Raw genomic sequence first — 134,697 nt, 5'->3', positions numbered from 1 at the left:
TGGTCAGGCAGTGTCGGCAGTGGCCATATAGAAACCCACTTATCTCCTCCATTAGGCGCAGGAACAACAACTTTACGGGTTTTAGCTTTTAAATCCAGTTGAAAAACTCTGTAAAGTAAAATAAAACTTTTTAAAGACAACTCCATTAAATAATAAACAATATAAACACAGCGCAGGATTTGTATGTATTCTACGGATAAACACACCCAGTTGTGTCTACATCCAAAAATTATTTTATAGGAAGTAACAGATGACTTAACTAATCGAGAGAGAGAGAGAGAGAGATATGTTGTCCTATCACTAATGTAAATAACAGTATACGAATTTATTTTGACGTATTACTTCATCACCCTACTGGTCAGGAGAGGGGGGGGGGGGTAACATTCACTCAACACAAACTAGAGCGAGTTTACCATGGGAGAAAACAAAGGGACCCGAATATCAGGTCCACTTATTACTTATTAGGTCGTCTCGGGACTAACATGTGGTTGAATTTTAATGGAGAGTGGGGAGGGGAGAGTGGGGGGGGGGGGGCTTCCGTGGTCAGAGAAAACTGGAGAGAGAGAGTTTGTCCTATCACTAATATAAATAATTTAAGACTTTATTTTAACTGTGATCCCAATCAAAGTTGTTTCAGACAAACATTTTCTAAAAACATGTTGATCCTTACAAGCCAGGGGTGTGCAGGCTGTTAAAAATAAAATCTGGAAAGCAACTTTAATCTATGTCAGTCCAAATAGTGGATTTGCTCAAGTCCGAGTAGTGGTACCCATATCGAAGCCGGGTGTAGACTGACAGGACGATTTACCCGATACTAGCTAATACTCACCCAATACTATAAAACTACAACATGCAACCTCAAAATAGTGGAAAACTAACATAATTCATTAAATATATAAAATTCTTAGTTAATTCCTGGAAAACCTGTAAACAATGTATAGCAAATAGATGAAATGAATTCCACAGAAGAGGCAGAATGTGAACATTCGATCTGTATCCAAATTATTTGGGTTTATATTTTGGAATTATAAGGTGTTCTTGTTGAGAACGGAGTGGACGTCCAGTAAAATATAGTAATAAAAGATCTGCTAGATAGGAAGGTCCATTTCCATGTAAACACTTATCCGCAAGGCACAAGAGGTTAAAATCAATTCTTGATTTAACTGACAGCCAATGAAATTGTTTGAGTGCTGGTGTAATATGCGAGTTCCTGGGTAAGCTACTGGTGATTCGAGCTGTAGTATTTTGAACGGTTTGGAGTTTTGATATCAGTTAGTGTGATATTTCAGATAACAAGCTATTGCAAAAGTCTAATCTTGATAAGACGAGCGATCGAACCAAAGTATGAGCTGCGTCCTTCGATATGAGATGACGATTGTTGCTGATAGAGCGGAGGTGGAAAAAACTGGTTTGACAGATATAATTAACCTGAAATTCCAAGGATAGTTCTGCATCGATGTAAACACCCAGATTTTTTAATCTTTGTTTGCTGGTTTAATTCTGAGTCAGCTATTTTCAAAGTTGATGTATCTGATTTTTATAGTGGGTGTTTTGATCCAATCATGATAGCTTATGTTTAGTCATAAATTAATTTCAATATATTTACATACATGTATTAATTGGTGGACATCCAGCTTTTTAAAGTATGGGCGCATTTTGATGTACGTTGAAATCAAAGTCACGGGTAAGCGTATGCAGGAGCCACGGTGGCTAAGTGGGTAAGACGCTAGCTCTCTAGCCTTGGGGTTGAGAGTTTGCTTCCGGTGTTGGTCGAGAACGTTCAGCTGGATTATCTGGTGTGGTTTCCCCTTGTCAGTTAAGCCGACCGACAGGACGAAAAACGAAGGTCCTGTGGACACATTGACGTGCACGTAAAATATCCCTTGGCAGTTGGAATTTACGATTTAACATGTCGACAAATGACCCAAAGGCTCCAGACTCCGAATTTGAAAATAAAATATATTAAAATTTTATTTCAATAATTCGCTAGCACGTATGGGTATTTAGCAGTAGGAGGAAACAGGTTGAAACCCAACAGGTTGGACAGGCGACCATACTACTTGTCAATTACAAGCGGTCAATCGAAACAACGCCACTTGACTCAATGACAGACCTTATGGTTTCGCGCGCACCACTAGATCAACCAAGTCCAATTTCATTGGGACTGCAGGTCATACACTTATGAAACTGATAGTTAATACCCAAATTGAAAAACAAATATGTTAAAGACTATTGCTTCCATCGTATCGTATAATATTTCGTATTAACGAAATACTCGTATTTCGTTATAACGATATAATAAATTGTTCTGTTCCGACTGATAATTGTTGGAAATTGATAATAAAAATGGTACATTTTTAATTTTATTAGATTGATCTGCTGCTTTTGACACGGTGGATTCTTCTATTATTTTACGTAGACCTCGTTTTAAATTCGGTATTTGAGGCTCTGTATTAAATCTTTTAGAAAGCAGTGTATTTTAGTGAATTGTAAATGGTCGCCCTGAATGGCCTGAATCTGTTTTGTCATCTGGGGTTCCTCAAGGTTCTATTCTTGATCAAATTTTATGTACCCTTAATACTTCACCATTGTGTGATATTGTTAGAAAATATGGTCTCGGTTTTCAAATGTATGCCGATGATACTCAATTATATATTTCATTTACACCCAATTGTCCATCTTCTTTCAATTTATCAAAATTGCAGCTTGAAAACTATATTCGAGAAATTAGAAAATGGATGATGATAGAAACCGAATATTTGTTATTAGGCCCAAGGCTTCAATTAAGTAAACTGGTACATGACAAATTCCCCCCCCCCCCCCCTGTTATTGGTAACTGTGATATATTCTGCCCGGAATATTGGCGCAATCTTTGATAGTGTTATGCCTATAGTAGCTCAAGTAAATAGTATTTGTAAACTGTCCTATTATATAATCTCAGAATTATTGGTAAAATATATGTATCTTTAACTGCATAGGCCACCAAGTCACTTGTTAGTTCTGTGGTCACTTCTCGATTAGATAACTTTAATATACTTTTAGTTGGTTTACCTTTAAATCTTATAGATGAATTACAAAAAAAAGGTACAGAATACTGCAGCTAGACTTGTTACTTTAACTAAGAAATATGATCACATAACTTCTGTTTTATATAATTTACACTGGTTACCTGTTAAATATCGAACTGATATTTTATTACTTAATTTTAAGAACTTTATACACCTGGCCGAACATTACGTACATCGGATAAACTACTTTTAAAGTCCAAATACTGTTCAACCGGTTTCTTATGATCAGCGCTTCTAGTTATTAAGCATCTGTTTTATGGAATAATCTACCATTTAATTAAGATGTTGTACATTTCTATATTCTTTTAAAACAAACACAACTTTAAACCGATTTATTTAATCAGGCTTTTAACTAACTGATGTTGTACATTTCTATCATATTCTTTTTAAAAAAACAACTTATAACCTATTTATTTAATCAGGCATTTAACGACTTAAAACACATTTATTTAATTAGGCTTTTACCAGACTCTGTATACAACTTTAAAGTGCCCCTGATCATGTTATAAATATGCTGTAATAATAATAATAATAAATAGATGTTTCAGATTATTGTACAAATTATGTACTCTATCGGGTAATTAACTCATTGATATTGAAATAATAATAAGGTAGTATGTGGTTGTATTTTGCAGTATTGTGGTAAGTAAATTGGTTATATTGGGTTAGTGTTTCAGACTCTTTAGCGTATACCATAAATAGACTTTTCCAGTTTGCCGTAAAAAAATTTTTGGCGTATAGGCCTTTCTATATAAGATAAACATGTGTTGAATTGTTGTCTATTTGGTCTAAATTCTTGATGAATACAACCATTGCATGTATAAACTACTGACCGATTAGGAGTATGACAGACAAAATACACTCTTTCCTCGAGGGTTGTAACATGGTCTGGATTACAACCAATTTCTTGCAGTTCCGAAGATTGGATAGCCATATTCGGTAGCGATTCAGTTCTCACGCCATTCAGGTTTGCTAAAAAAAAAATTTCTTGAATGACGTCTGCACACACGATACCATTATCTGTGAAATTAAATTCGGTTGTGTTAGTAATGTTTATATTTGTTGTGGAAAACAAACAAAATGGGGGACAATTCTTTTCAAAGAGAAAAACAATATTTTGAAAGTTGAATTTCGTTTACTGTGGCTTTATACGATTTGTAAACTATACAAGCATGCCTAATTAGACATTGTTATTTCAGATTATATTATCACCGGGATAAGGAACATGTTCTTGAATTGGCCAAGAAAGTTTCTTATGATTTTCCAGCATGATTTCGTTTGAACCATTGACTGTAATTCGACAAATGCGTAAGCAGTATGGCCGGTGTCAGGACAAAACGTTCCTCATAGCACAACGCATAATGTTTAAACACGTCGGTGAAGATAAGTAGGCCGTTGTAAAAACCCATTGTTTGATTCGATTTAAACATAAACCATGAAGCAAGCAATACAAATATATCCCTTTCGCCCAAATATATAAAAAAAACAAGCCAACAGTGTGGCGGACGAACCCATTTTAATAGTCCCCTGCTTTCTTCGAAAGGAGGGGACAGCAAATATGACAAGCATCCATTTATATGAGATAGGCGGTGCAGATATCAAGATGTTATTAACATTGAACTATTTTAAGTTTTAGCTAAATTACCTAAGATTTAATAATAATAATAAAATGACGCTTATCTTATATTTAAGTAAAGTGACACAATTATATAGAATACAGTTTACGTAAGTATATGATTACTCAACAAACCCAACTTCTAAAAGTTGTCAACAATGAGTCCCACAAGACATCTTACTCGAACTTTTCGTCCAAGTATTCTAAACTTACCTAAAATACTAAACAACGGACAGTTTAAGAGCAAATCAGTAAGTTGGGGGTTGCCTGGCTGTGAAGTATAAAGACTCTTTACAGTAGACCAATACACTCTGCAATTATAGAATAAAACAATACTAAACTACAAATAGGTTAACTTCAAACGAGTAATTTGTGGGTTGTTTGTCTGTGAAGAATAAAGACTGACTGATTTAGATCAATACACTTTGTAATTATAGAATAAAAAAATAGATTCTATGTATGCTTAAGATATAACGATGCATTATATTAGATTTCGATTACTTCAGTTTGTTCCAGTATAGCCTACCGTAAGTAGTTGACCTGAATCCCAAACAGCCAATCAATCGTTGCGGGGTATGGGGTCTAGCCCTTATGGAGAAAATTCTGAAAATTTCAGCTATTCTAGACCGTGAGTTTAGTAGCTTCAAGGTTGTCCAATCTCAGTGTAAAATGTGGTTTAGACTTTAGAGTAAACTACAGACTTGCCGTGTGAATAAGTATATAACATTTGAAGCCAAAATAAAACAGTCGAGATGTAAATGCATAGTAAATTACAGAAAACATATTGATAATAGATTCAGATGGGCGAATTAATTACGTAATTCATATTGATAATAGTTTTAGACGTCGACCTAATGTTTATGACTTACACCCATTCTCTAAAATAGTAAATGAAATGGGGTAAAAACGTCCTACTGTTCTGCTCAGAGTGGGTTCATGAAGAAGAGCATACGCCATATAGTGTACTATGAGGGAGAATAGCGGTGCTATATATTACTATTACTACGAATTCCAACTGCCAAGTGTACGTTTACGTGCATGGCAATGTGTACACGAAACCTCGGATTTTCGTCCCATTCGAACAACCATACGCTGTCACTTCACAGGCCATCTGTCCTGTACCACTTAGAAGAAGGAACCACGCCAGAAAATCCAAATAGAACACTAATATTACCTTTTATTGGGGCCCTTGCCACTGAATCCAATACCAAAGATATCTGGCCCAAATAGTTGTGTAGAAATAATCGTTTTTGTATAATTCTGTTTGTAAGAGAGAAACACAAGTCCTTTGGTTGATGCGTAGTATAAGTTTCCAGTTTCTTGGTCAACGCCAATACGGCCAGTATAACGATCATCTGATATGAAATAGAGTGCTATTTAAGAAACCCCTTTCTCATTAACACCCCCACCTCACCCACGGATAATCAATTTGATATTAATTTAAGTAATTTATCCCCCCCCCCCCACACACACACCCAAACAAACACAAAATATTCCGCTTTATTGTAAATTTAAGTAATTTACCCGCCCTCTTTGTATTTGTGAATAGCTTTTCTGCCAACGCATCGCTCTCGCCTGCGTAACTGGTCATAAAATTTTTAATTACCCCTAACCCTAAGCACTTAGGAAATTAAATATAATCTGTATCAGAAGTCACTAACAGGTCATATATTAATCTGTTTCACAAACTCTTTCCCATTTTCACACCCCCACCTCCCCAAACACCCCCCCCCCCCCCACACACACACACACAACCACACCCACACAGAGAATATTCTGCTTTATTGTCAATCTCAAGTATTTGCCCCGCACACACACACACACACACATATATATATTTTAAATACATTCAAAAACTGTGTATCAGATGTCTCCATGCATTATAGTAAACATTACAGGAAACTTAATTCTAATCGTTTTCCTTCTATTCCAGCCCGTGTACACAGTAATTTCAATGTGGTCCAATATAGTCTACTTTAGATGGCTGACCTGAATCCTAAACAAATAATCAATCTCTTGGAGTATGGGAGCATCGCCCCCGCCGAGCGTTCTTCTGCTATTCTGGGCCTTGAGTTCAGCAAATTCAAAGTTCTCCAAACTATCGGCAACCGAAATCCCAATCTATTGCGACCTGAATTACAATCGTCCAACCAGACTGTTGCATCTGCATTCACAAATGATAATCGATGCTCGAAAAATGTCACACAAAGCAGAGTGGGTCCAGATAAAGTAAAATTTGTGTTTTATTAGATTTCGGGCACTTTATTTTGCCAACTAGGTGAAATAATAATTTTGATTTTTTACTTTACCCCTCTTCCCGAAAAGTCAGATTGCCCGAAAGTTACAGGAGGTAGGGGGGGGGGGGGGCAGCTAGTCCCCCTGACCCCCCCCCCCCCCCTCAACCCCCTGGCTCGTACGGCTATGGCCACACATTGTTCTTTGCCTAACAAGTCATATATCGTACCATCAACCGTTAAAGTCATTATATATTGTCTTTATCAGATGTCACTAATTAAAATAACTTCATACATGATAGTAAACATTACAGAGGACTTTAGTCTAATTAATTGCAACATGGAGTATACTTAACAGGTTATATATAAATATCGTATTTGAATTACTTTCAACCATTAAGACCATCAGACATTGCCAGTTTCAATCTGTTTCACAGAGATCTTCTAGCTAATATCTCTGTAACAGATGACTGTTTCGACACGTGACGCCACATCACGCGGCGTAAATCATTGGCTCAATAGCGCGTGCATTGTTTACATAAGACGTTACTGATTCGGGCTAAATGGTGAATTTTACTTATTTTAATACCCATTTACACTAAATAGGAAATGATTTTTACCTACAAACATTTCAAACGTCTGTATTTATTTTTCTAATTAATGAAAAAAATGTTTTAGAATTTAATTTGACGGAATAAAAAAGTTAATATTTGGGACTCATTAAGTCGCATCGATGTCATCCTTATCAGTGATTGTAGCGGCCTAGCGAAAATTCACTTCTGATCAGTGTGGGCCAGTTTATGATAGTAAACTTGACACATCAGTCTAATGAATATTAGATATAGACACACTAATCGATTTGTGCACTAATCGTTTTTTTGTTCAACTTGTTAGCAACAAAGTAAATGCCTGGGCGACCCTTCATACGCGGTAACCGTCCACAGAAACAAGGTTTAGGTGTCCCTGCTGTACCCAGACTCTACGAAAAATAAAGAAATTGACTAATCTAAAGTGGTATTCAGATAAAGTGGGCTCTTGAAAAGATTAAAAGGAGTCTGCTTGTTTTCAATGCCCTTCTAAGGTGGAAAATATAGTGTGATCAAATAATGCGGTAATCAGACCTATTTAAAATCATCTGTTCTAATTATATTCTGACTTCAGGGCCCTGTTTCTCGAAATTTTAACTAAGATAAAATTCCAAATTTTAGTAAATTGATTGGATAATATTAGGTTGATTTTAGTGCTTAGCCAATCAAAATTGAAGTATCTACTAGAATTTGGATATTATCTTTAGTTAAAATTTTGTGAAACAGGCCCCTGGCCAGGAAGATGATATAAAACACCGGAATATAATCACTCCAGAAAACCATTCAACACATGAAATCGCTTTCTTCAAATGAAATGAACAGGGACTCTCAAAGTTGTTAACCTGCTCCGACTCGTCTAATGAAGACGCACATGCGTTGTACAGTGTCTTATGAGGGAATTTCTGCCCGGAAAGCGGCGCTACGACCTACTTACCACGCCGGAAAATCCCGACGCACGGGTTGAACACCAGACTTCTAATGTCTTACTCGCTGAGCCACCGTGTCTCTAGGTTTTATTGCAACAATTATAGTAAACTATTCGGAGATACTTGCGGATTCACAAAATTCCATGCTTGGTTTAAACAATATTTTATTCCGAGCAATATTTGAGTATAAACAATACATTGACTTGAAAACAATCCGAAACTTATAAATTCATCTCTATCTTTGTCTGGATGTTGGGGGGGGGGGGGTGTTTGGGGGGAGTAATAAGTAGGTATAGATAAACTGATAATTTTTTTTATGTATTCAGCATTATTCAATATAGTCATATCCCATTTATATATCAAGACTCCTAATAACTAGGTATTACATTAGTATATCTATAAATTGAGTTGATAGTTACTACCTTCATCCTTTTCTGTTATTATGTCCACATCACCACCGTCTGGGTCCATGCGAACATGGACAATCGTTGTGAAGTTCCATCCTCTCTTATGTGTGTAGTATAACAATAGTCTTTCATTATCAAATGAAATATTTGCAACTGTAAATATCAAAGGTGTAAATTCCGAGAAACTAGGGGGGTTTGATCTGATTACGCTCCGAGGGTCGTGAACACATGTATAATGTACACATTATTTAAAGATACAGTTTTAGATTATCAAGTTTGATACTGTAATCATATTTAATCAAGATGTATGCAAATCATAATCAGCATAATTTGCAAACAATAATACTACTAATACTATTCTGTAAGCTGTTTAACGGAAAATTTCGGTGGTCAAGAAGCATATTGCAAATAAACAGCTACATAATTATATCTATACATGAACATTCCTCAAGATGGACGGACACAATCTGAAAAGTTCCGAGCAAAGTTCCGACACTTATAAATTCTTTAATTGCTCCTTTGTGTGATTTGAAAACAGAACAAATATTACAATGACCACTATGGGTTTGTTTTTAAATTAAACGAACAAGGGACAGAACAATAACCATTAATGAAGCGTATATACGTACCGTTCTGAACAATTTCCGTTTTCTCTTTGTTCTTCGTGTTATACCAATATAGTATACCATTTGTAGTTAACAGCATCATTTCTTCCCCTGAAATATAATTGTACAAAATATATTTGCTGAAGATTGATATTAATTGTTTTTTGGGAACAAATGGTGAATGCGACGTGACAATGACAGTACCAATAGGTAATTTGACATCTTTATCAGATCTCGATAATATAGTTAGCATAAATTTTACTTCTAAAGTTGAGGAAATAAAGAGATTAATTGTAATGTGGTCAAAGAGATTCCTAACAGTAATAGGGAAAATAACAGTAGTGAAAAATATCGTAATACCAAAACTGGCACATCTCTTTAGTAGTTTACCTACTCCAAGCCAGGAAGTTACTAAGCAAATTGAGACCATGATTTTTAATTATATCTGGAATGGCAAGACAAATAGAATCTCGAGAAAATTAAAAATACAGGTCGTGTGAAAACGATGGATTAAGAATGCTAAATGTAAACTGCTTCAAAAAAAGTCTTAAATTGTCATGGATAAAACTAAACTCCTTACAGAAAACTCAAACTGGTCAAAACTTATAAAAGATATCATGCCTACAAGCCTAGAGAAAATGACATCGTGCGGTGGTGAACTTGTAAAAAAAACAATAAATGAAATTACTAATCAATTTTGGAAAGACGTTTTCAAAGCCCTCTATGACTCTATCCAAGCTAACCAGAAAACACTAAACTCTAAAGAAATAATTAATGAACCCGTGTGGCATAATAACAAAATTACAATTTCCAGAAATCCTATCTACTACAAAGAATAGTATGAAAAAGGAATAAGATTTATCTATGACTTCTTAGATGAGGAAGGGAATCTAATTAATTTAGCCCAATTCAATAAAAAATTTAATTTCAATACTCCTTTTACCAAATTTTTAGGTCTATTAAAACATTTCTTGAAAAACATCAAAATATTGGTTACTACGGCTACTACCATGGCAACCCAAAACACATCCAAACTATCATGGGTAAAAAATTATTTCAAAAGATTTTTATCAACTGTTTGTTGCCGAGCTTCATAAAAAAACCAAAAAGCGAAATCAAATGGGAATCAATCATATCTGATGAAAACATAGGTGATTTGTGGCAAAATATCAATTCTTTAGCTTCTAAAATAACTAAAGACACCAGACTTATTTGGTTACAATATAGGATTATCCATAGGATTCTGAGTACTAATCAATATCTAAAAAAAATAGGTATACAAGAAAATGATAAATGTACATTTTGTAAAAATTATGTAGAAACCATCACTCACATATTTGTCGAGTGTGAAAAAATTGAAAAGTTATGGAAAAACTTTCTTAATTGGTTTAATTCGATCATGAATCTCGACCTAACCTTATCTCCAGTGGATATAATATTCGGGAAATTAAAACCATGTAATAATCAAATTAACATACTCTTGTTAAAGATACATTATGTAAGATTTAGATAAAGAACTAGCCATTCTTGCTATAATAGTTCGAAAGTAGATGATGTAAAATGAATAATTTCAAAAATTCATTCAAATTACACTATTGCAAATGAAGATATTAGCCATTGAAGGTTTGACAGACGCGTGCAATAATTTCAACCACCGTACTGGTTGTTCGAAGCTAAGTCTCGGTCCTCCATATTTGATTAAATCAAAGTATCGCTGAACCATTCTAATCTATTTAATATCGGGAAAATCTGATGCCATCGAGAGTTGATTAAGGCCTGGGTCAGTTAATTAATGCCTAATTAATACTTTAGAAAACATTTCAGGCCTAAAGAAAGACCTGCAATAGGCAGATTTAGCTCTTGCATAATGCATGTTTAATCATAAAAAAATACATTTATAAAAATAAACTATTAAAACAAACAGTATCCCTAAAAGAAATAAGATACTACCTAAAACTTGAAAAATACAAATACAAAATGAATTTGAATCATGAGACATATATAGACAAATAGGGTGATTATGAAGCTTTATTTGCTGAATGATCGCTATTAGATGACAAAGACCAGTAATTTTGTGGGGGGATCAAGGGTGAAGATGATCAGTTATAAGTATCGATTTCTTTAATTAATATTTTATTGATTTAATGTTTCTCCATCTAAGTAATACCCGGCTATGTTATGGCTATGACATGTACATTGTTCAGTATAAAATATATATGTACTCGAAAAAATTGAATATGTCACAGCAACACTTATCCTACTTTGTTTTTTGTAAAGTGCTGACCCCAGGGCCCCATCCATGTCAGTACTACTTATAAAACTGTCTGGGAAAATAAATAAGCTTTAAAAAAAAATCTTTATCAAAGATGTATAAAAATAAATGTCAAAACACAATGTCCGTCTTTGGTGATGGACAGAGGGTCTGCCACTGAATAGAGTATAGTCGTTTGGATGTGACAGCAAATTGAGATCTATTGTACACATAAGCATGCACGTAGAATAACACTTGGCAGTTGGAATTTGATATAAGACTAGGCCGTTGCACTGTTGTCCGAGCAACATGTCACCAATAGCACACTATGACGTGTGTCCATCTTCATTAGGCCAGTACTATAGGATGTATGTCCATATATAAAGATTATTGTACTATAGGTAGTTATAGCCTGAAAATGTATTCGGTTTTAGTAGAAAAAAAAATAAGCCAAATGTCTCCCTACCTGTTACAAATAATGCATTTAAAATACACAAAGACAAAAGTCGTTGAAACAACTTCATTTCTAGACACGAAATGACACAATGTGATATAGTAATAATTTCAGCGACAATTACATGAATCAATATGAAAAACCATATTTTTAATTCCAAACGCTTTCTGCTTTCATTGGCTCTGAATGTGCATATGAATTTTACTATTATATATATGTTTTAAATGAAGCGGGCTACATGTATTTGAAAAAGGAATTAGTAAGATATTTACAACGAGTTGTTAAATAATATCAATACATACAAATACAAATACATATACATACCCTATAAAATAGGAGTTTATAGGGTATGTATTATTTTAATATGGATACCATATAAACACAACAAAACAGGATTGAAATTAATAATATGAATTGATTAAAAGTACAATATTCTCAAAATGTAGAAATATACTTAAAGAAATACTTATAGAATTATACCAATTATTTCATATATAAAATATATATTACCATATTAAATAGATAAAATATTGAAGTCAATCAAATAAATTAAAAAATTACCAAGTGATATAATGTGCTTCTACTTGTAACAAGGATTAAATTGCAAGTTAGATTTGAAAGAGAAGCGGAGATGTGGTTGGTTTAGTGAGTTAAACGCGAGTACAGATTAGACTTGCTATTAAAAAGAGATTTCAGACCAGCTTAAGGATAAAACTTAAAGAGACAATACCACACTTTTTAAAGTTGAGATACCATATTAACAATCAATACAAATATACACTGTAACATAGGATCAAAGATTTAAATGATAACGATGACTGTGGATTTGACTTCTTTATTTTAACAGTACAGGAACACACATTAATAATTATTACATCTGTAATTCTAACAACCACATCATTTTTAGTCGTTTCGACCATCGCCTGCTTCCATTTTCACATACCCTCGTTCTGTCTTGAAGAGCGGATCCAGTCTGTGATCTCTTGGTAAGTCTGTCTCTCTGTCTGCCCGTCTGAGTTTCTACCGGACATCATATATAACGGTCAAGGTGTTGTCATCAACCGTATTAGTATTTAAGAGCCATTCACAAGTTATAATACATATATATCAGTAGCCTCAACGGACAAACATATAATATTATCTAATAATATGAGGAGATAGTGACTAATTAAAGATACATTAGTTAAGAGTTTAATAAAGAGTTGGTCATTCTTGCTATAATAATTCAAAAATAGATGATAAAAAAAGAAAATGTTGAAAATTTCAGTCAAATTACTTTGTTCTGAACTGAATTGTCACTGTTGGAAGTTTGGACTAGAAATAGACATCAATTGTGTCTGCACCGTCTATGAGAATTTGCGATCGTTTGATTGACAGACGATTACTCTACCCACATATTCTCGATTATCAAGTAACATGCTCAATGGCTATGGTAGCCTCACTTGGCAGGCCGTTCTTCACCAGTTCCCGTAGTGACATCAGCGACTAACGGTAAACGTTAGCTTGGTCCGCCATTTATTGATTTAATTTTAAATGAACGACTGTTTAAATCCAAACTGTATCCAAGCCATCTGTGGGTCTACAGAGTTGATTTTGAGCTTGTCGTGTAAATAAAGGTCTAATTAATAATTTCTATAACATCTGAAGCCTAAATAAAGACTTGCAATAGGCAGATTTAGCTTTTGCATAATGTATGTTTAACTAACTTAATTATTAGATATGTGATACACCTGTCAATATCATTGTCTTACAGCACTAATATACACTACCACGTATACACAGTCCTATGATTGTATAAATTTAGTGATTGAAACACGGTGGGGATTTTATGATTTAATTTATAAATTGATCTAGACTTAGTCTCGATTGGCAAGTACCGTTGTGACGATAATAAACAATCTCCACTATGTTTTTAAACACTGATAACTTTTCTCAGAATAAAGTAATATGTAATTTTTACTATTACAGAAAAAGTTATGTCTCTTGATCTCAACTATAACAACAATTGATAGTCAAAACATACTTATTTGATGGAGAGGACTACAGTTTTATTGCTGCTTTGGATATATTTTGGAACGATAATACTAGACTTCATGACACTCTGTTGAGCAAAACATTTCACGAAATAAGAAACAGTTGGTTGGAGCTGGTTAATGTGTTATTGTTTGGGGTAAGGCAGTTTTTCTGTGGTTGACTTCTATCGTCTAATTAGTAAAATAATATGTACCTGATCAGACATAATACTTATGTAGCAATAATATTTTCTGTGAGCTGATAGTGAAAAAACTTCAATCAGTCAGGAGGTAATGGGTAGATGACTAGCTAACCGGATGTGGACACTTCGCTTGACACGGTATATACAGGAAGTGGGCGTGGCCTGCCCGTGTGTTTGTCCACCCAAAGCGATCGCCATGTTAGTTCCAGAAATTGAAAACAAGTATGGCGGTTGTTTTGGGCGTTACCCTTTTTTTATGTAATTATTTCTGTAGTTTTGCAATCGGAGTTCAGCTTTAAGTTAGACTTAAAGCTTTGGATGGAAGATGACTCACGAGGGTTTTTTGGAAGATCATTCCACATTTTAGCTGCTTTGACAGAGAATGCATATTCACCAGAACGCTTATTATATTTCGAAATCCTCCATATGCTACCATCACTTGCGGAACTAAGGTTCGATCGCCGGGGAGTATAGAAATCAAAACTTATTTTAGATAATTGGGTGCAGCTTCAGAATAAATTGATTTAAACGCATTCACAAGAGCTTTAAATTGAACCCTCATTCGAACTTGAAGGCAATGGAGTTTCTGTAACTTATCTGATATATGAACATGTTTTCCTGTTATAGTTATAAGACGCGCTATTTGTAGTCTATAAAAAGAAAGGAATTTGCATAGTCCACAAGAGGTGCTACTGGTGCTCTAACACCATTTTGGCAGGCGTCAGTATTGAGATTAGAGCGTATTCTCGAAATAGCTCTTATTGTAGTACCGTGGGCCTTCTGTCAGACGTGGAGAGCGGATGATCCTAACCGGTCGCCACATCCTACGTACGACCCATCCATCTTTTCTTACTACATTTCTTAGTAGCCGTGTGATCGTCTAGAATTTGTCGCTAGTTGTCTTTGATTCTGCTTCACGTTGTGTATTTAGTTCGTACTGCTTTCTTAAGACGTTTGTCTTACCAGGAATAACAATGCAACAGGTCAGTCGTAGCAATCGTGTTGACCGTATGGAAACTTATCCGAGCATATCTGCACGTAGCAGATTTTGGACCCAACAGGGATAATCCTATCGTAACGCATCCCACGACCTAGCATAAGCTGTGTAGGAATTTTGTGAGGCAACAGCCTTCTCGAGGATCTAAGATGTTTGGCTGATCAGTGAGTAATCTTTGAATAAGTAAGTAAAGGATCCCCTAACCCAAGAAAAACACAGGCTAGTGTTGATTTAATGATAACGTTTCAGTCTTTAATCGCACTTCATCAGATATTTTATTAGACATACAATATAAGACATACAATATAAAAATACAGAATCTAAAAGACAATAATAATAAGTATATAAGACTGATAATAAGTATATAAAAACAATTGTCTTATTGTCTTAATGAAGGAATCACCATGGATCACAGTTATCAATACAAAGTTAATGAAATGTGAAATGTTGTAATATTTTAACTACGGGGTCACCATTGATCCCAGTTATCAATACACAATCATTAAATGTAAAATATTACGCAACCATTTATTTAAATCTAAATTTAAGTCTCATTGTGTGATTTTATTGCAAAATGACTCCCTTGCAAACTACAATATTGTGAAAGATCAATACGAATATCAGTCCAAAAATGGTTCAGTTCCGTTTAGTATTTACAAAGTTATATTGAATTGAAATTTCATCGATCTGTAGGCCTACTCTTCGCTATGTAATAGCTAGCTGCTATTTTCTTGTTGGCTAATTGAAATGATAAGCACGTTTTAAATCCAATTGAATCTAAGCCGGGGGATTATTTAGCTTTCATATTTTGATTTTGTTTTCTTTATTAAATGTAGAATAATCAATGGGGTTACACTTTCTCCGTTTGCTTCTTTGTATTCACTATTCTTTATTCCTCTGTTTTGTGGTAAATGGGGCATATGCCCTAACTTTGTAGTCAATACACCTCAATTCTTTTGAACACTTAAAATGTTTCTCACTATAACATAGACCATTTAGTTTTGGACTACCTGGCTTTTTTTTTATACAATTCACCGGTATGGTTTCTTATAATTATAGTTAATATTTTACTTCAATATGCTTACATTCATATTTCATGTGGCATATAGCAGATCATGACACGTACTAGTATTACACAATGTTTTTTTCTGGGTTATATTCCTGTTTGTTAGTTTTCATTTTTGAGTGAAGTCTGTATCATCACAGACCCGGGACTATGCGGCGCAGTGGACGCATACGGTGTATTCCCACGAAGGCGCAGTTACGGAGCGTGACCAAAATTAATCCTTCCCACGAAGGCGCAGATATCGACTTGTCGGCTTTCGTTTTATCAGAGACATGTTGCTATTAGGACCCAATTAACGGTGTTAAAGATTTTATGAATTGATGTTCACTATGAATAACAACACTCTGGAAGGATGGCATGCAAGAATCAAGAAGCTAGTTGGAAAAGCCCATCCGAATGTTTTTGAAAATATTAACCACCAAGGAAGAGATATAAATATGCTCAAATCCAAAGCCAGCTCCATGAATTGAAAGGAAGACACGAGGAAGAAGAATTGACTTTAGTCGAGTATTTAGACAGGGTGTCTTATTTGGCGAAATTAAATTAATCTTTGTTATAGTGTAGTTATGTTTTCATTTCTTATGCCAAAATGATGCTAAAATGTTGGTTAATTAGTTCCATTGGGGATTATGAAAGTGTAAATTCTTATCATAGCAATCTATAACACCATTGTTACGATTTTAATCCATTTTAATCCCTAGGAGCTGGATTCTCACGAAGTCGTCGAAAACGACCCCGTTTAATCCGTTACGGTCAATAACTGCGCCTTCGTGGGAATAAACCACGCATACATACGGCTAGTCGCCGGACGCATCCATTTAATCTGATATGTACGTTTGTTTGTGATTTCTGCGTATTGTGTCTTGTTCGTAGATTTGTTTAATATAATTGTGTGGTGCAGTCCCTCTGCGCTTACTATTAGAGTGGATTAAGCAGTGAACAATTTCATATTTTAGCGACAAATGCAACAGATACTATTTTCTGTTTGACACACGATGACTCGGGCTTTATTAAAGTTTTAACTAAAGTTTTATGAACTGAAAAATACTAGATGTATTCAATAACCAAAGAATAATTTAGTTATTTGAATCCTCGATCTTTAATTACAAATGAATACCACACCCCTTCTCTTTTTTACACAATTGTCATCATAAATTTACTGTTTATAACGTCACATGATTATTTGATATATAACACCTAACAAAATGGATTGCTTTTCCATTTTAATAAAAACTCAATTTTTGTCACATAAATCTCGTCTAGAATGGCGTTAAACCCCATTTCAAAACAGACATTGCGGTCTCCCTCAAGTAATGATGGTACAACAGACTACCTCATTCTGGCCAAACATGCTGATGATGGGTAGACGCACCTTGAAACATTCCAAAATTCCAAAACCAACATGTCTGAGGCTGGTGTATCAGTGAATACCTCTTTCGTCAGGACTCCATAGTGGGCTATTCGATCTGACTCAACAGATAGAAAGATACCAGCTCCACGGTACCCAATCTCTCTTTCGAGGGTTACGGTCTAAATGTGGTATTTATTTACGTGGATGGTTCTATAGATGGTGATCGGATAGACTGGGCTACCGTCACGCCATCGAAAACAATTTCTGTGCGTCTTCCACCTGCTGCTTTCATGTGTACAACTGAGCTCCAGATCATTCTCCCGTCTTCCTTAGCCCAGTTCGGAGCAGAACAGTAAGACGTTAAACCCCATTAATTTTCACTTCCAGAAAATTCTTCATTAGATTTAAACAAAAAATAATCTGTTCTGTTTATAGTTGTCCTAAAAATCGTCTGCTACTATCCTATGAGTTGATCGGAAAGGACATTAACCTTTTTTGGATCCTCAGTCACATGGATATCAACGGGAATGATTAAGCAGATTCGGCTTTCAAGTCGGCTTTAGATCTCCCCATATCCGAATTTATAACACCTATGGCAACGGTCTGGGGATCGTACATGCACAAACAATCACATGAAGCCTCCCTTAGGAGACTGCCTCAACAGGAGGATAAAGTTGTTTCATGTCGTTGTTGCATAGGTTAAAGGTGTTTAAAGGAGCTAAATCGCTAATATCTGGGACCTAGAAATTGACACAAATGGGTCGCAATGCATATAATAATGTGATATGAATGTATATCAACTGATTTATATTCAATCGTTTCCGTTTTTACTCTAATTTCAAATCAGTTATGTTCTGCGAAATACGCCAAAAGTCTCAATCGAATGACAATCTCTATCGTCTGGTTATTCTAGTCTACATAGTATTTATTGCGTATACACTCCAGATATGAATCCGTCACCTTTTGACATGACTTTTGGAATATGCCTAGCCTCGTTCTTCGAGTCCCTTGTTAAAAATGGGCCTGGAACGCATTTTGGTACACGATTCGTATATCAATGGTAAAATATTTATTTTGTCTTAAATATTGGATATTAGAGGCCCATCTTTTCCCGGTAAGATCACACAACAATGTTGATTTAAATTGACAAATAATTCGTGTTTTCAATGTCGAGGACTTTGAATGATATTGAGTTAGAGACTTAGCTACTTTAACACATATTTTCAGCTTGAAGCGATAGCTTCAACCAGAATGTAAACATTGTCATTCCCCTTTGACTATTCAACACATCTTGATTGTGTGTAGGTATCTCAAGAACATTAGATCACAGTACTAACGTTGCCAGTCATCAAATCAATTATTCGCCCAACCGGGTCTATATTGCAAAATCATAGATATAAAAGAGACAAATTGTTATAGAAAATTTTAATTGTAAATATTATATATCACCTTGTTTTTCATCTTTAAATATTGATTATTTAATATTCTGTGATACTTTGTTTAATTTATGCACGATTGCATATAGTTTGTCTCATGTAAATCATCAGATATGTTTGGCGCAATATAGCTCGCTTGGTGCTGACATGCCATTTACATTTCATTCATTCATTCCGAAACCAACAATTATCACAGAAAATTAATTATAATTAAATTACAATAAATATGGTTAAAATGTTTTGAAACACAAACTAGATCATTTCGGGACTCGGGACTAACATAATGGTTCAATTTTATTTCAATAATTCGCTTCCGTGTAGGGGTCTTTAGCAGTGGGAGGAAACCGGAGGACCCGTAGAAAAGTCACGAAGTTGGACAGGCTTCCAGGTTAAAGTCAGTCAAATGGAAATGTAATGAGACCGATCCTAAGTAAGCGTTCATACGCGGGAGAAAATGCGAACAAAAAGTTGTTAGCTCGATGAGCGACTTTTCCACAGTTTTTCCGCAGCGGTTTTGCTGAAATTATATAAAATGTTGACAATCTGTGACGCCGGAGGCACGAGAGGCTGCGCAGCAGCCGATGTAGCGCGATAGGGAGTGTATGCCAACATATTTTACGGGGTTAAACTAAAACATCACACCAACATATTGGGATATGTACAGGTTTTATACAGATAGAATCTTAGCTAATCCTAATAATTGTAAATAAATAGGAGTTAGGGCCTACTATGTTAATTTTTTGGGGGTCCAAGTATATTCAGACGCAGACTGGTCAATCAAACTTCAGTAATAAGTTTAGATTCTCGATTATCACTGGGAGACATGTTAAAGTACATTATGAACAGAACGATTATCAAAATGAATATACAAATAATGAGTACATTGTTCCAAACATTAAGATTTGGGGTGGCCTCATTTGATTTCTGTTTCTGCTTCTCCACTGGTATAGGTTTTTGTTTCTCCTTCTCCGTCTTTGGCTTTCGATCTACCATCGAGCCATACACCATCCCGACTCTTCTTAATCGACGATTTTTGTCATTATTTACGTACCTATTTAAATGAGGCTCTGATGAAAGAGGTGGAGTAGAATAACCCGGAATTGACGGAATCCATGATGGAATAGGAAGTCCGGTACCTGCAAAATGTAAAGATATATGTATGAGTAGTATGGGAGGGTTTATAGGGACGCACGTGCTGCGCATGCGCGCACGCATGCGGGTACACGTGATCTTGACCTTGCACGTACGTGACCTTGCACTGAATGACTCCGTGACCTTGCACTGATTGATCCCCTGCACGTGCGTGACCCCGTGACCTATAAAAGAGAGGGGCGCGCGCGGGAGAGAGAGAGAGCAGAAGAAAGAAGAGAGCAGAAGAAGAGAGAAGAAGGGAGAAGAAGAAGAAGAAGGGGGAGAAGGGGGGAGGGGGAGAGGAAGGGGAAACAACTCTTTTTACATTGCATAAGTTGGCCCTGAAAAGGGCCGTTGTCCTCACTAGAACGTGAGGGTGAGACGCACTTTATGTCGGTTGCGTCGGATGGTCTCCACTAATTCGGGAGGAGGTCTTTTCCTGGGAGGTGTTTTTAATACCTCGTCAGGTAAGACAAAGATATCGTCAGGGGTAATCACGGCAAGAGTATTACCCCTGAGATACAAGAGGGTATCTACGCTGGGGTTTTCCTCGAGGCGGATGATAGGAGCGCCGTCACCCATTCTGATACTGAGAGATGAATGTTGTGTCGTTTTATTACCGTAAGGACGAATCCATTTGACAGACGAGTCCATTCGTGGAGTGACGTCACAGGACGAATCCATTTGAGAGGTATGACGTCACAGACGAGTCCATTCATGGAGCGACGTCACGGCGCTTAGCATAACGTTATACATCGTAGATTGAACGTTGGAAGCTAAAAATAGACGTGATGCAACGTTATACAACGCATGTGCAACGTTATATCACGTGGGGTGTACGATATCGAACGTTTGATGACGTCACGGCATAAGGGGGATAAAAGGGAGCGGCGCGATAGGTTCTGACACTTTCACGCTATCACCGAACCGAGCAAGATGAGTTTTTCATTACGACCCGTCGACAGAAGATACAGTAGATTGTTTAGAACCGAATCGCTATGTGTGGACATAGATTTTCTGGAGGATTGGTCCCACGTTCCGGCCGTAGATGTACCACAGCAATTACACGACACCTTTGAGGCCATTATTGAGGAAAATCGCCAAACCTTGGACGCTAGAGAAAGTGACTACGTTAGAATAGCCATCAGTCACCCAGGACTCAAATCACCTATTTGGTTACCGTTTCGTGAGCATCGTTTGTTAAAAGCCGAAGACCTTTTACAGAAAGTGGCTGCCGTATTACAGAGTAATGAAGAATTTCGACTGGATCAGCGCATGTCCATGAATATCTGTCACGTGTCACTTCCGGATGGCAGAGGTAGCGGTAAAACAAACGTGAAGAAGAGACACTGCGCTATTTTCGACGAGTATTTGAAGAAAAAGAGATGTCTCGTCACCATCAAAAATGCCGACGAATTATGTTTTCAGCGAGCCATTGTCGTCGCCCGTCACTTTGCCAACAAACAGAACACACCTGAATGGGAAAGAGAAAGGAACAGATTACAGAGGAGGGCAGGACCCCAATCGTGGCAGACGAAGAAAACGGAAGCTCTCATCGATGCCGTCGGTGGAACCAGGGAACCTTGTATGGGGATGGAAACGTGGGAACTGTATGCCAAGTATTTGGGCCAACAAGGATACCAACTCAACGTTTTCTCTCAAGCCATCTTTGGTAAAGCGATTTATCGCGGAACAAAACACGTCAACGGAACACCAAAACATCTGAACCTGTATTTACACAGCAGACATTATGACGTCATTACCTCCATGCCCGCCTTTGTGGAAAGGTCGTATTTCTGCGAGACCTGTCAGGTGGGATACCATAGTGCCGAGAAACATTCGTGTCACGTCATGTGTCAAGGTTGTAAGAAAGTGGGTCCACCCTGTCCACCCGATCCCAATACAAAGACTTGTTACCGATGTCATCGTGTGTTTATGAGCCGGCAGTGTTTCGACAACCATCTTGCTACCCGTTCCAGAGCCAACTGTAGTATATGTCACCGGTGGAAGAAATGCGAAAAGTGTCAAAAGGAGTGGACGTCATCAAAGCCAAGCGAAATTTGGAAGAACATCGATGCGGAGAATACGAGTGCTCCAATTTTGTTACATTCAACCGCTAAAATCACCCATCGACATGAACGGAGACAGGAAGACACAAATCGACAAACAGCAGAAAACAACGTTGACCCGCTTTGTCTTCTTTGACTTTGAATGCCAGCAAGATTCCGGGGAGCACATTCCCAGCCTATGTGTTCTGCAAGTGTGCTGTCACTTTTGTATCGACAACCAAGAACCCTGCGAGCACTGCGAACCAATATTGTTTTTAAAGGTCAAGACACGCTGGACGATGTGGGAAAATGGTTTTTGCAACTCGCTGCTCACGGTACGGTGGTAGATGGTCGGAAAAATGACAGTCACGGATCGAGTCCCGTGATTGCCGTGGCGCACAATTTCAAAGGTTACGACGGACTGCTGATTTTACAGACGCTGCACAAACATTTCCTGGCGCAACCCGAAGTGATTATGAACGGGGGTAAAGCGATGATGATCACTGTCGGCACGGTAAAATTCATCGATTCCCTCAACTTTCTACCCATGCCTTTACGGGACATGCCCAAGACCTTCGGCCTGCAAGAACTCAAGAAAGGTTATTTCCCTCACCACTTCAACAGACCGGAGAATAAAGATTACGTGGGCGCCTATCCCCCCCGACACCGATTACGATCCAGATGGTATGAGTGTATCGGAACGAGAGAAGTTTCACGAGTGGTACGAACAGCACAGTCACGATGTCTTTGATTTTCACCAGGAAATTTTGGCCGAGTCGGCCCTTACAGTTTAGATGGTATGGACACGACCACCGGTACAGTGTACGAATTTCACGGGTGTGCCTTTCACGGTTGTCCCAAATGTTTTCCGGGCCCCGTCCAAGACGTTCAACATAAACATCCCTACGATCCCTCTCGTAGTATGAGAGACTTGTACCAGAAGACCCAAGAACGTCACCGTCAACTCCAGGAGCAGTACGGTATGCAGACCATCCGTGTCATGTGGGAGTGTGAGATGGAGGAAGAACGACGCCAAGATCCCGAGATGAACGAATTTCTGAGCGGATTGGAAGATCAGCAATGGCCAGTCCCCGAACCTCTTATGCCCCGCAATGCTTGCTTCGGCGGGAGAACCAATGCCATTCAACTGATGGTCAACGAGTCGGCCGAAGACATGCGCTACATCGACGTGGTGTCTCTCTACCCCTACATTTGAAAGTACGGTACGTTTCCCATCAAGGAACCCACGATCGTCACACAGCCCGATCAAGACCAGTGGCAGCAGTACGAAGGGTTGATCTAGTGTTCCGTTTTACCGCCTCGTGGCCTGTACCACCCGGTGCTCCCTTTTCGACGCAAACAGAAATTGGTGTTTGCCCTGTGTCGAAGCGGCGTCGACGAACATATGCAACAAGGAGAGATTGCCGAATACCAATCTTGTGATCACACCGATGAACAGCGAGTCTGGGTGGGTACGTTTGTCACCCTGGAACTGAAGAAAGCGGTGGCTCTGGGATACCGCGTATTGAAAGTGTACGAAGTCTGGCACTGGAAACAATTCAGCACCTACGATCCCGAGGCCAAAACAGGAGGTGTATTTACCGGTTACATCAATCACTACCTGAAGAAGAAGATGGAAAGTAGCGGTTATCCCGACACCTGTCACACCGAAGAAGATAAGACCCGCTTCGTGAACGACGTGTACGACACCGAAGGTATTCGCCTGGATCCCGCGTCCATAAAACCCAACAAAGGTATGCGGGCGTTTAGTAAACTTCAATTGAACACAGCGTGGGGAAAATTCGGACAGAGAGACAACTTTCCCAAGACAGAATATATCACGGAGCCCAGCGACTATTTTGAGAAAATGTTGGGCGTGACCCAGACCGTGCAAGATGTCCAGTTAGTCAACGACAATATGGTATTGGTAGAAACACTGAAGAAAGAAGACCACGTCGCACCCTGTCCCATCACCAACTTGGTTATCGCCGCCTTTGTCACCGCCCAGGCCCGCTTGAAACTCTATTCCGTCTTGGAAAAGCTGGGGGAACGTGTTTGTTATTTTGACACGGACAGCGTCATTTACCAATACCACTCCACCTCATGGAATCCCCCGGAAGGTTCAAGTTTGGGTCAATGGAAGAACGAGTTGCCCGAGAATGTTACCATTAAGGAATTTGTTAGCGGAGGGCCAAAGAATTACGCGTACAGGCAAAGTGATGGAAAAACTGTCTGCAAAGTCCGGGGATTCGCCCTGAATTATCGTGCCTCCCAACAACTCAATTACAACATCACGAAAGAGAATGTACGGCACGTCAATCAAAACGAACCGCTTGTCATCGCCAATCCGTTCAAGATTTCCAGATCACGTGACCGACGTCTCTGGACACGCCCCGAGAACAAAAGATATAAAATCGTGTACGACAAACGTTTTGTTCAATTTAACGACGATGGCCAACCGATTAACACTTACCCCTATGGATACTGACTTTCGTGTCTCAGGACCAAACAGAGAAGATGACGAACCGGCGGAAAATACAGATTTGATCGAGAAACTAAGACGACGATGGCTCAACTTTCGGGTCTGCAAATGTTACTTACCCATCATAGAGGAAAAGCAACGCGAGGAGTGTATCGGCTGCAAGTACGAGCATCCCAGTCAGAGATACCATTCGTGTCTGGGATTGGGCGTGTGTTCCATAACGGGCGTACCCGCACATCCCGTCGACGATTACAATCACTACCTCTGGGTGGACGAGCCGAAACCAGAAGACATCGATAGCGTGCTAGGCAGTATGATGGACGATCAACGGGACCGAGTCAAGAAGTGAGAGGATGAACAACGATGGCGAGAAGACGTCGACGAAGCCTTGAAAAAGTTTTGGCGTGTGGTTCCGGGATTTAACACGGGGTTGATCAAACGCAAAGACGAGTTCCTCGAACCCAAAGACGAAGAGAATCCCATACGACGGTGGATAGACGAGTTACCGAAGAAAAAGAAACGATGGTCCCTGGATCAAATGGATATCAACGTCATGTCCGGCAAGCTGGGAGAAGGTTGGGAATGTATTGGCAGACATCTAGGAATCAGAGAAGCGCGGATCAGTCAAGCCAAGATGAGTCATCCTAACAACGCGCGCATGCAGATTTTCACCGTGTTCACGGTAATCGAGCCGACCTGGTGACGTTGTTGGAGGCCTGTCACGTGAGTGAAGCCGTCATCGATTGGGAAGAAGTGCAAAAGTACGTGGAAAGCCTGGAAATCATAGACTAGACACGAACCAATAGAAACGAAGGAAAAGAAAGAACCAATCAAAAGAGAGTGACGTCACGGCCAAGACTATAAGAAGCGAAGTGTCAGAATAAAATTTCATTCTGCTCTCGATGGCTAGTCAAGCTTGTTTCTCTTGTAACAATGTCGGACACTGATATAGAGACTGCCCTGCTCGTTCCCAACAACAGCAACGAAAACCAAGACAAGACAGACCAGCTTATGGCTCCTATGGAAGTTGTTACCTCTGTGGAGAACCAGGACACTGGGCACCCCAGTGTGGAAAACGAGCCGAAGCCCAAAAAGCGAAGAGTGACGAAGAAAGAAAAGACACTGTCAAAAGAAAGTGTTACGGAGTCAAGAGACCCACCGACGACAATCACAAGTGCCTCAACTGTGGACAGCTCGGACACGGCCTGCTCGAGTGCCAAGAAGAAATCCAAACAGAAAACAACTTTGAAGCCGTTGCCAGTCGCATGTTCGACAACAACATCGATGTGCCCAGAGACAACACCCGCAGTCAGCGATACTGGTACTGGTGTGGAGAAGCGTTCGAACTCTTCAGGCGCTACAAAGAGAAAAAGAAAACAGCCGACGAAGCTTTCCAGTCCACCAGTTATTTCCCCAACTACCAGTGAAACCAGTGAAACCCCGAAGCCGGCCGTTCTTTTGTTGGCGGAGAAGGAAGCAGAAAGTTTTTCCCAAGCCATCATCCAATATGCGGGTCCGAGAGATATGACCGAAGTCTTGTCGTATCCCCCCTGTTTCGATATGAGCGAATGGGTACCCGTCGTCGTCACGTTTGCCGAGATGGAAGACTGGCATCCACACGATACGATGCAGAAGCTTTTGAGACATCTGTATTGGATTCCTCGCGTCCTGTGAAACGTACCCTGGCTGAGACAAGAAATCCTGAAGAGACACCGTGATAACTAACATTTTTTCTTTTCCTTTGTACTATAGGCCATGTTTTTTTGTATAGAATGCCTTGCTATGTTTGTATTTTTTGTAAAATAAATTCTGTTTTTATTTCACTCCATGTCTGTTGTTCTGTGGTGGGCGCGAAGGTATAAAAGGCAGGGGAAAAAGGCAGGGGGGAAACAGTGCAAGATGTTAGTCAGCGGTCCAACGGGTGTTGGAAAGACGGTCTTTGTACAGAAATTTCTCCAAGCGTCCTACCATGGCTCCTATGGAAGTTGTTACCTCTGTGGAGAACCAGGACACTGGGCACCCCAGTGTGGAAAACGAGCCGAAGCCCAAAAAGCGAAGAGTGACGAAGAAAGAAAAGACACTGTCAAAAGAAAGTGTTACGGAGTCAAGAGACCCACCGACGACAATCACAAGTGCCTCAACTGTGGACAGCTCGGACACGGCCTGCTCGAGTGCCAAGAAGAAATCCAAACAGAAAACAACTTTGAAGCCGTTGCCAGTCGCATGTTCGACAACAACATCGATGTGCCCAGAGACAACACCCGCAGTCAGCGATACTGGTACTGGTGTGGAGAAGCGTTCGAACTCTACAGGCGCTACAAAGAGAAAAAGAAAACAGCCGACGAAGCTTTCCAGTCCACCAGTTATTTCCCCGACTACCAGTGAAACCAGTGAAACCCCGAAGCCGGCCGTTCTTTTGTTGGCGGAGAAGGAAGCAGAAAGTTTTTCCCAAGCCATCATCCAATATGCGGGTCCGAGAGATATGACCGAAGTCTTGTCGTATCCCCCCTATTTCGATATGAGCGAATGGGTACCCGTCGTCGTCACGTTTGCCGAGATGGAAGACTGGCATCCACACGATACGATGCAGAAGCTTTTGGGACATCTGTATTGGATTCCTCGCGTCCTGTGAAACGTACCCTGGCTGATACAAGAAATCCTGAAGAGACACCGTGATAACTAACATTTTTTCTTTTCCTTTGTACTAAAGGCCATGTTTTTTGTATAGAATGCCTTGCTATGTTTGTATTTTTTGTAAAATAAATTCTGTTTTTATTTCACTCCATGTCTGTTGTTCTGTGGTGGGCGCGAAGGTATAAAAGGCAGGGGAAAAAGGCAGGGGGGAAACAGTGCAAGATGTTAGTCAGCGGTCCAACGGGTGTTGGAAAGACGGTCTTTGTACAGAAATTTCTCCAAGCGTCCCTGTTCGACATCCCTCCCCAACGCATCGTGTGGGCCTACGGGGAATGGCAAGAGAGTTACGATCGCTTTCCTTACACTTACGTCAAAGGTTTAACAGACATTGACGACGTGATGGAGCAAGTCAAGGGTCCACAAGTCTTGGTCGTGGACGATTTGATGGGAGAATACACGTAGATATTGCAAAAGTGGTTCACGAAAAAGAGTCATCACCACGACACGAATGTCATTTACATTGTGCAAAACTTGTTCGACAAGCAATAGCGTACCATCAGCCTGAATTCCCATTACTTGGTCTTGTTCAAGAATCCCCGAGACACCTCACAAATTGGCGTGTTGGCCCGTCAGATGTACCCCTCCCACTCCAAGTATATGCAGGAAGCTTACGCCGATGCGACGAGTACCCCTTGCAGTTACTTACTCATTGATTTGAAACCCGACACGCCCAAAGCTTTGCGTTTGAGATCCAACATTTTACCCCAAGAGGAACCACCCATCGCCTACGTCCAAAATGTATAAAAGGGGGACCTGTCACTCGAATTGATTCTGTTAGTCAAGATGGCTCGTACGAAGAATACGCAGCGGAAACACCCGCCTTCGACCCTTCCCAGAGCGACGTTCCCGACCCTGGCACCAGACCTTCGTGCCCTCGTTGACACCACCTGTCAGCCCCATGTCTCCCTTACCGGCCACGCCACCACGTCTCACCTTACCGGTCACACCTCCACGCCACACAAGATCCCCTTCTCGGTCTCCCTCGCCGATCATTCGTAGACCCCGAAGAGAAAAGAAGAGTTCTATGAAAGGACTGAAGTCCTTTATTCGCAAGTTACAACATCTGACTCCCGATATGGCTTATGGACAATTGGATTGTTGCAGTGGTTCAAGTTGGCGGCCAACCATTTGCTGAATGGTAACATTCAACCACTGCACGCCCAGCACAAGAAATGGGTGGAACGAAATCGACAAGTGTTGAGCCAACTGACGGAGAGAAACATGCCAACGGCCGAAAAACTCTCTCTGATCATGAAACCTGGAGGACGTGGGTTCTTCGGGGGTGTGTTGATTCGTATCTTGCTGCGATGGAAGGAAAGACTGCAAGAGGAAAGAAACAAGAAAAGAAATAAATTCGTTCGACGGAACGTTCAGCGCGGAAGGGGTCTGAGTCCCGAGGAGTTGAAACAATATCAAGCATTGCTTCGCAAATTGACTAATCCACGAACATCACCCGCCGTCAAACAGCGACTTCTCAATCAACAGGGTGGTGCCATCGGTACATTGCTCGCTATGGCCCTCCCAGCTTTAGCCCCTTTGGTATCTAAACTATTGGGAGGACAACAAGGTGGTAAACATCCCTGGCTTAGAAGCCGCGATAGAGCGAACGCTATGGCCGCCGAGCTATCTAGATTATTTGGGGGATAAGGGAAAAGGTATAAAAAGGGAACAGGTGAACGGCCCCGAGCTCAGTCATGGACACACTGCACCCAAAGACCGTCCACTTCTGCTCGAGGCTCAACCCATCGTCGACGGTGTGTGTGAGTGTATTGGAAACCTGATTCGCGGCAACGTTCCTGTGACCGAGAACGTGGTCAAACGTTTGAAAAAGGACGCCCCCTTGTTACGACGTTTGGGCACGTCTAAAACACCTTGGAAGACCCGTCGGCGACTTCTGAAGCAACAAAAAGGGGGATTTTTCAACCGGTTGGCCCGGTCCTTTCCGAAAGATGAAATTCGCCAAGAAAATGAAACTGGTGCCCTTCGACGGTCCCATCGACGTCAAACCCATCGAAGTCAGACAAGTGGAACCCGCATACGATCGAGATCCACTGGAGCAGGTCGTCGAAAATGTTTACCAAGACATGCAACACGTGTTAAACGATCCCACACTGACCGACAAAAATAAAATGCAACGATACGGGCAGTTGTTACAACGTTTTCAAACGATGCAAAGGAAAAGAAAGCAGGTCATTCCCTTGTCAGACGAGAACATACCCGAACAAAAAGAAGAAGAAGCAACCGTGGTCTCGGAGGCACCCATCCTGGAGTCGGTGCCCCGGGTCTTTCAACATCGAGCTCGCCTTTTGTTGAAACACCTGAAGGAGAAAACACCTTGGTCGTGGAACGAGAACTTGGAATTGGTTCGGAATGGCGTACCCGTACCCGGCACCAATGCCATCGACATCGTGAACGATTTGGTAAGTCGGCGAAAGAATACTCAGGCTCCACTGGGATGGTTTGGCGTGATGCAAAGTTTGAAAGTCACGAACGTACCGCGCGAAGCCATCGGCAATCAAGAACGATGGAACGTGTTGTCCACGCCACCCGCACGGACTCCCGTTCCGCCGCGACGCCCGAGAAAGAAGAAAATCTTAAGTACCGATACCCCTACTACGAGTACACCTACTGGGCGAGTCAGATCTACACCTACCAAGCGAGCCCAATGGCTCCCCTTGCAAAAACTATAAATAGCCTGATCACATGGAAACCGGCAGAAACATGGAACGAAAGCTGAAGAAAGTCTATTACGACCCGAAACACCCGGCCGCTTTTGGTGGAGCCCTGGGTCTCCACAAAGCTACCGGTGTGCCCTTGGACAAAGTCAAAACATGGTTGAATCAACAAAGGCGGTACACCTTGCACAAACCACTGATCATCAGTGGCAAGCCGATTTGAGCGATATGTCGGCCTTGGCCAAACAGAATGAGGAATACAAGTATTTGCTGTGTGTCATCGACGTGTTTCCCAAGTACGCTTGGGTGTTGCCCCTCAAAAACAAGACGGGAGATAGTTTGGTGGACGCCTTTCGTCGCATCTTTCAAAGTCGACAACCCCAGCGACTTCAAACCGACAAAGGCACCAAATTCCTCAATCGAAAAATGCAAGCTTACCTGAAAAAGAAAAAAAATCAAGGCCAGTGTGGTGAAACGATTTCAGCGGACACTGAAAGAGCGCATGTGGCGATACTTTACTCATCGACAAACACAACGGTACATTGACGTGCTAGACGAATTGGTTCGGGCTTACAACGCCGGACGACATCGGACCATCGGTATGGCACCCCAAGACGTTCGTCCCGAACACGAATGGATGTTGACAACACCTCCACGCCCCCTCAAAAAGCTGTTGGACGAAAGAGGCGAACCCATACAAGGCACCTTCTATGCCGAAGAATTGCAAGCGGTTCAAGTCAACGACGACGAGATCTTCCCCATCGAAAGAGTACTCGAAAGAAAAAAAGACAAAGTGTTGGTGTAATGGTTGGGTTATCCGGCGAGTTTTAATTCGTGGATCGACAGGACCAGTCTCCAAAACGTATAAATAGGAGTGAGAGACGCCCACCTCAGTCAACATGCAAGACGAAACCACGTCCACATCCGCGACATCCCACAAAATGGCGGAACTATGACGTCACTGTTGTTGCTTTATTCACAACACGTCTCCGCCATTTTGAATTTTGACATCACAGTGACGTCACAGTTCCGCCATTTTGTATTCTGACGTCACGGTGACGTCGTACATTACTTTTTACATCATTTCTCGAATCCTTGGTATCACTTTCCTATATGTTGATAATACATTTCTAGGCTGTAAAATTGATATTTTTGAAGTTATAAATGGTTTTCAGTTTCATTATGTTGACCCAGGGGGTCAAAATTTCAAAATGCTGTAAAAAAAATTTGCTCAACTCCGATCGACGGGGAAAATTTTTCTGGAACACTAGGGACATAGTTGTTTCAGAAAATGAAGAAATCATTTGGGTAGGAATTTCTTCCCACAAAGCTGGATTTGTCACCTTCTCCAACCAGCCTATAATCCCTCATATCAACCCGAACGCGGGTCACATAAAAACAACTCTTCCAGATTCTAGTATAGTAAAGACAATTAAAACGAAATTTTGAACTATAAAAAACTCAAAAGAAATAGGATCTGTTTTTTAATCAGATTGTGTTAAGCTTGTCTGAAAATTTCAACTCATAATATTGAGTCGGTTTACGTAACCGGTTTACGTAACATTTTTAAGATTTTGGGTCAAAGCTTTCGTTGGGTGAGCTGGAAAACATAACAATTCCATACCAAACGTAATCTTTTAAATTGAAGAGTTATACAAATTGAGTCGTTTGGGTTTAAAAAAAAAATTGTTTTTTTTAAACAATATTTTTATTCAGGTTGTCTGAATGGGATTGGGGAATAGGCTTAGGCTATGTAAAACCCCTCTCCCTTAGTTATCACGTATAACCATGGCCAAACGTTGCGGATCTAGAAAGACACATTTATATACGAGACGATGGCAAATTATATGGCGTATGTCCGTTTTCATTAGCCCAGTCGGAGCGGAGCAGTACGTTAAATAAACCCAATTTCATTTCTCACCCCCCACCCTCCCCCTTAAGCAATGTATATCACGTATGTGTTCAGTTCAAGGAATTCCTCTATCAAGTAAAAGAGAGTAAACTAACCCAAGTCAAACTAGGGAAAAAGCAACATTTTCAGGATAACCAACCCTCATCAGTTATTGCAATATAAGAGTGTTTGAACATTGATACCTTGTATATACGGGAGAATTCGCAACAACGCTTGCTTGAACAAATCAATGTCCGAGTACCCACCAAGTACAGTCCCGGCAAATTACAACAAAGAATTCTATCAATGAGGTCCACAAATCTAGAGCATTGTCGTAAATTCTAATAAAGTGAGAATTCAATTACTTGAAAAAGTTTAAACCGTAGGTTCCAATTAGGACCTACACTGTAGACTTTCAACTAACAGTACGTTTTGGGTATTTGTCTCTATAATAACGTATACTTTCGTATAGAGGACAACAAAATAATAATAAGGAAAACAGATATTTTGTTGGGTAGACTTTCAACTAACAGTACGTTTTGGGTATTTGTCTCTATAATAACGTATACTTTCGTATAGAGGACAACAAAATAATAATAAGGAAAACAGATATTTTGTTGGGTATAACGAAGTGAGATTTTTGTTTTTGTTTTTGCCTATTCTCTGTGATTAATAAGGGGTGGTTGGTGTGTGTGTGTGTGGGGGGGGGGGGGTAGTGCGGCGTGATAATTACTGTTTAGTGTGTGTCCTTTTAGTGTGTAATACTGCTTATATTGTAGTTACGTATATATAAATGTACAGTGTATTTCAATAAATAAATAAAGAATTCAATTTCTTAAAATTAAAGATGATTGTATCCAAAGTAGGGCCACGGGCCTAAAATAATACCGTGTATTCCAGCACAAAGCAATATACTTACCCAAAAACTTGACTTGAAGATATAATAAAGGTAACACTTGCAATATTTCCAACCACTTTGAATAAAAAGCCTGGCGGTACGGAGAAAGCTTGACACGCCTAGCTTCCATGAAATATGAAATACATAAGTGTTTAGATAACCGATGGTATATTAATAAGTCACGCGTTACAATTACGTAAGACCTAATTCTCCCCATTATAGGTTTTCATTTTGGCTTTAAATGTTATATAATTACTATTCAGACATTTATTTACATGAAAAGCCTATAATCAACTCTCTAGCTCACCGGGTGGCGCAGATGAACAAATGGATTAAAATACGATTGCCATTTAATGATATAATTCAAAAATGGGGTAGCAAGACTGGGTCTCGATTAACAACTAACGATGCTAGGATAATGAAGACTTAAATGTTGAAAAATAAGAATATGTTAGATATATATATATATAAAATGAAATGAAATGAAATGGGGTTTAACGTCTTACTGTTCTGCTCCTAACCTGGGCTAATGAAGACGGGCATACGCCATACAGTGTGCTATGAGGGAAATTTAGCCCGGACAGCGGCACTACGGCCTACTCTTATATCGAATTCCAACTGCCAAGGGATCTTTTACGTGCACGCCAATGTGTACACGGGACCTCGGTTTTTCGTCCCATCCGAACGACTAGACAGCTTTCCTTATCATATATATATATATAAACAGGATTACAATTTTAAATGGCACTTTTACTATAGATGCATTAATATATGCACATTTATTAGATAAAGTGCTGTTAGTTCTTACTATAATAGTTAAGAACTAGATAATGTAAAGGAAATTTGCTGAAATTTCAGTCAACTTGAATTAATCAGAAGCAGCAGACCGGGTTCTAATCCAGTAAATATCGCAGGCTAGCGATGACATCGAGCGTTGATTATGGTCAAGCCAAGTGATCTAAATACCGACTTTATCGTCTTGATAACTTTAAACATCATTTACTCAAATTATATTGGAACCAAGATTTCTATAAATTAGTGTAGTAGGAAGTGATTCAGGTTGTCGAAATGGATTATTATTATCTTTATATATGTTTGGTTGGTTGGGTGCAAGATGGAGGGCCATAGATTGTGAATGATCCAAGTATACATGGATTAATAATTCAGAAAGTCATAATAGAATTTCGCTTTTGAAAATATTTAGATCAGTAAATGTTACTTTAAATATTAAAGGGACTTTTCCGATTTGAACAGATCGTCTCAAAAATAAAAGTCTGAGTACGATTGAAATTTAAGCTCCAAAATATAGAGGAATGGTGTGTTTACCTTGTCTCAAACATTCAGCTCACAATATTTAGTCGTTTGGACGTGAACTTCACAAATGCTTATCCGGACACGTAACCCTTTTAAGATTTCTGGTCATTTTTTCGTTGGGTGACCTGAGGTCTATACAATGAATGACCTATGTGCTGTACTTGATAACCGAAGGTAAATTTCACCTACACAGTATTTTTATAAAGTAAAGGTCTGGTTTATCCATAAGCCACATAATAGAGTTTGGGACACCGGTCTCCATTTCCAGATGAAGACTGACAGGTTAAATTGTCTGAAAACGTATCACAAATATTGAGTTAGTTGCTCGGCCCTTTGGTGGAGGATTTTAAGGGATTTTAACACAAAATTAAGCAGTTTTATTCTCCTACATATTATTGGGATTGGCCCTTTAACATATTCCAGATAATATACTTGGTGTTCTGTTTCATTGTGTAATATTTTATGTCAGGACAGGTTTGATATGTATAGGACAGATTCACGTAACTGTTATTTAAATTTGAATTTTATTATATTTCACTAAAGTAAATACTGTATATCTAGTTAAACAGGCTTGCAATTTCCGAGAAATGTCCCTCTTGTGTAAAAGTTCGTGTCCGGGTATCTTGAACGAAACTATTATTTATTTAAACTAAATTATATTATATTTCACTATTGTTAATTCTTTTATATATTGTATTGTCCTTCTTGATCAACGAATCCGTATTTTATTATTTTATCAAAACTGTATCCATTATTGGTTATATATCATAACAAGATTATATATTGAAATATTGTTTTAACTTATGTTATATAATTTAATTTTATTTTATTTAAATTTCAACATTCAGAAACAAACATAATACGAATCAATATGCCTATATACAGGCACAGATTAAGATTAAAACAAACAAAAAACTAGTCGGGGGGCAGGGGGGACCCTATCGAAATTCAAACGCCATACAGTGTTCTATGAAGAAAAAATTTCCCGGACAGCCGCCCACAGGCCTACTCTTATATTTAATTCAAACTGTCAGGGTTCTTAAACGTGCGCGCAAATGTGTCCACTAGGCAAAACCTAGTAACTCACTTTTTTTTTATTTTTATCAAATTTGTAGTTACTAATGTGTGTGCTTCCTGTTGTTGTACTAGATATTCCAATCTTTTCATTTTGTAAGCAGTTACACCCATGGCACAACCTAGCAACTTCCTTCATTTCCCTAGTATGCCACAGTAAAACCTAGTAACTCAATTGTCCAATCAGATTGCTTGAAACAAAGATGGCAGCCCCCGTTGTTTCAATTTATTATTAGAATATGTTTAGTTTTCTTTGAATATACATAAATTACATTATGTTTTCGACAAATCGGGGGAGGAAGTTAGTACAACTGGCCTTGGAAAATGCAAAATAAGTATTTTTTAAGACCCTATTTATTTATAGTGAGAATCAATAGACTGCTTGGGTCCTGGCTTAGGCCTAGAAAAGTAGAACGTGGTCTATGCATGGCTGATAAATAATTGAATGCAGTGCCCAATACATGACAATGTGCATGCAGAAGGTGACAGGTCTGTGCTATGACACATAACCAGCCGGTTTATGTATGGTGTAGGCCCTGCATGTTTGTTTGTTATGGGAAAGGCCTCAATATAGGCCTAAAGCCTTTTGTTTATCTACTAAGTTATCTTGGTTGGTGTATAAACTGCCTATCTTCTCTAGCGTATATTCAGTCTTGGTACTATATAAAGAGAATACCCTTTGACATATAATAATGTTTTTGATCCCCACCTTTCTTTTCACCCGCCAGTCTGTCCGATCAAATGTACGGTGGAAAGTTTGGGACACAATAACTCTTTATTCACAACACGTCTCCGCCATTTTGAATTTTGACATCACAGTGACGTCACAGTTCCGCCATTTTGTATTTTGACGTCACGGTGACGTCGTACATTACTTTTTACATCATTTCTGGAATCCTTGGTATCACTTTCCTATATGTTGATAATACATTTCTAGGCTGTAAAATTGATATTTTTGAAGTTATAAATGGTTTTCAGTTTCATTATGTTGACCCAGGGGGTCAAAATTTCAAAATGCTGTAAAAAAATTTGCTCAACTCCGGTCGGCGGGGAAAATTTTTCTGGAACACTAGGGACATAGTTGTTTCAGAAAATGAAGAAATCTTTTGGGTAGGAATTTCTTCCCACAAAGCTGGATTTGTCACCTTCTCCAACCAGCCTACATTAGACTCGTCCCCTCCCGAGCCATAAATAGGAGTGTCAAAGCCAGAGATGTCACAAGCAAAATGGATCCAAACGATTGTCGCTTTTGCAAGACTTGTGGGGGATATTACCCTATGTTTAGGGGTAATCAGCCGGGTGCCGATTACCTTGTCTGTTTCTGGTGTGGAGTAGATGTTTCCAACACCTATCATAGGAGGTCGAAACATCATCTCAAATGCCAGAAGCGACCAAGGTATTCGGCAGAAAAGCCGAAGTGTTCCTGTTGAGGAACCCTCTCATTGAGAGAACAACGGCCCTTTTCAGGGCCAACTTATGCAATGTAAAAAGAGTTGTTTCCCCTTCCTCTGCCCCTTACCCCTTCTCCCCCTTCTTCTCTCTCTCCCGCGCGCCCCCTCTCTTTTCTAGGTCACGGGGTCACGCACGTGCAGGGGGTCACTCAGTGCAAGGTCACGCACGTGCAAGGTCACGTGCACGCGCATTCACGTACATGCATGCGTGTGCGCATGCGCAGCACGTGCGTCCTTATAAACCCTCCCATACTACTGTATGTTCTGCCTAGGTCCCACTAGGCTTTTTTTGCCTCTGGGATGCACTACCGACGGAAACTGATGAGCCTCAGGAGACGTCGGTGAATGTTCAGCGACCATTCGATGACCCTTCGGTAACACATTCCAGATCTCGAGGTTCCATCCCTGAATATCGGCGACGGTTGAAAAGTGCATTCTTGCCATGGCGCTGATGGTTGGGTTTTGCATAAAGTGATTTATATTCAATTTTTAAATTTTTTATCCTAATTTCTAATCATTTATGTTCGGTAAAATACGTGAACAGTCCCAACTGAACAGCAGTCGTTTGGTCCATTCTACACGGTTTTTAAATTATTATTTTGTTGTTTGCCCATCGGCCATTACTAAGTACTTCAAATTTAGTTGATGTTTATGCATGAGGAAGAAATTCCAGTGGGGTAATTAAATATGCATAGATAAGATGATATGGGTGTTAAACTTAAGGTAAAGGCCTATGCCGTATTTCGAGTATCATCAAAACCTAATCAAGGAATCGACCAGGTGAAATGAGTATGCGCAACTGACAGTGATAATTTGAGTCGCCTTCTTCGTTTTATTAAAATCCATGTACTTGAAGTAAATTTCTTGTTTCAAAAATCTTTAAAGAGTTCAAATACCTTCTGGGCTTTGAGAAAATGGAAAGCTATAACCAGGTTCAAGAACTGGCACTGGTCTAATTGCACCTCCTTGATAATGGCCATCTTCTGGAGGCCTACGGATATAGTCAAAAGGATTTGAAATTGCTGGGTTGTTTTCCATGGAACCTCTTTCCGGAACATTAGAAGCTGAAAACATAGTAAACAAGTGGACCTATTATCGATACTTCCTCGACAAAACATAAACATAAAATATATATCCAAACTACCATAGAAAATATATTTGTTACTACAAACATTACACTCTTCGAGATACTGTAAGGGAGACTATGGACATTCTACAACGATTAATGTCGACGCAATCATGTGCTAAACACCATCGACGTTAACCTTCCCCCGAGTATACGTAACATTGTCGATGAAAGAGAAATTATTAATATATTGACAACAAAAATGACCAAATGAAATGGGGTTTAACGTCCTATATTTCTGTACATCCGGGCTAATCTAAACAAACATAACCATGCAGTGAACTATTTGCCCTGACGGTGGCGTTTCCACCTACTCTTCGTCGAATCCCAATTGTTAATGATTCTTTTTATTACACATCAACACTTTTTATTGCCAGAACATCCGCCCTGTACCACTGACAATAGAAACCACGTTGAACATTCCAGAGGATCTTACTTGGCCAACACTGAAATCAAACGCGGGACCTCATTAAACCACTGTGGCTCCCCAATCCGGGAATATTTACCTATATTATTATTTTTATTTTTATCAAGACTACATTTATATCTAGACCCATATACCTTGTGGGGTTTGAGAAAATGGTAAGCTATAATCATGTTTAAGAACTGGCACTGGTCTAATTCCTGCTCCCTGATAATGGTCATTTTCTGGAGGTCTACGGGTATAATCAAAAGGTTCTAAAACTTTTGGATCGTTTTCCATGGAATCTCTTTCCGGAACATAAGAATCTGAAAACATAGTAAACAAGTGGACCTATTATCGATACTTCCTCAACAAAACATAAACATACAATATATATCCAAACTACCATAGAAAATATATTTGTTACCACAAAACATTATACCCAACAGACCCAATTATTCTGACATTTGAGGAAGATTAATTAGGTCTACTGGAAGGGAGTCTTTTCGCAAAACTTTTAGCGATATTGACAAAAAACTTTTTTGTCGGTGATTAGTAAAAGTTGTTACTGAAACAAAGTGGCCTATTGTTTACAAAACATGTGAAAAACTTTGATAACCTTTAATTCCGTTGTGATATATATATTTTGATGGTTCGAGTTTGTTTATCTGGACATCTTCTAGCGACTTTGATTTTCGTTTGTTTTGATTTATAAAGCCCGTAGCTGCACAATCTTGCCTTATACATTTGCTTCATTATTTCTTAAATATTTTATTTGAAACACAGTATGTTGGATTTTAATATACCATACTATATACTATAGATCATAACATATAGACATTAAAGCTGCTGTAAATGTCTTTTTGAGGACACGACCCACGCCACTATGCCAGCCATTTCAGGTGTTGTGGCAAAGTGGTGTCACTATTCCATGCCCAAAATTAATTCAAGCATGGAAATAAAAACGGTCATTGTTGAGAAAATGTTGTATTTTTTCCATATTATATAGCCTATATTATGTTTTAGCGTTATCACTCAGTTGTTTAAGGAATTTAATTGAATACAAACCCCTATATAGTCCCCTTGAAAATCATCGACCACCTCTAATTCTAATTATTTCTCAATGTTTCCCCGCCGTTCACAACACACAGAACATAATTTTTATGAGATATCAATCACTGGTTTATTCTAAAAGCACATGCAAGGACCACCCCCTTCCACCGGCTTTCGTGTTTTGTGAATTACGTCCTGTCTGCTTTTGGAAGAGTTCGAATCTGTAGATTTGATGTTACTCAGGGAATCAGATAGGATTATGACTTTTTGTGGGTCTGCGTGGCTAGCCATTCTATTGCAGTTTTAATGGCCATCAGTTCTGCGGTGTACACAGAACAATGTTCTGTTAACCTTTTTCCAGAATTTCAGCTTTGCTTTGGCAATGTATACGGTCCATAATATGTCATAGCCTGTTGCTCCTTTTGTAGAATATTTTGCTCCATCCGTGTAAATTTTGAGATAGTCGAGGGTTGTTGCGTACGGGCTACGGGAGGGATCTAGTCTCAATAATCGTTCCTTTCAGATTGTGATTATCTACTATATCATTTGACGTTTACCCGCATGTCATTGGCCTGATGATTTTCCTATAACTCATTCGCGTGAACCATACTTGTCCGCATTTATCGGTTCTAGCAAGTTTGCCCTGTGGGTATTGTTTAGGGCAGTTTCATTTTTTATATTTAAGAAAGTTATATTTTGTCTTACCCTTTTTCCCTTAATGCCTGAACTGGTTCCATGCTGTTTCCATGCTGTTTCCATGCTCGTTCGATCGTTTAGGGAACTACAGAAGCTTTTCCTCTTTGGCCTGACTGATAAGGCATTCCGCGAAAGGCTTGGCTTCAAGATAGTCTGATCTGGAGTCTTCGTTCGGCCTGCGTTTGTATCTTTGCAGGAGTGATTTGCGAGTGTCTACTAGTTTTTTTTATCTATCCGGGGATTGGTTGATCTGCTGCGCTGATTGTGACCCTAGTAAATTTATTTATTTCCTCTAGATCCCAAATATTGCATGAAGTTTTAATTTAGTTTCCAGTCGGACTTCTCCATGTTCCACCTTATAGCTCGGCATTTTGTGCTTTCTATGTTTGCTTTGAAAACTAAAGTGGTCTGGAGGACTAAGTGATCCATGGAAAGCTGATATAGGTTTAAAGATTGTTGCTCAATCCCATTCGTTTATGAATAAAAAATTGTTTAAATCTAAAAGTGATCGTTACCTAGTGTTTCATCCGCTATTTCCCAATTCCATTACTACGGGAACAGTTTTGATGATACCAATGCCAGGTCTATATGAGTCCCTTACTTACACTTTTCTCCCGCAAATTATGGTCCACCTTAATTGTCGTTGAGCAGTAGAAGATGACAATGTTGACTGCCATTTGTTTGACTTACTTTCAAGCTGTCAAAGGGATAGCGTCATTGACCATTGACATAGATGGCAAGTCCACTAGCCGCTACTTTTCACGGTCGATCATGTCTCGACATTTTGTAGCTATCTATTTTGATGTCAATGCTCTTTTATTGTTACTGTTATTATTAATCTTCTCCATGAATGTCATATATATTGACCTCAAGTTTACTAAATGCAATAAACTATAACACATACTTATGGAAGAACAATTACTGATTTATTTGGGCGACGTTTCGAAGAGTATTCTCTCAGCGTTTTCAAGCAAGTACAGTAACAAGTGTGTAGAGCAATTATATATAGACAAGCAATAACAACAATTCAGAAACCATGCATGACAACAACAAGATCAAAGGATTAAAAAACAACATGATCAAAGGCAATATACATATGACGGATTATAGGGGTAAATAATTTTAATTGGACAACCAATCATGACAAATGAGAAACCATACATGATGTGATTGGCTAGGTGAGGGTACATCAAGGGAATAATAAAGGACTGATAATAGGGGTAAACATACCATTAAACCAAACAAAAGGGAAGCCATACATGTTACGAAAACATCAGAGGAGTAGTGAGCTACATAGGGATTAAATGGTTAAGCCATATTTAAGTGAATTACAAAATATTAGTATTAAAATGCACACAACATAGCACAACTAATGATAGTCCAACATTCTTCCTTCCGACAGACTCACACATACATTTATTCCTAGGATAAGTACAAGAGACACTTAACTGTTTACAAAGGATAATTACATAAATGACCATAAATAAGTGGTAAATTGTAATATTGGAAAGCCTCACCACAGTCCTATCCACAGGCTTCTAAGTAATTATGTCCTGCACACTCGTTCCCATTTGAGACACACACTTATTAAAATTAGTTCTACAAATGGATAACGAGAATAAACAAGTAATACACATGATACGCGAACTAAGTAACTTAAGCACGTATGGAAGTCTAGGCATGTACACATTAGTTAAGAATTAGTTCATCATAGGCTCTTGGGAGGAATATTCCTGTGTCGCGATTGAGGTCTGGTTTGGATCTCCTGATGTGTATTGCTTCCATGATTTTCCGCGTCTTTTCGTTGTGTTGGTTGAGGGCTAGGGTCTTAGACGACTGGATTTTGTGGCCTGGATTGGACTGGAGGTGCTGGGCAACTGCTGATTCTGCTGTGGGGGACCTTGAGTTATGCTGGGCGAGTCTTTTAGGTAGGGGTTGTCGAGTTTCACCAATGTATGTCATATCACACGAGCACATAACTTCATAGACACATCCTTTAGGTGGCAGTGGAATGGTGGGTTGCAGTTTACCATTCGCTTTCAGGTGGTCTTTAAGCGTGCGACCTTTGGAAAAAATGACTTGGATGCCTGTCGTTGCGAGTAGCCTTCGGATGTGGTACGATAACGTTCCTTGAAACGGGATGGTTATCCGTATGGGTGGTTTATCTGGCTTGGGCTGTTCAGCAACGGTTTTCTTTTTTGTTTCTTTTATGGTATTCTTTACTAACTGGGGCGGATATCCGTTCAAATTAGAGAGTATGCTTTCTATATGGGTGAGTTCACTGGGGAGGGAGATGTCGTCACATATATTGATGGCTCGACGGGCTAGGGTAGTTATGGTTGACTTTTTGACACTATGTGGGTGGTTCGAATCATAATGGATATACTGGTCGGTATGGGTAGGTTTTCTGTATACACTAGTGGTGAGTCATGTGTCTGTTTTAGTAACAAGGACGTCTAAGAAGGGTAGGCACTGGTTATTTTCTTTTTCAATAGTGAACTTAATTCTATTATTCTGGTTGTTTAAATGCTGGAGAAGGGTGTCTGGATCATCATTTTGGTCAAGGATTACGAAAGTATCATCTACTTTTCGAAACCAAGCTATCGGCTGGACAGGTGATCTTGACAGGGCCACCTCTTCAAAGTTTGTCAAATAAATCTCGGTAAGCACTGGACTTCCCATTGGTAAACCATGTGTCTGTTCATAAAAATCATCTCCCCATGCGAAGTATGTGGATTCGATGCATGCTTTGGTTAGTTCTATGATGTCTTCGACTGTTAAACTCGTTTCTAATGGAGTTTCTAAGTTGTTTAGTCTCTGTCGGAGTACTGTTATGGCATCTTCACGGGGAATATTGGTGAATAAGTCAATAACATCATAAGATAAGATCTGTACATCATTGGGTTGGTTTTGTAATTTGTTGCAAAAGTCTTTTGAATCTTTAATGCTTCTTTGCCTAATGGGGACAGCAGTCTTGATAAGTGTTGTGAGGTGTTATAATAAGCTGAGTCACGGGAACAAACTAATAATCTAGCTTTGATGGGGTTTTTGTGTGTCTTGATGGTTGCCCTGGCATAAGGTGGTCTACACACTTGTTACTGTACTTGCTTGAAAACGTTGAGAGAATACTCTTCGAAACGTCGCCCAAATAAATCAGTAATTGTTCTTCCATAAGTATGTGTTGTAGTTTATTGCTCTATCCAGTTACTAAATGCCTCTAAAAGATCTTTACTAAATGCAGTGTGCTTGATAACGATATGAGGATACTAGTCGTGCTTTTATGATAAAACCACTGATTGGCGTCACATAAAAATTGTGTTCTGTTTAATATGTTCCTCAATCGCTAAATCCAACTTAATGATTGTGTTCAACGCCATTAAATTCAATTCAATTCAATTCAATTAGTACACAATAGCGGTAAAATGCATATTTTTGCTTTAAATAAATAAATCAGTAAATATAAAGGTTATAAATATAAACGTTATATCCCGTTATAAATACATGTAGTATGTACCTACCAATCTTTGTGTCCATGTCGGGTCATTATGGTCTTATATTACTATATGTAAATATACTATCTAGATAACTTTGTTTATTTAACAATCTAATGTAATGTTAAAACACTCTAAAATAAATTAAAATTGAGGTACAAATTATTAACGCCATTTTGTCCGGAAAGGAATCGAATTTCAAGAGTCAAGGGCTCTTCTTTTACGTTTACACAAACGTGTACACTTTACCTCGGGCTTTCATTCTGCCCGAACGACTAGACGCTATTCCTTGCCACATACGGTGTAAAACTGACACTGTATTATAAATGTTTGCCTATTAAAAACACTATTTGGAGTAAATGCAGTATAACACTTCAAGATGTGTGCAGCTCATTCAAGATACCATTTAAATAGCGTCTACAACAATCAGTAGTCGGATATATGTGTTTGGTGTGTATCTTTTAATTTTTTAAACGTGTGGGGGGCTCGCGTTTTAAAAACGCAATCTGTGTTGTAAATTGTACACCGTTTTTAGTGTTTTTTAATTGCACCCAATTTTTGCAGTGCTGTTTGTGTGGATTGGTCTAAACGATTGTATTTCCAAGAATAACAGTGCTATTTGTTTGGATTGGTTTAAACGGTTGTATTTTCAAGAATAAGACTTATCTAATTGCGTCTACGGTTGTATTTCCAAGAATAAGACTTATTTAATCGCCATTTTCGGGTTGATCTACGACTTGTGCAGACTTAAACTATGAATGGTATGTATTATAGCTTCCAATGTAACGATGTAATTCAGGGCCTGTATTCGCTTAGTATACCCCTACTTTTATATTACCCTCAGCCTCATTGAATATAGTTCTGTGAGTTTTACAGGTCAGTGCGTACAGTCCTCATGTGTAGCTTATACTTCATTTACTTTTAGATCACTCAGTTTACGAAAAAAAGAGGCCAACCCCCAACCGCTTAACGTTAAGTGACGTATGGGAGATACCTTAAAGTTAAACATACATTATGCAAGAGCTAAATCTGCCTATTGCTGGTCTTTTTTTAGGTCTGAAATGTTATCTAAATTATTAATTAGACATTTATTAACTTATCCAGACCATATGTAGCACCATGGGTCTTCTGTCAGACGTGGAGAGCGGGTCATTGATTCCGGTCGTCACATCCTACGTACTGCCCATGCATCTTTTCTTACTACATATTTTAGTAGCCTTGTGATCGTCTAGACTTTGTCTCTAGCTGTCTTTGCTTCCCCTTCACGTTGTGTATTTACTTCTTACTGTTTTCTTAAGACGTGTGTCTTACCAGTAATAACAATGCAACAGTTCGTTTTTACATTTTATAGCTGCTTACATATGGTACAACGCATAATAGAATAAAGTCATTCTCTCAAACCTCATCCAGCCAGACTCGATGGGCGAGTCTGCTGATAGAAATTGTTACATCTTTTCCCTTCCAGAATCTGGCTGTTGTCTGACGATTGCTCACAAATATGATAGTTTTGTAGCTTGGGTTTTGACGTTCAATTATCCAATTGGTCAAATATGATTTAAATAATCAAAGACATTGGTCAATTTATGCTAATGACGCCGAAACCCACCCTTATATGGAAATATACCGAAGAAATGGATAATCGAGACTGTGTTTTTTTTTATCGTATCGGTTTTAAAAGTATGGGGACTGAGATTAAAACAAAGACAGCGTAGCTGGCTCAATTTGTTTGCTTCATCATCAGCTTTGATGGTGTATAAGGTTACTACCACCGAAATGTCCATATATTTCTTTCTGATCATTTAGCATGTTCGTATTGCTCCAAGACTGTCACATAACAAAGTTTGATGCGTTAAATGCTTTTTAAAAATCATATCCAGGTAGAAAATAACGCCTCTTGCATCTTTCGTCCTTATTTAGTACTCGTAATGTACAGTCAACTCCACGCATTTGGGATTATAAATTGTAGGCACTGAAAGAATTTTAATGAATTACAAAAATATCAGATTGATAAAGAACGCTGAATAATTTGTTCAATCTAACTTAAGAGCAAAAGGGCATTTTGTGGGCCCTGTTGGTATAAAGACGAAAATGTTGATTTCTATTCCCTACACATTGTTACTTGTTAGAATAATAAATGTTTACAATATCCGATATTATACCATCTTCAATAGAAGGCTTGATCTCGCTTTAACTCCGCACATCATAGCAAGCCCTTCACGTAATACCCTGCATATTTCGGCACTAATTTCGATTGGCTACTAACCCAACTGGGAAGCCTATCAGATTCCTCGATCATCGCGAATACCAATTGCAAAGTTCAAGGTTCGTTCAATGTCAAGGTTTCCGTGGTGGTCGCCATGTTTGATTCGAGTGTGTTTGTGTCACAACCTCTGATTGGATGCTATCGTTCACGTATCTGCGTTAAAGGGGGGTAACGTAGCTGTAAGTTAGGGAATTACAAACCGTCTAACAACGCAGGAACATGACATTATACCACCACTATTTGGTAACTGCCGTTTAAAATAAAAAACTACCGAAACAATAGTTCCGGCAAGCGATGCATGGAGGGTATTCCATTAGTTAGAAATTCTTGCTTTTTGGCGTTTGCCGGCATTAAGTTAAGTGTGCAGTTAAGTTTTTCAGATAGCCAAGGATATGTAAAATATAGCCTTCGAATGCCGATTTAAGGGAACACACTTGATTAAGTGAAAAATTGAAGTATTTTCACTTAACTTTAAGAAAACGTTTGATTACGGCCCAGGTTTTTAAGTCAGTGTCCATTAAAAAGTACAACTTCAGACAAGCACAAATCTAACCCACAATCCTCGGCAAGAATCACTTGCCCTAACCTTGTTTACATCTCGTGACCTTGACGAAATCTGCAGATGGTCTTAATATATAGATCGGACCGGTTGTCAAAATTCTAAATGTGTTCATGCTAAACAAGTAAAGCGTCAATGAAGAAGACATTTTTTGTCTTAATAATAGAGATTAAATGAAATAGAATTAAAATTTACGCTGAATAAATAAGGAAAGTCAGCTAATCAAACAACGAAATGGGATGTTTAAAAATTTTATAGTTTACCCGTTTGTGGAAAAGAGCCATTGTGTGAACAGCTGGTAAAGATGCTTGCATGTAATTTAGTTTTACCTTAACTACCCTTACGAATAACCAACTAAGACGAAGAATCGCAGATCACCTGCGGCGGCCGCCTAGAAACTCTGCCATTAACGCAAACGACAGCGATTGTCGGGACGCTATCGGGCGATAGTTAGTCGGAGTCGGGCTAACGGTATACTAGGGTCCTCAATAATAGGCATTTGTGTATAATCGCTGTGCATAATCGCGTAGACAATTTCATCATTCAACACTAAGAAGCCCAAGTCAAGTCAAAATAGCTAATAAATGCGGCGCCGACTGCTGTCGGACTTTGTATGCGCTCGCTGTCGGCTTGTAAAACTCTCCGAATATTGGCTTGGCAATCTGTATTAACGAAAAGAATGTTTATCTGCAAAGTCCTCAAATGGGTTCACTCGAGGCCGTAACACTCTCAATTCGTCCAAATCCAAAAAACGCGTCCGCACCCACATGTTGAGATGCCTATCGGATCGATTACAGGTGCTTTATGCCCGACCGATAGGGCGTCGGAACCTGTCGGTATTTCCATGCATCCTCCCCATAGAAACTGCTGTCGTACTATAGACGCGCCCGCTGTCGGCTTTTGGCCCAAAGAAGCACCGACAAGGCCGATATATATATACTTGGGGTTTAACGTCCACTCGACACAAACTAGGTCATTTCGGGATTTACATATGGTTCAATTTTATTTCAATTGCGCGTAGGGGTCTTTAGCAGTGGAAGAAAACCGGAGAAAACCCATGAGGATGGACAGGCGACCTTACTCCTTGTCACGTACATGCGGGAAATCACAACCACGCCACTTGATACGATGACAGACCTTATAATCCAACGCGCACGCGTTAACCATTCACCCCACCCCCCCTTCAGAAAAAGACTACCTTTGGAACTGGAAAATTCCACCGGGTTATCGTTTCAAGTATGCTAGCAATATTAAGAACTAAACCCATATAAACATTTCCACGATTAAAATAACGACATACCTGGACAATATATTTCCGAGTCCATACAATATCAGAGATACCCAAAACATTTATAGTAATTTATTTTAGCTTAATGCTAAAACTATAAACCAACTAATTCAAAACTTCTACTAAGACAAAGGCCAGCACATTTATATTTGTCTGCGATATCACTTCGGTGGAATCGGATATTAAATAAAGCTATTTCACGCACACATACACATTCATTGACAGAGTACTAAAACGTTACCCTGTTACGAAAAATTTAAAGACGCATTATATACAAATTGGATAATGAGCTGGCGGTTGTTGTTACAATAAACCTACGCTAATGAAACATGAATACATGTATATTGATATGTTCAGTCCAGTTAATTACTTTATTATGTGCGAAGAATTTTTGAAGATTTGAGAAAATGTAGCGTGTACTGTGTATTATCCATTTTCTGTGAGAGGGTGAACCATATCTGGCCTGAGATTGGTTGGGACTATCTCAGGGAATGTCAGTTTCTCGTCAAGATCTATGGCCGGCTTCCAGTCTCCTGCATGGTTAAGAATTCCAAAAGGTTTTTCTTCTCTTCTGTTTGATGTTTCACCCTCCCACAGAAAAATGGATTTGTGTAGGTTTTGCCTTTGGTTGTTTTGCCTTGTTCTTCCGCTCCTTTTCGAAAGTGTCTGCCAACTCCCGTGGAACCTGGTTGTGACGCCACGTGTATCTCCCCTGTGATAAAGCCAGCTGACAAGAGGATAAAATATACTGTAGGGTTCCTCTCTTTCCACATAGGGGACACATATTCTAGTGTTTCTACAAGATTCCATCTAGGGAGAGTTGCTTTGCTGGTGTTGGTAGCACACCATACATGGTTCGTGTCTGTAAATTCATTAATTTTTATACACCCACATTGACATATTGGTCATATATTGTCGCCGTCCCCTCTGTCCGTATGGTGTCCACGTTTTCGCGCGGACGGTCTAGAGGACAAAGTTAAAATCATATTGACTTTGAATTTATACACAGTTTTCAAGGTCACGAGACGAAGAATTATATTGATTGTCAACGATTTCCGATTACTACTGTCATAGTTATGGTCCTTGATCAATTTAAAATATCTCGTGGGCGCTCTAGAAACAAAAGTTAATATCCGATTGACTTCCGGTGTCTGGGTGAAACGTCAAAGATCAGAATAGAAGCAGCGAAAACCAATGTTTGCAAAATGAATACGATTGTTGAAGTTAGGCCCTTGTTAACAAGCCCAGTTGTAATTGAGAATGTAAACTCCACCTGTCTTTTGGTCTATTATACATGTACACAAGTGTAATGCTTGTTGTGTTGTGGAATGATTTCCACGTCAGCTGAATCCATGCAGGATTCGGTAGGTTAGATCTAAGATTTGGAAGCCATGGTGGTTAAGTCAGTAAGACAGCTCGGTAACCTGGAGGTACATGTACCCTGTTCGATCCCTGAGTTGGCCGAGCAAATTTATAGGGATTTTCCGGCGTGGTTCTTCCTTATCAGTGGTGCAGGACCGAGGGCAGAGAATAGTCGTTCAGATGGTACTAAAAACTGAGGTCATTTGTACACATTGGCGTGCACGTAAAAGTTCCCTTGCCAGTTGGAATTCGATATAATAAACCCGAGGCTCAGCGCGGGGGGGGGGGGTCCATCAAATGGGCACAAAACCAGACCCAGAGTAAAATTTTGCGTAGAATACGATGCCGAGAGGTAACTAGTCCGCCGTTGGGGCGTTTTCGAGATATTCGGGGTCGAAGGTCAAATGAGTTCATTTGCACTGAAAGTGAATGCGCAGGCATTCTTGTATCATGAAAAGAAGCTGAAAATGATCGAAAGTAAACTTGCTAAATTCACCTTTAGTCTTAGTGACCCTGGAGGTCAAAAGGTGAAATTTGCCGTTTTTGCACTAGAAAAATTTAAAGCAATAAAATGTCAACGTAAAATATAAAAACTAAAGCGAACCTATATGATACTATTAAAATTCTCTTGTATTGTTGCAGATATTCAACCTCGCACAGATTACTGGTGGAGCGACCCTTATCCATATAACCGCACTGTTCAAGCTCAACCTCGTACACGGTACTGGTTGAACTACATTAGATTTCCATCTTACCGCAGCTATGCTGATAACCCTCATAATCGTCGACTAGGAAGGGTTGGCATGCCTCATGGAACCATGGTAGAATATGGAAACGTGGTAGTATATGAGACAGAAAATGAACCCGAAAATGAAATGACGTCATGCCAGATCTTGTTTTGGTTAGCTCTAATTATAGCATTGTGGCCCTTCCTTATACTTATACTTTTTGTATATATTATTATTCGTATAATAGTATGGGTTAACAATTAGTTACTACTTACATCGATATTTTTGTAGTTTATACATTAGTATTTGCTAATTAAAAGTAATGTTTAATGTACATCAAATAATAATATATTAATAGATTAAGATGTATACATGTAATTATGGCAACAAACAGAGCATGGGAATATAATGTCAAAAATGATTTTAAAAAATGTTTGCTAGTGGGAACAATATTGTTCAGATTTGAATTGAAATTGGCAGATAACACTGTATAATAAATAGACTTCAAATATACCCTTCCAGACTACGATTAAAGAGTCTTTCTTAAAACAACTTTGAGCCCAATAGCTTTATTCGCACACACGTTTTAAAAGGTTCAATATTCAAGAATAAATGGTAAAGATAGACTTTTAGACTACGATAAAATGAAGCTATACTAAAAAGCATATTGGGCCAAATAACAATAACTTCACGAATATTGTTGGGGCATTATATAGCCATCATAAATTCTGGCCAGTTCTGTACTCGGAGCTACAAACGTTGTTGTATATATTGTACAAGACATGTAATGCTTACTCTTTCTGGAAGGTCTGAATATTTACGTTCTTGTTATTATGTTAAATTGGAAAGGGTATTGCTTCCCACTTTAGCATTTTGAATTGTCACACCAGTTTAGCGTTTTTGTTTAGAATTAATGCTGTATCGTCTCTTATAATTACTACGGGGGTAATGTAGAATGTAAGCGGGTTCCCAGCTGCTGTAAGATATATAAACAAATGTGTCATCTCCTTCAATAGTTAAAATATGAAATCAAATGGACCACCTTCTTTAATAGTTACAATATAGAAACAAATGAGTCATCTCTCTTAATAGTTAGAATCAATTAGTTAAATATATGTTGATGTGTCGCGTAAAATAGGCACCATGAATGGATATTACTTAACGGTAAAGGTTACAAGTCTAATCATATTGTTTTAAAAGTAAACAAATATCCCTGATATTGATCCACCTTCTACGTCTTGAACTTGGTTGAATAAATTCTCAGACCGGATATTAATCATTGTGAACAATCCAATTTTCCAGAACACGTATGTGTTTAACCATTAGGTTTAACTGCTAGAAAAAAGGGGGAAAATAAATAAAAACCTTGAAATCGGTTTCTAAAGATTGACTTAATCAACGAAATGCTCTGCTGATATTCAATTGGGTAGGTATGCATTTGATCATTTTGGATACCGGATATTTAAATAGGATATCATTTATTACGATGAAATACAAAGCGGAATACACATTCAATGCGAAGCAGTATAGACGCGACAAGAAAGCACGGTCTGATCTTAAAGATAAAATAGATAAATGAATAAAAAAAAAACATAGTGTGAAGGTAAATAGGTCAGGTAAGTGGATATATCTAATAGATATCCTTATTCAGCCCCCATCCTGCTCTAATCATAGTTGGACTGTCATACAACAATACGAATTATGCTATGTATGTATATACAGATGAAAGATCCATAAGCGATTTACGGCTCGATTTGTTTAATATAACGTTTGCATTAATAGAGCTCACCTAGGTATTTTAGTGTATAAAACTCTTTAATTCTTGTATCTTTTATTAGAAATGCACACTTTTCGTTTCCACCGTGGTGTGGCCAAAATTAACTTGTGGAAGTTATTGTTTCCCCCCCTCTGTTACAATACGGACATGAATTAACGAATACATCGGGAAGTGTGTTGCTATGATAAAAGATTAGGGAATTGCTGTTGTTTTTAGTGTTTAATGTCCGCTTCCACCGAAGGTGATATCACAGACAAGTTATTTTCATCTTTATTACCTTAGCGCACGCGCAGGGCTCTTTCCTGTGGGAGGAAACCGGGGTACCCGGGGTAAACCCACGAGGTTGAGAAGGCGCCCCTATCTCCAAGTCACAGGATCGAAACCACAACTGCAAGCCAGAGGTGACCGGTCAGCTAGAGGTCAAAGCGCGACACTCTAGACCACTAGGCCTTATATAGTCTTATAACCGGCGTCAGTGAGCACGGCACTGGCTCGCTAACCAGGGGGGGGGGGGGCGATCCCCGTGCCGTTCGAGAAAGTGCCCCGGGATTTTTCAGCGTATTGTACCCTGGTATAGACGGAGGGCCTAGTCAGGACAGTGTCTATTCCCGTGTAAAAGAACTTTTGACAGTTGGAATTCAATATAAGTAGACCATAGCACCGATGTGCAGGCAAAATTTCCCTCATAACAATCGATGTAGAAAGTAGGACATTAAGTCTCATTTATTTTATTTCATTTTAAATACCAGCCATAGTAAAGTGTAAGGGTCTTGTTTCCTCCTACAGTTGTAATCCTATGGATATCGAACTTTAACACGATCTTCTGCTGAAGAGGCTCAACAATCTGTTGGAAACCGATGTTATTTCAAAATTCCACCCCTCCGAACTTCAGCGACCATACCCCTTAAGTTATTCAATGGATTTGAACCAAACGTTACAGGAATATATATAGAGAATTTAACGCGCACTCGACACAAACTGAATCATTTTGGGACTAACACATGATTCAATTTTATTACAATTATCGGCTTGCTCGTAGGAGGTTTTAGCAGTTAGAGAAAAACGGTGGAGCCGGAGAAAACCCACGAGGTTTGACAGGCCACCGTACTCGTTGAGACGTACAACCAAAGTCATTTAATTCAATGACATACCTTACCAACTAAACGGCATGCGTTCAACCATTCGCCTCCATCCTGTAAATTTGAGACTACGTCTATAAATTACAGTCTATACAAGCCAAATAAGACCTTTTAAATTTCCATATTATGGTTTTATGTAGAGGTTTATTGCACTTTTAATAGAAAAGCGGTTTCTAGACCAACACAATTACTGGTAGATCTGTCATTCGTGTTAAAGCATGCGTGTAAATATCTTAAATTGGAACACAAAAAGATTATATAGATATATCAGTTCCAAGGCTATGTATAAAGTTTCTAGAATGTATCAAAATATAAATCATAGTTATATTTGGACATAAAAATTCCAAAAATAGGCACATTGTCAAAATAGAATTTCATTCTGACCCCAAATAACCCTAGCTAAATAAATAAAATGAAGGAATGTGTACTTACCATCTTAAGTAGAGAACTGCTGTAGATTGTCGTGGAAAATGTTATAATTAATTAATCATCCGATATACACAGACACAGTTATGTTTCTTAGCTATGCGAACTTTCCGTGTATGACAACTTTGCAACTAAACGATGCGTTCTAAAAACAAATGTCATACCCTGTTCCGTGGACGAGTCTCGTCATATCGTATAACCGCTTAAGCTACCTATTTAGTAAGTCAGCAATATAAAGTTATTTGTTTAGTTAGCCTGACGTCGTTGTTTGAATATCGGCATTGAGAAAACATGTTTCGATTTGGAGCCAAGCGACGAAATATCGAAGAGGTTTTTGATCACGTGTTTTTAAACCAACTTGAGCCTCCGGTTTCGTCCGGCTACTAAAGACCCCCCCCCCCCCCATATGCGCGAGCGAATTATTGAAATAACAAAATGTACCTTGTGTTAGTCTCGAAATACTGTTGAACGGACGTTAAAATCTCTTAAGAATCGTTTTTTTTTCAGTTTGTTCTTCATTTTCTAGGAAGAAAATACGATTATTTCATCCTTTAAGTGTTAAAGAGGATTTCAAGTAATGTTTGATCATCAATAGTGAACTGTGGGTTATGAATTGCAGTTTATCTAACAATCAGATCATGTGGGCTTAATGCATATATTGTGTTATATAATTTATATTTTCTTGTACTATTTCAATAAAGTTTTTATCATAAAAGAGATATTTTGTTAAATTCCAATATTATTTAGCGGTTTTATTGTTACTTATTTTATATTAACATCTGAGCCGTCTGTTCTACATGTCAAACCCCGAAATTCGAGATAAATGGCATCAAATTTTCCCTCTTCAAGAACAAATCGAATAAGCATCACTTTTTAAAAAGTTTTTCTTTTTCCAAGTATATAATAATTTGATGGCGGATGAACAGATAACAAGACATCAACAAGTTCCAGTTTGTTTCATATATTCAGAATCTCTGATTTTACTTTTGGATTCTTTTCATGTTTGTAATTTATGTCGATATGTCGAGTGGTCAATCGTCGATCAGCCATCACCATGTCCTGCACCCGGATAATGTTTCCTTGAATGGCTGCTGTTTATGGCCTTCCAGGACCCACTTCATTGTCAAGACTGTGTGTGAGTTAGTTGTATTTTACGTCCGCTTCCACCGAGGTGATATCGCAGACTCTCTCTGCCACGCTTAAATTCCACAGCCCGCTTCTTTACTGTGGAAAGGGAAGGGGTATCATCCCGTGAAGTGCATGGGACCATGACGGCATGTATCTGTGTTGGGCTTAGTCCATTCAGTTGCAGATACTTGATGACTGCCATATAACCAGTTTTGTCCATTTCTAGTGATTTCTATGGGTAGGTTCACAAGATGGCCAGGTACGAAGACAATAATAACACTAGTTACAGTTATTATGTCTATGATTCATTCAATGATTGTACTTGTTGGTGGTGGCAAAAGTTTGTTTCAACCCAATTGATCTATCCTTTTCAAACTTAGAACTTTTCAACCAGCCCTTGTATTTGTAAGCAAAACATTGTTGAAGATGAAAGTCGTTTTCTTTTTCGTTTTTACAAGGCCTTAAGATGTAAATTACGCATTAAATGCCATCACAAAACCTTGTAATGTTCACATAATGATTGATGATAAACATTAATGTTAGCAGAATATATTTTTAAATAGATTTTTGTAAAGACCACTATTATTTATCAAATTGTTATGTCTCATGTAATTAATCAATTAATATATTTTTATTGAATATTTATTTGTATTTATTAAAATGTCAAAATGGTCCCCCTAATGGTGATCTCGAGTTGCCCGCCCTTCCCCACGGAACTGGTGAACACCAATCTGAATTAGCGCCATCTACGCCACCCGTCTATCAGATTTGGTTGAAATAAATAAAGAGAATTAGGCGAAGTTGAAATTATATGAAAAGGTTTAAATGTTTGACTTTAAATTCATGGTGTTGCCGTAAAGAAATTGATTTGTACAGAGCTGAATTGTTTGTTGATATTGACAAAGAGTAAACTTAAAATAGACCATGAACAATATAATAGCACACTGATACAGCGGAGCATTCTCTCTACAAGTTAGCATATTTTACACCCCTAGCCATCCCTACCCGCTAGTGTTGTTTCGCTAGTCATAATCGGTGGCTCGCTACCACCAGTACCTAAAGGTCTCATTTCTCGACCCTCTGTAAGTTTCGGGATTAGAATTATACAATATAGTTATAATATCATGCAACTACAATTAAGCATACAATCGTAACGGGGGTTGCTCCTTGTGCATGCCCCCCCCCCCCCACCTTCTGGTCACAGCTCCTCATACGATCAGAAGAAGATCCCGTATAGTGGTCATGTAAATACAGAGGTAATTATCGTGGTCATGTAAATACAGAGGTAATTATCGTGGTCGGAAAACCGAGGTCCCGTGTACACATAAAAAAAAACCCTTAACAGTTAGAATTCGATATATTAAGAGCAGGCCGGAGCATGCATGGCGTATGCCCGTCTTCGTTGGCCCATTCGGCGAAGAAAAGTAGTGCGTTAAACCCCATTTCATTTCGCTCATTCATAGAGTTTTTGATAGTGCACGTATAACCAACCTCTCAACTCTTGTATCCTTCCGCCTCAAAATCATGAATATTCACCAAAACCTGGCAGAAAATGTATTTTCAAACCCTTTTCTTCCATGCTACACCAAAAAGTCAACAAAAATCGCCATGCAAAAGGGGGGAAAAGGCGTAGAAATATTTGAGGATCTGTGTCCGTCTGAACCCAGTTTCTTTTGCTTTGAGAAAAAAGAGTTCTTTCCCCTTAACTAGCTTTTAGTTGTACCGCAAGAGGGCGTTTCTGACATTATCATGTACACAAACTTCCACTTTTAGTTTACATAAACTTCAGTGTCTGTCAATAATTGTACATGCTAAAATCCCCTTAATTAGTAGTTACACACCAGAAAAAAACTCATTATTGTGGAATCACAGACAAACACTACTCATTAACTTCAACAGTATAAAATCAGAAGTTACAGTCTCTCTTCACACCAGGTAAAAAAAAATTTGGGGTACATTTCATTGGGATGGGTTAATTTAACGAAATTTGACAATGATTATGAAGAAATGTCATATTTTCATCTGAATAGTAAATAATAGTATGATTGTTGAAGGGCGTGTTTTCACTTTCTGTTTTTAGTACAACCTTGTAACTTTGAATTTTTAAAATCTTTTTTATTAACCATTGTCATGAGACAGTGTAGTTACTCTAGTAACGAAATATATGAGAGTCCTAGTGTTCCTGGACTCTATACTAGGACTCTCATATATTTCGTTACTTAAGTAACTAGAGACAGTGCTGAATCTGGGCTCTAAAATAATAAGGGAAGTACATTGCATGGTAGGCCTACTCATATAGTTCAAGTTGTGGATCAACTAGACCTTGGCCTAACCAGGAGGTACATCCAACATAAGTTTGATCCCGTTGTTGGCCGAGATAGTTCTTTGGGATTTTCCAGTATGGTTTCCCCTTGTCATTGATTCAAAATGAAAGCTGGCCTGTCAAGGAACAACGTCAAGTAGTTCGGAATTGTAAAAAAAAAGAAAAAAAAGAGAAGTAGCCAACCTGTATAGGCCGTAAAGTATAGCCTAGGCTATACGTTTGGCGTGCACGTAGCAGAACCATTGACAAATGAAATTTGAGATAAGAAAGAGTAGGTACTGCTGTCCAGGGAAATTTACCCACATACCAAAATAACATGCTATATAAGAAACCTCATCTCGCAACCCTGTGTGTCTCTAGTTAAGAATATAAGATTTGGCCATACAGTCCATTCTAAAAGATCCCTATGTGGATCACCTTGGAATTCAATAAAAAAAACTGTCAATTTTTTCTGCAAAACAACGATTAATTATTGTTATTTATTAGATTTCTGCCACACCCAACTACAATTAAGATACTTGTACATGTAATCCTACCTGACACGGGTACAAATCATGTCTTTTAAATTGAACCGTTAAAAATTGGCAAGGCTTGAATTTAAAAACGGGAGAGGTTTGATGTCATAAATATATGTTGTGTAGAACAGAAAATCAAAGTACGCGACTTTCATGTAGACAAAAAGGGAAAGTCGACAGTAGAAATTTTTAACAATAAACAGTTCTAAACCCTTACCACTAAAAGCATTTTCACAATAAAATATTCCAAAAACTAGATATGACCTGAAAGGAGCTAAATTGCTAATATTTGGCACCTAGAAATTGACACAAATGGGTCACAACGCGTATGATTATTATAATTTAATATGAATGTATATAAACTGATTTACATTCAATAGTTTCTGTTATACTCTAATTTCAAATCAGTTATGTTTGGCGAAATACGTGAGAATTCTCAATCAAATGGCAATCTCTAGAGTCTGGTTATTCCAGTCTACACCAGTCGTATTTATTGTGCATGCTCTCCAGATCTTGCCAACAATCATGTGCTTTGACCTTTTTTTACATCTCAGCAACCTTGATAAAAATTGAGTTGGCCTTAACAAATAGATCTAGCCGTGTCACCGTTTGACATGACTTGTGGAATCTATCTAGCCTCGTTATTTTAGTCACTTGTTACAAATGGTGCTGAAACGCATTCTGGTATTAAACATCACCATTTTTTTGCATACATGTAGTATCACATAAAACAGGATGTGTTTACTTTTTCTTAATAAAAGAGACACTTGTACTGTACAAAACCCTTTTATCTCTCAAAATGTTTGGTAGTAACTTTAAAGTAACAAAATCTTTGTTCTTTGGAACCTAAAATGGATGAAATGGTTCAAAAGGCACATATATATTAATGTAATATAAACTGATTTACATTCAATTTTTAACATTTTCTGTTAATTTCTAATCAGTTTTGTTCATCGATACAGGTGGGTAGTCCAACTTGAATGGCAGTTGCTTGCATCTGACTGGTGTAGTCTACATGTATCGGAAGTACGGTTTAACATTTCACTTAGACACTGAGGTCTAACCTCATTCATCAAGGTGCCTCATTGCTAATTGCCCTCAAGAGCTTAGAAATAAGATGAAATGAGGTTTAAGGTCCTCTTTAAAAATAAAGAAGTCTCAGTACTGTGGTTAGCGCGATATGTGGACTGAAATTTTCCAAACAAATCAAGTTCAGACAGACACAACCGAGAAGCCACAATACGTTACAATGTTTTGGTGAGAAATACAAGAGTAGAATCCATTCTGTTGTTTTCCATTCTAATCCGACCTTCTTTAAGACTGGTTTTACTACAGCACATTTAAATCCATGTGGAACTATCCCAGATTGAAGTGATGAATTAAATAAACATGCTAGTGTTGGTGCTAGTTCAGAGAGACAGTCTTTTAAGTACATTGGCTGGTAGAATATCCAGCAAGCATGACTTTGAAGGAGAGTTTTTATATTCCCACATTTTCATGTCGGACGTATATTGTCGTCGCCCCTGTCCGTCCACAATTTGTTTGTGGACACTCTACAAGTCACATTTTAATATAGGTCTATCTCCCAAAGATTTCTGTTTCTTTCGATATTATTATTGGCAAATATCGGACCATAACTTCATGGATTATGGCCCCTGATTGTACGAAAAATCACGTTTTTAGCTTGTGGTCACTCTAGAGGTCACAATTTTCATCTGATTTTGATGAAACTTGAAATGCATGTTTATAACCCAAAGATGTTGGTTCCTTTCGATATTTGCATATATCGGATTGTAACTTCCTGAATTATGGCCCTTGATTGTACGAAAAATCATGTTTTTAGCTTGTGGTCCCTCTACATGTAGAGGTCATACATGTACATGTAATTACATGTATATTCCGTTTTAAAAAACTGTTAGAATATATCACCGATACACTGTAAATTTCGTGAAAATTGGACCAAAATTGCTGGACAAAATGGCCGCCCCTCATACGCAAATAGTGTAAATAATATAGTGTATGGTATATCAAGGTTGTGGACCCTCTAGAAGTCACAATTTTGATCAGATTTTGATGAAACTTGAAATACATGTTTATAACCCAAAGATCTTGGTTTCTTGGTTGATTGTTCGAAAAATTGCTTTTTGTTTAGCTTGTTCTCTATCCATCTCTTGCAAAATATGGCCATATCTTGCCTGGGAGCCACTGGTTAATCGTGTGTATAACAGCATCTGGGGTTACTAAGCAAAAATTGAAATTATTGTTGGGAAGAGTGGAGAACTCTTCAATGTTTGGTGTTGCTCCATTCCGTAGACGTATAACTTTGATGATATTAAATGAATTAATTATGTTTATTTTCTGGTTGAAAGTGGTAATGCCTCTTTGATTACAATTTATCATTGATTTATGATCAATCAAAGAGTTTAATAAATTAAAGATCAATACTTATTATGGTGTTTGATTGATGGACAAGTAATGGAGCGACATTAGTGAAATATAACAATGGTTGATTTAAGAATGCAAGTTTTATATCTGCTGAAATTCCATTCCTGACTTTGAGAGACTTATTTATATTATAATTTTTCGTTTGATCTATGTGTGATCATTTCCCAGTAAATTAAATCGTCTGCATTATTTATCTAGGTGACGTTAATTGCTTGAGGTCATTGCTCTGTTTATGTTTCTTATAATATAGGTAGCAGTATAAAGTCTTTAATATGTATGTTGATGTAATTTAGTATTTTTGAAACCTGGAAATAAGCTACCTCTCACAGACAATGTAAGACATAAATTCAGACTTTGGAAATGAGATGGGGTTTAACGTCCTACTGTTCTGTTCCAGAAACTTTGCTCTGACAGCGACGCTACGGTCTACACTTATAATTATATTGAATTCCAACTGCCAAGCGATCTTTTACGTGCCATTCGAACGACCATACATGTATGTTGTCCCATAGCAGGCCCCCCTGCACAACTGACAGGAGGGAACCGAGCCGGAAAATCCTAATGAACTTTCTCAACCAATGCAGGGATCGAACACGGGACCTCCAGGTTACCGAGCCAATGTCTTACTCATTGAGCCACCGTTGCTCCCTTCAGTCTTTGGCACAATTCATCTGTTGTCTGTCTGGTATAGATTGGGTTTTTTTTTATCTGTGTTTTATTAATATTTTTAATGTCTGATACAACCAGCCATCTACAATTCCTTTGGGATGATTTGATATATTGCATTCATTTTCACTGGGGGATATATTAATAGGCATCGTTCCCTTTTGTCCAGCAACAGGAGAACTTGAAAACTTTATAATATTGTTGCTTGAAGGTTTTTTTTTTACTCCCACAATGGTCCCCAGCATGATTTAAGAGTCAAATTAAGGGGATATATAAATACATGTACCATTGTTTACTTGTGGCTGATCTACAGTGTGGTGGCTAAAAGTAAAATTATATATATCATCTGCTTGACAGGAAATTTGTTATGGTATCACTTCAGGGAGATGTTTTCCAAAAATTATCACAGAAAGACTACAATGCAATGTTATAATCATTATGGACTTGGCTGTTGTTGGCTTATGTTTCATTACTTGTCAAAATGTAGCTTATTGACATTCTTTTTTTCTTCCATTCTCAGAGATAAACTAATCAAATCTGAATAAAATATAAAAAATGTAATCCTTAAATGCTTAGCATCAATTCTGAGCCAGGAATATTTTCTTCATTATTAGTACTGATTTCGGTTATAAAATTAACTGTAAGTTGCTTTTGAACTTTTAGTTAGGTTTTCATATCAGTGATAATTACAATTATGAAAACATAGTTAGTTATTGATTCAAATGATGATGTGAATATGTATGCAAGTGCAAACTCTGTGTGTGTGCCTCTGTTCATGTATAATTTGTCTGTCTGCTGAAATTGTGTCAACTTTTATTGATCAGTGTCTGTGAAGCTGATTCTCTGGTTCCACGATATCTCGTGAAGAGAAATCAATGTAAAATCTAAGAAAGATATTGCGTGACACTTGGGCTTAGATAAAGGCATCAGATCATTAAAGAGCTGGATCGTTGGTTCAACAGTTTATTTACTTGTCTGTGATATTAAAATGAGTTCTACACCATTTTATATGTAATTAAGTTGATTTAAGGTATAGAATTACACATAGATGACAAACAGTCATGTCATACAATTGCATGATCTGCTAAATTATATGTATACACATGAATTTGAAGTTATTATTATATGTAATTTCATTTGAATTGGTTTATGTGGAGCTTACCGGCATATTTTACAATGTTTCGTCTGAGAAATTTATATGTTTATTTTAATTTTATTGTGATATATTATCCTAGCTGTTTTGTTTGTCATAATTGATTGCCAAGGCAGTGGTCATGTATGTGTTTTTGTCTATTTACGAGAGATTGAAATCAAATAGGGAGTTTGGTGGGGGCTGTTAGAAATACTTTTGTTACCAGGTAGCTGAAGAATTTTACTTGGGGATCTGACAGGGATATCATTTTTTGTACAGTTTTCTATTTTTCGTATTAGTCTGAAATATAATTGTAATTAATTTTGAAAGACCATTCATCTACATGTATTTAGGCATACTGTATGTAGTGTGTATAAGAAAATAAATGAATGTAAAGCCACTAATGAGTTATTTGCATTTTTCAGACAATATCTAATTTTTCACTGCCATAATGTATTCAAATTGATTATTGAACATTTAAAATTTAATTAAGGAAAATGAAAATATGAAGAGGCCAATCAAAACATGTTAGGTGGCATTTGACTTGTTTTGACCATATCCTGTTGATATCATCTGCAGAGGATGCGGACAGTTGACAAATTTTCAAATCAGTTGAGTACTGATATTCCTTTTAGAGACTCAATGATTCTCGTTTTCTAGGGATTAAAAATCCTTCAAATGATAACCAGATACTTAAATTCCAGTCCTCTTGATGCAAATGTTACATGTAGCTTCGTTAAGTTCAGATAGAAATAATACATATACTGTTCTAAATTCTAATGTATTTTTTATTGCAGTATGATGATGTTCATCAAGTAGAATCATGTTAAAGGTGTACAGTCAGTACAGTAAAATAATACAGTTTAAAAGTCTACCTAATCCAGAAGATGTCTGGATATTACAAGATATTGTGGGTGAGGGGACATATGGGGAGGTATACACGGCTAAAAATCCAGAAACAGGTAAATATAACTAGTCATTCTGTAATGTATGTATAATATGTTAAACGTTGTGAATGGTTGACATATTGGGAGTCCCTTTGGTTTAAGTGTTGTTGTTTCAATTTGTCATTATTATTTGATGGTACAAATGGTGTTAGAAAATAGTATTTTCCTTCAAAATATAAGACTCTGTATAACTTCAAAGATAGAATAACTATCATGAAACCAGTTATCAGTGACCTGTGTGTTTAAATAGCAGAGCTGCACTGATATTCATTAATAACATGATACAAGTCGTCTTTGTCAGCACTGTCTATAACAAATGACATTATTGACATATAGACTCCTGTGTCAGGATTGAAAAAGCAGTTCCAGGATCCAAAAGTATGTAAAAACATCCCAAGCTGCTGAGAGGTGTAAAATTGCAATATTCTCCCATGATTTGTATGTTCTATATGACTAGTAGTACCATATTTTTGCTAAGAGGAAGATGCTTTCTATACTACATGTTTATTATTGCTTCTGGTTTCGATTATATTTAACTCAGTTACACTGAAAGTTAATAGGGATCTGTGCTGCCCTATAGCCGGAGCTTCGGCTCAAGTAAGAGAAAGCAATGGTCTTACACTTTCTTTCCATTGCTATGTCCATGTTTAAGTCAGTTGCAAGCTAAATATCTGCATGAATAAAACCATGTACACAAGAAATCTGATATTATGATAACTTTTTTATTTTTGAAATTAGGTCAGATAGCAGCTGTAAAAATATTAGAATCTCTGCATGAAGTTATAGAAGAATTAGAAGAAGAATATCTTGTGTTTCGGGATCTCAGTCATCATCCAAATATTCCTGATTTTTATGGTCTGTATTTGAAAACTGTTGATTTAGGTGAAGATCAGTTATGGTTTGTCATGGAGGTTTGTATAATTACTTTCTTTTGTCTGATTTATAAAAAGACTATTTTGTAAACTATTTTATTATCATCTTGTCTATATGGTCATAACCATTTTTGTTACCTCAAGTCAAGTCTTACTTACATTTCAGTCAATTGTTTCTAGTGTTCATTTAGAATATTTTATTCAAAATAGTAGCAAAATCTTAAATACTAGTCGTAAAAATGTCCTGAAACTATTATGTTTAGGGATAATGTCCATTGATGAATTAAAAGAGACAGTCTCAGAAATATTTTACTAGTGAATAAAACTGATTAATTGTGTGTGAAAGTCTCTGTCTTTTATCATACTACTGTAACTATCTGAAGCTCTATGATGATGCTCTTTTGAAGACATCTTTCCTTTTTCCATTTGGGGATGGGCATATAAATAAGCTCCTGGGTAACCATGTCTATACTTGCCAAATTATAGTGGTTAGACAATAGTGATTGTCTTGATTATAAAATCACTCTCATGCAATAGAACAGTTAAGTTCTTTAAATGAGTTACTTAAACCTGTCTAGCACGCATTTCTGATTTAAATTAATTTTCAAGCTTTTGTCCACATAATTTGTGTTTTTTATTTGCATATACTCTGACATATAAAACAGCTCCTTTAAAGGACAATTGCAATGCCTTTCTTTTTCAAAACTTTTTTTATTTTATTGTAAAAGAATAAATAAAATACTGTTTGATAATAGTTAATCGTATTAATATACTGGTAAGTTTATTTTTTATTTTTTAAGTTATGTGGAGGAGGGGCGGTGACAGATATATCTAAAGATTTAAAAAAGCAGGGAAAGAAGCTGGATGAAAAAACTATTGCTCATATATTAAAAGAAACTTTATCGGTGAGAAATATGATGAAATATATAGTTGATAGAAAATGATATATTATAGACTACTACTACTACAAGTCTGAAATATCGGCCTATTATAGTTTTTGTAACAGGAGGGCCGTTTGAACGGTCAAGATTGTTCAAGCCCTGCCTTCACGTGAGGCTGTCTAGGAAAGTGTGCTTGGGAGTGCTGGAAAGAAAAAAAGAAATCACCCATGGACACATTGGTGTGCACATTAAAGAGCCTTTAACTGCTGCTGTCTCGGCGAAGTTCTCCTACCTCACATGTCCACACATTAAACCCAATGTCTGCAGAGGGAGGGTCAGAAACTGAAGGCTCTGTTTATTGGAAATAATTGAGCAGTTGTGCACAGGGCTGGGGCCATTACATTGCCAATGTAATTAATTACATTACCATTACCATTACATTTTAAATGTAATCATTACAATTACTTTCTCATTTTTAGCAATGTAATTAATTACCATTACCCATTACATTGAAAGTAATTAATTACCATTACCCATTACTTCATGACTATATAAATAAAAAAACATTTTTCATAGAAATTAAAAAGACAACCTTATTTTTCTGCCATGAATACCTACAAAATCAAAATAATCCTTGATTCACTTAATAGATATTTGTTTATGAATTATTATTTCTAGCAATTATAACATCAAGGCAAATTTTTTAGTGACGGGCAGTGGTGACAAAACAGACATTTTCACTGTATGACTTGAAAAATGAATCAAAACTATAGTTAATTAACTGTATTTTCTTTTAAGTAATTTTTAAAAAAATAGTTTTTCTCAGCATGACTCTAGAACAAAATATATTAGTTTTAAGTAACCATAAAATGATGAGATACTTAAAGGTCATTGTTTGGTTTGTCACTTGTTACCTTGAGATTAAGATTAAAGTGCAGTAAGACTATTTATTGTCTTTTAATCTACCTGACTGATTGATTGACTGAGTGACTGGCTGCAAATTAGTACTAATCTTTGATTATAATATACATCTTATCAGAAATCCACTTCTTAGGTTACATGTCTAAAAAAGGTTCCTACATAAAAAGTAATAATAGAAAATGTTTAATGCCTTCTTATTTTTCTTATAATTTTTTAAAACTGATTTAAATCTTTTTTTTAGAATTATAATGAATTGGATTTGTGTCAGATACACTTCATTACTTCTTTGGTGCTATAAAATTTGAGGCTCGTCATATTGGAAATATTTATATATGCCATAAAATGTAATTGAAAAGTAATTGAAATGTAATTGACCATTACATGATTTTGGGAATGTAATTAATTACATTTCCATTACCCATTACTTTTGAAATCTTCCATTACTCATTACATGACCATTACTTAAAAAAAGTAATGATTACATTCCATTACCATTATCCATTACCATTACCCCAGCCCTGGAACTTGTGCATGCATTTTCACAAATTGTCAGGATGATTAAAGACATAATACACAATAACTTATACACATCCGTAAAGATCAATCATTTATCTTTTCAACATTTCTACACTTTATTAACATTTTAGCGTTCTCTGATACCAACTGAAATCAACTACTATCGCCATGCACATAAGGTTTAATGCCATGGAATGGAGTGATGTTCCTCCCCTTGAAAAACTATAATTCTAAAGAGAGTGCATGCAAAGGGGGGATTCAATCGTCTGATTTCCCAAAACAAACAAGGCCAAAGTACATCTTTTCATAAAGAGCTATAAGTCATATATTTTGGACTGTTCCTATAAGGCACATTTCAATATGAGGCTATGGCCAACTTAAGTTGCAAGTGTTCTAGTGGAACCTTTTTGTATAAGGGGCTAACCATATCAATGTATGTCACTGTTATGGTGAAGTCATACTGCATATATTAATTAATTGAATCTGAAAGAAAAATTCTAAATTCAGAGAGGAAGAAATTTATTCTACCGACTTTATTTTCAATTACGCTGTCTCAATCTGATGAAGGTTTTATTTTTTATCAGCTTTTATTATCAGTTTTTTCTCAAAAATTTTGTATTAATTTTTTGTCAAAACTTTTACTATCCTTAGACCTGAGATTGTTTAAGATAAATACTTTTTTCATTAGTTTTTTGTTGTATTTTACAGGTTTTAAAGTATTTACATGACAATAAAGTCATGCATCGAGATGTTAAAGGAAATAATATTTTATTAACAGACAAAGGAAAAGTAAAACTTTTAGATTTTGGTAAGATGGTTTGAACTACAATATTATATGGGTGGCATTATTTCAAAATATACATATATATCATATATGTAACAATATTTTACATGAGCTGGGATCCCCATTCAGCCTTACCCTATATTTCTATTTTTTTGTACAAATACCATTCACTGAAGTAAAATCTTGATTTTTTCTTTATCCTTAATGATGTTGTGAAATTTAGGCCATATAAACAAAATATTCTGGTTTTCAGATAATCCTGTGTCACTTAAAAAAGACTGTATAACTTGTTTTTATTTCCAAAATTAATTTCCGCACATAAATGTTTTAATCTGGTTACACAAAGTAGCTCTATAAAAGAAGTTGAATGAATCCAGAAATGTGGGGTTGCTTATTTATCAATTTGCAAACATGATAAATGTTCGTAACAATCATAAATGGATAATCACACATTGCTACAAAACAACATGATAAGATAAATACAGTGCTTTGTTCAATGATTTCAGTTATGATTTGAAAAGGTTATATTAATTATATTCTTGTAAATTATATATAGGTGTATCTGGTCATTTAGATGATAAATTAGGTCGAAGAAAAACACATGTAGGAACACCATATTGGATGGCACCAGAGGTAGGTTGATAGTACTAACAGTATCTGTGATCTAGAGTTTTGGGATCTTTGGACAGGGATTTGGATGAGGAAAGTAACAGTAACCACGTTATTTCTCCTAATTCTTCCGCTGTAAGTAGTTGCTTGTGACAGCACTGGCCTTAATTAAACTTGACCGAGCTGTGTGCTTCAGGAGGGACATTAATGATGGGTTCCCGCGTACAAACTGGGTGATTTAATGGTATATATGGACTAAAAACATATTTAAACTAATTAATTTGTCATAATTTTGCTTCAAATCCTTCTCAGACATTGTAATTGCGAAGGAATGTCCTGCTATAAAAATTTGATCAAACCAGGTCATGTTTACGTCATGTGACTTACCTCTCTTGGAAATCAGAGGAGAATTCATTGCAAACATAAGACGATGTTGTCTTTAATCGCTTACTATTTATTACAAATATCGAATCCTAATTAAATTCTCGGATTATCCACTACCCACGTCTTTTTCCGTCATTTTTATCTCAGAAAGTGTTGTACGTCTAACTCTTCATAAAGTTTATCAACTTGTACATCAAGCGCTCAATGTTCGCGTGTGACCTTTGACATAACGTGTGCAGAAATTCCTAATCGTCGAGCTGTTGATTAGGGGAACCCTTACATTTTTGTCCTGTATACGCTCCATGCGTGTTTTTCGGGGAATCCAGTATTTTTCTAGTAAGATTGGATATCTCTACTTTCCATATATACCAAAATTACCATACTTTTTTTATTGGAAATAACCACCCTATAAATACTTTTCTGGGAACCCATCTTTAAATACTGTTAAATTATACTATTCAAAAAAAGTAGGGGATATTTGATTTTGGGGGCATAATACTAAAATATGCAAATGACTACGAAAAAAGTCACTATAGAACCTAACAGAAGAAACATTTCCAGTTACATGTGACGCCCAAACGCACCAATAGCTACCGCATGGAATGCAGGTGATGCTTGAGATCATCATGGGGGTCCAACCCAAGATTTGCACGACTCTGACTTTGAATGTTACAGTCATTGTGGCATTGAATTCCAGGGTGGAAACATCAGTTTAATTGTTTTAGTGACCAGAAAACAAATTTTGATATGCGTCGGCTTACCCAAAATGAAAGGTTACGTGCCCTTGGCATGCTACAGATCGGCACAACACAGGCTATTGTGGCGCGGACGATGAATGTTTCTCAGTCTGTCATAAGCAGGCTATGGTCCAGATACCGTGATACACAATCTGTACAGGACAGACCACGCTCAGGTCGACCAAGGGCGACAACTCAAGCCTAGGATCGATTTATCCGTACCTTGGCCTTGAGAAATCGTGTCATCACAGCAAATCAGATCAGCGCTCGCCTTGAAACAGACACTGGTGTGAGAGTGAGTGGCCAGACGATTCGGAATCGACTGCATAGGGGTCACCTTCGCGCCCGACGTCCTCGCGTGATCCCTTGTTTGAGAGATCATCACATTCAGGCAAGACGTCGTTGGTGTAGGGATCGTCAACACTGGGATAATCGACGCTGGAGCAATGTGATGGTTTCAGATGAGTCAAGGTTCACTGTTCATTTTTTGGACAGACGTAGGAGGGCTTCCAAGACGTTAACGTCATCAGACATGATCGATTTGGGGGTGGTTCTGTTATGGTGTGGGGAGGAATCACTGTTGCTGGAAGAACGGCTTTACATGTTGTTGCAGGGCGTGTTACAGGCCAGTACTACCGGGACAACATCTTGGCAGTCCATGTTGTGCCGTTCGCACGACGTCATGGCCGCCGTTTCATCTTCCAGGATGACAACGCAAGATGTCACAGGGCCAGGATCGTTACAGGTTACCTCCAACAACAGAACATCACCACATTACCTTGGCCAGCACTGAGTCCCGACCTCTCCCCCATCGAGCATGTCTGGGACATGCTTGGACAGAGGTTACGTCAACGTCAACAACGTCCTGCCAATGTCCAAGAACTTGCTGCTGCGTTGCAACAGGAATGGGACAATCTGGACCAAAATGACCTTAGACGTCTCATTAGGAGTATGCCACGTCGGATCAATGCTTGTTTGGCAAACAGAGGAGGATTTACCCGTTACTGACTTGGTTGTGATGCTGTGGTAACTTTGCTGTTTGACCCCGGGTATCATTTTACCCTTATAATGGTCAGTCTGTGCCTTACTTAGTCTAACGATCATTTGGAATAAATCGATGAATGTGAACTTCATTTCATTTTGTCATTTGTTTCTTCGTCAGTTTCATTAGGTGACTTTAATAACACTTAAAAATCAAATATCCCCTACTTTTTTTGAATAGTATATTAAAGAAATGTATGTTTAATGTTAATTATATTTCACACCCAAGTCTCTCCCTCTCTCTCTCTCTCTCTCTCTCTCTCTCTCTTTCTCTGTATTCCAGTTTACTCTAACATGTTGTCCCTTTAATATCCTACATGAACAGACGCATTTAATTCTAAATAACATACCAATGTTTCTGATATTTTACAGATTGTATTGATTGTTTATACAAAATTTGTTCAATCAGTTTTTTAGATAATTGAAAATTTGTACTGGCAAACAATCAATTCTGTGGTTTATTTACTTTCTAGAAAACAATTATGTTGTCTGGAAAGTTGTTTGTACAAATTTCTGATTGTTTTCATTCTCTGTGTATCTATTAATCATACATTGTATTTCAAAATCAAAACCGAACTGCCCCTGTTCTTTGTCAGTCTTGTTCCTGTGGTTAATATCAGAAATATGCTTTTTATGATCATTAATTCATTTATATAGGCCAAGACTTCAAACTAGTATCTTAATATCTGCTCTGTAATTATATACATTTGGAAAAAGAAAATCATGTAAGATATAGAAAAACCATTAAAAAAGAATTCTTTTGAAATATTAGAATTAATTTTGCCTTTGGTGCCATAGATTTTATTTTGATTGATCACGGCATGACAAACTTTGAACTTGAGATGATTTTGATATGAATCAGGTTCATAATATCTATTGTTATACATAACAGTTTATATTTGGTCATATAGGTGATAGCTTGTGAAAATCAGATAGAATATAGTTATGATGTACGATGTGATATATGGTCACTAGGTATCACTGCCATAGAATTAGCTGATGGCTCTCCACCCCTGTCCGATGTAGATCCTAGGAGGGCTCTGTTTAAAATTCCCAGGTAAGTCTGTTTACACTTTTTTTCTTAGCTACATGTACTTATAGATGTGGACCAATGTGCCCCCCCATAGACTTGTTATCTAATCACCTCATGGTTCCTCTCCTCATGTCAGTGGTGCAGAACAGAGGGTATAGCAAGGAGGTCCATTGTATATGTTGAATTCGTAGTAGAGAAGAGGTGTAGTTTCCCTCATGTGTGCCTGTATAGAGCAGTTGATGCAGAAAAGTAGGACGTTTCAAGTTATAGATTTGAGATAGTAGTTGCATGTGATGATGATTAAGTAAGTTCATCTGCCTTGCCTCATCATATCTTACAGTTTTTCATTTGATTACACCTAATTATGACAAGATATAAATACAAAGAATATAGGGACCCTTCGGGACTAAATCTTATGAAATCGTATAGCTGTCGTTGCAAAAGTTCAAGTGTGAATCCATTTTGATTTAAAATGGTTAAAAAATTATCCAATGTGACATATCATTTCTGTCTCGGGATCAGTCCTGAAAAGCCTAATTATTTGTATTGTAACATTTCTACTTGCATATCAGCCTTCTTAATAATTTGATTGGCTTTTTTGGAGGGTGCACGGCATGGTTTATTTCCATATAGGATATATAAATAGATGCCATTTCTGTTGGGAGGGCTTACTTAATTGAACAATGATGGGATCATAATCCGTTATATTAACGAGAGAAATCTAGATTTCTAATTCTAATTATGACAAGTTAACAGTCGAGTTAACAAACTAATCCTTTATAGCATAACAAATCAATCACAGTTAACTTGAGCTCTAAATATATTAACATAAAAGTGTAGAATGAATATCAGAATATGGCAGAAAAACTAATGGTGTGATAAACGAGGCTACCTAAAAAGTTGCCAACGTAAACATTGTTGGACCAGGCAGGAAAAAAGAATATTTTCACAATCTTTTGATACATTTAATCAACTGTCTGAAGTTTAAGGGAAGACTCCTTACCTATGTCAGTTGTTTCCATAAACTGAAAGAACCCAATAATGGAACTCTAGAGAGATTTGATTGGACGATAAAAATAGACACACTACATGTATGTCAAAAGCACAACCCAGCTTTAAGTGCAGCAATTGCTAGATATGGATTTCGCTTCCATTTTTTCAGGAATATGAGCCTCTCAGGTTTTTTCATTTCTAAAGTCCTCTGCATGCAAGTGAAATACTGCAATAAAAATGTACCACATCCCAGTCGCTTATGCTGCTATGTTATGTAATCTCCTTAGATACAGAGTGGTATCAGGTGCCCCAGAATGATTAAGCATATTCTGCCTTGTGCCAAGACCCTTTCCACTACTTAAGTTGAATTAGTGTGATAGTTAGACCTTAATTTTCAGAATCAGAATTTTTTGGTAAAGATAAGTTTTATATACTTTATCTGACTCTGAGTGAGCTACTTGTATGTTAGGCTAGTGTTGGCTAAAAAACCAACAGAATCAATCTATGCAGATTTAAGAGCGTGTCCACGAGAGCACCATGCAGAAATTGAAAAAAACGATAACCCGGGGGGTCAGCAAATTTCAACCATACTTGGTCTATGGGGACCCCTAGGCGACAGAAGTCACATGATGAAGTGAAAAAATTTTGAACGGACAACTTCCGGTATAACTGGAAATTGTTGTTTTGGGGCAAAAATTGACATATTTCGACCAATTTGTTACCCTAATTTCAAAACACTCCTACCCGAAATGTTGTGTCTCTAAATTTTTGATATTGGTCAGGTATGATAGGCCTAGTAGTCGTCTTAAAATCCTGCAGTCGTTTGGGAATGAATGAATCGTGTGGAATTTTCTGTGAGTGATCATAAAGTGGTCATTTTACATATGTTTAAAACTATGCTATCCCAAAATGCATGTAGCTGCTTCTTTGCAGGTCTGACATAGAATTGCTTGGTGTGGTTGTGAAGGGCATTTCTCAAAGTAAATGTCAAAAGAAAAAAACTGACCGGAACGCAACCCACTAGAGTGCTGTAATATTCTGAAAATGTGTAAAAACGGTATTTTCCACGAAATTCGTCTTTTCACTGATGACCGACTACTATTTTCAAGAGTTCAAATGACCGTTGATTATGAACATTAGTACTATTTTTTGTTACTTGAACGTTCCTTGTGCCAGATATACTATCTTGGTTAAAAATCATGAAGTTTTTGTGACAAAATCGGACGTTCGCGGTCATCGTAGGAAAGGGGCTTAACTGGTGTATAATTTTGCAGGATCAGGCAACGATTATTCTCATCTGTATTCAGTAGTTAGTAGCACGGAAGTGCATAAATGTAAGGACTGGCATAACAAGCTTTTATATTAGCACAATGTAACCAAAGCAGCACCTTTTCAGCAATGACCAACGATTATCTTCAAATGACTACTGATCATCACCATTACTTGTAATATTTCGTAATTTCAACGTGAATCGTGTCAAATAGATCATTTTGTTTAAAATCATAATATTTTTGTGACAAAATCTGACTTTCACACTTGCTTGATAGCCATAGGGAAGAGTCATACGTGGTGTGTAATTTTGCAGGGATCAGACCACTGTTATTAAGATCTGTATTCATGAGCAGATCATCGTATAAATTTGACTGACATTACTATCAGTATCATAAACTTGATATCTATTAATTTGTACACCTGCTCATGTAAAGAAGAACCATAAGAAGAAACATTCAGAAATGTTCATGTAGGGACATTTAATGTCTGGTATTGAAATCTCTGAAGGGAAAGATAGATCACAACAGGATTTATGGCACTACGTTCGACGAGCAGAAGTGCTCACTTACATAGATTCCTATGTTCGAGTGTAAATGCTCTCTGACCTTCCTTCAAGGTTTTTGGACCACAGAGTACTGTTTTATTTTGTAGTACTGTTTTTGACCTCTTCTCCTTCAGGGATTTCAATATGGAACTATCATAGCCTCCCGATCTGTAATGCCTCTCCATGAAAACGTCCAAATGTTTCTATACAATGATCGGCTCCTAAATACAGATGGGAATAAGCTGGTCTGATTCCTAAAATATGTTTGACCAAAATAACCTATTTGGCACAAGGAACATTGGTAGAAAAGGTGTTGTATAGTCGTCTTGCTGATTGTGTGACTAGGACTTACTGTCACTGGATCATCTACAATCCCCTGGTTTAACACATAGACTTTAGATCCTAAGGTCTGTCATTGAGTTAAGTGGTGTGACAGCATGCCAGTGACATGGTGTGGTGTTGTTTGTCCAACCTCATGGATATTCTCTTTTCCCACAAGTGTATTATTGAAGTAAAATTGTACCATAAAAAATTTAGTCCCCAAATGACCTAGTTTGTGTTGAGTGGACCTTAAACCCCATTTCCCTCTCTTAAGTCAAAATCATCCTTGCTAACGAATATATTAACTTTGTGATGATGTCCATAGATACAATATGCATCACCATATTATGCTAGTCCCAAAATGACCTAGTTTGTGTCCAGTGGACTTTAAATCTCATTTTACTTCGTTCCTCTCATGTCTAAATCATCCTTGCTAACGACTAAATGGAATATATTAAATTTGTAAAGATGTCCATACATATACTTCATCTGGGGTATTGATAAACGGGACATTTTATCCTAATTTTTGGTGTTTTTAATATATTTCTCCTGTTTTTATTATGACTGTTCCGGTCATTTTTATTTTTTATTTTGTTAGTAGGAAGGTTGCTAGTTGTGGGTAACATTCAACTTTGGTCCTAGTCCCTGCAAAGAACGAGCTATAGCCTCTTAAACATTGGTTTTCATTAAATTCAATTTTCAGAGAGAGTTGGGTATCCGGCCAGTACCAAGGTATCATTAGCAGTAGAAACTTCAAACTCAGTGTGAAGGAGGAACCTGAGTGGTCCTACTAATGCCCATAATTTTGTCTATCCAAATCAATTATTGTCCGAATAGCAGGTCATTCAAATTTGGATCCAAAATTGCCTATTTTTGGCTTATTTTTCGATTAAAAAATACTTTTCCAATTTTCCAGGTCGATATCAACTGAATCAATCTAATATTTTGTGGGGATGTATCTGGGTACTAACCCATCTCACAGAAAAAATTTGGTCCAAATCCCTGACCCAAGGGTTATCACCCCCTGCATGGTGATCTCGCGGACACGCTCTTAATGCCATTTTTTTCCAGTTTGGAGAGTTCATATTTTTTAAGATCTGAGTCGAGTCAAGGCCAATATTTGTATGATTATTGTTTACATGTATATACTGTAATGCGATTTCTGGGAAAATAAGATGAGCCCCACCCAAACAATACGTATTGATTAATTTAAAGATACCAAGATAAATACACCAGCCTAGTAAATAAGATTCTTTGTTGAGGTATGATTATCATGAAAAATGTGTTAGCAATGTGAACTCCTTGAATGATAGGTGATATCAGGTGTTCTAGAAATTTAGCATATCCTGCCTCTTGCATGACATCCATCAGTAATTGTTATGGCTTACTGGAATGATGGATTGGATCTGATCTGGATTTCAGAAGCTAAAAGTTACCGAGGGTTTATGATAATCTTGTGGTCCAAGGTCACCAGCAGAGCGTCTGTACTGCCTGGTTCTGACAAGGACAGCTGTACTGCCTGGATCTGACAAGGACAGCTGTCGTTCTGATGGGACGGAAAACCGAGGTCCTGTGTACACATTGGTGTGCATGTAAAAGATCCCTTGACAGCTGGAATTCGATATAAGTGTAGGCCGTAGTGCCGCTGTCCGGGCAAAATTTCCCTCATAGCACACTGTATGGCATATGCCTGTCTTCATTAGCCCAGTTAGGAGCCGTTAAACCTCATTTCAATTCAATTCAAGTGATTGTTGCTAATCATTTTCCTTAAATGAACTAGAGCCCCAAGTGTCAATCGTGACAAAGGCAAAGGACCTGGGGTTCCTAGTTTTACCGTCTGGGCCATCAACTTTATAACTCACAAATATCGATTATCTCCATAAATGAACAATAAAGAATTCTAAAACCCTTAGAGAACTACACTTTTTGTTATCTCCAGATGCTTTAGCTTAAAATCAAGTTCTCAGATATGCTTTTTCCAAAATTTAGAAAGTTGTCTCTTGTGGCATCAATAATTTCATCAATTTAGTGGTAAACAACTAATTGATTTTCAATAGAGAGCAGTGAAAAATGTTCTTTGTTTTAGTAGTGTGGGTGGTTTAAATGCCCCACTCTACGCATGGAGGGGTGGGGAAGGGGTACTATGTATGTATATCCCCGACAGTTTAAATAAAAGGTAGATAGTAATGATTCTGCCATTACATTACTGTTAGTAGTTCTAAATGTACACATGATATAAGCTACTTAGGTAAAAGTCAATGAAAGATGCTAGATGAAGCGAGTATGTACAAGACCACACCCTAGTATTTAATTGTTGTTGATACAGTGATTTATCGTTGATTGAATGGGTTGTACCAATATATGTATAATACACATGTTCTTTCTGTAATGAGCTGATAATTAGCTCTGATTGGTTCTATAGAAGTGTAGATTTCTGTAATGTACCACAGCACCTTATAGTTCGAATCAATACAAAGCATTGTCGTTAATGGCTAATGTGTATTACGAAGGACATTAATGGTTCTTTTAATCAGCCATCTAAATCAAGTAAGTGATTGTATAAAATTAGCTTTGGGGTAAATAGTTTTGTTTAGAACTGATATAAATTATGAATTATGATTATCAGAATAGACTTTAGGTATGCTTGAACTGTGGTGTTCTAGTTTTTTTTTCTCCATCGGGAGTTTTGTTACCAAAGCAGTTTTTCAAAGGACAAAAACTAAATAGTTTGTAGAATTTCAATTTTGGTAGTCTTATTTTATTAACTACATTTTTAAGTTTTTCTGCTTTCCAGAAATAGTTAAAAATATTTTGGATTGGATAAGTTGTTTTTTATGTAGAGTCATTATGTATTTGCAATAAGGTGTTTCTTATTGGATGGTAAAATGTCAGAAATTTGAACATTTTGAGTATGGACATTCAGGCGGTAAGATTTTATTTTACATCAGTGTGTACAGGAGCTTTATGATTGCAGGCATTTTGGAGGCTAGAATGTTGTCACCCTTAATTATTAAAAGATTCTGCTCAAAGAAAAATCAGTTCCTCTTCCATATAGTTTTGGGGTTTAAAAATAAAAATTATTAGCTACTGTCAAAAAGAGCAGGATTTCAGATTTAAATTCTAAAATTTGTTATTAATTCATTTTCTTAGTATATCATAGTTTGAATATGACTAATATTGATTGATTTATTCAATTTAGACCAATATATTTTGATTGTCTACCAGTATGTTTTGAAAGTCTATACATGTATTTGCTGTTATACTGCAATATTAGGCCTTTTAAATACCAAACTTTTGAACTTTGAACATGAATTCGGAGCCATTTCAGTATGATTATGAAAGCAAAATTAAGCTCTGTGTTCAACTTTCTTTTCTTTGTATTTTTATTGAAGCAATTTTTTTTCTATGGTTGATTTTTATCAGAGATTAAATGACATTGCCAGGAAACTGTAAATCACAGTGAGAATATAGTCGTCCATACAATCAATATTATTATGCATTAATTTTTAATATATTCTATTATAATATCTAGTTGAGATTTCTGTTTCGAAATCAAGCGAATCTGTGTTGAAATTTATAAAATTCAAGTGCTTGTTATTTAAAGATCCGTTTACAGTGTAGTGCTTAGAAATTTTTTTTTTTTTTTTTTTTCTTTTTCTTTACTACTTTAGGGTTGCTTGAAATAAGTTAGATTTAGAATTACTAATAAATTAAATAGAATGTTAATATATACATTTATTAGTAGCAGTGTTATTTATTTATTTCTATTTTTTTTTATAATCCGGTAATCATGTATGCAGATAGAGGTTGTTACCTGAATGTTGTGATGTATACTTGTCTGTATTAGTTGACCTATAAATAATTTGATCATTACCTGATTGATGATGTATTGATCTGTTTATGTTAAATGTTATTGTTAATTTTCTCACTGAATAACATGATTTATTATAATCTATGTTTGCTTATACACCGATCATTGAACCAAATTATTCTTAAAGGAGCAGTCTCATATTTCGTAGGTTACATCTTGTGCAAGTGAATGAAAGTTTTCAAAATAAATGCCAAATGTAACTCAAATGTTGAATCATTTGGAACACATAATTTTCTGTATTGTTTACTCGTAATGTATGACTAGTCAACAGGACTGTCTAACTTTAGACATGCTTTCCATACAGAATTATAGCAGATACTTTGACTTTTCACCAATTGAACATAAAAGTTGACCATTGGTATTCTAGTTGAATTGGGACTAGGTTATTAAACAGCAAAGCTGTTAAAAAAAACCCATGTAACAAACAGATGTACACAAATACAAAGACTATATGCAGTCCAAAAATTTCTTGGTATCATTAAGTTCTCACTTCATCATACCACACTAAGGACGGTGGCGGAACTAAATCTGGTGTACATCCGGATTTCAGTGCCCTTGCTCCTATCAATATAAATAGGACGTCAACTGATCAAATTAGTACAGTGTTCATCTGGATTTTTTCCGGCGTGGTTCCCCCTTGTCAGTGATGCAGGATGGAGGGCCTGACAAGGACAGCTGACTAGTCCTTCGGATGAGACGGAAAAAAAAGGTCCCGTGTATACATTGGAATGCACGTAAAAGATCCCTTGGCAGTTGGAAATCGATATAAGAGTAGGCGATAGTGCCGCTGCTCGGGCAAAATTTCCCTCATAGCACACTGTATGGCGTATGCCCGTCTTCATTAGCCCAGGTTAGGAGCAGAACAGTAGGACGTTAAACCACTAGATGCTCCTGTTCAGACATCAAACTAAATTTACATCACAAAACAAAATGTAGCAGTTGTCAGTTGAAAAGAATAAATTAGGAATAGAACTAAAATTTTCTTTCAACACACCAAATTTGACTGATGTACTAACATCACTATCATACTCTTTAAATAACATAGTGCTAGATTCTTTATAAACGTTTATCTGGATAGCTTTCATCATTATCAGTCGTTTGTTAGAGAATACAAATAGATTGTCAATCTTCTTTAATAACACTTCTCTAATTCATTAACTATGTGGGTTCTGTATATTGACCTTTCTCTTGAATCATTTCATTATAAACATTTAGATAGATTATACTATTACTAGGATAGAATTCCATGCTTTCTGATATTTAAAAAAATAAATCTATATACATGTAGGCATTGATGACCAAACAGAATTGTTTGTGTCCTGCTTAATTAAAATATAATTATTTAGCATTTCATTGATGATGAGTTTATGTGAGAATTGTTTTACTTGGCATTATTTCCTAGTTGTATAGAATATTGATGAGACGTGGATATTTGTCATTATTAAAATACGTAGTTTGATGACCTCAAAATAGTATAAAATAAAATCTGAAGTTGACTGTGCTAAGGCCATTATTATTATCTAGATAATATATAAGTACAGAAATTATTGTTGGCTGAGTTCAGTAAATATAGGATCATTGCTGTTGGTGTATTTTTGTGCTTACCCTTTCTGGAACACTAGTCACATGGCTCATCTTAGTGAGAGTAATGTCCTGCAGTGGGTTCAAGTTGCTAACAGTTTCATATTTTGTGATATGTTGTTTTGATATTTTGTGATATGTTGTTTGATATTTTGTTATGTTGTTTTGATATTTTGTGTTATGTTGTTTTTATTTAGTGTGGTGCACGGAACTGTGTGTATCCCACTAGAAACATCGATGCTGATTAGTTAATCAAATGTCTGATGTCATAGGGTCAAAAGCTGCTTGTATGACCTCCAACTACAACCGGTCAGCTCTTCATGTAGTGGAGTTCATCGAAAGTATAAAAAAAACGAAATGAAATACCTGTATAGATTTGTATTTTAATCAGATTGGATAAGTTATAGTTATGCATATCCTACATATATCAAAAATCTAAGTGATTTCATAAAAAAACCTGACAAAAACTGTGGATTATTGACATTTGGCAAAGCAATACTGACAAGGAGAAACTATAGCTTTCACTGGATAAACAGTTCAGACAAAAATACTCTTGTTGGTGATTAGTAAAAGATGTCAAAATAAACAAGAAAATGAGATCTATTTCATTGGATTTGTTAAACAGCTAAAATCAATAAGACTTTGTCAATAAAATTCTTCCATACAAAGTTTACTATTGTAATACAACTTGTATCTCAGTAATCTCACTGGTGTGATAATAACAAATCAGTTTTTTGATAATTGTAGTGTTAAAATAATTATGTGTGGATTATAGATAGTGTCAACGCAATTACTGCTGGTTTTATACTAGAAATACTCTATAGCAATAGCATGGCAGTTGATGAAATTGATTTGGTTTCGTGGGTTTGATATCAATCTCTATATTGAATTCTGGTTAATGTAAACATAGATTGTACATCATCAATATTTGATTATCCCCATTTATTAATTCACACACAAATTCATGGCGTTTTAACATGTGAAGAATGCATTGAGCACATATAATGCAAATACAGATTGCATAATCTATCATTTCAAATCTTGTTTCTGAAAAGGTCACATAATCATCTGATAGGACTTATTTTATTTATAAAAGTAAAAAATTCTACACCTGTTGGGGACCTCATCGACATATATGTGAATTATTCTATTAATAATATTTTAAGATTACAACCAAATTTTGGCTATAAAATACTATAATGGCTCTTATATAGCTGATTAACATTATGTAAAATAATCTTGAATATAAGATTCCTGCAGACTGGCAGTCTAGCGTAAATTGCCATTAGTGGAACAACCAAGTGTTAAACATTTGCATATCACTAAAGCTGATATATCTAGGGATTGACAAAGCATTTTGGATTGCTTGATTTCTAGATGAAAGGGAAATTTGATTCTGTTTGTTTCTGTTCAAAGATAAGGATATATGTATGCTCAAGTGTTTCATCTCTAATGTACATTTATGGTGATAAGTTAAAATTGTATGCTTTGTGAATAAATTGCATGGATAAAAATAATAAAATATTTTTCTTCATGTGCATGGTGATATATAGGTGAACAAGGTTATTTTTTGAAGATTAAATATCACCAAGTAGCTTGTTGTTTTTAAGGTTGTTTGTTTGTTTTTCAGTTACCAGTTATTCAAATACATTGTCTTTATGTTATGTTGCATTTTCTGTCTTCCAGAAATCCACCACCAACTGTAGCTAAACCTTCTGATTGGTCAGATGAGTTTTTAGATTTTATTAAAAGGTGGGTTATGATTTTTACACCAGTTCATAATTTTATTAATATGTCAAGCAGATTTTAAATATTTATTAGAAATGTCAGTTTATATTTCGGGAAAGAGGTTTTACATAGACTAAACTTGTTACCCAATCCCATTCTGATAAAATATCTTACCACAAAGACTTCAAACCAAGCTTCAATGGCTAAAGTTGTAATGTTGTTGTAAATCAGAAGTTCGGCCACCTATGCAAAGTTGTAAAAAATTCAACCTTTGTACATGATGAGCAGGGCCATCTGTATGGCGTTGATGTTTTTTTTCAAAGGTCTCCTGTGCAATAGACCAGGGGTGTCAAATTCATTTCGATTCAGGTGCCACATGAACTAAAATTTTACATCAAATGGACCGGAGATATACAAAACTATCAAGATAAAGAAAATTTTAGTGATATATTTGACTAAAATCGTTAGATATCGTTCTCTTGTTTTAAATACAACTTAGATGCCTATGACATACAGTGCAGAAATCAGAGTTTTACTGAAACCGGAAAACAATAATAAACGATTTCCACCGCTAGTTTCTAAGAATTATTGACATGCCAGTTTGTTGAGATTTGTTCCACGGTCGACATTTAAACCCTTGGCTGGTCAGATGTGGCCCGCAGGTCGCATGTTTGACACCCCCCTGCTATAGACCTTTGAATTAAAAATAGGTCATGGTAGTCCCACAATGATTTCGTTTGTAGTGAGATCTTATTCTTATATATATATTATTACTTTAGTAAAAATTATTTTGGTTCAGATGTTTAGTGAAAGATTTTGAACAGAGACCATTTACGGATGAACTTCTACAGCACCCTTTTATAAGACAAATTACAGACCAAGATATACCAAGTGTAAGTCAGTATTTTGTGAACCTTTTAAAAAAGGAAAGATCATTTTCATGGAGATTTTGCATTTAACTATGAGATTAGTCAGTTGGGGTAGGGCATTTCCTTGGTGTTTTGATAAGAGTTAACACAATTTGTCATTGATAAAGGTTATTCCATGGACAACTGAATTCATTTATTACCTATCTGCTTAAACTGATGGAGCCACGGTGGCTAAGTGGGTAAGATGCTGGCTCGCTAGCCTGGAGGACCTGTGCTTGACCCCTGCATTGGCCGAGAAAGTTCATCAGGATTTTCTGGCGTGGTTTCCCCTTGTCAGTGGTGCAGGACGGAGGGCGTGATACGGACAGCTGTCTTGTCATTCGGATGGGATGAAAACCGAGATCCCTTGGCAGTTGGAATTCGATAAAAGAGAAGGCCATAGTTGCCACTGCCCAAGGAAAAATTCCCCCCATAGCACACTGTATGGCATATGCCCGTCTTCATTAGCCCAGTCGGAGCAGAACAGTAGGACGTTAAACCCCATATCATTTCATTTTTGCTTAAACTGTTTTGATTTTTATTCATACATTATCTCTGGAGTTTGGACCTAAAATCCTACATGTAAAAAGATACCCACGTAATTAAATCCAAACTTGTCTAGTTATTTTAGAACACAATGACTTATAACCCTTGGTGGAAGTGGATGTAAAACTCCAGGAATGAACAAATGATTAGATACACTTTAAATCTTGCAATTTTGAATGTAACAGATGTTTTCATGATCACCTAAAGACATCACAGATCAATCTCCTCAAAACACAAACAAATCAGGACTATAAAAAATGGTTTTTAACAAGCTAGGTCAGAACAACCACATTTGTTTATTTTTGCCTTTGTGCTGACTTTCACTGTAAGTAAAGTTGGCATGGCCCCCATGGGTTGATGTCGATTTTCTTGTGTCTGTAAATATGTCAGCTGCATTATGTCTCACCTACACTTTCAGTCTAATCATTGCGTTTTTATACGCCCACATTGAAATGTGGTCGTATATTGTCGTCACCCCCGTCCGTCCGTCCGTCCATCGAGAGGCTAAAGTTAATATCCGATTGACTTTAAATTTATACACAGTGTTTAAGGTCATGAGACGAAGAAGCCTATTGATTTTCAGCGATTTCCGATAATTACTGCCAGAGTTATGGCCCTTGATCACTTCAAAAAATCTTGTGGACGCTCTAGAGGCTAAAGTTAATATCCGATTGACTTTAAATTTACACACAGTGTTTAAGGCCATGGGACAAAGAAGCCTATTGATTTTCAGCGATTTCCAATAATTACTGCCAGAGTTATGGCCCTTGATCACTTCAAAAAATCTTGTGGACGCTCTAGAGGCTAAAGTTAATATCCGATTGAATTTAAATGTATACACAGTGTTTAAGGTCATGAGACGAAGAAGCCTATTGATTTTCAGCGATTTCCGATAATTACTGCCAGAGTTATGGCCCTTGATCACTTCAAAAAATCTTGTGGACGCTCTAGAGACTAAAGTTAATACCCGATTTACTTTAAATTTATACACAGTGTTTAAGGTCATGAGACGAAGAAGCCTATTGGTTTTCAGCAATTTCTGGTAATTACTGCCAGAGTTATGGCCCTTGATCACTTCAAAAAATCTTGTGGACGATCTAGAGGCTAAAGTTAATATCCGATTTACTTTAGATTTATACACAGTGTTTAAGGTCATGAGACGAAGAAGCCTATTGATTTCCAGCGATTTCAGATAATTACTGCCAGAGTTCTGGTCCTTGATCACTTTCAAAAATCTTGTGGACGCTCTAGAAGCTAAAGTTAATATCCGATTGACTTTAAATTTATACACAGTGTTTAATGTCATGAGACGAAGAAGCCTATTGATTTTCAGCGATTTCCGATAATTACTGCCAGAGTTATGGCCCTTGATCCCTTTGAAAAATCTTGTGGACGCTCTAGAGGCTAAAGTTAATATCCAATTGACTTTAAATTTATACACAGTGTTTAAGGTCATGAGACGAAGAAGCCTATTGATTTTCAGCGATTTCCGATAATTACTGCAAGAGTTATGGCCCTTGATCACTTTGAAAAGTCTTCTGACGCTCTAGAGGCTAAAGTTATCATCCGATTGACTTCAGATTGATACACAGAGTTTAAGGTCTTGAGACGAACAAGTATATTGATTTTCAATGAATTTTTATGACTTGAACAACTAAATCCATGATGTTAAAAGTTTTCTATACTAAACATTAGCATGGGGCAGAACTTTATAAAAACCAAACAAATTCTAATGGTTTTCTGATAATTACTTAATTAGTTGTTACTCTTTATCAGATTTTAATGTATTATAAATGTTTAATTACCGAAAAAAGTAAAAATATGCGACAACTCTTGTTGACTCACCGGACGATTTAGCTGCTGTGGGCGTATGTTTCGTTGCCTGGCAACCTATCTTTTTATTTATTATTATCTTTTATTTCTATTTTGTTTTAGATTGAGGAGAAATTAGTTGCCATGACAACTAAGATGGAAAAAACAGTGACTGCACCTGATGTTACAACAAAACATGGACAGTTTAAATCGGGCCGAAAATCACGTAAAGATGTTTCTACATCTGAAGATCTGGCTAAAATGGAAAATTTGGATGAGGTGACGTGTTCCTTTATACTTTCGAGTTAATTGACTTTCAGACTTGAACCATGCATATTAATAATCACATCTTTTAAAATTTAACTCTTTATGATATCTACTAATTTTAAAATTCACTCATGGTGTCAAACATTGTTAATCAGCACATTTCTTTCCATAACAATTGTCGGAACTACAAAAGTTGTCCCCCTTTTCCAACTAATTGACTTATATATAGAAGTTTATGCTATCCCAGATAACTTAAATACATACATCTATGTGAAGTTATTTAATTGAGATAGAAAGTTCAAACTTCTGATTGTATTGTTACAGGATTTAATTGTATCACAGTTTTTGTTTGATATGTTATATAGTTGTGTATTTTTTAATATTTTTCTATGATTGTAATTTTACAGGAGTTGATTGTATCACAGTTATTAAATCGTTATATACAAGATATGATTTATACATATATTGGTGATATTCTACTGGCATTAAATCCATTTACACCTATGTCTATATATACAGAAGAGGTAGGTTAATCAATTACTGTTTCTATACGCAGGGCCCTCACATGCCTATGTGGCGCCCCTGGCCAAAAGTTTCAATGATCAAGACAACAATTACTGTTTGTAATAAATAATCGTAATTGATCATGAAGCTTAACATCATACAGTCAATATTAGATATATAAGACAAGAATTAGTAACTATATTAGTGAATTCCTATAAACAGCATTAAATGAAAAAAATTTAGAACCTTGAAATGTGATGTTCATGAGAAATCATTTAGTTACACAATCCTTTTGACAAAATAAAATTCAGACTATCACACACCCTTTTTTCATCAGAAAAGTAGAACCACAGACTCACATTTCATTACATTTGAAGTGTTTGGCCTGAAAATAATAACATATCAGAAACTGAAATTCTTATGAATTCCATTGATATCCCATTGAAGTTAATAATGAAGTTACTATGTATCTATATTTCAGTATACAAAAAAATATATAAACGCCAGTAAAGATGAAAATCCACCACATATATTTGCAGTAGCTGATCAATGTTATCAACTGATGATGCATAATAAAAATAACCAGGTACAATTCAATCTACAAGATATTCATACTTTAAAAATGTACATTTGGGGTTTTTTGGCATTTAGTTTTATGTGGAGTTATTGCCCCAGTAAATTAAACTTTGTCTACGCTCTACAAGTCAGAGTTTTTAGAGATTTGTTTTTTGAAACATGCTGAAATTGTTCTACTACTCATATTGTAAGGAGGAACTCTTTTAAAATTCAGAATCACTCATCGATTGATATATAGCAGATTTACTGCCATTTTTCTGGAACCTCGTCAACACTTTACAGGTTAAATTTTTTTCAAGATTTTTTCCAAGCTGGTTGGGATTGTTCTCAGCTAATTCTAAACGGAACCCTATTGAATTTCAAAGTTGTGCAATGATTTTACAAAGTGAATGCCCCCAATTGCCAAAACCTTGCTATGCCATACATATCAAATTTGTTTGATTGTTTGGCTTATTGTAACTCCGAAATGAATTAATTTTCAAACTAGCCCATAAATTTTATGTGTAGTCCCTCCACAATGAAAACTCTGAAATTGAAAATGGCTGTTGTTAAAATAGTTTATTAAGACATGGATCTAAGTATACACTGTCTTGAGCATAACTAATATACGTTTCTTCCATTGTATTTTCAGTGTATTGTTATAAGTGGAGAATCGGGTGCTGGTAAAACAGAAAGTGCTAATCTTTTAGTTCAACATTTAACTCAACTGGGAAAGGTATATTTAGAGTTGAACTAATTGAATAATTTAATGTTTTTATTAACTCTTTTTGAAGAGTGGGAATAAATTTTATTAAGTCAGGCAGTATAATAACTGCTTCAAAAGCTTTTTATGGATTGATCATCATATACTGCATATTCATTTGGTTGACTGATATGCACGTTTGCTAAATAAACAAATATTTATGGCCTAATCTTCAGAATAGATAGATTTACCCCACTCTAATCCGTAACATACTAGAATATATTTTAAAAATGTTAAATAGTATTTAGCATTGAACGTTGGGTTATGATTATTTACTACATGTATATCAGATTCAAGATAAGGAAGCAGGGAATTATCCATGTATTAATTTGTGATTTTCAGTAATTATTCAGCTTTATATATTGCTGTTTAAGGGGTTTAAAATCGAAAGGACAACTAGACCATGCATTAAAGCTTTAGATCAAGAAATTAAAGAGGCAAACTAGTGGCTATATTCTTCCATTTATATGTAACTATTCAGGGGTTGAATGAAATGTTTGTAAAATTTTACTTGTCTCAGGTAACAAGTAGAAATATTTTTTACTTGTCATTTGGTCATTTCAAGTTGTCACCATTGATTTTTGTTTTTAATTTAAAAAAATAACTTATTATATTTCAATTTCATTTGTAAGATGCTTACTTGTACAATCAGACTTAGTGTTCACTTTAACACATTTTGGCGGAGGTAATGAAACAAATGACAGACCGTTTTGTCACTCAAGAATCTTCACTATTCGACTCGTTTGTTGTTCTTCCGTTTCCGACCCATGGTGATATTATAATTTAACATAATATACAATTAGGCATGCTTGTATATTCCATGCCAAAAGAAACCACAGTAAATGGAATTCAACTATCAAAATATTTAGTTCTCTTCGGAAAGAATTGTCGGCCATATTTCTTTTAATTTTTTAAGACAAAACGAAACCTCAAATAAAAAATAATCGGCTTTATATAGATCATTGGCAATTATTAATCAACTATAATCATTAATCAAAGACAAATGATCAGTATAGTATTACTCAATGACACGATCCGGATTATCAGCTAGTTACTAAAAGTTATTAGTTGATGTATGTCGCCTGTTTGCCACGTGGTACTGGTTGTGATTGACATTTAAATTTCACGATAATTGTCAATCAAGGATAGATATATATATATACGATTAGAATTTTAAGATTTTTTTACCGCCAAGTATGCTAAAATCAAATTTTAATCACCACTTCCATTTTTTTTTTATCGCAAATCGCCACTTTGGCGACCGACAGCCTGAGCCCTGACTGCCATGGAGTTATGTAATATTGACTGTGATTGGGTGATTTAGAACGAACAGCCAATGACATTACGGCTTTCCTAGAACCAGTAGTGTTACCATTTTAATGCAAAGAAACCTTTTCCAGGCGTATAGAACGAACTGAAAATGACTATATAAGTTTCAGTCATGTTAATCGGGGACACGGACAGCTATGTCGCGTGCTGTTAAATACCATCTAATTTGTTTTAAAATGAAAGATTCCCCTTTTCCAACATTATTGGAATGGATAAATTAGACAGACATTTTTAACCAGAATTTATAGACATTACTTGGATTCGACAAGTAGACAAGTGTTATTTCGACCACTGCTATTAAATCAAAAAAATTAGAAGATACATAGTGTTGTGTCTGTCTGCATGTAGTCCTTTAACGTCACATTAATGACGTGTTAATTTATATTGTAGGCACCAAATCGTACATTAGAAGATAGAATACTACAGGTGAACCCATTAATGGAGGCATTTGGAAATGCTAAAACTGTGATAAATGATAATTCAAGTAGATTTGGAAAATATTTAGAGATGTTTTTTACATCTAGTGGTACCGTTGTTGGAGGTAATTATCTTTAGGATATTATTCCAAACATTATGTTGTCTTGTGACTAACTGTAAGAAACAGACAGAGAAACACTTAACTAAATTATTTTCCCCTTAATCGAAGGGAAATCTGCCCTCAATACCAAAATCATCTTAATATCTAAATATGTATGGAAAGACCACATTCAAGATTACAAAAAGAGGGGTCCGGGTGACTTAATTCTGTATGTGAATGTTACTAACAGCTTTGTATTCACTGTGCCATGTGGTTTTAGTGTCGGCACACAGTGTATTGTTTTGTTTCGGTGGGTGGTGCTGGTGGGAGGGGGCCTTTGTATTCTAATGTGTAAGCTATAGATCATCAATGCAAGTACTGGAGAGTTTGATCTGAAGCTTATGTAAGCTTACGACTAATTGGAATAAAATACACCATATATTGAGTGGGCATTAATCTCTATTTCTCTCTCTCTCTCCCATCCAGCATTAATTTTCAATCAATGTATAACTGTTGTTTAATTTATTTCAGCCAAGATAACCGAGTATCTTTTAGAGAAATCAAGAGTTATTAATCAAGCTAAGTAAGTTAAAGATACATTATGGGAGATGAGATAACGAGTTGGCAGTTCTCACTATAATATACTATTCAAAAAAAGTAGGGGATATTTGATTTTTAAGTGTTATTAAAGTCACCTAATGAAACTGACGAAGAAACAAATGACAAAATGAAATGAAGTTCACATTCATCGATTTATTCCAAATGATCGTTAGACTAAGTAAGGCACAGACTGACCATTATACGGGTAAAATGATACCCGGGGTCAAACAGCAAAGTTACCACAGCATCACAACCAAGTCAGTAACGGGTAAATCCTCCTCTGTTTGCCAAACAAGCATTGATCCGACGTGGCATACTCCTAATGAGACGTCTAAGGTCATTTTGGTCCAGATTGTCCCATTCCTGTTGCAACGCAGCAGCAAGTTCTTGGACATTGGCAGGACGTTGTTGACGTTGACGTAACCTCTGTCCAAGCATGTCCCAGACATGCTCGATGGGGGAGAGGTTGGGACTCAGTGCTGGCCAAGGTAATGTGGTGATGTTCTGTTGTTGGAGGTAACCTGTAACGATCCTGGCCCTGTGACATCTTGCGTTGTCATCCTGGAAGATGAAACGGCAGCCATGACGTCGTGCGAACGGAACAACATGGACTGCCAAGATGTTGTCCCGGTAGTACTGGCCTGTAACACGCCCTGCAACAACATGTAAAGCCGTTCTTCCAGCAACAGTGATGCCTCCCCACACCATAACAGAACCACCCCCAAATCGATCATGTCTGATGACGTTAACGTCTTGGAAGCGCTCGTTTCGACGACACCACACCCTCCTACGTCTGTCCAAAAAATCAACAGTGAACCTTGACTCATCTGAAAACATCACATTGCTCCAGCGTCGATTATCCCAGTGTTGACGATCCCTACACCAACGACGTCTTGCCTGAATGTGATGATCTCTCAAACAAGGGATCACGCGAGGACGTCGGGCGCGAAGGTGACCCCTATGCAGTCGATTCCGAATCGTCTGGCCACTCACTCTCACACCAGTGTCTGTTTGAAGACGAGCGCTGATCTGATTTGCTGTGATGACACGATTTCTCAAGGCCAAGGTACGGATAAATCGATCCTGGGCTTGAGTTGTCGCCCTTGGTCGACCTGAGCGTGGTCTGTCCTGTACAGATTGTGTATCACGGTATGTGGACCATAGCCTGCTTATGACAGACTGAGAAACATTCATCGTCCGCGCCACAACCGCCTGTGTTGTGCCGATCTGTAGCATGCCAAGGGCACGTAACCTTTCATTTTGGGTAAGCCGACGCATATCAAAATTTGTTTGCTGGTCACTAAAACAATTAAACTGATGTTTCCACCCTGGAATTCAATGCCACAATGACTGTAACATTCAAAGTCAGAGTCATGCAAATCTTGGGTTGGACCCCCATGATGATCCCAAGCATCACCTGCATTCCATGCGGTAGCTATAGGTGCGTTTAGGCGTCACATGTAACTGGAAATGTTTCTTCTGTTAGGTTCTATAGTGACTTTTTTCGTAGTCATTTGCATATTTTAGTATTATGCCCCCAAAATCAAATATCCCCTACTTTTTTTGAATAGTATAGTTAAAAACTACATAATGTAAAGGCAACTTGCTGAAAATTTCAGTCAAATTGATCCACTATGAGCCGAGAACCAAGCGGATGAAAGTTCCGCTTAGCCTCGATCATCATTACTGAAGTCGATAAGACAAAACTAATAGTCTTGATTATCCTTTTAATCGTTAATCACGAAGGAAAGTTTTGCAGCAAATCGGACTGCAATCCAACAAATATCGCAGGCAATCCTTGACATCGAGAGCTGATTATGGTCTGGATAAGTTAATTAATGTCTAATTAATAGTTTTTATAACATTTCAGGCCTAAAGAAAGACCTGCAATAGGCCGATTTTGCTCTTGCATAATGTATGTTTAAATATGTATAAAATATTTTCTTTAACAACCCCCCAAGAAAAAAACTTGATTTTCTGTATTGTTTTTTTTGTAACTTTAAAACAATGTATGATTTGACAGTAATTTACAAAGAACAGTATTTACAAGTTTCAAATTTTGCTCTTTACCAAATTCCATCACCTTTATAACCTTTACAATGTAACATCATTGCAATAGATAATAGGGTTTAACCTGAATTGGAAGCCACCATATATGGCTGACATTGAGTAACCAGTAGGTCACAAGTTCGATCCTTTGACACTTACAAGTTTTAGTTATTAGTTAGTGCAGGGGGACAGCCCAAACAACAAACGTATATATGATGTTATTTTTCAGGGGTGAACAGAATTTCCACATATTTTATTATATACATGATGGTCTGATATCTGGTGAAGGTAGTGACAATTATCATCTCAAATCTTCAACTAACTATAGGTAAGATATTAATTTATTTTGAACACCATTAACAGTAGTAGTCAGGTGGTTGGAACTCTTTACCATTGAGATTTATTAAGACTATTGGTGATCTTTCCTTGTTTCTTTTAAAATGTAAATTTACAAGGCACAAATGCGAATTATTTCTTTTTGTAAATAAAGCTTTCCAGTTCATTACTATGAAAAACAATAACATGGACAATTGATGTTTACAAATATATACATTATTTTTTTGTGTATATGTTATATAGATATATACAGGAATACAGTAGTAAAGATCCAGATATAGCCAGTTTATCTAGTAATAAAGTTAAATTTAAAGCAATACAACATTGTTTTAACATTATAGGATTTCAACAAGAGGTAAATTTATTTATTTACATAAGTTCTTTTTTATTTTAACAATTAAAGTTTTAAATTTAAAAAACTTTTTTTGATCTAGTAAACATTTATACTCTCAAGAGGGTACTCTCATTGTTTCACCACATAAAAAATACTTCACAACTGCAACACACAGCTATCCCTTGTATAGTATGGCGTGTAGCAGTGGATCATGTATAGTCCATTCCATGATCTTGAATCTCTGATTGGCTGTAACTTTTAAACATAATCGGTTAAAACCAATCATATTGCACACAGATATACACTTTCAAAACTTAATTTCTTTTATAAAATTTGAATTGTCATTTACAAGCTGGGAATAGAGACTATACCTTCTTGACTCAATGACAGATTTTATGATCTAAAGAAGACAGTTTACAGCACTCGGCTACCCAACCCCTTTAGCTTAATATTGTAAGATATGTAATTTATGTTTTGACTTGTATATTATAGGAAGTGCGGGCTGTATATAGTATATTATCTAGTATATTACATACAGGTAATATTACTTTTAATCATCAAGAATCACCTGGTGAAGATCAGTGTGTTATAAAGGATAAAGCATTAATTAATACAGGTACGTCCAAATACAGATCATTTATTTCTTACATACTTATCTGTTAGTAATTCATTATTGAGTATTAGTTAATACAGGTACATCTTTATACAGATCATTTTATTTCTTACAAACTTACCTTTTAGTAATTGACTATTAGGGTCATTTCATACTCTGTCCTTAAAGGGATCTTAGTGTCATAGATATCTTTTCTATGAAAAACTAAGATCCGCACTTGTACACAAAAGCATGGATATATATGAAAGAACGCCTGGCTATTGGAAACAAAAGAAAAGTATGTGAAAACACCAATGCCTGGTAAAATTTTTCTCTCCCACATTGCACATGTAACCATAAAAATAAGATTTACAGTAAGTTAGTCTCAAAATGATTGTATTTACAAAACATTAAACCCCAATAATTCATTCATCCATTTTTATTTTGAAATGAATTGCATTAATGAAAAAAACGTATCCAAAATGTCACCTGAAAATGTACAGTAGTTGCTTCATTAGAATGTTTTAAAACTCAGATTTATTTTGTTAAAGAGATATATATATATGAAGAAATGGGCGTAGGATGAACCTACCATCAGAATCTCACAATATATTGAAATATTGATACATGTAGTGTGAGTTTATATGTGCCGCCTATTTATTAAACATTCAGAAATTTTATGAGTTATGACAAACCGAGAATAAAACTATAATGTTAGTACAACTGACCATGATTAATTATTTTCTAGTTGAATGATTGGATCATTTCATTTCTAGTTGTTCTAGTTGAATCATTTCTTTTGTAGTTGGATTATTTTTTATTCAGTTGAATCATTTCTTTTCTTGTTGGAAGGTATTTGATGGTTCTAATCGTAATAATGAATACAAATTTAATTTTATACTTTCAGTTTCCAAACTTCTTGGTCTTGAATCCAAAGATTTAATAGAAGCATTAACAACGACAGGAATGGTGGCCAAAGGAGAAGTAATTATACGTAATAATAGTGTACAGGAAGCCGTCAATGCCAGAGATGCCATGGCAAAAGCCTTATATGGTCGTTTGTTTAGTTGGATTGTAAACAGAATCAGTTCGTTATTAAAACCACAGTCTGGTAATACTCAAGAGTAAGTTGGGAAGTTAAATATTTCAATCGACTAGGCCTATTCATAACCCTTTGATCACCAAGTGTCTGAATGCAGCCTCTACATTCAGTTGTTGGTACCAAGACATGATGTCTGAACAAAAACAATTTTGTGGATGCCACAACATGGCTTTCTTGGTTTATCTTGAATATTCTACTGCTATGCTTTTTCCACAATTAGTTGTATGGACATCGAATGTCTGGCAATAAGGGTCGTGGGAGAATCATCTGCTTATATTGCTTCCTTGGGTTTATGTCCAGTATTCCGTATTGTGGTGGACATCCAATGCCTAGAAGGAAACCTGTGAATGTTGTGCCAAAGAACCATTTGCTAGTATTGTGGGTACTACAACCTTATGAAAAGGAATCCAGCTTCTTGCTAAGAGCATTTTCTACATTTCAGCACTAAATTTTTTGTGCCCTAACCCTTAATGGACTGAATACAAATGTAGCGAAATAGAATTGACCTGATCATACCCGTTTATTAAGCAAATGGGACTTGTGATTGCTGTTGGCCTTCTACCCTCTAGCTTTTGCTTCTCTAATCAATGTCCAAACTATTTTAATTAGCTATCTATATAAGTAGAGACACGTGCCATAAGCTGTCATAAGGGTATGCTTACTCTTTCTAGAACACCTGATACCATTTATCATGAAATAAATTATGTATTATAAATGTTTTGTTTTTTTCAGTAATGAAAGTTTGGTCGTGGGATTGTTAGATATTTTCGGTTTTGAGAATTTTGTCAAGAATTCATTTGAGCAAGTGTGTATAAATATAGCAAATGAACAAATACAGTATTATTTTAATCAGCATATATTTGCCTGGGAGATGGTAAGTGTTAAAATTTATTGTAGATGAAATGTTCTTACTTTGTTTCAATCAAATAGGTGTACATAAAGTAAGCTAACAGCCATTATTTAATCATTTTCAACTTTCCACAATTTCCTTATATATATCTTTGTGTAATTTACACAGTCAAATATTCCAATGCATCATGTAATTGTTGATTTGCTCTAATTATGTTAAATTAAAGAGGTTTAGCACCATTAAATTAGCATCACTTAATCTGTTACAAGTAACTAACAGCCTGATTCACATTGAAATTTTGGATTATCATAGATGTGTTCATGTATGTACTATCAGTTGTCTTTGCTATTTGTCAAGTTTATAAATGTAATTATCTTTATCAAATCGATATTTTTTGTTACAGCAAGAATATGAGAATGAAGGTATAAATGCTAGTGAGATAACGTTTGTTGATAATAGACCTATATTAGACATGTTCTTGATGAAACCTATTGGTCTGCTAGCATTACTTGATGAAGAAAGTCATTTTCCAAAAGCTACAGACCGAACCCTTGTTGGTACGTTCATTTATTATCTTTTCCAGTCGTTAAAAATAAAGTCCCAAACTGAAGTAGATTTAAAAATCTTTGACTGTCTCCAAAGGGTATAATATAACATGACTTTGAAGTTTTTATTGGAGAACTTCATTAATGGACTTTCAAGTTCTTGGTTCGGTTAATATAAACATCAGCGATACATGCATATAATTTGGTACTTTTGAATTATATTTGAAATTGCTTTGAGTGGGCATCTGTTTATAATTTAAATTATAGGTCAGCAGTTAAATCCAATGTTGATGTAAAATTTATAAATGTAAACAAACCAACTTCTGTTTAATATGAAATGAAATGGAGTTTAACGTCCTACTGTTCTGCTCCTAACCTGGGCTAATGAAGACGAGCATACGCCATACAGTGTGCTATGAGGGAAATTTTGCCCGGACAGCAGCACTACGGCCTACTCTTATATCGAATTCCAACTGCCAAAGGATCTTTTACGTGCACGCCAATGTGTACACGGGACCTCGGTTTTTCGTCCCATCCAAACGACTAGACAGCTTTCCTTGTCAGCCCCTCCGTCCTGCATCACTGACAAGGGAGAACCACGCCGGAAAATCTGGATGAACTTTCTCGGCCAATGCAGGGATCGAACACCCGACCTCCAGGCTAGCGAGCTAGCGTCTTACCCACTTAGCCACGTGATCCCCCTGTTTAATATGAAAATATTGTATAGAGCTTGTCTCATTATTAATCAAAACAGCATGTCAGATCAACATTCTATTTTTGCCCCAAATCAACGACGTTCACAACCTTAACATCAACATCACCGATTTTGTTTATTCCAAAATGCAGACTCTCTGAAGTATGCTTTATTTCTGTTTACAGATAAATTTCACCAGAATATACGATCACCAGTATACAGTCGTCCCAAGGCTGATAACCTGACATTTTGTATAGATCATTACGCCGGACGTGTAGAGTATGATGCTAAAGGATTTCTAGAAAAGAATCGAGATCGCCTCTCACCAGAGGTTTTGAACATTTTACGAACATCAGAAAACTCTGTGGTGAAAGCTTTATTTTTGACACCTCTTACTAAAACTGGTAGGTAGCAATGATTAGTATACAATGGATGCTATAAATTTCTAGATATTTGCAGACCTATCATCCTTCCTGATCTTATCAGGAGTTCATGAAATAAATTTCTCTGGTCTACATTCTCCCTCTCATATCTTCAATAAATGACCGGGGGGGGAGGGGGGGATGTGGATGGCCAAAAGGTTAGCACATGCGTGCTGTATCATAAAGCCTGTCATTGAGTCAACTGGCGTAGTTTCGAATCCCCGGTTGTACGTGACAAGGAGTAGGGTCGCCTGTCCAACATCGTGGGTTTTCTCCGGGTCCTCCGGTTTAGTCCCACTGCTAAAGACCCCTACGCGCAAGCGAATTATTGAAATAAACCATATGTTACTAGTTAGCCCCGAAATGACCTAGTTTGTGTCGAGTGGACGTTAAACCCCATTTTTCTCTCTCTCTCTCTCTCTCTCTCTCTCTCTCAAAATAAATGACGGTACCACAATAGGGTAACATCTGTTATGAGCTCCATTGAAATACATGTATTCACCAGAAGTAGGGATTAATCTTACACTCATTTTACTCAAATGATGGATGCTTCAGTGTTGATTGTAATAAAGTTACCGTTTTCACTGAGATTAAAGTCAACTTTCAAGTAATAAAAATCAATCAACACACATTGGAATTGTAAGTCTATCTGAAAGAGATGAAAATTAATGGCCTTGATGATTGTTGTATATACCGGTATAAAATCATCCAAAATTGGTTGAAAATTGGAAAACAAAAATTGAAAAATCAATTTTCTTGGAAATGTCAAATTTTGGGGGCTATATTTGCAGGTAATCTACAGTATGATAGTTTAGCCTCATCTAAAACAAGTTCTAGATCAAGTACATGTAATCTGGCATCACCAGTTGGTAATGGTGGAGGTGGAGGGTTTACTATTCAAAGTTTCTCATCTAGATCAACAACCAGTCTAGGTGGTAGTCGGGTAAGTTAAAAATCCTTTACACCATTGTTTTTGCTGCTTCTTCTTTATTTAAAATCAAATCTTTAAACATAAATATTTTATTAAGTTTAGAAGCAAAAGGAGAAGTACCTTATTACTGGTAATGTCAGATATTTATATCTACAAAAAATCGTCTTAAAACAATGAAATTTGAAATTCCTAAAATAAGACATCCGCGGATTTGAGAGAAGTGCACATTGCTCCTTGTGCATTAACAAAAATTCCAGAAACAAATATTAAAAGATTTTGTAACATTGATGATTAAATAAGCTCACTTGGGGTTACAAAAGGCAGTTTGTTTCAAAATCTGTATGAAGTTTGTCATGTCATCAAAGTGAGATGTGCATGTATTTTTTGTGTCCCAATATGTGTAGTATTGAATTAAGATCAAAATATCTTAATTAGTTGTGCATGCATTTCTGGTGTGCTATAGTAATTAAGGATAATTATCTTAATAAGATTGGCATGTGTTTCTTGTGTGTCATGGTAATTAAGGATAATTGAATTAATAAGAAGGGAATATTTATTGATTGCCATATTAATTAAGGATGATTATCTTAATGGGATGTGCATGTATTTCTTGTATGTAGTATTGGAAAAAGATAACTATCTTAAGAGGTGTGTATGTATTTCTTGTGTGGAGTATTAAACATGTGGTTTGTGTGCAATTAATGTTAAACAAGAATGATTATCTAGACTTAAAGAGGTATTTATTTATCTTAACGTTTTTCTTTTGTTGGATATTTATATACTTTTACAGCTGTATCTTCTGTATGACATGTACTGGCATTAATTGTTTAAATGTCTTCTTGAATGGCAATTATTTGTATTTGTTTTGTATTCTATGGTTTACAGATTTATTCAGCTCTTGTAAGTTATAATTTATATTAGGCTATTCATAGATGTGCAAATTTAATCAACAACTTTGTTTAATTTGTGCTTTATGATATGACAATAAAGTTCACACCATACATATAATAGTTCACACACATCCCCCCCCACCCCTTTTACTATTTTACTTTTAAGATCTTCCCCTATCACAAGTATGTATAATCAATAATGTTTTTTCGATTTTCTTTTTCTTTCGTGTTATATTCCTTATTTTACATTTTAATGGTTTTATCATTGTGTATATAACAGCCAATGAAATTGCAACTCTTCCAATGATGGCAAGACCTTATCCACTGATCTAATTACATTTTCTGTAATGGTAGTCCTTAGGCAGTGTAAAAAATCAGAACCATCAAGATGAAATAAAATAAAGATAGAATTAATAAAGACATATGATATTTATATAATTATGAGTGTGCTTTGTAACTTAACATATATAGTTGGATGCTTGAATTTAAACATAGATATAATTGATTGTTTGGTAGTCAGTTACAAGCATGTGTACCTTAGCTTAGAAATTCTGCTGTTTAGATTTTTTAACTAAATCTCTAAATCAATCTAAACTCAGTCTTAGATGATAGTACTTCAATTTTGTGCTTGAGGCAGGGTATGGAAAGCTCTCTTTTAAATCAGTTGTGAAACCACTTCAGAAACACTAGTACTTCTGCCCAAATAATTTATACTGAACACATTGTCGTAACATGCACCAGTGAGAAATTTACATGAAATTATCTTAACTTCTTTACTGTGACGTCATACAGTGTCTTGATATATAGGGCTCATAACTGTTATATAGCAAAGTTTGCATATTACCTTACAATTCCTTTCTTGTCTTATCAAATTTTGTAGATCAGTAGTAAGAATCTTACAGTAGTATTCATTATTTGAATAAATGTTCTCCAATACTAAATACTTGAAGTTATATTTTTATAAACTCCTGTATCTTCATTTAATATTTTGTATTGCCAATTTTTATTAGTTTCTAAGATACCATATAAAATACATTTCTTTTTTTTTGATTTTAGCCTATGATTGTAGTTATGCCACAGTTTTTGCTTAAGATTGCAATGTCTCTTTGATCTGTGTCAAAAACGAAAAATTATCGTTATATTTTGATTTGGTTTGCGGATTGACGATCTGTCTTTTTTAAAATGTAGATGGGTCATGTTAAATTAGTAAACATACCTACTTGTGATTAATCTTTGGAAACAAAATTTATTAATTATATAGAGGATGTTGCCTGTATTAATAGAAGTAACATGTTAAATGTACTCACTTAGATTTCATTTTGACCTTAATCAAAGAGGTTTAGCTCTTTTAGATAATATATTTTATCCGTTAATATGTAGTATAATGCATTGTGAAGTTGTATGGACATTGAAATGTAAAGATGTATAATCTTGTGCTTAGCATGCAACTGCATGATGCTTTTAGAATATAAGAAATTTGCTTTGGCAGTACCATAATTTAATTTACTGTCAATATAAACTCCAGTGAGTCACTATACTCGCATTTTATTTCCACAGTCTTTGGACCTGTAATGTTATTACCTGTTCTGAGAGCCCATTTCTCTGCAACAGTGCCATATTTGCTACAGACTTTTTACATACTATATTAATTTTATCTTTTCACTATCCTACTGGTATCCCATAATGGCAGATAAAGCTGTGTGCAGACACAAGACATCCTCCGGTCACAAATCAAAATCTTCATCAAATGTGTCATTTCCTACAGTGTACACAGCTCACTTATCATTAACATCTTATTTTAAAACAAAATCATTTTAATACATTATTTTATTTGCAGCAGGCATCTGGGTCTGCTAGTATGACCAGAATACAGCAAACAGTAGCTACGTATTTCCGTTATTCACTTATGGATCTCTTGGCTAAGATGGTGACAGGTACTCCACACTTTGTCAGGCAAGTAATAGAATCAGAACTCGATATACAATGTATCTGCTTGTTCCACTTAAGGCTTTGTGATTAAGGAGTTGAGTGTCCAAATGGTGTTTGATGCGGCATAGTAGATTACATGTCATTTATTCAAGACCTGAGCTTGCTTCTTAAATTGATTGTATCTGACAAAAAGACTTGTCTCATGCACAAGAGCTAAAGAGCACTGTATGGATGTGATTTGATATATAATATTTCAATAATAGAAATGTTATTTGCATTCTGGCATGTTGTCCTTTAAATATTTATTTTGATGCATTTATCTTTGAATTTGTAGGTGTATAAAACCCAATGATGAAAAAGATCCTGGTCATTTTGATTCAGTGAAGGTTATGACACAGTTAAAATACACAGGTGTTTTAGAAACTACTAGAATCCGACGTCAAGGCTACTCCCACCGTGTTTCTTTTACAGATTTTATTAAAAGGTAAGTGCAGGTTCTATGGTCAATAAATGTTTCTGTGTGTGTGAAATAGCTTTATTTAATGTCCGCTTCCACCGAAGTGATATCGCAGACAATGTTTCTGAAAACACAGTAATTTTTATATAATAAGAATATTTACCATTGTTGCAAGCTTCATCCAGCTTTTAACTTAAATTTTGTTACGGTGTGATCTGTCTCTAATACAAACCATGTGATACAAATCCTTAATTAATACGCACCATGTGATCAATTTATCACGGACTCTAATACGCACCATGTGATACATTTATCACTGACTTTAAAATACACACCAAGTTATCCATTTATCATTGACTCTAATACACATCATGTGATCCATTTAATACTGACTCAATACACACTATGTGATCCATTTATCACTGACTCTAATACGCACTATGTGATCCATTTATCACTGACTCAATACACACTATGTGATCCATTTATCACTGACTCAATACACACTATGTGATCCATTTATCACTGACTCTAATACACATCATGTGGTCCATTTATCACTGACTCTAATACACACCATGCGATCCATTTAATACTGACTCAACACACACTATGGGATCCATTTATCACGGACTCTTATACACACCATGTGATCCATTTATCACTGATTCTAATACACACCATGTGATCCATTTATCACTGACTCTAATACACACCATGTTATCCATTTATCACTCAATCTAACACACATTGATTAGGTGATGCATTTGTCATTGAATGTGTGGACTATATAGTCCTGGCACCTAAACACTAACCCCAAACGATAACATCTACCAATCCAGAAGCAGACAAGATCATCTACCAAACGATATGTTTTATATTAAATAAAGGGAAGAACTTCCAACTAACCAAATCCATGGCCTAAGGCCAAATGGAAAGATTGCAAAATCATTTCTTAAAAAGAGGAATCAGCTTCGGCTCTCCTATGTCTTGTCTGCGATATCACTTATGTGGAAGCAGACGTTAAACACCAAGAACGAACGAATGGATGATTTATGTATGGGTTGTATTAAAAACATTCTTCAGTTATATTATAATACTGTGACATAAAGGTCTTTAGGTTGATTTAATAAATCAAATCTATGTAATGGAATGACTTTGAATGTGGGAAATGTCAAAGATTTATTTAGCATTCAGAACATTTACCTCACCTGAGAAATGCCATATTAGTGAGAATCTGTGTGCTTTCAAGAATGCTTGTTACCTGGAAATCTGGTATAATTATTTAAAGATTTGTTTTGCATTTTCTCAAAATTTATTGTTATTCTTTATTTTATTGTCCCCCGCCTTTTGAAGAAAGCAGGGGACTATTAAAATGGGTTCGTCCGTCTGTCTGTCTGTCTGTCTGTCTGTCTGTCTGTCTGTCTGTCTGTCTGTCCGTCCGTCCGTCTGTCCGTCACACTTTTTGGGACACAATAACTCTCTTCCTAATTGAGCTAGAATGTTCAAACTTGGTGTATGTGTTTATTAGGTCAATGCCTTGATTGAGTTCGAAGATGAGCATTTTCCGCTTAGGGTAAGCAGAGATAAGCAATTTGATTGGTTGATGCTTTGGGACACGATAACTCTCTTCCTAATTGGGCTAGAATGTTCAAACTTGGTGTATGTGTTGATTAGGTCAATGCCTTGATGGAGTTCGAAGATGAGCATTTTCCGCTTAGGGTAAGCAGAGATAAGCAATTTGATTGGTTGATGCTTTGGGACACGATAACTTTTAATTGAGCTAGAATGTTCAAACTTGGTGTATGTGTTTATTAGGTCAATGCCTTGATGGAGTTCGAAGATGAGCATTTTCCGCTTAGGGTAAGCAGAGATAAGCAATTTGATTGGTTGATACTTTGGGGCACGATAACTCTCTTCCTAATTGAGCTAGAATGTTCAAACTTGGTGTATGTGTTGATTAGGTCAATGCCTTGATGGAGTTCGAAGATGAGCATTTTCCGCTTAGGGTAAGCAGAGATAAGCAATTTGATTGGTTGATGCTTTGGGACACGATAACTTTAGTTCTAATTAAGTGAGATTGATGAAACTTGGTGTATAGTTTCATTACAGTAATACCTTGACTAAGTTCGATAATGAGCATTTTCTGCTCAGGGTAAGCAGAGCGATAAGCAATTTGATTGGCCGAGACTTTGGAACACAATAACCCTCCTTCTAATTGAGCTAGAATGTTCAAACTTGGTGTTGGTGTTTATTAGGTCAATGCCTTGATGGAGTGTGAAGATAAGCATTTTCTGCTTAGGATAAGCAAAGATAAGCAATTTGATTGGTTGATGCTTTGTTTGGGACACAATAACTTTAGTTTCAATTAAGTGAGAGTGATGAAACTTGGTGTATAGTTTCATTACATCAATACCTTGACTAAGTTCGATGATGAGCATTTTTTGCTCAGGGTAAGCAGAGCGATAAGCAATTTGATTGGCTGAGTCTTTGGAACACAATAACCCTCCTTCTAATTGAGCTAGAATGTTCAAACTTGGTGTAGGTGTTTATTAGGTCAATGCCTTGATGGAGTGCGAAGATAAGCATTTTCGGCTTAGGGTAAGCAAATATAAGCAATTTGATTGGTTGATGCTTTGGGACACGATAACTTTAGTTCCAATTAAGTGAGAGTGATGAAACTTGGTGTATAGTTTCATTACATCAATACCTTGACTTAGTTCGATGATGAGCATTTTCTGCTCAGGGTAAGCAGAGCGATAAGCAATTTGATTGGCCAAGACTTTGGAACACAATAACCCTCCTTCTAATTGAGCTAGAATGTTCAACCTTGGTGTAGGGGTTAATGAGGTCAATGCCTTGATGGAGTGCGAAGATGATCATTTTCTGCTTAGGGTAAGCAGAGATAAGCAATTTGATTGGTTGATGCTTTGGAAGTGGAACACGATAACTTTAGTTCTAATTAAGTGAGAGTGATGAAACTTGGTGTATAGTTCATTACATCAATACCTTGACTAAGTTCGATGATGAGAATTTTTTGCTTAGGCCAACGAGCAATAAGCATGTTGATTGGTCAAACTCTTCTTCTAATTGAGGTAGAATGTTTAAACTTGATGTAGATGTTCGTCTTGACTGAGTTCAATGATTAACATATTGAGCTAAAGCTAAGCAGAGATAAGCAATTTCCTGCTTTGGGACAAGATAACTTTGATTCTATCTGATAGAGAGTGATGAAACTTAGTTTATAGTTGATAATCAGTTTGATTGCTTGATACTTTGGAAAAAAATAGATGTGCGATTAATTAATATGTGTCATCTATTTATTTGGGGATTTCGGCGGGGGACATCAGCCTCACTGTTGGCTTGTTTACATTTAGGTATCATATGTTAGGATTTAGCTGGAAAGAACGCCCAACCTTTACCAAAGAAAGTTGTCAAATATTACTTGAGCGATTAGGATTAAAGAACTGGGCACTTGGTCGGACCAAGGTAAGTTGACAGAACAATAAAATTTGTATGTTCATTCCACAAATTCCACAAAATTATGCTTGGTTTGTATTTCACTTTCCACTATGCTTATGTGTGTTTTCATGTTACATTCCTTGTGAGGTGTACCTTACACAAGACTAAATTTAATCCCCTCATTTTTAAAACATGATTTCCACTGCATGTACAAGTAGAGATTATTTCTGTTTTGGTAACATTTCTAGTAAATGCCTAGGCCTATTTCAAAACTCTCCCACAAAATGAATAACTTGTACACCTTTTTTTATAGGTATTTTTGAAATATTATCATGCGGAACAGTTGGCCCGTCTGTTTGAAAATCAGAATAAGAAGATAGTAATGGTACAAGCCTGTATTCGTATGTTCATAGCTAGATCTAGATTCTACAAACTAAGATGGAAGCGAGAAAAGGCAGCTCTAGAAATTCAGACACGTGAGTAATATTTCATATATTTCTATCTTTGGTGCAAGTTTACTTCTTGAGATTTATGGAGAACATTACCACACACTCATACAGAGCTTGTTAACTGACTTGCCCAATCTCCCCAAGACACCAACCATAACCTCAGTAAAGCAGTAAATTACACACCCTATGAAACTGATACTGTTTTAATGTATTTTCACTGTTATACTGTACCGGTAGTCATTAATTAACAGGTGTGTAACTAGCTGTAAAAGTTGCGACTACCATTGTTAAAGCATAACTAACACTAATATTTGGAATATACAAATCCAATTAATAGTGGGTAAAATCATTTCTATTAGTCACAGTCTTAACACCTTAGTGTCATCACACCTACTTAATGACTACCGACTGATTGCTAATCATCTTAACTGATTAGTAAACATTACACATATAAAATAATGGCTTAGATGGGTGGAAGCGGACGTTAAAGAAAGCTATTTCACACACATCTGTTTATGGTAGATATTTCCATTTGTAAAAGTCATTTGTTTTTAAGTGAATGATATCAACTTTACAATGACAGACAGTAATCAGAGATCTTTTGAAATCAAGTAAATGGTTTTATAAGAAACAAAATCTGTAACTTTATTTCTGCATGTGACTTGTTTGATTTTTTAGGTTTCCGTGGTTTCCAAGCTAGAAAAATATTTTGTGCTGAATCAAACAGAAGGAAGATGGCTGCTATTAGTGTTCAGAAAAGTAAAGTTTGAAATTTGTAACTTTATTAATATACTAATCAACCAGTCAGTTTGTAGCCAATCATTGGTAAAACGTTAAAGAGATACATGTAAAACTATAAGTATATGACATACTTTAGAACTATAAACTCAAAGTCATATAGTAGACTTTGTTGTTGTTAACTTATATTAGTAACACCTAGTATATTATGTGGAATTTTCGACCATGATCATCAATAAAAAGGATTATGTGGTATAAAACTGTTGCGATAGACATACTCTAAGAGGAGGTGCAGTTACTCAGTGGGTTAGGTCCTGAATCGCCATCTGGGATGTTCCGTTTTTTATCCTATGGTTTATGTGGAATTTTCGACCATGTTCATTAATGAAAAGTTTGATGTCAGTGGTGCTGGACAGAGGATTTGGCAAGGGACAGTGTCTAGTCATTTGGATGGGCCAGAAATACAAGGTCCTGTTGGACCTGTCCTCAATAGCCTAATTGGAACAATAAATTTGGATGTTAAACCACCATTTTATTTCATTTTTCATACTTTGAATTCAGGTGTTGCCTAAATATTAAAGGGGAGGAACCAACGATTTTTAACAAGGTTTCTATGAATCGTAAATATATATTGATAAATGATCCTCTCTGTAACACAAGCAAAAAAGTTTTTGTAAGCGAATAATTAATTTCTATTAAAACCGGAAGTGACGTAGTTGGTTCAACACGCTCACTGGACTCTATAGTAAGCATACAGATTTGGCATAAGTTTACTGCTGTATTTTGTTCACGCCGGCGTTGTTTGGATGAGAATCCGACCAAAGGGACTATTTATTTGGATATTAAAAATATTGAATTATGATTTTTTTAATGTTTAATACACAAATCCGACGCGTACATTCACTCATACTTAAGATTTATGGAAACCGTGTTGAAAATCGTTGGTCTTCCCCTTTAGTAGTAAAAATGTCTGAAACCCAAACCCTGGATATTCTTTTATTTTGGTTGATCATTGTCGATGACACAGTTATTCCATAGAGTAATGTAGAGATCTTGTACAGTTACTATTGTTAATCATTCTCAAATAGTAAGGTAATAATTGCTTCTATTTTAGCTATTCGTGGATATTTAGCAAGGAAAGAAATTAAACCTCAAATAGAAAAGCGACGACAGGCATCAACAGCTATCCAATCTGTATTCAGAGGTCACATGGTGAGACGTAAAGCTAAACAACAAATATCAAAAGAAGATGAAAGTGCCAAAAAAATACAAAGAGGTTAGAAAAAATTAGTTTCCTATTTCCTGATAGTCTGTTACTAATTGTGTAAGTGTTAAAGTGTTGGGTCTCACCCACTCACTGTCGATATAAAGGCCTATGTGATCTATTCAAGTCATGAGTTTAATCACATGACATGAAATAAAGAATATCAGCAATTCTGTTTGAATAGTCTTAAAAAAAACTATTCAAATTTGAATATTTGTGTAAGCACTATAGTGAAAAACAGGGGAATCCCAGCTAATAGTGAGAGAAAGAGAGAGAAATTTCAGTAATTCTATATAAAATTGGTATTTTCTTTCATGTTGCATTAACTATGTAGTGATTCTCTCCTCTGAATTTGTACACCAATCAACTTTGTGGTTCTCGGGTAAAATAGTTTTATGTATGTCACACTTGCTGTTCGAAATTCCTATCAGAATTCTTGTATCCATACTTTTTTATGCTTTAGTGGGTTATATTATAAAACTATATATCTCTTACAGCTTTCAGAATACACAAAGCTCGTACAACCGCTCGTCTATTACGTAACGAAAAGCGTAATTGTGAGGAAAGAGCAGCTAAGATGATACAAACCTATTTTAGAATGTGGCGCTGTAAAACAGTTTATCAACAGTTGTTAGATCATAAAATACAGAGAGAGAGTCAACTCATTAACTTCGGACAACAGGTATAAAGACCTTTTTTTTACACTGGTATTATTAAAGAAATTGGCAGTACTTGCAGTGATAAATTTTTTAAATAATGTATTTATGACAAATTAATTTTTTAAGATTTTCAGTGGAATTTGAAGGATGTATATTCTGTTATTACATTTAAAATTGGCCATATTGAAATTTGATTTTTTGAGAATATTGATCAAATGTGTCTTAACTCCCATTGTGGTATTGCTACATAAAGAAGAAAGTGATTGTTATGGCATTTTTAAAACAGAAAATCCCTTTATTTTAGAATAAGCAAGTTGATATATAGTTATTTGCATCTGTTTACTCACCAAGTATAAGATTAACTTTCATAAAGAGCAAACTCATGTTCTTATGCGGACATCGGGGCATCCAAATTCCAATAGATATTGATATTTTGGCTATGTCCAACATTTATAACAAAAGTTGAAATTTATCACAGAAAGTTTTATGTCACTTTTTTTTTCTTGGTACAGGTTGAACAGCTAAGTAAAGATACGTTAAACCTACAGAAGCAAAATAACAGTAAATTAAAGATGATTGGTACTCCTACTACACCATCACCGACACATAAAAATATCTTTGATATTGTAACTAAAGAACATGTAGGAGAGGCAAGACTCGAACAAATGAAAAGAATGTCAGAAGAAAAACATGTGCTACCAGAAAAAGAACTGGAGTATTATAATAAAGTATGTAGTACCGATACATACAATACTGTTGCCCCCAGAAAACCGCACATAGTTTCCGTCCGAAGCGTCTGATCATTTCCTTAACTGGTTTTATGGCTATTTTGTAAGATGACGACTGGGGAATTATCTAGGGATAAAGCTTTGTAAGATGCCAATTTTCTGTAATTTAAAACTAATAAAATGTTCATAATTTCTGAGAATTCACACAGACAGACCTTAAAACATGGAAGTAAAAGCTTAATTAATGATCTTTCTACATTATGTAGCCCAGATCTTTTTTGCAACAACTTTCATGTTAGCAGTTGTGTCTATTAATAGACAGTACCATCTATTAATATCACATTTATGGACAGTCATTGTTCCCTTGATTCAAAAAAAAAAAAAAAAAATCTGTGAAAAACTTGGATATTGGTTCTGACCTATCATATATTAAAATATTGGGGCCTTGAGGGTTGAAACATGATATGCTACAACCAATACATATATTTGTCAAATCTGAAGGGGTGATATATCACGCACTGCCTGAATCCTATCAAGATTGGCTCTTAAAGAGGCTAGTGAAAGAGTCAGATGTTAATTAAGGACTGTTTATTTTTGTGACCTCAACCCCGAAGCTAGATTATTGATAAATGTGAAACAAAACTAATATAATTTATAAATGAAGATTTTCCATTGCATGCCTTGCTTGTTTCAATATGATTGTATTTTATGGTGCCTTACTTACATATTATATGTCCTAGTTTTGTATGGTAAGCTCATTACATCTAATTGTATTATTTGATATGTTGCAGGTGTCTGGTTATTACCATGAAGATAAAACTCTGACAGACCAACAGAATATCACAAGTTCCCCTGATTCAATAGATTCTCCTGATCAGTCATATACTGTTCAACCCTCCACCAGTTCTGATTTAACTGATGGTTATACTTTACCAGCTTCAGAGAGTCTGCCCCTTAAACAATATAAGTAAGATTTCTTATCATACCCATAGTTTAGTTGAAATTGTGCCCAAAGTTATTAGTCACAACTTTTTGTAATACAACAAAGATATTGCTAGGCATAGTATGAATATAGCTTGAAGGGAGACAACTCTTATCGAACTAACAGTCTGTGTGCCTATCCACAGGTTCTTGAAATATTCCACTAGTCTTCAAAGTTCATTGTAACATAAGGATGACCCCTAACACACAAAATGTAGTGTAAACCCCCCCCCCCACCTTGTTTATGTTTAAAATTATTTTAAAGCATGTTTAAAGATACATGGCAGAGTTCTCATTGGAGTTATTAATTAGAGTATAAAAATTACCCTATCAAATTTTAAATTTTTAGCTTATGAATGCCAGTCATTCTAAGTGGAATTTCCAAAACTTGGGGTAATTGTTCATTGATGCATATGGAAGAATATCCTGATCATAATGTTCAGAATTATCTCAGCATTTATGCTTGGAATTTTGTGGCCTGAAAATTTATCCTTATTATTCTATATAATATATTTATATTTCAGTAAAGATTGTAAAGAAATAATGAAAGAAGAAAATAGAATATATTATGATAGTATTGTTAATGAAAACACTGAAAGGTTTGTACAATTTCTCTGTAAGTTTTCTGTCTTTTACTACCCTTTTGACTAATTGGGAGAGATGTAGAACTCTCAAGTATTTTGTTTATTTGTTAGTGCCTAGTTCACACGTCTAGTTGGCATTGAATATGTATTTACTGTAAAATGTGTCTGTCCATTGCTAGTGATCTCTGTCATTGAACCAAGTGTTGTGGTTACGACAAGGAATATGATTTCCTGCCTAACCTAATGGATTTTCTAGTTTCCTTCCCCTGCTAAAGACTGTTGCCTGCCAAATTTTGTAGGAAAACCCCTGCATTGAATACTGTTTAAAGAATCAGACATACTTCTAATTCTGTTTAAACTTATTTCAATCTTAACTATTTTATCTACCCTTCTTGTAATTTGAAGTTGGGTTCACACTTTACATTTCTTTATAAGATTACTGTAATTGGTTGTAAGTGTCTACATTAAAAATTGTCAACATTTAGTTTATGGGAATGACATCAGCCAGTGTCGGTGGTTTAGAACATACTTTGACCACAGACCTATGCGAGCTTCTAGTAGTCAACTTTATTTCATGGACGGATAACTTGTGTATAGTGTGAACAATCTAACTTTGTCAGCAGTTTAAAGTTCTGGCTTAAGAATTTAAAATCTGGTCTTAAAAATGGGGAGAATGTCTCAGGTTGTTTGTTCAAAAATCATAGAAATAAAAATTACCATATGTTAGTCTCAAAGTAAACTGTTAATAAGATGCTAAACCCATTCCATTCCACAGTGTCTACCCAGCTTTAGTTTAAATAAGTTTGGACCTTTGTGTTTTAGTTGTTGTAATTAGATGTTGTAGTTAGTATATGTTTTATTTTCATGCTGCTATAAAAGGAATTTATTATCATTATGTAAGAAATTAGTTAAAAGTAATGTAACTAAATTAATGTCAGATGATCATGAGAGCTATTATCAACAAGTTATTGAAATGGCCAACAGAGCAAGGTATGTCTCATTGTAATCAAAATTTAGACTAAATTATGAAGATTTAGTTAGAATCCCCTTGGTGGCATGCTAATGTGTATTCTGGAGTGACGTGTGAAAACCCTTGTGCAGTTGCACCATCTGAAACTGGCCAAAACTTGTGCTCCTTAGTGTGACACCTCCAAGAACTAGTGTAGGGTTCTACAATAAGGAGAACTTTTTACATGAATGGCGGTTTAAGGAAATCTAGAGAGCTGTAGTTCCAGACTGTTCAGGGTAACTAGTATGTAATATATCACTTTCTCTAATTGTTTCAAGGAACCAGAAATATTCACATATAAAAAGGTTTAACATGACAATAAATAAAGATTATAATCGTGTTGAGAATTAAAATTGTTTTAACAGTTTTCTTGTTTTCAAAATTTGTATCACAAAGTAGACAATGTCGCTCTAGTTTTAACTAATTTATGTCAGATATTGAATATTTCTGTAACAAATCAGATTGAAAACTAAATGTTAAATACCTAACATCTGTAGGGAGTCTTTTTTGATACAGAAAATCTAGCCTGCATGTTATACATATGGAAAGTACATAATGCAAATTTTAAAAAAAAAAAAGCATCAACACAGATTTTATAAATTCAATTCATTATAAAGATGTTTCAATATTTAGATTTTTGTGAGTTTGCAGGAAAGTTCAATTACATTGATATAAAAACACAACACAATTAATATGGAAAACAATCACTGGTTTATACACATAAGGGGATACTTGTCGAAATGTTGTGCTATACAATGTATGTGTATAAACCAGTGATTGTTTTCCATATAAATTGTGTTGTGTATTTAATGTGCTCAATCACTAAATCTTATGTTTTATCTATGCTTCTTGTAGGTCTTTAAAATCAGCCCGGGAATCAAAAGATCATAATTCAGACCAGTAAGTATATGATTCAATCAGTATTTGTTTTATCTTTGTCTACAGAATTAAAACAATAGCTTATTTTTTTAACAATAGATATTTAACACTTTTATTACTTATCTTCAATAATCAGATTTATATAAGCATCAGATTTGCTGTTCTTCTAACTTTCAAAGGCATGCAATGATTGAGTATCAAAATAATTAGAACTTATCCTATTTTATTTATAATTAGAACACATTCACTATTTTATTTATATTTTTATATTTGCCTTTCATTACAATAAATTAACAGAGAAACTTATCCTGAATTGTTGATGGTATTTATATTTGGCCTATATGCATATATGAATACTTTGTTATTTTTAAAAAAAATTTAATCAATAATGTACCATCAATGCATTTATGCAAACTTCATCAAGTCATAGCCTTGATTTCTTTTTGATTATCACCTAAAAATTATTTTAGGAACCTGTCAACAGCCGAATCATCAACTTTATCTAGAACATTATTGGCTAAAACAGCTGCTAAAACATTCATGGCTAAGTTAGTTTTAATCTACTTTGAGCATGTAGGCATGTAATAGTCACAGCACTCTCACAGCAGGTTCATATAGTCATTACTGCTATTTATCTATATCTTAAAGTAGCTAAGTCCGTAACTCAATATCATCCAAAATCTTCGACATTGAAAACACAAATTTTTTTGCAATTTAAATCAGCATTGGTGTTGTGATCTTACCTGGAAAAGATGGGCTTCTGATATCCAATATTTAAGACAAACTAAACATTTTACCATTGGTACACGAATCGTGTACCATAATGCGTTTCACCGTCATTTGTAACAAGGTGCTCAAAGAATGAGGCTAGACATATTCCACAAGTCATGTCAAACGGTGATATCATATTCTTATTTGGAGAGCATGCGCAATAATAATAATATCGGTGTTGACTGGAATAACCAGACACTAGAAACGGACATGTGGTTGAGACTTCTGGCGTATTTCGCCGAACATAACTGATGACAATTCACAGTAAAACGGACACGATTGAATGTAAAACAGTTCATATAAATTCATATTACATTATTATATGTCTTGCGACCTATTTGTGCCAATTTCTAGGTCCAAAATATTAGCGATTTAGCTCCTTTAAGGATTATCTATGATAATGCATTATTCACAAAGGTGAGGTACATGCATAATGTAATCATGTATACTAATTTACGTATTTGTAATATGTATCTTTTGTACATGTTGTAATTGTGAACACATTGTAGTCATGGATTATGGACACCTTGTAATGTGTTATGAATAAATATTTGATCATGTTATCATGTATCGTGTGTTATCATGGATTGCGTGTTATCATGGATTGTCAACATATCATACATAATCCTCGCCACACACTTCGTTATTATGTATCATCTAGACATATTGTAATCATAATCCATAGGGCACTGATCATGTTTTGTTATCATCTATGGTCCTTTCATTTTTCACACATCGCCTGTTACCTTACATCATTTGTCACACATCCACAATTTATCATACATCAGTTGCACATATCATAATATTCGATGCATTATTATACATCATGTACCTATATTGTAATCATTAACATGTTATTATATGTCATGTATAAATAGTATAATTTACACATACCAGATTTTGGAATCATGCACGCATGTTGCTATGCATGGTCGCCATAGAAGTACATGCAATTCTGTTAAACTGAAGTTATTGCCATTTAACATTTACGTTGTTCTCTATTGATTTCACGCCACCATCTTTATGTGTATAATCCTTGAGTGGCATTTAGCGATTGAACAAAAAAGTAATAAGAACTCTTACAGGACCCCTCTCCAAATTTCAGCTTATCCATCCATTTTATGCATAGTTATCTATTACTGATCATAAAAGCTTGTAATCTGCAATGCTGCTGGTTGGTGTATATTTGTTGCTTGACAATGCTTTGTTTATAATATATATTGATTCAAGTTAGTATTTCAAATGGTTCAACATAACAATGTATGGATTTAGAATCTAGATTATATGTAGAATCTGTTTCTAATGTAGATAATCTGGGTAAGATGTAGATTAATTTTAAATATAATTTATGTTATAGTAAACCACGTCCAGAGAGTTTGTTAACTCCACTAACTTTACCAAAAAGTGAAAGTTATTCTAATCTGCCTTGGGATGCACCGTTGCAAAATGCTAGACAGTCAGCTTTATCTGTATCGAGACCAATGTAAGTACATATTACTTATTATGGATATATGTACTTGTAGATATATCTATATGTCCATATTATCTATGCATCTGAGTCAATTAATGTCTTTATGAAGGTATGAAATTTTAAGTATCCAGCCATCTTTGTCAAGTTTGTTTTTTTTACATTATGAAAAGAAAATATTGCAGTCATGCTAATACAAATATCAAAGAACTTGAGAGATGTTTGTATAAATATTTAATACTTCTCAAAGTTTTAAGATTTTGAGTACACTCAAAAAAAGGAAAATAACCCTAAACACGGATGCTATTGTCCAGATTAAAAAATTGATGCATAATAGTTATCATCTATTAAATTTTCTTTGTGAGTAGGGGGTGAATGGCCGAATGTTTAACATATGCGTGTTGCATCATAAAGTGTGCCATAGAGTCAAGTGGCTTGGTTTGATTCCCTGCTTGTACGTGACAAGGAGTAGAGTCGCCTGTCCAACCTCATTGGTTTTCTCCAGGGTTCTCCGGTTTCCTCCCGCGCAAATTAAATTGAACCATATGTTAGTCCCGAAATGACAGTTTGTGTAAAGTTGATGTTAAACCCCATTTCTCCCCCTTTTGTGAACAGATGTTTTCTGTAAAAACAATTAAATTTGACAAAGATGACTATGACTAATATGTGTTGTGGTATATATATATATTATATAAAAAAGAAATTGATGTGAGCTAAGTGTAATTAATACAAGAAGGTGAATCATTACATTATTACAATAGATTATTGCTATAAACAATAAACAAACTGTCCTGATCATAGTTGATAGGAATCAATCCAAGTGTTAGAGCAGAAAATCAGAGGTCTTTTCTATGACAATAAATATCATATTTTATACCAAGTGTTAAACCACTTATTCATTATATATCTTTTGGATAAGCATTGATTATCACGATCAGCCATGTTTCAATAACATTTTCCATTTTGAGTATGTTTCACATCCCTGTGGCGTAAAAAACTGGGTATAAATCATATTTAACCCATCAATTTCTTACTTTAAAGTACATTAGTTGCTTTATTTAAAGTACATTAGTAGACTTTAATGTACATTAGTAGCTTTATTTAAAGTACATTAGTAGACATTAACGTACATTAGAAGAATGTCTGTATATATTTTGATGTTAGACATATATAGGAACCATGATTGGAAACAAAATGGGTTTTTTTTCTAAGACCAAAATCACCCTGTTTGTATTAGATGTTTTATGTTTAGCTGTGTTGTTATTGTATTGTGAGTCTGATGTTATTGCTATGTTTTATATTATTACAGTTTTATAAAGATATAAATTGAGGTAAAAATTTGAAAAAATATAATTTGAGTTTTAGCATGCATGCTGCAAAATTACTGGTTTTCTTTGTTTTATCAGTGGTTCTATTGTGATGAACATTTAAAATTGTTTCCAATACCTTATGTGATTTGTGTATGAACCAGTTGTTTTCTCATCCCCATACAAGGATTACACTTTGTCCCACACCTTTTGAAGAAAGCAGGGTACTATTAAAATGGGTCTCCTGGGCTATCTGTCTGTCCGTCTGTCCGTCCATCACTTGTTTCGAGAAAAAATAACTTTGCTTCTAATTGAGCTAGAATGTTCAAACTTAGTGTAAGTGTTCATTAGGTGAATGCCTCGACTGAGTTCGATGTACACAATTCCATTGATAGATGCTCTGGGACACAAAAACTTTTTAAATGATGAAATTTCGTGGATAGTTTCATTAAATCATTTACCTTGACTAAGTTCAATAATGAACATGTTTTGCTTAGGATAAGCAGAGCAATTGGTCGAGATTTTGGAGATTAATAACTTGGATTCTAATTGAATGAGACATAGCAGTTGCTGTTTACACCAAGTAGAGACTTTAATTTGATTGGTCTAGACTTTGGAACACAGTAACTCTCCTTCTAATTGAGGTAGAATGTTCAAACTTGAGGTAGAGTAGCTAGAAGCCTTGACACTGTTTAATGATTAGCATATTCCATTACCGCTTAGCAGAGATAAGCAATTTGATTGGTGGAGCATTTCGAGCTCAATAACTTTGATTCTAATTGCGTGAGAAAGGTGAAACTTGGTACATACCAATAGTTTCTTTGACTAAGCTAAGAAACAATACACATGTAAAATTTCTGTTAAAATCTCTAAAAACCATCTGTGATACCATTGTCATAAAAATTCATGTGATTATTTTTCAATGAGGCAACTTAACATTAAATATGTGAACTTGAATGTCAAAAACTTGGTTTAAAAAACGTCAATGAGATACATGTAGTATATTCAGTTCTTAATTACAGAATGTTAATTTAACATGTTATGCATGGTTTTTGGTGTTGATCACGTAATTTTACGTCCACAATGTCACCCATGGCTGTCAGTCCGTTCAGATCTGATGTATTTAGATTTTTCTCAAACTTGCTAGGATTATTTGGCGAGTCAAAAAATTTGTCATTTATATATATGTAATATAATAGATATGCTTGTAGATACTAACTTCATCTGAGCTTAAATATTATGATATGGCTTGTTTGGCTATAGTAGTATAGAATTGCCCTGAAAAATCAGAAGAAAAAACATTGGGATGAAATATTAGTCTATACTCTCCTACCAGCATTTGATATTAATAAATTTGGTATTGATTGGTTACAAAATTTTGGAAATTAATTGCTATTCTTGAAGACAAAATTAAAACAATGATTGTCATTATTGAAGACTGACGATGAGAATCGTAAAGAACACGTTTTAAGATATAATTCAGTGTTTTGGATGGAACATATGGATTGAATGAATTCTGCATGTCTATTGAGATTTCATTTCTTCAAAGTAAAACTACTTGCACCAAATTAATTTCACTCCCAAGAAAAATCAGTGGTTGATTTATTTATATTTACCCTAATAAAATGGTATTATTTACTGGTTAGGAGGCTTGTCTTCTCGGTGGAAGCAGACATTAAATAAAGCTATTTCACACACTGGTTAGGAATTTTTGGAAATATAACGGTAAAGGCTGCACATCAAATTATGTGTACATTGTAATGTTTATAGTGTTTTAACTAAGCATCAGTTTAAGTTTACACAGAATACCTTGTCTGACCTTAAATCCCCTCCATATAAAGTAACATGAATGTACTGAAAAATGCTCCTAAAGTTATCATGTTTATATTGATGAGGCGAAGAGGCCTGTTAATGTTTTGTTATAGTTTTCCAATAATTTACTCTCTGAAAGTTATTATTGGAAAATATAACAAAACATTACATTAGATGAAAATTGATTGATTTTTAACACATTCCTATGATTAGGTTTAGAATTATTGCCTTTGATCACAAAATTTTCTGGTTATAAATTATATTGACTTGGAATTTATACACAATGTTTATCTTCAAGAAACCTTTGATTTTCAGCAATTTCTATTTACATTAGCGTTTGAGAAGGATCTGAGTACTAGTCTCAAAATGATCCACAATTAAAAACCATGAAATTTATTCAGTGTTTCCTAAATGGTTGAAGTAAAAGTGTTTGGTTTTGATAATAGTGACACTAAATCACAAAACTTTTTTATTTTCTAGAGATTCCATGTCTGACCAAACATTTAACTCAGAAGCAAGTTCACACCTAAATCTTCCTGGTACATCCAATGAGAGCACAGTTTCTTCCACATCTGTTTCTCGTGGTTCTGTTAATATAGTAGAAGATGATTACCAAACAGATAAAAGGGGATTCTATGAGGAAGGTGATAAACATGAACTAGCACGCCGTCTAGAACAAGACGTGGCTGGCTCGATTGTTGCGCTGTGGCAGACACACCTTCCACCAAGTGGTTACATCCCCCCAGAAGCTGAATATGATGATGATGATGATGATGACGAGGCTTTTGAAGATGATGACGCATTAAAGTCCCCTCCTCCCCCTCCACCACCACTCCCTTCCTCAATCTTGTCTCCACGAGGCTATAATCTCGCCCATGGTCTCCCTCCCCCACCACCAGATATAAACAGTATAAGTAATATAGAAATAATAGAACGAAATGGCAATAAGAAAGCAAAAGAAGAGAAAAATAAAATGAAAGTAGATATAAAAAATAAACAACCTGTATCTAATTGTGACAAAAATACTGGCCATATGAAATCAACGAGGTAAGTTATAATGGACTGCAACTATCACCTCAACTTACCCAATCAATTTATTGTAATAAAATGAAATGGGGTTTAACATCCCACTTTTCTGCTTCACTCGGGCTAATGAACGTGGGCTGATGCCATGCAGTTTTCTCGGCCTACATCAAGATCAAACATTTATATAAAACCAAGTTTAAGATCTGTGAATAGTGTAAACCAGATACAAATACTGCTTTGAGGGCCCTGTTACATCTTAATGGCTACAAATGAAATGAAATGAAATGGGGTTTAACATCCTACTGTTTTGCTCCTACTGGGCTAATAAAGACGGGCATACGTCATGCAGGTTAGCTGGCCAATGTACTACTCACTGAACCACTTTGGCTCCAATAAAGGCTACATAAATGGCATAAAAGTTTGGACATTGAAATGTACATTTTGTTCTACTTTCAGTACGTCTCCACCATCTAATGGAGTTGTTCCTGTTAATGGACTGAATGAGGTTGGAGATCAAGTTTTAGTAAATTTACGTTCTAAATTGCGTAAAACTAAGTTTGATTATAATGAAGATGAAGGGACGTTACGTAAACCAATCGAACAAAATGTACAACAAGTAGATTTCAGATCCGTTCTCAAACCAGGTAGATTTTCTGGACACTGGGACTAAACAACCAAATCAAAACAACAAGCAGATTTTGGTTGTATCATCCATTCCTTCCACAAACGCAAAAGAGAAAATTCATTCCTATATTCTGACCAAGATGTAATTCAAGCAATAATATATTTTTGCATTAAGCTCTGAAATTGCACTAAGATGTGCTTATTATAGCAGGCCAAATATATTCAACAACCAAAGACAAAGGTATTTTTCAAAGACAGAAATTCAAGATTCATATGTTGAAGTGAAATTTTAGCGGCTTAATGTCAAAATCAATATTGACATTGTGCAGAGGCAGAAACCAACTGAAATTTCACTCCAAGTCCAAAAGGAAAGAGATTTTTTTTTTTCCTCATGAATGTTGTATCTAGTGCTATTTGATGTGCTTTTTCGTATCTTAAAGCAAACTTCTTGTCATAATTGGTTGTAGCTCTAAAAAATCAAAATTATGTTTCTACAATGGCTGTGAACAAAGTGACTTAGGAATGTGCCAGATGGCTAATAGTCATCTTCCTTATTTAAACATTACAAAAATAAGAGTTGAAAAACTTATGTAAGATCATCTTACTAACTGAAATGTAAAGTCGTTGACTCTAGGACAATAAAGATGGAAATCTTACATCAATAGAAAGTGATATAAACTTTTATATAGTCATCATTATGCTAAGATTCATCGATTTTAGTACTTTTTGGACCAGATTATTTTTTGGTACCAGTACATTGCCTTTTAGTAGGGAATATTGTGGCTTTTATATAAGATTTCATCTCAAAAGAAACGATCTCTTTAATTTGTGAAATAAAATGGGGTTTAATGTCAAAATTTATATGCTTGCACATAAGATTGAATCAAATTGACTTATTTTTCTCTCAAAATAAAGGGAGTTGGGTTAGTCCAATAGTGTGAACTTTAGGTCATAAGGGCTGTCATTGAGTAAAGTCTGGAGGTTTGTATGTGACAAGGAGTATATATATAGTCACCTGCCCAACTTATTGTGTTTTCTTACAATTTTTGTCCCACTGCTAAAGACCCTTACACGCATACAAGTTATTGAAATAAAATTATACCAAATGTTAGTCCAGAAATGACTAGTTTGTGTAGCCTTGACATTAAACCCCATTTCTCTTCCTCTTCACATAAATCATAGATCCAAAAAATTTGTAAGAATTGCTGTAATGATGTACATAATTATATTTTAGGGAACGTTATATGTATAATTACTTTATCTAACTCAACACTAACATATATTATTAATGTGATAAATAGTGAATAAGAAGCATAAAATACCACAAACTTCCTCTCCACATTATATATTATTTTATACAATATTTATTGTTAACCAGATGCAACCTCAACCATTTCCACGCATTCTTAATAAATATGTAAAATAATCTTAGATCCCTAAAAACGTTCTGCTTTTGTTGTATTCCTGACCTCTTGAACATGGGAATAATTATCTTAGTTGTACTTGACAAACTGTTATTGACAATGTCTTTGAAAGGTACTTCAGGCATGACATCTTTACAAAGATACATGATATACTACTTTATAATCCAATATTTGATGGAACTGGTTGAGATGTGCAGTATATATTCATTAGTGGGGAGTCAAAAGGTTGTATTTGAGTTTTGTGAAACTGTCATAATATCGTACAAAAACGTCACATCAACATGTTGTACTATTATTAAAGATTCCCTCAAATATTTCTGTAGAATGCTAAGAATGCTTTAGTCACAAAGTTGATTTTTTTTCAATGACATACAATAATTTCGCTCCCGAATATTTTTTTTTATTATTATTATTGTTTTTAGTAACATCTCACAGACAATATTTTGAAACAATATTATACAAAAAATTTTAATTGGCTTATAAATATAACTACTGGGTGAAAACATGCGCATTCTGAAGAAGCAAAAACGTGAATTTCGTCAAATAGGTCAGATACGACCTTTTGACTCCCCATCGACATATTGTTATATGATATATATATATATATAGCACTATATTTATACTCAAATAATATATCATACAAGATATCAGTTCATCTTAAATATATTTATACAAAACTGTATTTTAATAAGATTGTATGAATATAGAACTGTGAACTATGTGAATAGAAATATTTCACTATATTTCTAATCAATTAGATAATTATACTAGTTTTATTATATTTTTTATTGTGGTTTTAAAATCCTATATATTTTTATTTTATTATATTGAAAGTGTACTTGTACCAGGGACCATGATTATTAGTTTTTAGCCACCAGTGAAAAGCTTTGCTTTTAGTTACTTGTAGTTTGGAATCTTATTGATATGTGATAAAATTGCATGTACTACATGTATAGATTAACATATTCAACTCGTTACTCGATTTGGTTCGGTTCTTTTGCATATGAGGCTCGGGTCAATCTGCATCGGTTTCTTATTTGGTTCCCAACTTTTATATAGTATATATTTTAAAATGGTTGAGAATTTCGCTTTCTTGTCCTCTTTTCATTGTCTTTAGATAATTCTTTGTTTGAAATTCATCAATCCAACTGGGTTTTTTTTGTTTGCCTTTTTTTAATATAAACCTTTGATTTGAGGTTGTATGTGTTATTTATTTATTTATTCTTTTACTTATCTTTATAAGGCCTATTGAGTACTTATCATAAATTATTTAGGTCTGTCATTTTTTTTCTCACAGTTTTAAGGTTATGGTAGCTTTTTTAACATGAAATAGAAAGAAACAGGATACCAAGCAAAAGTATTATAACAATCAAAATGTTATTTTTTTCTGTTTTAATTGTTCAATACTTTGTTTATATGTGATTATATTAGTGATATATATGATTATTGTTGGAAATCCATCTTGTTTTGCAATAGTTGTTGAGCGGTTAAGAATTTAACTTTCAACCAGAATGTCCCATGACCAAATTATTGTGTTGGGAGAAACTAAATTTCTTTTCCACAAATTAATGTCAAATCCTGTGTGTCTTTGTTTACTGTTTCCAAAATAAGAAGTGAGGACAAGTTCCGCACATGTTGAACGTTCTTGGCAACATTGTTTGACAGGGTTCAATAGATTCTAGCCAATGAGATGGGATATGAGTTCCACCACGGCAAAAACATGCTTAAAGGGACAATAACACTCTTGCTGGCTTGACAGCTCCAGAAAATAAAAAAATAGCCTTATTCTAAGTACTAGATGTGTTAGTGTCCTACCTGTTGTGTAAATTATCCATTAAATCCTATTTTACTGGTCCAAAGGGTTCAAAAATATTTTTAAATCCAAGTCACATTTGAAAAGCTTTACGTCAGGCTTTTCAAATCATTTAGTTGAATTTTTCCAATTTTTTTAAATTAGGTGTGTTAAGATGAAATTTGTATAATCAATTAATTGGAATATTGTAAAATAGTACAATTTGTTGACCAGAATAAAGATTGGGACATATTATTCAGTTACAAGAGTGGTATTGAGCCTTTAAGCTATGAAAGCAAATTTTTGTCTTATTAAGTTCTTAGAGGAGTGGAGCTATTCAGGTTTCTAAGAGTATTGATAATATTTTATTACTAATTATTACTAGCATTATTATTTATTAGATTCAGGTAAAGTTATACACAAGACATAATGGAGATTTGTGGTATGATATGTAGTAGGGTTACTTTCACATATCAAATTGTTTTATTCTTGTTTTTACATGGTTAGATGTAATGTCTAGCCCAAATAGGGGTAAGAGTGTTAAGGTGGGTGTATGTTTGTATGATGACTTACAACTCAACAAATAACTAAACTGGATGGTATTATAATATTGGCATGTGGTCACTTAACTGAATCAAAATGGTGAGAGTTAATACAATATTTAAATCATTATTGTTTCAGCGTCTGATTGCCTACATGGAATGACCTTTAATAGTTACGGCATTAAGTTGTGAATAGGTTGAATCGAAAAAAAATCCAATTTCATTGAGTTGTGGAAGTTGAAAAACGACCCAAGTTGTAAAAGGGGGTGGGGGGAATTCAGTTGTATTGACTTGTGGAAGTTGGATAATATCAAAGTTGTGTGGAGTTGTAAGAAGCAATATATACAACCACCTTCTTGAGCGCACAATACATTGAAAGCATTTAAGGTATTCATTAATTTGTAATAAATAAACATACTATATTAAAGGGTAAAAATAAATTAAAAGTATTAAAAGTGATATTAGTAGTTACAGTAAACATAAATAGTATTAATAGCAAACAAAAAAACAAGGGAACATGAAAAATTATTTAATATGATATACATGTAAATCCATGAAATTAAAGAATATGGTCCATCTTGTAGTGATGAAAGCTTCTTGAATCAATTTTTAGTTAAATTCTAGAATGTGTTAGTGTCATAATAAGTACTACTGTATCTTATAAAATGGTGAAGTTTGTAATCAGTCAGTAATATTGGTTTATTTTGTGTTTTCAAATAGTAGTTCTGGTCCTTTATTCATAATTTTTTTTATTGTTACAGCCTTTTCATTGGTTGATGGTTAAGATTCTAGCACAAATATAAGCTCTTAACCAATGGAAAGGCTGCTTTCATAAAAGTTTTCGTGAATAAGGTCCCTAATCTGAAGCAATCTTAAATTAAGTGTGGCATGTTTGTGGTTTTTAAAAATTGATTTTTGTAGCTGTGAAGATTATCCGTTAGAGTATAGTCCTAACTTTTCCTAGTAACTGAGCTAGTCCTAACTTTTCCTAGTAACTGAGTAATGAAGAACTTTTCCTAGTAACTGAGCAATAAAGCTTTTAACTTCTCTTAGTAACTGAGCAATGAAGAACTTTTTTAACTTTCATATTTATATATTGTTTCTTCTGTTATGAAACTTAGTTAGGCCACCTTGATAGTCATTTGAGAGATATTTGGCTAGTTCACTCTATATTTCAAAGATACACTAGCACATAGACTTGTTCCTCCAAATCCTTGCTTATTCAACACCTTTAAAATCCCTCCAAGCACTGTTCTGTGAAGAACCCATGACACATGTATTACTCACTGCTTGTAAGCAACTGTAACTTAATGCTAATCAGTAGTTACTAAACACATATACTCACATTCCCACTTTAGATTATTTTATTAGCAAAGTTACCTCCCCTGAAAATTTATTCACCGTGCCTGATAACTAATATCACGCATATATATTTATTTTGTTTTCTGGGCTTAGAAGTGGCAAGTATGCATAATTTTAGGACTACAAATTTTGCAGGGTATGAACAGAATTAGGTAATAAAGGGGGAGATAACTTCTGTGAATTCAAATGTTTCATTTTTTGCACCATACTAGAATTATTATATTGAAAGGCATGTTTAACATTTACACCCTGTTTTGTATGTTTATCTACTTATGTTATTTTTATTTTTTTTGTTTTCTTAACCTTAATATATATATATATATATATAACATTTTATTTAACATTTTAATTAAAATTATTTTTTTGCAATAATTGTAATTATAGACATATCAACACCTGATTGTATTCATTAATTATTATTAATTAAGACGAATCAGTAATTAATGGATTCAAAATGAAACCAAAGATTTTCCCTGATGTTTTTGCTAACAATAAAAAGCGGAACCAGCCATGGTTCATCATGTTAGACTAGTCTGCTTCCATTGCAAACAGGCTAAGTCATTAAAATACAACCAAAATATATTTGTGTGATTCTTTCATACAGAATAACAAATCTGGATTTACCAATTACATAATCTATCAAGGTTTTTTTTAGTAATAAGATTTTTTTTATAAATAAAATTCCTGGTTCTGATTGATTTCCTGTATAGGTAGTTCATATTGACCCTTGCCAATCCCTAAAGAGAATTTGTCTCTGGTTATTGCTTCCAATGCAGTCAAAGGTCAACATGAAATAATGGAATTAGCATCCGACTCAGTTCGGTAGTGTATTTGCTGGACAAATATACAAGTTAGACAAGTCTTATGTCCGACTAATTTGCTCACTGTTTTTTTTAAATTTCACCATTTCTATATATATAATTATGTTTAATATGTTGGATAATAAACCAGTTTAAGAAAATGAGAGAAAAAGAATTCTGTGAAAGTAGGGTAAAGTAGAAATTTATATCAATTCATGTTGGACTTTAAAATGTTTAATTTTATTTCTTTTATTATTTTATAATTATTGGAATAAATGTCTTTTTATATATCTATGTGTTAAATTTATATATTTACGTTGAATTTATAGTACCTTCAGGTTATAGAATTTAAGCCTCATATATGCCAGTGATAATAATCATGTAGGGGACAGGTTGTTCTTACCCTTTTGAAAACAAACAACGCTTCCCGTATAAAAGTCCACGTTTACAGGTAAAATGATGATAAAGTGTTACACTTAACGATTTAACTATATTCCTCTTTAATTGTAGGGGATTAGTATATATTATAATATCACTAGTACGTGGGTCGCGGGGCGACAGACTGCACAAATGTACAAACTCTCACAAAACAGACAGATCTGGAGATTCTGTACCTTATATTATCCACTTGTTCACTGATCACAAACATATGCTCCCAGTAATGGCCTAGAATGCCAGGAAATTGACCCAAGTAAGGTTGCTTTACTTTGCTTTTCTCCGAGTTTTGCAACTAAACAAAAAGCTCTCAAAGGCGTAAACCCACCAATTCCTTTATGTGTTTTATTACGTCCGTGATAAAACGAGATAGCGTACCTAAAAGTTTGGGAAATTTAAACTAATCTAGCAACAGCTAGATGTAAAACTCGCAGTCGTTGCTTCATGAACATTATCGGCAACATTATCTATGTTCTACCGGGGTACTCAGTGTTTTAGCCAGTATTTTGTTAACATTCATTTTGGGGAGTTGTAAATGATGCCCTAGATTTGAGACCCCCACCTCTTTCACAGCTTCTAGACTCGCTACTGTCCGCTACTGATAAACAACGGTCATATAATACTCAATAACAGTATTATTTATATTTCTATAGATTGGTATGATAACATTCAATATTTTAATGAGATTCGCTATAATAGTGATAATCTATAAACATTATCTTTTCAGATTATTTATTATAGGACGTGTTTACTAGTATTATATTCATTGTTTTGTAATATGTAATAATCGTTATTTTAGGAGAATTGATATGTATTTCATCATCTTTTTATTAAACGCATCATTTAATTTTATCAAATATTATCTCATTAATTTTAATCCTTAAGCTGTGTAAAGTTTTCCCCGCAGTGTAAATCTTTTTTTCTGCGGTGTAAACCTATTCTCCGCGTTGTAATCCTTTTCTGCGCGGTGTCAACCTTTTCTGCGCTTTGTAAACCTTTTCTCCGCGGTGTAAACCTTTTCTCCGCGATGTAAACCTTTTCTCCGCCTTATAAAGTTTCTCCGCGGTGTAAACCTTTTCTCTGTGGTGTAAACATTTTCTCCGCGGTGTAAAGTTTTCTCCGCGGTGTAAAATTTTCTCCGTGGTGGAAACTTTTTTCCACGGAGAAATCATGTGATTTACCACCACGGGGAAAAGGAGTGCACCGCGGAAAAAAGGTTTACACCGCGAAGAAAACTTTATACCATGGAGAGAAAGTTTACACCGCAGAGAAAATGTTTTTCCTGTTTTTTTTTTATTTATCATAGTTTTCACTGCGATTTCTAATATTTATGAGGTAAATTACAAGAAAAGGGTATAAATCAACGTATGGCACTAAAAGGCCACCGTAGATTACCATTCGATTGAGACCTCTGACGTATTTCGCCGAACATAACTGATTTGAAATTAGAGTAAAAATGGAAACGATTGAATATAAATCAGTTTATATACATTGTGTCTATTTCTAGGTCCCAAATATTAGCGATTTAGCTCTGTTAAAGGTATTATTTAATAATTTATCGAGTTATCGTTGTTAGCATTGAAATCAGCAACAGCTGGACGTCTTCTTTAATATAGTAACATACCTGACTAATTTAATATAAAAGGCAGTAAACCTACATGTAACAGGTGTTCAGATGACAGACAAGGCAGTTATTCATCATTGCACGATGTCTGTATGTGATTCGATTGGAATTTCATAGTTATCGGTGTAAATTAACGACATAAGTAATTTCATTAGTACTCTGTGTGTGTGTGTGTGTGTGTGTGCGTACTTATTAACTAAAGTGTGCGGTCTTCCCAAACAGTGTCTAACAATCGGATATAAGCAGAACTGTAACTGTCATCACTAAAGTCCGTTTTATCGTTTCTAAATACGTATTAAGAGATTTCAAAATGGCGGATGTAAGTACATTTGTTAATAAATTGTTCAGAATATGGCATTGTGATCATTACCAGGCCCGTAGACAATTCGAAATCTGTGTCCCAACCCCAACCTACTTTAGCTATATATCTAGGGACCTTCTTTAAAATAATAATCAACAGTCTGTAATTTTATAGCCCGTCTCTGAAACCTGGGGTAACTTTAGGGCCAGGATTCTAGAAATTTTATTCCATACACTGTTAAAAATGGGTGTAATCAAAAACTATAAGCTAGCGTTTTTAGAATGTAATACCATTCCAAGGGTAACCAACTAAAAGAACTACACCCATCAAGTGTAACCGATATTGATGACTACGGAGAACACCTGACTAGGTGTAATTGTGGGGTGTTTTGGATAAGCTACATCACTACCAGTGTTATGCTGCATGGCCGAATGGTTAGCAAGTGCGCGTTTTATCATACGGTCTGTCATTGAGTCAACTGGCGTGGTTTCGATTCCCCGGTTGTACGTGACAAGGAGTAGGGTCCAACCTCGTGGGTTTTCTCCGGGTCCTCCGGTTTCCTCCCACTGCTAAAGACCCATACGCGCAAGCAAATTATTGAAATAAAGTTGAACCATGTGTTGGTCCTGAAAAGGCCTAGTTTGTATCGAGTGGGCGTTGAAATCTCTGTCTCTCCCAAAGGGTGCAACTATTATTGGGGAATTAATCCTAGAACAGCGTTTATTGGGTTGCAAAAGTGTAATCGATATTCATGAGTACTGAACACCAGGATAGGTGTAATTGTATCCTCTAAACGGTGTTTGGGATGAGCTACACCTCTACAAGCGTTTTACTACATTTACACCTGCATTAGTAACGCAAGAATAACCCATTATAGAGTGTTTACTCATAATGAATATAAGTCTTCCAGAATAATCTCATATAATAATCCTAATGATATTTCATAACGCCTCAAGTATTGATTATTTTAGTGTAGTCTATACACTTAAAGACGTGTAAATGTTCAAAATTATTACTAAGTACTATATCTGAATTAATTTTTTGTCCCCCGCCTTTCGAAGAAAGCAGGGGACTATTAAAATGGGTTCGTCCGTCTGTCTGTCTGTCTGTCCGTCTGTCTGTCCGTCACACTTTTTGGGACACAATAACTCTCTTCCTAATTGAGCTAGAATGTTCAAACTTGGTGTATGTGTTTATTAGGTCAATGCCTTGATGGAGTTCGAAGATGAGCATTTTCCGCTTAGGGTAAGCAGAGATAAGCAATTTGATTGGTTGATGCTTTGGGACACGATAACTCTCTTCCTAATTGGGCTAGAATGTTCAAACTTGGTGTATGTGTTGATTAGGTTAATGCCTTGATGGAGTTCGAAGATGAGCATTTTCCGCTTAGGGTAAGCAGAGATAAGCAATTTGATTGGTTGATGCTTTGGGACACGATAACTTTTAATTGAGCTAGAATGTTCAAACTTGGTGTATGTGTTTATTAGGTCAATGCCTTGATGGAGTTCGAAGATGAGCATTTTCCGCTTAGGGTAAGCAGAGATAAGCAATTTGATTGGTTGATACTTTGGGGCACGATAACTCTCTTCCTAATTGAGCTAGAATGTTCAAACTTGGTGTATGTGTTGATTAGGTCAATGCCTTGATGGAGTTCGAAGATGAGCATTTTCCGCTTAGGGTAAGCAGAGATAAGCAATTTGATTGGTTGATGCTTTGGGACACGATAACTTTAGTTCTAATTAAGTGAGATTGATGAAACTTGGTGTATAGTTTCATTACAGTAATACCTTGACTAAGTTTGATAATGAGCATTTTCTGCTCAGGGTAAGCAGAGCGATACGCAATTTGATTTTTATATGTGTCCTCTAATTATTTTCCTATTTCGGCGGGGGACATCAGCCTCACTGTTGGCTTGTTCTTAATTCATATGAGGTTAATAAATGAATAAACCACATTATTCAGCTACGTTGTATGGATATGGGTATTTATTTTTCCTCGTGATTATATTCATTGTAAATTGAAACAGATTGTCTAATTGACCAACAGCAGTTGAATTTGAATCAGTCTGATGGATATTTGAATTTAATGTCTACATTTAATCTGGGTCGGGCTAAACGCCCTATACTAATTATTATAGAGGCCTATAGCCAATTTCAAGTTTTCTGAACTTAGCTAAGTTGTTGGCTTCAAATAAATATCCAACAAAGCAAATTACACTCGCGTTGGTGTAATAATTAAATGGAAGTGTAATTTACAAAATATTCTAGAGGGGTAATGCTTAATCTACACTATTTAAGTGTAACATTACACTGAGTGCAACACTCATCCGAATGTGGTGTATCAGACAGGTTACACTACTGGAAGTGGCAACTAGTTTCCATCAGAATTGGTGTAATGTTCTACACTAGTTGGGTGTTATCAGTTTACATCACTAAACGGTAAGACCCGGTCCCAGTGGCCGATTGACACAAAACGTATGCAAAAAGGACACAGCGGACGAGCAAACTTTCGGGGGTGACTCCATCTGTTTTTATCCGCCCCACAAATGGACAAAATTGACGAAAATTTGCGAAAACAGAACGGAAAAGAACGAATGTGTGAAATATGTAGCGGGGATGTTAAATGGATGTTCATCGGAAGCCTAGCGGATGAAAGCGGATGAAAGTGGCTTACAGCTCCGAAGGGGTTAGGCAAACTCCAGACACCCTCAGGGCCGGAAGAAGCAATTCTTGATTGGGGGGGGGGGGGGCTACCATCCTAAGTCCTTAGGCGAGGGTCCAGGGGCCGCCTAGGCCCCGGGATCTCTTGGGGATCTAGATCGTCGGAGACGCTTTCTAAGCGATTTCTGGCTAATAAAATTACTTAGCAATGAATTGAAATTTTATTTCATTTTTAACTCCCTTACCACAAAAACACAATCTATGGTGGTTTAATCCTGTTATGCTGAACTTGACAAATATATGCATAATGCATGATGGAACTTACAATGTACGTTTAGTACCGAAAGACCTCAGTTCCTTTCGATATTTGCGTATATAGGACCGTCATTTCCTGGATTATAGCCCCTGATTTTACAAACCGTGGACCCAGTAGAAGTAACAGTTTTTATTTGATTGTAAAAAAAACATTCAATTATAGCAGGTCAAAAATTTTTTTATCCGAAATTGACGATACTTGAAATATAGGTCTATCTCCCAAAAATCTCGGTTTCTTTCGAAATTGGCATGTATTGGATCGTAACGTCATGGATTATGACCTCTGATTGTTCGAAAAATGACAGTTTTAGTTTATGGACACTCTAGAGGTCACAATTTTCATCCAATTTTGATGAAACTTAAAATGTATGTTTGGTTCCTTTCCGTATTCGCACATATCTGATTGTAACTTCCTGGATTAAATCGCGTTTTTAGCTTGTGGTCCCTCTAAAGGTTACAATTTTTATCCGATTTAAAAGGCATTCGAATAAATCACCGTTACACCATAATTACGGTTGAGTTCACATTTCCTGAAAATGAGACCCCGCTGCCCGACAAAATGGCCGCTCCCCTAAAAGCATATAATATTCAGTTAAGATCTAAATATTAAGGCCACCTGCAGATTTCGCCAATGTCACGAGATGTAAACAGGGCTAGCGCAAACCCTTACCCTAACTCACAATCCTCTGCAACAATTACTTGCCCCAACCCTGTTTACATGTCGTGACCTTGACGAAATCTGCCAGTAGCTTTAACATTAGGATCTGATCGTAATACCCAGGTTGTAGACCATCCAACGGTTCGAATTTTTTTATCCAATTTTGATGAAATTTAAAATATATATTTATATCCCATAGATCTGGGTGTCTTCGATATTGGCTCGTATTGGACCGTAACTTTCTGGATTCTGATCCCCTGATTGTAGGAAATATCACGCTTTTAGCTTACGGGTCCTCATGAGGTCATAATTTGTATCTATTTTCAAAACTGTTCAAATATATCACCGTTACACAATAATTATTTCCGTAAAATCGGACCGAAACTTCCCTGTCAAATAGCCACTACCCTTTTCGAAAATAGTATAATAAAATCATGTAATACCCAGGTTGTGGACCATCTAGAGGTCACAATTTTATCCGATTTAGATGAAACTTAAAAAGAGTATCACTAGTTCATGGGTGGGTTCCATTTGCTTGCGCATCTGCTCCTGCCTTTTACACAAAATGTTAAATATGAATGAAGTTTGTGTACTATGAACTTCAACTGTTTGTTAAGGATCAAAAGTTCTTGGATCAGTTCGACTTTGGTAGCATCAGACCTTAAATTCTAGAGCTATAGCCCCTGCTTTTCACGCAAAATCTGAAATATGCACGGATTTTGTAGGCACTCCAGGTGTGTGTTGGGGGGGGGGGGGGCTACCATTGTTATCCCATTCTGATGAAACTTAAATATGTTAAGGATCAAATGATCTTGAATGATAGGATAGCCCTTTTGTTTTAACCTCTTCCCCGTCCATTTCTTACAAAATGTGGGCATATCTTGCATGTAACCGCTTATTGAATTATTTGATGGATAAGAGTATAAATAAAACTCTATCCCGTCGTTTTTCTAATTACCTAATATATCATAGATAGAACAGACATGAGATGGACTTAAAATAAAGATCGACCGTTCAGTTATCTAATTGCGACCCTCGCAACCACGGGTCTCTTAACTCTGGGAACAGTATAGAGCATAGCAGGGTTTTCTTCTTCTGAAAGTCTACGTTCTAGAAGTCTCACTTCTATGTTAAATTCAAGCCTTTTTGTTTTTAATAGAATACTTACTTGCGTGCAACAACTTGGAGAAAAGGGTACTTGCGGCCAAAATATTGGGGGAGGGGGGGGGTCTTTAGCCAAGCCCCCCCCCCCCCAGCCCCCCTACTCCGCCGGGCCTGATCCTTCAATATACCAGATACATCCCAGATACAAACGCTTTGTCCGTTTTGAAAACTTTATATACGAGATGCATACGCTTACATCCTTTCTATTTCCGTGCTCTAAACGATGTATAGACGTTCCATGTACCTTATCTTTCCTCCCTCTTTCCGTTTTCATCTGGAGCGGATGTGAGTTGCGAGGATGCCCAGAGGATGCAGAGAGGATACAGTGGACGTTTAACGGATGATAACGGACATGGAACGTTTGGTGCTCGTATATGTCGCGCATTTACATCGTGCCCGGACAGCGGCACTACGGCCTACTCTTATATCGAATTCCAACTGCCAAGGGATCTTTTACGTGCACGCCAATGTGTACACGGGACCTCGGTTTTTCGTCCCATCCGAACGACTAGACAGCTTTCCTTGTCAGCCCCTCCGTCCTGCATCACTGACAAGGGAGAACCACGCCGGAAAATCTGGATGAACTTTCTCGGCCAATGCAGGGATCGAACACCCGACCTCCAGGCTAGCGAGCTAGCGTCTTACCCACTTAGCCACGTGATCCCCAAACAATGATGGATGTGCTGTATATTGATCAATATGAGGTCGTATCGTAAAGCCAATTAAGCCATCGATAAACTTTGCCGACGTCGACTATCTCAACAAAGAATGTCGATTGATTGATTAAAACATAAATATTGATAGGTATCCAACCAGAAATAACGAATTTAATCGTAAAATAATTCTTGACGAACATGTTTGCTTGGTTCCAATCCTGACAAATTTATTTTTAAAATGTAACTCCAGCAGGAATGTATTGGTTTCCACCAAAAAGCACCATTTAAGCGACTCCCATTTCGTCCCAGGCTATCAGAGCCCATTCGACGGTTCTTATTAAAGCATAGGGGGGATGCAACAACAAATTAAAACATGTTAAATCACGATACAGAAATACATTTTAAAACTCTTTTTTAGCAATATGGTAACCAAACGTATAACCATCAACAAAATGCATATGGCAATCCAGGTTATGCACAACATCATACATCACATACAACTGTGGTTGTTCAACAGCCAGGGGTTCAAATAAGAAACAAAAGAGAATGGAGAAATGGATTGGGTGGCTGCTTTAATGATCTTCCTATATGTAAGATTAACATTTTTTTTATTGCAGCTTAAATTGGAAGTCCTTATTTTCCCTCGACACTGGATATCCAAAATAGCATAATCAAATAATCAAAATAAGGTTAGGGGAACATAGATTAATGTTGCTATAACTATAAGTAGTAAGAAACAAAGACTTCGTTGACGTGTAATGAATATTCTACTGCTCCCATAACCATCACGGCGGCGGCAAGGTAGCCATCTTATTTTTCTGCATTCAGCATACTCTGTTGGCGATAAATTATAAACAAATCAACGCCACCTATAAATGTTAGGCATAGCAAAATATCTTCAATATTTTTTCTAACAGCTAAAATACTGCCCCCTTCCACGCGCATACACATTCGCGTGGTCTGTACGCGCACAATCTGGACATTATAATCCCAGCTATTTGTGCCTTCACTACATTACAATCAAGAATTACTGTACAGTATAAGATAAGAAAAATGTATAACTTTATTTTAAGGCTTACTGTCGACATTCTGTTTTGAATGTTACGGTTGCTACATGGTGACCAAAGCTGATGAACATTGTTGTCTTGGGTGGTGCTGCCCTGGTTACTTGTTACCAATTCGATCTTACGTCAGAGGACGTCTTGGAATACAGGTAAAGTAAACATGAATCTCCAAGAAATCCAACAAACTGAATATGGCGGTTCAATGGAAAAAATCCAAAAAACAAAAACATATTGGTTCCTCCAAAGACAGTTCACTTTTGTCGTATACCCAGCTATCAAGAATTTCTAAGAATATCTGGCAAAACTGGAGAGAGAAAATCCATTGTTCCAACACTCTGTGATTTGAAATCCACTGGATATTTAATCAGTGGAACTCATTCGTCCAATGCTACATTTGGAAGGTCCTTACCTAACCACCGAATAATACATGATAGGAGATCACAGGTTTTTGAAGACCCGTTCAAATCAACTAGAAATTCCATGTAGTCAACGTATTGTCGTATGGTGAATTTCGACCCAATAGTTAACGTTTAATACGTCGTACTAATCCGCACAGTTTTAGTTAATTCAGTAAACTATATTTTAATGGATCTTAATCCTCCTTAATCCCCCCCCCCACACACACACCCCTTATAGGATTAGTGCACTAGGTAATACATGGAGATATATAGACCCAAACAAGTCAGTTAAGAGGGGGTCTTTCTACAAACCCGTCATAATGAAACCAACTTCAGATCACATCCCGAAGGACAGACTTGATTTACTTGTATTTGGATATTTGGAGACACACGTTTATGTCAATTCCCATATCCATATTAGAGCTTATTTACCATTAGGCGGTTATATCAATATTTGTTACATTATTTGTATGTTGAAATTCATGTTCATTATTTGTTAACCAAAGAATATAGAAATAGTAGCAACCAACCAAAGTCCTGACTTCTTTTATTCAATAACGTGAGATTCGAGAAAATACACAAGAATTGCACTTGTACAGTATATATGTTTATTTTTCCATATTTTTCTTCTTGTATGAAAATTTCCCAATTATACCAAGTCTGTCAACTAATATTTTGCATTTTATGAATTTTCAACAGGGTTCCGTTATGAAAGATTTCTGTGCTGTGTCCTGCTGTGGACCATGTGTTATGTGTCAGGTAGCTCAAGAATTGAAGGAAAGCAGGGAATGTGGCGAATGGCAAGCCGCCTAAAAATAGTGTCATTGGACTTTATCTAGATGCAGCTCAAAGGGCTGCGATATTTTTTTTTATCTTTGAAGCTTTATAGCCTGTGTAACCTTAAACGCACTTTAGGCCAGAATTTTAAAAATTTTATTGCATACTGTTGAAAATGGGTGTAATCAAAAAACTATAAGCAGTGTTAATTAAGTGTAAACTTTACACCACAGCTAGCGTTTTTTAAATGTAATACCTTTTTAAGTGTAACCAACTAAAAGAACTACACATAACAAGTGTAACCGATATTCATGACTACTGAACACTTGAATAGGTGTAATTGTGGGGTGTTTTGAAAAAGCTACACCACTACGCTAAAGGGTGTTTGGGATGAGCTACACCTGCACAAGCGTTTTATTGCATGTACACCAACAGGTGTAATTATTATTAGGGAAACACCGTATCTTGCGTTACAAAAGTGTTTGTACTCCAATTTGAATGTCTATGTATCATGTATAATAATCTTAATAATATCTCATAACGCCTCAAGTTTAGATTATTTTAGCTTGTATACACTTAGAGATGTGTAAATGTTCCAAAATATTACCAAGTACTATATCTAGATTTATTTTGTTCTTAATTCAGGCGAGGTGCATAATATACTAAACAGCAAAAAAAAAACGTCAGTACGATTTCAAAATCAGAGAGGCACTTTAAAGCGGAAATTGCAAATTTTCTAAGAAAGTCAAAACGTAATTATTTCTATGTCTTTTGCTCAATAGGTTGTCAACTCACAATTATACGATCATAAGTGTCATTCTCACACTTAAAACTCATTTACACAGGAAAAAATAACACAATTACCTCCCAATTACCTCCCTTGTTTTCTATTCTCCACCATGGAGTGTTTTTTTCAAACGTTTGAAAATGAAGAGGAAAATGATATTTCTGCCAATTACTCAGCTGGCAATAGTGAATTATAGGATTATTCTTTAACAAGGTAGGACTGTTTATGGATATCATTCATTTTCAGGCTTTATTTTAATAAATTTTAAAAATATAACTTAAAAATTTGCAATTTTCGCTTTAATGAAATTGTTCTAGAAAACGACTTACTAAATGGATATAAGCAATTTTTTTGTGAACAGTAATATGTTAACACATAAGTGATTAATTCATCACAATTCCAAGACATTACGAAAAGGTTTAGACTGTACACAGTCTATACATCCGTATCTGGTGTGTCCACCACGAGTGTCCACCACGAGCAGCGCAGCGTCTGTACATGAAGTGCACCAGACGATTGATGAACGCCATTGTCACCGGGAACCACACTTTCAGAAAAGCCTGGCGCAATCAATCGGCTGTGTTTGGTCTCGGTACGACGTTATTAAGTCTCCTCTGAATTTCATCCCAAAGGCAAAGATGTTCAATCGGGTTTAGGTCCGGACTATGGGCTGACCAGTGCATAACGTTGACACCGTTCTACTGTAGAAAGTCCCGGGTAACTCTTGCGGTTTGGGCACGGGCGTTGTTATGCTGGAAAACGTTGTTTCGATGACGTGCGAAATATGGTATGACGTGGGGTCTGGGAGCTTGATCGATGT

The 134,697-nt window shown here is 36.1% G+C and overlaps 1 protein-coding gene and 3 long non-coding RNA genes across 4 annotated transcripts; 3 read left to right on the top strand and 1 right to left on the bottom strand.

Moving 5' to 3' along the window:
* Positions 1-19,287: 19,287 nt before the first annotated feature.
* On the bottom strand, positions 19,288-53,385 carry LOC126831887 (uncharacterized). Its single transcript, XR_007684409.2, has 4 exons — positions 53,188-53,385; positions 38,558-38,725; positions 37,767-37,934; positions 19,288-20,348 (listed from the first exon to the last, which is right to left on the bottom strand). It is a non-coding gene; the product is annotated as an uncharacterized LOC126831887 (long non-coding RNA).
* Positions 44,294-50,352, top strand: LOC130014327 (uncharacterized). The gene is made up of 2 exons (XR_008789285.1): positions 44,294-44,400; positions 49,754-50,352. It is a non-coding gene; the product is annotated as an uncharacterized LOC130014327 (long non-coding RNA).
* Positions 53,386-56,091: 2,706 nt separating the features above from the next.
* Positions 56,092-116,032, top strand: LOC126832646 (myosin-IIIb). Its single transcript, XM_056103204.1, has 39 exons — positions 56,092-56,244; positions 62,188-62,352; positions 63,076-63,248; positions 64,010-64,114; positions 66,236-66,335; positions 66,868-66,944; positions 69,994-70,139; positions 80,384-80,449; positions 81,225-81,318; positions 83,815-83,970; positions 84,366-84,482; positions 84,944-85,048; positions 85,670-85,753; positions 87,500-87,650; positions 88,158-88,209; positions 90,505-90,603; positions 90,855-90,966; positions 91,438-91,561; positions 92,445-92,661; positions 93,372-93,513; positions 93,893-94,046; positions 94,914-95,132; positions 95,942-96,093; positions 96,967-96,981; positions 98,809-98,924; positions 99,235-99,384; positions 102,735-102,846; positions 103,133-103,295; positions 103,947-104,027; positions 105,121-105,282; positions 105,768-105,952; positions 106,442-106,657; positions 107,449-107,624; positions 108,163-108,237; positions 110,087-110,131; positions 110,581-110,658; positions 112,239-112,364; positions 113,659-113,680; positions 115,949-116,032. The coding sequence occupies exons 2-38, from the start codon at positions 62,214-62,216 to the stop codon at positions 113,672-113,674; spliced, it is 4,500 nt and encodes a 1,499-aa protein (XP_055959179.1). The 5' UTR covers positions 56,092-56,244; positions 62,188-62,213; the 3' UTR covers positions 113,675-113,680; positions 115,949-116,032.
* A 9,111-nt stretch (positions 116,033-125,143) lies between these two features.
* On the top strand, positions 125,144-133,708 carry LOC126832655 (uncharacterized). The gene is made up of 4 exons (XR_007684795.2): positions 125,144-125,416; positions 131,270-131,441; positions 131,925-132,064; positions 133,013-133,708. It is a non-coding gene; the product is annotated as an uncharacterized LOC126832655 (long non-coding RNA).
* Positions 133,709-134,697: the final 989 nt, after the last annotated feature.

This window comes from Patella vulgata, chromosome 9 (genome assembly GCF_932274485.2).
Source record: "Patella vulgata chromosome 9, xgPatVulg1.2, whole genome shotgun sequence".
NCBI lineage: Eukaryota > Metazoa > Mollusca > Gastropoda > Patellidae > Patella > Patella vulgata.
This window is presented reverse-complemented; position numbering and strand designations above follow the sequence as displayed.

What these genes read in the sequence shown, in the direction of transcription:
- LOC126832646 (XM_056103204.1), top strand. Translation starts at nt 62,214, where the DNA reads ATGTTAAAGGTGTACAGTCAGTACAGTAAAATAATACAGTTTAAAAGT. An exon ending in CATATTGGATGGCACCAGAG is followed by an intron (nt 66,945 to 69,993) that starts GTAGGTTGATAG and finishes TTGGTCATATAG; the next exon opens with GTGATAGCTTGTGAAAATCA. An exon ending in AAATGGAAAATTTGGATGAG is followed by an intron (nt 83,971 to 84,365) that starts GTGACGTGTTCC and finishes GTAATTTTACAG; the next exon opens with GAGTTGATTGTATCACAGTT.